This window comes from Erpetoichthys calabaricus, chromosome 1, assembly GCF_900747795.2.
Source record: "Erpetoichthys calabaricus chromosome 1, fErpCal1.3, whole genome shotgun sequence".
Taxonomy (NCBI): domain Eukaryota; kingdom Metazoa; phylum Chordata; class Cladistia; order Polypteriformes; family Polypteridae; genus Erpetoichthys; species Erpetoichthys calabaricus.
In genome coordinates this window covers 344144909-344275304 of record NC_041394.2, presented here as the reverse complement: position 1 = coordinate 344275304, position 130396 = coordinate 344144909, and the positions used below count along the sequence as shown (strand labels likewise).

Here is a 130396-nt window from a genome sequence, read left to right as displayed (position 1 = left end):
TTGCTGTGCTGGTTAATGCTTTAGTATTTAGTAAAGTCACATTTAAGGTCTTGGAAGAGCACAGCTAAATCAGCATATTACAGCATCATTGTAAGGACTGAAAAGTTCCAAATGTGATTCCAGTCTTCAAGAGGGGAGACAAAATGGATCCTAGTAATTACAGACCAAAAACTCTTACTTCTGTGCATTGAAAAATTATGGAAACAATAATAAGAAATAAATTATAAAGATACCAAAAATAATATTCTAAATAGCAGCCACCATGGGTTTATGAGAGGAAAGTCCTGCCAAATAAATCTTTTAGATTTTTTTGAAGAAGCAACCAGAATAATTGACAAAAACAAAACATGCAACATGAATTATGTAGAATTTCAAAAAGCCTTTGACTAAGTTTCCCCACACTAAAGATTAATTCTGAAACTAGAAGCTGTAAGCATCAAAGGCAACATACAAACCTGGATCTCAAGTTGGTTAACTGGCCAGAGACAAAGGGTACAGGTAAGAGCAAAATGGAGTGAGGTCATCAGTTGAGCCCCAGAGGGGTATTTCCTTGGAACCTCTGTGACGCTATAGCCTCACCGTGACGCTGATCTATTTATAGCACGGATAGCTAGGAGGCAAGACTTTCAATAAGTTTTACATATGAACTACAGTGAGCAAAGTACTAGCGGGTTTGCAATGAGAAAAAAAAGGGGAACATTTTTTTTCTAACTTTTGTAAGATATTTGGTCTTACCATCTGGTTGTTAAGGTTTTTTTTTTTTCAGAGGTTTCGCCGTAGGTTTCGAGCGCAAGACTCGCGTGTAACATATCATTTTTACCGACTGGTGTTTTAAAGGGGGTGCAGATGCTAAACGTAGTCACAGGTGCCTGAGAAGGTCCAACGATAGCTGTAAGAGAAGTCCAAATAGTATTAGTAGCATACGTGTACCGTAATGTTTAAATTTGTATGTTAATAACCTCGAGGTTAGGTATAAATGTTTTTGTTGTTTTGTTGTTTATTGTTTTATTAGATATATGTGGTTGTCGGATATTTTGATTTGTATTTGGATGGTACAATTCTTAAATCGTCTTAAGGTCTTAAATGGTATCTCCCTATGATCAGGTAAGCCGGTCCTGCTAATGGAAAAGGCTTTATAAGTACAGTTGTGGCCGCAATGAGGGGGATGGTGTGGAGAGAATTAAGAGGTGCCGGAGCGCTGAGCTGTTGGTTGCTGTAAAGGAGTGTGGTAGTCTCCTGAGGACCAAAAACGACTCCTGAGATTATTTTTTTTTGAGGAGTTGTACTGGGGACCTTGACTGACACAGAGTCCAGTTTTGTATTATTTTAAGGTTGCTGATGCCCTTGCATGGACTGGAATTGAATATATATATATTAGGGTAAGAGCCTTTGTGTTTTACAGTTTTTATTTTTTTTTTGTCCTATTTTTTTTTTCTTCTTCTTTTCTTTTCCTCTTCTTCATGATTTGATTTTGCCGTGTCACTGGATTATTTATACATTTTTGCATCCTTTTTTTTTTTTCATCAAAATTAAAATTACCTTTGGTTTTGAATATCTGCCTCTCTCGTGCCTCTCTTATTACCCCCTCAGTCCTGGTCGGTCCCAAACTACTAGCAGGCCATCTGTTTTATTAGACGGCCTGTGACAACCTCATTACTTTTTCTGATCTATATTTATTTTATATATTTAGTAAACTTGTGAAATTCGCTGATGACACTAAAATTGGAGTGATGGCAAACACTGAGAAGGCAGCAAGAGAATTCAAAATGACCTGGACAATCTTCAGAACTGGCACCTTGAAAAGGGAGTTTAATTTAGAAAAGTGCAAAGTGCTACATGTGGGCAAAAGGAACATCAAAAATAAATACAAGATGGGAAACACTGGGCTACAGGAAACAACCTCTGACAAGGTTTTACAGGTTAATGTTGACACAACATTTATCATCGACTAAGCAATGCATAGAAGCAATTAAAAAAAGGAAATAAAATGTTTGCTTATATCATTGCAAATATTTAATTTATATCAAGGGATGTTATGTTTAAACTATGTAATGCATTAGTAAGACCGCGTCTGGAGTATTGTGTGCAGTTTTGGTCACAACAGCACAAGAAAGACACAGCAGCACTTGAAGATGTGCAGAGGAGAGCAACCAGGTGCATCCCAGGGCTTAAGGACATGTCATATTGTGACAGACTCAGAGAGTTAAACCTGTTTAGACTGAGTTGAAGAGACTGCGTAGGGACCTGATCCAAGTATTTAACATCCTCGAAGGCACTGATAAAGTGGATCAAAGAACATTCTTTCAGCTAAAGGTTGAATCACATGCTCAAGGACATCATTGGAAATTAAGATGGAGTGCATTTAAAACTGAAGCCAAGAAGCACTTCTTTACACAAAAAATTGTGGGACTCTGGAACAAACTACCAAGACATGGAGTTGAAGTAGAAAACTTGACAACCTTTAAGAAGAATCTGAAAGAGATACTGGGACAATTTAGCTATTAGCTACTGGTCTTCTCTCATTTGTCAAATTTCTTATATTCTTATGTAACCAAAGTAACAACACTAAAACTGGTTAAATGTGCTTAGTTAAGATTCTGCACTAATTGCAGCCAATTGATATCTTTCTTAGGTATTCCTGTTAGCCATGCATTACAGTAATCCAGTTGGCTAAATACAAAAGCGTGAATTAATTTTTCATCATCTTGTAGAGTTATAAGAGGTCTAAGTTTTGCATATTCCTTAAATGAAAAAATGCAGTCCTAGTAATCTGGTTACTATGTGATTTAAAGTTTAGGTCAGAGCCGATGTTAACCTCTAAATTCTTTATCTCCACCTTGACTTTTAAACCTAAGGGATCACGTTTACTTCTCATATCCTCAGTATATCCATTTTTGCCAGTCACTAAGATTTCTGTTTTCTCCATAGTTTGGGAAAGTTACTGCTTATCCAATTGGAAATACTGCTAAGACATTGGATCAAAGAGCTGAGAGCATCAGGGTCATCAGACGCTATTGATAAGTACAGCTTTGTTTCATCTGTATAGCTGTGGTAGCTCACCCTTTGCTTTGAGATTACCTGACCTGATGGAAGCATGCATATTGAAAAAAGCAGAAGACCCAGGATAGATCCTTGTGATACACTATATACAATATCACATATTCGAAGTACAATCACCACAATTAACAAAGAATTTTCTACCTTTAAGGTACAAATGATATCAATTTAAGATGTTGCCAGAGAATTCCACTCATTGTCTAAGGCGATTTATAAGAATACTGTGGTCTGTGAACATCAACCCCACATAGAAGTTGGAAAAGATGAAGAGGAAGAAAAAAAGAAAAAGAAGAACACCAGATATTTTAGAGATTGGACAATACCTGTGGAGACTGAACAGGCACTTTGTAGATGCTTCTTTCTTATGGGCTCCTGCTTATGATGGCATTGTAGGGAACAAAGTAGTACAAATTCTAACAAAGAAGTCACATAAAATTCAATTCACCTCAGTTTATATTTATATAGCGCTGCTTACTGAGTGCTCGCACAGAGCACTGTGACAAGCTCACAGGTAAAATGAAATTACAAACTTTACTAATTACATCATGAGTACGTAAAGATACAAAGAGTAGATTTGTAGTGGCCATGTGATGCTCACATTCACACTGGTTAAAGCACTGATTTGTTTATTTAATTTGTGAATGCCAGGAATGCACCCACCCTTGACGGGACTCACACATACTCACACATAGTGACAAGAAACACTGCAGGTAAATTAAATAAATGAAAAAGAATGTGCTAACAAAAGGATGAGTAACAAAAGAAATAAACAAATAATATGCATACATAAACCTACTCAAATAACCTTTCTTGTACTGATAAATTAACTGAACACATATGAAAGAGAAAACTGACAAAAATTTTAGGCACCACACAAAGTAAACACAGTCCAGTTTTACAGATGAAGGTGTGGGATGAATTTCTCCTATGAAATGCTTCCTGAGAAATAAAGTTTCCCTATCATGGCACATTTTTTTCCAAAAGTGATTTAAACATGTTCAGAGTGAGTGCTGAAGACAATGATAGTTTACAAAACAAACAAAGCCACACAAACGACCAAACGCAGGACACAGAATAGTTGAAACTCAAAGAAAGAAAATTGAGTTTTAAAAACAAAAGAATGATCTGCAAACTCGGACGAGTAAGTACACAAAATGTCTGAACATTTAATCCAATGTGCAAGGAATGTTAGGGCAATGAGTGACAAAACAGTGACACCTGCAAAAGCCAAAATACAGAGCCATCCAATCTGATCAAGTTAGACAAAAGGATACAGAGAAGAGAAATAGAGTCGAGGATCGTTAGTAATGATTCATAATGAATATAATGCTTGTATTTGTTTTACATCCTCTTTGTTCCAAGCACTTTTTTTTTACTCTGGCGCAAATTCTTCTGTACAGTTCAGTTCATTTATGTTGACAATGTGAACACCCCAAGCTAATGCAGACCAAAAAAACCCAGACTGAGATCCTTTAGAAACAGTGGACTTGGTGTGTAAACAACAAGTGAATCCTGGAGTGGTCCTCATGAAGAATTAATATCCGACATGGAACTGATTAAACTTAAAGAAATACTATGCATATGGGAAAAACTTGTGCAAACAGTGGCTACAACATTTCTGCCTGTAATGCAGGCAATCTCAGCGTAAAAATAAATAAACACATGTATACAAAAAACTGCATCCACATAGTAGTCAGTCAGGTCAGTCCTGGCACCTGATTCAGCCTCAGATTCTCTTTATATATATCATGATTGGATAACAGTTGTATAGTGTATAAGACTGACCTCTCTCTCTCTTTCTCTTTCTCAGGCCACGCCTCACCTCGCCTCTTCTGAGCAGCAGTGAGCGGAAGCACAGAGCAGCAGCGTCTCCCATAGGCATGTAGCCCTTCGCAAACACCCGAGTAAGTTCAACTGGATTAAAGCTGACAGCTGACCAGGAGAAATAACTGGTAGTGAGAAATCAAAATCGATCGTCCAGCAGTTGATGGAAACTTAAAGCTGACAGTCTCTTAGTAATTCAGTTGAACGCGGAAAGCGCCAAAAGCACTGAAGTTACTGGAAAAACAGAGAAGATGTTATCAGTGCTAAACGTAAGTTCCATCTGTTCTCTGCCCGTCGAGGGCACGTTTATATGCTGTATGTCCTGCAGCATGTACAGTTCAGTGTACAGTTGTAAACAGCTTCACCTGCCAAAAGTGTTTAGTTAATTTAGAGTTGGTTGGGAAAATATGTGAATTGGAAGACTGAGTTAGGAACTAGATAGCAATTAGGCAAACCAAAAATTGGATCGATTCGGTTTGTTTAGACAATTCGGATACTTCTGATTAGGCTTCAGTCTCTCCTGGTCCCACTGTAGTCAGTGCACGGCCGAAGTCAGCAGCACCAATTCAGCCACAGGGTGAGTGGATAACAGTGAGATGGGGGTCTAAGAAACCAAAATTTAGTCCCTCAGCTCCCAGGTCACCAATTTTGGACCCAGAACAGATTCTCAGCACTCCTCAGCGCGCCTGTGGAAACTGAGAATGAGAAAGTGCTCATAATTGGCGATTCCATAGTGCGGAATGTTAGAATTCCAAACTATGTTAAACCAGCAGTTAATGTTAAATGCCTCGCAGAGGCCAAAATTTCTGACATTGACGATGTATAGGATCATATCACCAACAATGAAGTTTCTACCAGCAATCTGAGGTATTAAAGGGGAACTTCATCTCTCTATGCACCAAAGCTAAAAGAAAATGTCGGAATGTAGTTGTATCTGGCCCCTTACCAAGATTATATAGATGGGATGTGATTTATAGCAGATTGCGTTCCCTTCACTGCTGACTAGAAACCTGGTGTGCAAATAAAAGCATAGTATTTGTGAACAATTGGGATGATTTTTGGGAAAGGCCTGGATTTTTCAAAAGAGATGGTCTTCATCCTAACTGGAGGGGATCTTTTGTATTATCCCAAAATATGGCAGCAAAATTGTGTGGCTGACTGATTAGAGCACCATCCAGGCCGCAGTCATGTGATCATAAATCACAGGCTGTTGTTTATCCCACCTGTTACTATCCGGAAGCTGTTACCCATAATCCTTGTCTTGGGGCATCCAGTAAATTTAGTCTTGATACAAACCTTAAATTAATCGATAACCAAAAAATAAGGTGCATAATTAGACCAAGGGATAAAATCAGATCCTCCACCAGGGCCTTCTGTAATAGAAATTTACTTCAAATTAAAACAAAAAATATATCAGCAGTTCAGAAAGAAGCGTGCAGTTTTAAATGCTGCTTATTGAACATTCGTTCTCTTGGCAGTAAAGCTGTTTTGGTAAATGATATTATCTTAAGTACAAAATCTGATCTGTGTCTTCTCACTGAAACCTGGCTTAGTAAATGTGACACTGTACCCCTAGCTGAGGCGTCACCAGATGGATACTCGTTCCTTCATAAGTCTAGAGATTCAGGTCGAGGAGGAGGCCTTGAAAAAGTTCATTGTAACAAAATGCAAATCACTTCTAAAAATTTAGGCGACTTTACATCCTTTGAGGCATTCATATTAAATATTAAAACAGATTCCAACACAATTATAGTGCTAACCTTCCGACCACAAAGGTCATATTCATTGTTCATGACTGAATTTAGCAACCTTCTATCTGATTTGGCTATAAATTATGATCACATAGTGTCAATGGGAGATTTTAATGTACACATTAATGTGGAAACTGACACTTTTAGCAAATGTTTTACTTATTTGTTAAATTCAGTAGGATTTTGTCAGATTGTCAAAGGCCCAACTCATAATCATAACCACACATTAGATTTAATTATAACTTACTAACTTGAAATTCAAAATTTAAATATTACTCCATTAAATGAAGTTATTTCCGATCATTACTTAATTACATGTGATTTAGTCCTGCCCTTGCCAATGCATTCACAGATTAAAACAAAGACAGTGCGACATCTAGATTGTAATCCTGCTTCAAAATTTAAAGATACTTTGATTAAGTTGATTGTAATTGTGGAAAACCATTTAGATCAGTTAACATCAAATGTAAACGTGGAACACAATTTAGATAAGCTAACATCACATTATAATGTGACCTTGAGAGATGCTCTGGACACAGTGGCTCCCCTTAAAACAAAAGTGATCAAAGCACATAGAAACTCTCCCTGGTTTAATGAGAATATTCGAGCTCTTAAATTAGAGAGTCGAAAACTGGAGTGCAGATATAAAACAGCTAAGTTGCAGGTCTTTCAAATTGCATGGACAGAGAGTTTGAAAAAAATATGAAAAAAGCTCTCTTTAAAGCTTGCTCAGACCACTATTCTACAATAATAGATAGCAATAATAAAAATCCTCAGGTACTGTTTAGAACAGTGGCTAAATTAACAAAAGGGAATTCAGATCTACAGTGCAATATACCAACAGATATTAGCAGTACAGACTTTATGAACTTCTTTAATGAGAAAATTAAAAATATAAGATCCCAGATCTCAGCGTCACAGTACAAACCAAATACTAGCTTGGCAGACCCTGTCTCACATTGCATTCAGCACTTTAGTAATTTTAATCCTGTAACTGAGCAGGAAGTCTTAACTTTAATTTCTAAAATGAAGCCCACTACTTGTTCCCTAGATCCAGTGCCAACAAAATTAGTAAAAGTGCAATGGATTTTCTTGCAGCACCTATTCTAAACATTATCAATAGTTCATTATTGCATGGCACCGTACCTGATGCACTAAAAGTGTCAGTCATTAAACCATTACTTAAAAAGTTAGATCTAGACCCACACATACTAAATAATTATAGGCCTATTTCAAATTTACCCTTTCTCTCTAAAATACTAGAAAAAGTAGTCGCCAATCAGTTTCAGTCACACCTTACACATTACAATTTATTTGAGAAATTCCAGTCTGGTTTCTGCAATGGTCATAGTACAGAAACGGCACAAACGCGGGTTGTAAACGACACCCTTATATCCTCTGATGAAGGAAACTCCACTGTAATTATGTTGTTAGACTTAAGTGCAGCATTTGACAACATTGACCATTTTGTTTTACTGCACAGGCTAGAAAATGATGTTGGGCTTACAGGCACTGTGTTCGCTTGGTTTAGTTCTTATTTATCAAATCAATTCAAATACGTACAGAAATGTGCCAACAGTACTCCATCATAATACACAGAAGTTCAATATGGCATCCCACAGGGCTCAGTACTGCAGTGGTTCTCAACCTGTAGGGCAGGCCCCCCCTAGGGGGGCTCAAAGTAACAAAAAGGGGGGAGCAAAGATGTGAAAAAAAGAAAACAAGAATCGAAAATATGAAAAATACATCTATTGAAGCCAAAACAAATTAACTTAAACTACATTCTGATACTAGAAAAATAAATATAGAATTAGATAAATGTTGATAAAAGTTAAGTAGGTATAATAAAATATGCATGTATGATATATCATTAATTAAAAAAGAACAAATTGGTATTAGTGGGCTCCTTTCAAAAAAACCTTAGGGGGGCGTATTTAAAACTGTTATGAAAACTCGGGTCGCAAATACTTAAAGGTTGAGAAATGCTGCAGTACTGGGACCTTTACTGTTTTCACTTTAAATGCTTCCAGTGGGATCTATCATTAGGAAACATCATGTTAATTTTCACTCGTATGCAGATGACACCCAGTTATTCCTTTCATTTAGATCAAATGAAGTTTCTCCGATGTTGTCTTTAATTAGTTGTGTTAGTGAATTAAAGGAGTGGATGGATGAGAACTACTTGTCTTTAAACACAGATAAAACAGAGATGTTAATTGTTAGAGGGAATGATGCTGATCACAACAATATTTTGTCATCATTTAACTCAATTGGAGTCACCATTAATTTTACTGAATCAGCCAGCAATCTAGGAGTTATCTTAGATTCTAGCATGTCATTTAAAGCACTGTTGTGATGTGAGATTTTACATATAACTCGATAAATATTTTGTATGTCTTTATTCGTAATTTAGGCAAAGCAATGTAATATTAGTGTTACATTATTGATAATAACAGCAATGGTTTGATGGATTAAGAACCCCTTCCCCCCTTTTACGATTGAGTCTCTTTGAATTTTACGACAGAGCTGGGTGGAAGTGCCTTAAAAAAGTTTGGCTAATGTTTCTCTGAAGTCTCTTTCAACACCCCACCACAGGAAAGCCAGGCTCCCCAACTACCAAGCTTTCCCTTAACATATGGTTTTGGGGTATGGCAGGTATTAAGATGTTCTATTCCCCCATTGGTCTGAAGTATGGCTGTTTTGGAACTGGCTTGTATCAGAAGCTTTTAAGTACCACGATGTCCTATTGGCTCTAGGGGTTGGACAGAACATCTATAAATTTGCTCACTCCCTCACTCACCCTCTCTCTCTTACCAAACTGCTGAAAGACCATCTCACACCATGAACTGAAAAGGACAACATAATGAAGAGCACAGCTCGGTAGCCATATTGAGACAGGCATGTGGCCTGTTCTGAAAAAAGCTGACCACAAAATGATGTCTTAACTTAGAGACATTTTTAGTAACTAACAAGTCTGTGTGCCGCCTAAAACTACACATCACCATTTATCAGGTTGTATGGTTGCCAATATTCAAATGTACTTTGCATATTGTTATTATTTATGAATATTATCAATAATACATTGTTTAAATTGTAACTTAACTTCTGCTTGTCTTTTACTACACCTAATTGCCTGAGGTTATAGATGTAGAAAGGAAGGTGGGGAGAAGTTATATACTATAATACCTTATAAACAGTGGTAAGTCTGTGAGATTTGAGGCATTCTGACAAAGGCTACATATTAATAATGCAAAAGGGGAAAGTAGACTAAAATATTACTCTGCCAAGACAAAACAAGCACACATTACAAAGTTGTCCAAATCATGTTTTTTCCATCATAAATATGTTGGGAAATTAAAGCGCTTTCTAAATAAGCAAGATTCTGAGAAATGTATTCATGCATTTATTTCTAGTAGGATTGACTGCTGCAATGCGGTGTTCACTGGATGTTCAAACTGTTCTTTATACAGCCTCCAGTTAATCCAAAATGCTGCTGCAAGAATTATTACAAGAACAAGAAAATATGAACACATAACACCAGTTCTTAAATCCTTACACTGGCTCCCTGTTAAGTTTAGGGCAGATTTCAAAATCCTTCTTTTAACATATAAAGCCTTAAATGGCCAAGGTCCGGCTTACTTGTCTGAACTTATCATGACTTACAAACCAGAGTGCACATTAAGATCTGAAGATTCCGGTCTACTTATGATTCCAAGGATTAATAAAATGTGGAATGGTCTGCCTGCTACTATAAGAGATGCCCCTTCGGTCTCAGCTTTTAAATCCCGGCTGAAGACTCACTACTTCAGTTTAGCATATCCTGACTAGAGCTGCTGATTAAGTGTACAGACTGCATCTCTGTTGTTGGTCATTAGCACTAAAACATAAATATGATGATAGTTCTAATCTGTTACTAACCCTCACCTATTCTGTTTCTCTTCTCGGTGCTCAAATGTGGTACTTGGTGCCATGGCCCACCTGCCAAGTTGTTTTGCCTACCTAAGGTAAAGTCATCTCTGATGGAGGATCGCAGGAATTGTCAGGAAGAGGGATTCTTTCGTCAGATTGGCTGGCCCAGCACTGACTCAGCTGAGGAATGGCCAATTGGGGGAGGCAGGTTGATGGCTGAGGTCTCCAGGTCTCTTAACAAATCCAAATCATATTATGTGATATCATTTACTGTTAAATTCTGCTCTGTACTTGTAATATTTTAATTTTACTATTATACTGTATTGAAGATTACTTGTGTTCTGTTCTGTGTATTGTATTGTATTGATCCACTTCTTTTTGACACCCACTGCACACCCATCCTACCAGGAAAGGGGTCTCTCTCTGGACTGCATCTCCCAAAGTTTCTTCCATCTTTTTTGGAGTTTTTCCTTGTAAGGAGTGTAAGGAGTTTTTCCTTGTCTTCTTAGAGAGTCGGGGGGTGGGGGTTGTCAAGAGGCAGGGCCTGTTAAAGCCCATTGCAACACTTCTTGTATGATTTTGGGCTTGACAAAAATAAATTGCATTGTATTGTATAACAGTTGGCCACATTGAACAAACAGAAAAAAAATCCCTTGTAATTCGGTAGGAAAACAAAATCACACAGATAGGTGATGACAAATAAGTGATCTGTGCCACTGCCACATAAACCCCATAATCTTAAACCACAAAAGATATACAGAGAGCTGGGTGTTCTATCAATGCATTCACTCTTCAGGCACGATGTGGACTTTGGACATTTTAACTTTGAAAGTAATAAATGTTTATCAGACATCCCAAGAATTTATAGGCTTAAATACAATGGTCTTATGATTTGATATAGTCGATTACTGGTAAATGTATTAATTTTAAATTACATTTAAAACAATAAAGTGTGAAGTAAGTGAAGGGGTCTGAATACTTTATAAATCCACCTTATCTTTTTGATAAATTGAGATCTTTAGGATAGGAGCAATTTACCGTGAAAAGTATTTTATGACAGTGCGGTCAATATAATCTACCTATGTGTTTATTGGAGATTTTGCACATCATTGGACTTTATGATATGTTTTTTTGTTTATCTTTTTTAAAGTTACGTACACTTCTTTTGTCTCACCTCTATATTCCAGTTTATCTGGGAGTGGTATCTGACAAAAGCATTTAGATCCTTTATTCAGTACTTTGTTGAAGCTCCTTTTTCATCAATTCAAGCCTGCAGTTTACTTGGGGTTGATGTGATAAGCTTCACACACCTGGATTTGTGGATTTTCTGTCATTCTTCTCTGTTGATTCTCTCAAGCTCTGTCCGGTTGGATGGAGACCATCAGTGGACAGTATTTTCAGGCCTCTCTAGAGATATTTGATTGGGTTCAAGTCTGGGCTCTACTGGGCCTTTCAAGGATATTTGTTGTCATTAAGCCACTCCTGTGTTATCTTTGTATTGTTGTGTGGGTCATTGTCTTGTTGAAAGGTGAACCTTCAGCCCAGTCTAAGGTGCAGAGAGCTCTGGAGCAGGTTTTCTTTATGAATATTTCTGTACTTTGCTTTGCTCTGCCTTTTCTCAACCTTTACTTGTCTCTTAGTCCCTGTTACTGAACAACAGCTCCACATCATGATGCTGCCATCACTGTCCTTCACTGTTGGAATGGTATTGCACAGGTGATGAGCTGTGCCTGGTCTACTCCATCACAAATGATGCTAATATTGGTTTCATCAGACCAGAGAGTTTTGTTTCTCATATTGTGAGAGTCCTTTAGGTGCAATTTTACCAGCTCCAAGTAGGCTGCCATGTGTCATTTTCTGATTAGGGTCTTCTGTCAGGCCATTCTGTCATAAAGCTGGGGAGTTGCTGTTCTTCTGGATGTTTCACCCATCTCCACAGATGTTCTCTAGAGCTCATTGGGTTCTTGGTCACTTCTTTTACCAAGGGAATTATCTCACAATTGCTCAGTTTAGCCAGAAGGCCAGCTCTGCTAAGAGATGTGATTGTTCCAGACTTCTTCGATTTAAAAATTGTTGAGGCCACTGTGCTCTTGGGACATTTCAGCACTGCATGATTTTTGTAGCCTTCTTCATATCTGTGGCTCAACACAATCCTGTCTCTATGCTCTGGAAGCAATTCCTTAGTCCTCATGGGTTGGCTTTTACTTAACTGTTGGACTTTCTATAGACAAGTGTGTAACTGTCCTAGTCTTGTTTAACCAATTGAACAGACAACAGGTGGACTCCAAATGAGGGGTATGAACATATCAGTGATGATCAGTAGAATAGGATGCTCCTGAGCCAAATTTCAAGTGTAATAGTAAATGGCTGAAATACTTGTGTCAGTGTGAGAGTTCAGTTTTTTTATTTTTAATAAATTTTCAAAAAAGTCTGAAATCTTGCTTTTGCTGTGTCATTCTTTGGTATTAAATGTTGCTTGATATGGAAAAATGCATTTAAATGATTTTAGCAGATGGCTTCATCATAACAAAATGTGAAAAAAGTGAAGGGAACCGAATACTTCTGAATTAATTGTAACAATTAAGTTCATTATAAATTATATGTTTTAATGTTTTCAATGTGGTTGTAGTTTACCATGCTAAAATGTTTCATCAAAACCAACATCCACATTCATCTGTTTCTAAATATAAATTTAAATGCAGTCTACAATAAGATATAACCCAAAGAAATGTTCAATAGTGTCAGGATTGAACATCACCAACATGACATGTATTCATTTTAAATCTCTGTAATACCAGGGCTCTTTACATTTGGTAAATGTGATGAATTCTGTTCATCATTCAGTTCATATTTCCTTCATAATGTTTATTTTTTTCCAATACTTCCATTCTTTTTCCAAATGATGAATGTCAATCCATTGTAATAGTCAGATTGTGGTAAACAGTAAAGATCTTAAAAAACATTCATTATGTCTACAACATCAAATGTCCTCTCTCTGTAATTTAATGGCTGCTGCCAATTCTGTGGACATTTCTACTGGATGATCACTACAACTCCTTCAAAGAGTCCACATGTCCAGAGGGATCACTCTTATTAATGTCAAATATTCATCAAGATTAACATAAATATTATGTTATTAACAAACTCCTTACACGTATGTGTGTATGTATGTAGAATAAAAAGCAGCTTTATATTTTCACTCTGTATGTACTGTATCTTTTATTCCATAAAATAAATCAACTGTTTAAACTCCTTGTGTCCTTCCTTAAATTACTCACCTCAAAATGACCCTTTAATACACCTCATGCTGATGTCCAGTTGGTTAGGTCCAACTGGGATGAGCTGGTGGGCCATTTGCACTCCACAGATGTGTCTTTAAGTTTTTGAAATCCACTGGGCTTTCTGGACTTATTGAACATTTTACAATTACAATTTGTCACTGATAACTTTCCATAAATGCATAGTACAGCAGGAGGCAGTGAATGTAAAGAGGTGGGCACCAGAGGATTAAGAAAGCCAGCAAGACAAGACATGCACAGATGACCATAAGGGGATTACATTGGAAGTCTTACTGTCTTGACAGAAAATGTCAGCTTGTGTGTTGACAACATGGTCACCACTAAGAAAATGAAAGTGGTCTTCTGTTACTAAACTTGGTCACCAGTCATATATAGGCTCACTGAACATCAAACATAAAACAGCAGCAGGATCAATGAGCTGAGGCTGATGGTCACATGGTTAGACCCAGGGTCTTCTTCACACCTCCTCATCAGCTCTTCAGTTCTCACTTGTCTCAGTGGTTATGGCCTCCTCACTTCTTCCCCACCCAATTCCCATGACTGTCCTGTGATGCCCATTATCAGCATCCCAAATCCTTAGCACTCAAACTCAGGGATGCAGAGGAGTCCATCCAAATCTGCCCCACCTGCAGAGTTGAGAACAGTGAGTCTGTGGACATTGTGGTCTAACTGCTGTCACATACAGAATGGACAAAATAGAATGTGCATCTTAATGTCGGACATTTGATTTTGTGTTAGTCAGCATCATCTTTTGAAATGAAGCTTTAGCTAAAATGATCACTCAATAAGGTGGTGCATCACTGTCTTTGTTCTTTTTAGTCAGTCCTGGACAGAGTCATGGGGGACTGCTGGAGCCTATCCCAGCTAACACAGGGTGTAAGGCAGGAACAAACCTTGGACAGGGTACCACTCTATCACAGGGCAAACTCTCTCACACACACACTTCCCAAGCACACATTGGGGCCAATTTGGGATCGCCAATCCACCTAACCTGAATGTCTTTGGACTGTGGGAGGAAACTGGAGCACCTGGAGGAAACCTACACAGACATGTGGAGAGCATGCAAACTCCACATAGGGAGGACATGAACCTTGGACTTCTTACTATGAGTAGCAGCAGTACTACTGTGCCACCATGCTGCCCTCTCATTCTTATCAGTCATCAGTAATATAATCAGACCCTGAAATCTGTGGCTCCTCATATTTGCACTGCAATCACTTTGTGTTATATTTATTGTCATCTTCACTCTTCTCCATCCTTGTATCCTCATCATTTTATTGACTTTGCTCCTTTGTCTTGTTAATATCTGACAATGTTGCCGAACTTTCCACTTACACATATCATGGATCTGCTTAAACCAGAATAGCAGCAGAACAGGGTGAAGGTCTTCTGGCCTTTTTGTCCACAAAGATCTTCAGCCTTCTCAACACATAGGAGTGTACTGAAGGCCCTCAGGTGTTTGACTCATCCAAGTTCCACTCAATTTTATTTCCCAGTTTCTTTGACACTTCACAGATGTGCTTGTTCTTTCCCCCATTCCTCCATTTTATGAATCTGCTCAATCCTTTATGATGTAGTGGTGAATCAAGGCCAATTAACACTGAAACTCAGAGGTCTACAATCTGAACTGGTGGTGTTTGATGACCAGTTAAGGCACAGGGTGGACAAACACAAGCAAGTTTAAAGAAGAAGCACACAGGCTGGAAAGAAGTCATGGACAGTTTATTATATGTGGAGGAGAGATATCAAGTTTATAAAAGAATAAAGAGAAGAATTTAGGAGATTAATTGAACTAGGATGTCCATCACTTGGATCAGTTGATTACCATGTCAGGTCTTCTCATGTTGTGATATCCACCTGCCGTCCAATCCGCTGCAGATCCTTCTGCATTGACCTCAGGTTTTTCTCCCCCCTGTCACTGATATCTTTATCAGACAGCCTATGAAGGACACAAATGAAAGTTACAAACACTAGAGGACTCCACCAGTGATATGCCCACTGACATTATCTTCAAAGAATTCCTTTCAATGTCCCTACTTATCTAAGTCACATGATGTGTATTTTTGCCTGTCAGCTTCTCATTTCATTGTCCATTTAGGTTACTACCCTCAGAAGGCCTGTTAGGTTAAATTAATTTTAATGCCCATTTCATACAGAAGGTGTTCTGGTAAGTCTAGGGTTCCACTCAGACTCTTGTTTAAAGTACTTCTTTTTATTGTCTTTGTTCTACTTTTATTGATTTCATCTGTTTTTCCTAATATTGTTCTGTTAATTTCTTTACGTGTTTATTACCTGATTATTTTTATTCTATTTAGTTACTAATTAGTATAACTGGATGTCTTGCAATTCTCTGATATTCTTTTATTTCATGGGTGGATCCCAAAGAGGCAGGTCCACTTGTCAATCAACATTAAGAGACTGCCCCAAGCCCTCTAAAGGCTGCTGGGAATTGAAGTCCATTGCTGCTCATTTAATAGAGCTCTGACGTTTGGTGGTTCTTATGAGCATTTTGCTGTCATATATACTGTATATTTTATTTAATTCTGATTATTGGCTTTGAACCGTTGCTCTGGAATTCAGATTCTGTTACCTATGTTGTTGGCTTTGGATTGCCTTTGGCAGACCCATTTTTACTTTTGTTAATAAATAAATCTTTTATAGAGATTATACTTATTGACTTGTCTCTGGTACAGCCAGAGTTTTTATGGCTGTCCCTCTGGTCATACACACTTCAAGCCTTTAAGACTCTTTTTAATTTTATTTTGAGTTTAAAAATCTGACCTCCCCACTGAGACCTAATCAGGCCCAAAGTCTCCTGCTTTCTGGGGTTGGGCCTTTCTTGGGCTGAGATTTATGTAATGGTCTATTTTTGAGGCCTCAACCCTTTGTTATTTTGTGCTACCAGAGCAAACACAACAGAAGGTGGCCTGTCCAGGTGACATAATGTTGACCCCTCTGTCCACCAAAGGTCATTTCCTGTGTCCCGCTCACTTACCTAATGCTCAGTCTCTCTCTCTCTCTCCTTATTCCCATGTCTTCTCTCATTTTCTCTCTTCTTGCTTGTTTGTATTGTCCCCTCACCACCCTGTCCATTGGCACATGGGCTCTGCTCCTTCTTGTTAGCTCTAAATGACCACCATAATCCTGCCCACCTTTGCTCCTGTGCACTCTTCCTGCTGTCCTGATCTTGTCATGTCTCCTCACATTGTCTTTCTCCCTCTGCCTATCATTTCTGCAGCTGCTGTCCACCTTTTCTCCTGTTTCCTTTCTCTGTGCATCTCACACTCCTCCTCTTTTCTCTTCTCCCTGTTGACCTCTTTCTTTTGTCTCTCATTATCTTTATTGTCCTCCCTGTCTGTCACCTCTGTCCATTTCCACTTGTCCACTGCTCTTTGTCCTTCTCATCCTACTGCCTGTCCTTCTCCTTCTTCAGTCAGTTCATGGTCAGTTCGTGGTCAGGTGTGACTTCATAACCCCACACACCTCACCCTGTTTACACACCTCAGTGCCTTTAATTTACAGTTTGGGCTCCTCAGCCCCCCACACAGCTGACAAGCTCCAGAATCTCCCAGGTTGTTGTTGTCCAGTTCCAGTTCAGTCAGTCGTGAGTGTGGAGAAGAGAGGACTAAGGAGAGAGCTGAGCAACATCTGGAGGTGAGACCACAATCAGACAGGCTATGGAGAAGAAGAAATAGAAGTAAGGATATAAGGAGGGAACGACAGGCAGAGGTCCCACAGCACAGAGGTTCTGGCATTTTGACTTTTCACAGAAATGCAGTTTGAAGTTGAGACCATTGCTATTCTTAAAAAGTAAGGCACTGTATACCTGAGAGTGTCCTCTGCCTTCAGGCTGTACTGATAGGTGAACAGTCAATTAAACTGACAAGTGAACATTAACACTAGACAAGTACATCAAAGAAACAAAATAAATGGCATTCTGCACTCGAGTGACCAAATAGACTTGTGAAAAGTCGACAAACTGGGATTTCTGTCTGTTATTCATCATTCAATACGTATTGACACTTTGTGTGATTTGCAAGATGCCATACAAACACACCTGTTATACCTGCTGGTTACTGCTTGACATTAGAGAGCTTGATACATGACTGTCTTGATGGACTCTTATGATATCAGGATAATTAGATTATTAGGACACTCTGTTTGTTTGAAAGGACAATGGCTGGACCTGACTCTGCAATCAATGACATAATGGACCTGGAGGACAAGAATGACATGCGAGACTTCTGCCCTCAGACATTCAGACCCCACAAAGTGACCAATGCCATTGACCAGCTGACTTCTATTCACTAAAAGCCTAAGTGATACTGAGGTCACTTCTCTTATTTCTCTAATATTTCTAATAAAGCATGAAGACAAGCTTAAAATAGATGGCCAGCATCCTAAAATCCAGTCCACTGGGCACAGTGGTAGCTGAGGTCCTCTTGGTCTGAGTGGACTGTGAAGTAACCTCAATTACTGCTGACAACAGGTGTCCATTTCCAGCTCCTGGTTGACTTGTTGAACTGCCCGCTCAGTTCAACTGATTTGACCAAAATAATGGATGACGTGATAACATCTCCATATGCTGGCAGATTTTGGAAATGTGCAGCTCTTCATCAACTGCACGTTTGGGAAGTAACATGACTGCCATCTTTGTGTCCTCAAGTATTCACAGTAGCAGTAGTAGTTGTATTATTACTGGTTCTTTCCCAGATGTGAGATCAGATGTGATCTCCTTTACTTAGGATATCTTACAAAACATCTGAGTGTCTGAAGAGACACCATCAGCAAAACCCGAAGGTCCCCAAGTCCTCTACTCTGCTTAGTCTGCCCTCTGGTGGTGAAGCTGCACTCTTCCTTGTATTTATTTCCAGCTCTCAGTTTGTTTCTCTTTTCCTTTTCTTCTTTTCTTGACTCCACATTCCCATCTCCTTTTTTTCCCCCCACTCATCCTTTTCCAATCATATCCCATAATGACTCTTCAATTCCCATGTTATTGTCTGTCTCCAAGTCCCTTTGTTTTTTATAAAGTTGATTGTCTTTGCTGACAAATTTATTCAGTTTAGTAAAGTTTGATAAGCTCACATCACTGACTGGCTAACTTTCTTTGTTGCATAAAAGCTGTGATTTCACTCATGGTATTTCATTGCTCACCATCCATCTTTTGCTAACACTTTTTCCTGACCGTCACAAAATCTGTGATCCACTGACCAACTGAGCTTTGTGGATGAAGTTGGTCATAACCCTTATCTAATGGTATTGAAGGCAGAGTTGTCATTACCAAACGCATATGTCAATCATGATGTTGGTAGGTGATGATCATGTCCAAATCTATTGTGCTGTGCACACACCTATTGGCTCAATGGGTAAACTGCAGAGGGTCATGGCCATCTTGTGTAGCATTGTTGAGGTCAGTCAGGGTGAAGTTCTCAAAGGCCTTCAATACTATAGATCAGGGGTCCCCAACCCCCGGTCCGCGGCCCACTACCGGTCCGCAGCCGTCTGACAGCTGGGCGGCGAAAGAACTGCCGGCAACGGCGACTCACTCAAACTTTTCAGAACGCTTGGCGGGCGGGGCTTTGTGGCACAGAGAGAGGAGAGAGACCGAGGTGAGAGACTATTACAACAAAGTATTTTTATGGTCCCGACAGTTTCCCCATATGACATGAGTCTATAGAAGTCACGTTACTACGAAGTACATTCAACAGATTCTTTCATTACAACGAAGTGACCTTGAAATGCTTGAACGAATCATCCACAGAGCAGTTAGATCTGTGGTCGCAGCTCAGATGTGCACATTTGCACAACGATCCCCAAACAGAAACATTGTAAAAAAATCTCTTTCTTCGAACTTTCCTCGTACTGTTTTTTTTTTTTTTGCTGTTTTTGTTGTCTGTGGTTTTCAGTGATACCTTTTGCTTATTGCTTGTCAACATTTGAAAAACATCCATTGGAATTTAACTCATTGTCACCCTCCTATAGAAACGGCAGACACGAAAAAAAGATAGCAGTGTTAATGTTTGTGATGTGCAATCTGTTGGATTGGCAAATGTAAAGCATATGTCTTTGTTATATGCAAAAAAAGAAGAAAAATCTCAGATTGCAAACGTATGCGAACTGCTTAATAACTTTAATAATTATAGAAATGTTATGTAAATTGTGTATAAAACTGAACCCCCAAACCCGGTCCGTGGAAAAATTTGCATCTAATAAGGTGGTCCTTGCTGTCAAAAAGGTTTGGGAACTACGGCTATAGATGACTACCACATTACTACTGGTCTGTGATAATTAAGGCCTGGGATTTCTGGGAAGATGGTGAATATCTTGAAGCAGGCAGTAACAGATCACAGGTCCAGATATCAATGAAAACTATTCAGAAACACAGGAGAGGTCTTGGTCTGAAGCTTTTTGGGATTTTGCATTCCATTATGTCAATACCTCTTTTGTAGAAATTAACTGGAGAGGATGAAGATAGGTGTGAAGTATTTTAAGGTCAGACCAGAAGCTTTATCAGTGTTCCCTTGTCCTTTATTATGGCCAATGAACAGGTCAGACTAGGTTAGTTAAGCCACTGCATATTTTCTTCTTGTGGTTAGTGATTTATTAGTTACTTGTCTACAAAGTCATTTGTAACAGAATTCTCATTTACACTTATCTCAGTTGCTCCTCATGTCCTATTCTTGTCCCTTATGTCAAGGCTAAGCTATCCTTCTTCTAGTCGTCCAATGTCTTTGTTTTGTCCCAGTCTTCTGAGGTAAAGATTGAACCCAGTCTTGTCCTTGCCACACTTCACAATAGTTTTGTGCTAATGCCTATTTGTCCATACACAATAATACATGAAGTGACCATGTCCCTGTACTTGTGGGTGTTGTTGTGTCAGTTTTAAAGACATTCAAATCCTTCAAGCAAAACTGTCCGATGGGTCCTCTATGGCCACCTTCTCTTGATGGGCTTTGATGATATCAGTTGTTGTTTTTATATAGAAATAAAGAGAATCATGGAATAATCAGAGTGAAGGAGGAAATTGGAGTTTGTGGCAATTAACTACTGTTTCTCTCCAGTAAAGAAAAAAATCCTTTTACAACATCTTACAAGAACTGTTACACTCCAGAAAAAAAGATGGACTTTCTCCCCACGACCAGAGCTGTTGAATGCCTTTCATGGCCCCACATAGTGGACAGTCTATAAGTTTTATCTCTTCAAAGACCAATGGAATTAATTTAAGAATTTATAAAGCACATGTAATATTTTCATAGGCATGTTTTTTCTTGAATTGATGCTAATGTTATGGAGAATCTTTCAGCTTTATTTTCACAAGGGAACATTTCTGCTATAGTATTAGCATTAAATGGCCAAGGTCCGGCTTACTTGTCTGAACTTATCATGACTTACAAACCTGAGCGCACATTAAGATCTCAAGATGCCGGTCTGCTTATGATTCCAAGTATTAATAAAATAACAGTGGGAGGTCATGCTTTTAGTTACTGAGGCCCTAAACTGTCCCGGCTGAAGACTCACTACTTCAGTTTAGCATACCCTGACTAGAGCTGCTGATTAATTGTACAGACTGCATCTCAGTTGTTAGTCATTAGATAGATAGATAGATAGATAGATAGATAGATAGATAGATAGATAGATAGATAGATAGATAGATAGATAGATAGATAGATAGATAGATAGATAGATAGATAGATAGATAGATAGATAGATAGATAGATAGATACTTTATTAATCCCAATGGGAAATTCACATTCTCCAGCAGCAGCATACTGATACAATAAATAATATTAAATTAAAGAATGATAATAATGCAGGTGAAAAACAGACAATAACTTTGTATAATGTTAAATGTTAACGTTTACCCCCCCGGGCGGAATTGAAGAGTCGCATAGTTTGGGGGAGGAATGATCTCCTCAGTCTGTCAGTGGAGCAGGACAGTGACAGCAGTCTGTCGCTGAAGCTGCTCCTCTGTCTGGAGATGATACTATTTAGTGGATGCAGTGGATTCTCCATAATTGATAGGAGCCTGTTGAGTGCCCTTCGCTCTGCCACAGATGTTAAACTGTCCAGCTCCATGCCAATAGCATTAGCACTAAAACGTAAGTAACATGATAGTTATAATTGATACTAACCCTCACCTATCTGTTTCTCTTCTCGGTACTCAAATGTGGCACTTGGTGCCACGGCCCACCTGCCAAGTTGTTTTGCCTGCCTAAGGTAAAGTCATCCCTGATGGAGGATCGCAGGAATCATGGGAAAGAGGGGTCCTATCATCGGATTAGCACTGTTTCAGCTGTGGAATAGCCAAATGGGGGAGGCAGCTTGATGAATGAGGTCTCCAGGACTCTAAACAAATCTAAATCATATTATGTGATATCATCTACTGTTAAATTCTGCTCCGTACTTGTAAAATTTTTATTTTTATACTGTATTGAGGATTTGTTCTGTTCTGTGTATTGTATTGCATTGACCCCCTTCTTTTGACACCCACTGCACGCCCAACCTACCTGGAAAGGGGTCTTCCTTTGATCTGCCTTTCCCAAGGTTTCTTCCATTTTTTCTCTACAAGGGTTTTTTTGGGAGTTTTTCCTTGTCTTCTTAGAGAGTCAAGGCTGGGGGGCTGTCAAGAGGCAGGGCCTGTTAAAGCTACTTAACAGCACTTCTTGTGTGATTTTGAGCTATACAAAAAGTAAATTGTATTGTATTGTATCTCTGAAAATCTCCTTGGAAGTATTATAGCATGAGGCCGGGGCCCTTGCCTGGCTGGGACGGCTCCACGCTGAGAGGACTGAGGGAGCAAGCATGGCCAGAGCATTACCTCCACCAGGACACTAGATGGGTGCCCCCCTGGGTTGCAACGGTGCCTAATACTCTTGCAGGGCTTCATGAAAGTTGTAGTTTGTTTCAGCCCTGTTGGTATCTGCAGGCATGCCAGAGGGTGCTGCAGCAGGATCTGCTGACCTTTTGAGCAGTTCTTCTGCCACACCTGGAAGTGCTTCTGGAAACTAGGTCATCAAGCACCTGGAGCACTTCTGGGTGCAGTATAAAAGGAGTCAGCAGCCACCACTTGAGGAGTCATAGTCGGGAGGAGGAAGTCGAATCTTGACTGGAGGAATGGAGAAGAAAAGAAAGAGAGAAGGAAGAATATTGTATTGTGCTGTGTTGGTGTTTTGCACTGTGTTGGGCTTGTGGGAAACAGGGAGGCCATTTCCCACAATGTAAAGAAAAAAAACAAACTTGTGTGCCTTGAACTTGTGTCCCACACTTGTTTGTGTCGGGTTCAGATGGCGGTGCCAGCCTGGTAGTCCACAGTATGCATATTACTGAATCAGACTTTAGGTATTTTTTCACCAAGGGTAAAGCTGTGGATTTTATTACATGCAAAGTATCAGCTTGTTCCTCCTTTTGTCAACTCTTTTGAAGATTTTATGGTCATACGTTGTCCCATTTTGACTAACTTTAGCTTCTCAGTGTATAAAAAGGATACATCTGAGTGTACAAGGAAAATATAAGTAATTCTGACATTCAGAAGGGATGTCACAGTCTGAATATTCATAATTGGTAAGTACTCTTTAAAAGTTAGGCTTTGAATTAAATATACTACACGTTAAGTTAACCTGCATAACGTATAAGGTTTTATACTGAGACACACGATAAAATATTTTGCTTAACCTCAGAGGTTGCATGTAACTTTTATCCATGTAACACATTCTAAGAGAGCTACTTAGCCCCTGAGGTTTCATTATAAATAACATTTAACCTCTTAAATTACATATAAAAGCTGACTAATAGCCATTGTCATATTGCTTTATGAGGGTATTTAACCTTAAGCTTTGCAAACAACGGCTTAGTCAGGTAACTCAGATATCACAGGAACTTAGAGGTAATTTATGTCATACAAATAAAATCAGTATTTTAGAATAAAAGCAATAAATTGGAGACAGACTGATGGTTCAGATTCTGTCATTGTGTAAGAGATGTAAGGCTGCAGTGAAGCTGGATGAGTTGATATTTAACATCTGCCGAAACATATGACCAGGGAAAAATGTCTACAGTTACCAGGGGAGCACCTCACGTATGTCCAGGTTAGTCATGATGTTGGTAGATGAAGGTCAGGTTCAAATCTATTGTGTTGTCCACAGACCTGGTGGCTCAACAGGCTTATTGTGACAGGCATCTCAAATGGCTGTACAATGATGGGCAGAATACTTGCATCACTAGTAGGCCTTTGATAGTCTGTTGGCATTCAGGAAGATTCTGATTGATATGTGTAGGACTGAAATAAGCAAAAGAAGGATTTGTGAATCTGGTGTTAAAAATATTTAAAAGGTGTTATATACTGGATTAATTAGGAAGTCACTAGATAACCTGCACATTTCATAATTAGATTTTTCTTCTGAATGTCCCTCAAGAGACACAAGTGTGAGTTACTAATATCTTCTCCGAATTTCTCAGAGTGTCACTGGATGTTTAAGTCACATGACATGTGTGTCAGCTTGTTGGTCACTGATTTGGGCTGGCATCCTCAGAAAACCTATAGATTACATGTTGTTTGACTGACTTTTCATACAGATGTTGACTTTGCTGTAATGATAGACAAGCAGTAAGCCTTCTGTCCACCTTTGGCCACCCCTGTGTCTCACATCTTACTGTCAATACTATCTTCAGTTCTGATCCTGTCACCTCTCCTTCCTTTGATTTTCCCCATCTCTCTGTGAATGTCTGGTCATTTATTCTGCTGCTATTCAGCTTTTGTCCTGTTCTTTCATTTGCACATCTCTCACTCCTCCTCATCCTCCTTGCCCCTCTGCCCTGTCCCCTTGTTTTATTTCTTCTAATCCTTTTAACTTATTTTTCCTCCTTCTCCTGTCTCTACTTATCTTTGCTGTCCTTCTGGGCTTATCCTTGCCTCACACCTCAGTCCAGCTCATTGTCCTTGATCACTCTGGTCAGCTCCTCTGCTCTCACTTCTTGTGTTTCTTCTTATTATTCTGTTTTGTTGACCTTTTTACAAATTTTAATGAGGACATCATATGAGTGTGAGGGAGAGAAGTGACAATGGAGGATGGTGACAAGAATGAGATTGGAACAAAGAATGCACAGTGAGGGATTGTGTGACAAGAAATAAAACCACATACTGGACAGAGAGGATGACGAGAGTGGCCACTGTTGGGGAGGGGTTTAGGGAAACCACACTGTCTTTAGGAATTTAATTGTTAAAGTCAAATCTTCATCTGTGTCCTTGTCATATCTACCTGTCTGTGCACATGTGACACTGCAGTCTGTCCTGATTAAACACAGCTTGTGTACTGTAGGTGTTGAAGAGCCATGGCAATAAAGTCATAAGAAATAAAATTCATTAAACATACACACACTCACACACACTTGTTGCTCACTCACCTCAGTGTCTCTAACTTGCAGTTTTCACTCCTCAACCCCTCACACAGCTGATCCACTCCTGAATCCTTCATGTTGTTCTCACTTAGGTCCAGTTCAGTCAGTTGTGAATGTGCAGAAGAGAGAACTGAGGAGAGAGCTGAGCAATGTCTGGAGGTGAGACCACAATAAGACAAGCTGTGGAGATAAAAAGAGAGATCTGAGGACATGAGAAGGGACAGACAGATGGATGCAGGGACTCGCCATAAACAGACAAAAGTAAACCAAACAAACTTCCTCTGGTTGTGACAAAGACAGAGTCTTCACTGACTGTGCTTACCGTGATATCCATCCAGGCTGAAGCACTGGCCACAGCAGATGAAAGAAATAAAAAGTCAAAGCAACGCAAACCAGCAGTAAAAATGGATGCGAGCTGCTGGAGTCTGTCCATAGTAAGAAACATTTAGAGGAGAAGTTGAATAAGGTGAAAAGGCAAGGAGAAAAACTCTGCAGGACAAACAACATGTGGTGTGAACACAACAGACATACACTCCCGGCTCTTGGTCTTTCTCTTTATGTTTTTAACATTGCATTAATTTTCACTTTTTTTTCTCCATGTGATTTCAGCTCATAGCCTCACAAAAATAGAAGTGAGGAGGATGTCAGATTTTGTTTTCTGCTCTGTTAAATGCACTTCGCTATTTTAATCCTTTCCTATTTATTATGTCCAGGTGTGGCCTGTTGGTCAGTCATGTCAATGAGAATTTGACTGGACTGTTGATGGAACATCATGAAGAGCAACTGTTACCTGTGTCAGGACAGTGACTGATCAGTAAGGCCCGTTTAATAAAGTCAGGACAGATTATAAAGTGTCTGTCCTTGGTGTTTTGCGTCTTATAGTTTCTTCCAGAATGAAGACAGATTCAGAAAACGTGCTCCATGTGTTGTGTTGGACAGAGTTACTGTTATAGTATTCTATATTTTGTCATTGTGTTTGTGGTATGGTATAAAGCGCTCTATAGCGTCCCATTGAACCCACCAGACAGACGTCCCAGACACACGTGTAAAAACACAAGAAGATTCTTTTAATATTTTCTTCATTAAAGTGCACAAAGCACCGCACACTCCACAGTTCTCCAATAATAAATCAATACAATAATCAATAACAAATACACTCCTCCAACTCCCAGCAGCTCTGTCACACTCCCACCCAACTCCGGTTCGATCTGCTGGGGTTTCCCATAGTTCTTTTAAAGTCTCTGCCCCGGAAGTATTACGCCTCCAGGTCAAACGCCTTCTTCAGATGTCCCGGAAGTACTGCAGGTTTCCGTCCTCGTGACTCCTAAGTACTTCTGGGTTAACGTCACCATAATAGTCCCCGGGTTCTTGGTGAGCTTCCCCTGGCGGCACCCACGGCACCCAACAGGGCTGAAGAACTGGACTCCATGTCCCATGCTGCCCTGCGGGAATCTGGGGAATCATTTCCATCCAGGGGTGCTGCCATCTAGCGTCCCGGGGGATGTAGTTTCCTAAAAAGGCCCTCTCTCTTAGTTGAGGGACATCCTGGACAGACTGAAACGCCAGCTGTCCATCACAGTGGTGATACTTTAAAAAGGCTTGGTATTTTTATTTTATACTCTTTAAAGCTTATATAACATCTACTGGCATTTAAACATTTTTAAAAATCATGCTTTTTTTTGGACAGAGTTAGTTATTGCATTTTATATATTTGTTCAGACTTGGTTGATTATGGTGATTGTGACTCAGAGGCTAGTTTTAAAATGTGGAGTAGGCGGAGTGGTGGATCTGTGGCTAGGGATCTGCACTGGTAATCGGAAGGTTGCCAATTTGAATCCCGTAAATGCCAAAAGGGACACTGCTCTGTTGGGCCCTTGAGCAAGGCCTTTAACCTGCAGTTGCTGAGCGCTTTGAGTAGTGAGAAAAGCGCTATATAAATGCAAAGAAAAGAATTATAATGTATAAGGCTTGGAATCTATTTAATTTATACTATAGAGGTATGTTCACATTTATTTTACATGCCGCTTTTACAAACAGAATTTTTACATTTTTATTTTTAATTAATGTTACCTATATTCCCTCTTGACTTTTTTCAAAATGGCCAATACCATGTGGTAACAGATGTTACAGAGGAAGTTTCATCCATCCTATCTCAGCAGAACCTGGAGTGGGTGTATCATGTGGAACATTCAAATTGTCAATCATTTTTATTATTAATAATCTGAATATTTGTCCTTATATGTACAAAGGATCCAGGAGTTATTTTTTGTCATTAGTGATCTTGTGTTTACTACTTCGATGTGTTTGTCATTCTCTGGAAGAAGAACAAAAAGAAATTTCTAAGATTTGTGGGAAATTTGCTGTTAACAAGTTTCCATCGGTGTGCCTATGCACTCACTGAATGACTTCATTTAAAGCCTGCATCCATTGTACTAATGCCTTTAAGAAATTTGAGTAATTCTACCTTGTTATATCTTAATTTCATCTTATTTTTAAACTGAAAATTTCAAATCCTTCAATCTCTTCTTATAACTCAGACCGCTTAGTCATTTTATCAGCCTAGCTGTTCCACTCTGGAATTCCTTTAGTGCTGCTTTGTCTTTTTTGTAGCCAGGAGACCAAAATTGTATGCAGTACTACAGGTATGACATCAATTTCATGTTATAAAACTTAAGCATAACCACCTTTGAGTTGTACTGTACATGCTAGGGCAGGGGTGTTGAACTCCAGGCCTGGAGAGCCACAGTGGCTGCAGGTTTTCATTCTGACCCTTTTCCTAATCAGTGAGCGGTGTTCACTGCTAATTAACTTCTTTTCCTTCATTTTCATAGCCCTATTTTTAAGGATTCAGTCTGCTGAATTGATTCCTTTCTTCTTTAAATGACAACCAAACAGAAATAAGATGTGAAATGAGTCGACAGATTACCAGCTTAACTAGATGGATTTCAAACTCCAACCAACCAATTTCACTCCAACCAATCTCTTAATGAGAAGCTGATTCTTGCTGTTAATTAAACCCATTATTTCATTCTATTAGATTAGATTAGATTATTTATGGATTGTTGCTGCTTTCATTCTGCCACAGCAGACTGTTGCTTTTTCTGTATTTTCTAAGAACACCATTAAAATGTTTTGGTGACCTGAGAAATCAACCTTACTGAGACCTTCACTTTTCTTTATTTTCAGATATTGTGTGTTGTTTTGTGTCTCATTATTCTTTGGCTGCTAATTAAAGAAAAATAGTCAACTAAGGGGTTTGAGTCAAGTTAAATAAAACTAAAGAAAAAGAAGTTAATTAGCAGTAAAAACTGGTCACTAATTAAGAAGATGGTTAAAATTAAAACCTGCAGCCACTGTGGCCTTCCAGGACTGGAGTTCGACATCCCTGCTCTACAGCATGATCACAATCGTCAGAGTATTTAAGGTATAAGTCTATTTTATAAGCATATGTTATAACAACAATGTTAATATAGAATTATAATTATTCTATATTAGCATTGATGTGAACAGATTAACAGTGAGAAGTATAAAAAATCATACAACATACCAGTCACTTGTTTTTATATATATTATATTTTTACTGCCCCCGTGACCCTTTGTTCAGATTCAACGGGTTGGAAAATGGTTGGTTGGATATTTTTACTGCAGATAATTAATTAAGAATTACAGTCATATGAAAAAGTTTGGGAACCCCTCTTAATTCTTTGGATTTTTGTTTATCATTGGCTGAGCTTTCAAAGTAGCAACTTCCTTTTAATATATGACATGCCTTATGGAAACAGTAATATTTCAGCAGTGACATTAAGTTCATTGGATTAACAGAAAATATGCAATATGCATCATAACAAAATTAGACAGGTGCATAAATTTGGGCACCTAAACAGAGATATGACATCAATACTTATTTGAGCCTCCTTTTGCTAATATAACAGCCTCTAGCCGCTGTCCTCCTATAGCCTTTGATGAGTGTCTGGATTCTGGATGGAGGTATTTTTGACCATTATTCCATACAAAATCTCTCCAGTTCAGTTAAATTTGATGGCTGCCGAGCATGGTCATCCCATAGATTTTCGATGATATTCAAGTCAGGGGGCTGTGACGACCATTCCAGAACATTGTACTTCTCCCTCTGCATGAATGCCTTTGTTGATTTTGAACTGTGTTTTGGGTTGTCTTGTTGGAATATCCAGACCCTGCGTAACTTCAACTTTGTGACTGATGCTTGAACATTATCCTGAAGAATTTGTTGGTATTGGGTTGAATTCATCTGACCCTCGACTTTAACAAGGGCCCCAGTCCCTGAACTAGCCACACAGCTCCAAAGCATGATGGAACCTCCACCAAATTTGACAGTAGGTAGCTGGTGTTTTTCTTGGAATGCGGTGTTCTTCTTCCGCCATGAAAAGCACTTTTTGTTATGACCAAATAACTCAATTTTTGTCTCATCAGTCCAAATCACTTTGTTCCAAAATGAATCTGGATTGTCTAAATGAGCTGTAGCTGCGTTTTCCCAAAGTTTCTAAAATTCTGCAGCTCAAACTCAAAAAATGGGATTCAGCAAAGGCCTGACACGCAGAAGTGATTCCACAGACAAAATATCTTCGTTTTTTAAAGGTTTAGTTAAATTTTAAAGTAAAACAGTTCACACAAAATTAAAGGAAGAAAAATTAAAATAGCAAAAAAAAAGGAAAAAATTATAATAAGAAAAATGTAGTTCTGAGCTTAATCTTGTTACACCTTAAATCATTATTAATTTCTTATAATTTCTGAACCATTTCAAAACGGTCAGAAAACTGTATGCTTATCCCAATTCTAAACTTAAATGGGTTTATCAAGTCCCTCTTTACAGGGACCTGTTCTAAACAACAACTGAGTTTATTATCTCACTGTATCTCAGTTATAGCAAGAAGATTCTATCTCTTACTAACTTAAAGGGGGAAAAAGACTATACCATTGTCTATGACTATATAAGAAATTATGTTCTATTCAAATAAAGCAAACATTAATATAAGTTTAACTCAAAACTTTAACTTTCTAAAATTGGCTCTTACATGAGCATTTGCATACAACAAGCGACTCTCCGTTTGTGGTGTGAGTACAGAAAGGGCTTCTTTCTCATCACCCTGCCATACAGATGTTCTTTGTGCAAATTGCACTGAATTGTAGAACGATGTTCAGATACATCATCTACAGCAAGATGTTCTTGCTGGTCTTTGGAGGTGATCTGTGGGTTGTCTGTAACCATTCTCACAATCCTGCGCATATGCCGCTCCTGTATTTTTCTTGGCTTGTCAGACCCAACTGTGCCTGTGGCCTTCCATTTCCTGATCACATTCCTTACAGTTGAAACTGACAGTTTAAACCCCTGAGATATCTTTTTGTAGCCTTCCCCTAACACCATGAGATTGAACAATCTTTGTTTTCAGATCTTTTGATAGTTGCTTTGAGGATCCCATGCTGTCACTCTTCAGAGGAGAGTCAAAGGGAAGCACAACTTGCAATTGACCACCTTAAATACCTTTATATCTCATGATTGGAAACACCTGTCTATGAAGTTCAAGGCTTAACGAGCTCATCCAACCAATTCGGTGTTGTAAGTAATCAGCATTGAGCAGTGACAGGCATTCAAATCAGCAAAATTACAAGGGTACCCAAATTTTTGCAGTCAGTTTTTCACATTTGATTTAATTTCATAAAACTAAATACTGCTTCACTAAAAAAACACCCCAGTACTCAGATGTTCCTAGGAAATGAAAGACATACCACTGTTATCTTTTTTGTTGAAAGTAGAGTAAATTATTATGCAGGCTGAGAGGGGTTCCCAAACTTTTTCATATGACTGTATTGGTATTTACATACCAGAAAGACTATCCTGGGGTCTTCTGTAGGAAATATATATACACATGGTTCATCTGTCTTTTCAGTTAAAAATGAACTCACCAAAACAATAAATTTTAAAAAAGAGTTTTAAAACTGGCAAAGATTAACTCATTTTTCAATGCTTTGTATTTTTATAATTATACAGCACTTCATATTATTATTATTATTATTTATTATTATTATTATTATTACTTTACCAAACTTTTCCTGTAAAATGAAACTATGATTATGCAGTTCACCAATGTTTTTATTCGTACATTATTATATCTTTCTTGACACATTTTGCACACCTATTTAATAATTATAATAAACTGCACCAAGAATGTTTTAAAAAATCATTTTAAAAATGTGTACATGAATGTAAATATATAACTCTGTTCATAATCTAGTTAGACTACCTGATTACAAACAAAATGTCACATAGGGAATAGTATATCAAAGGATGGTTAAACAACCATAATCAATACATTTATGAATCGTTTACAAGGAAATTAAATAAATATATATATTTTTACTTAAGGTATTTATCTCCAGAAACTGAAACTCATGAATAATATTTTTAGAAAGTTCAAAAATAAACACAAAGCGTCGAACAAGCTTTTGCAGAATTCATTAATTGACAAGAGGCTGGCCCGCCCTTTCCAATTTTTGGCAGCCGACCGAGCCGTCATTGGACAATTCTTGGTAGCCAAAACAGGTTGTGAGTGGTCAATTCTTGGTAGACAATACAGGCTGCGATTGGCCCATGCTTTCAATTCTTGGAAGAATCTTGGCAGTGAAAAGCAATCCGTTTGGTTTTCGCTACCAAGAATTAGTTTGACTCACGGATGCTCAACTAAAGCAGTTGTATTAAGGGCGTGTCAATGTTGCACCCTAACGCAAATTCTTTTTCTGCAGTTATATTCTTGAATAAAAGCACACTTGTTTTGTTATACTTGTACCTTTTGTGAAAGTGTTTATTTGATTGATATTTGGACTTCAGGCTTCACACATTATACACTTCATGTTTACATTTTGTCAATTATTACTAAAATATGAAAAACGTTTGTGTTTTCAAGATGTGTTTACATAGTGTAGCAGTAGAGGCCGCTATCGACCCCTTGAACCCTCAGGTACCATGTCAAACACCAGGTAAAAGTACAATTATTATTTATTTTATAATATAATGTGCACAATGTACACTACTCATATAATACAATAATCAATAATCAATCACTAATCCTCCTCTCCCAGATGTGTTGCCACCCTTCCTCCAAGCTCAGCTCACTCGTCTGGGGTTTCCCATAGTCCTTTATAGTCCCTGACCCAGAAGTGGATTCAGCCCTGCAATCCATGAGTCCTCATCAATTCTGGGTCAGATTAAAAGTCCTTTTCATCAACCCGGAAGCACATCGTTCCTTCCGGTCATGTGATCAGGATGCACTTCTGGGTTATAGGGCACGTAGCATTCTGCAAGCCTCCCTACAGCGGCTCCTGGTGGTCCCCATGGTATCCAGCAGGGTTGTTTATAAAAACTACAATGTCCATAAGGCCCTGCTGGAATTCGGGGAACTTCCATGCTGCTGGGAGGGCTCCATCTGGCGGCCTGGAGGTATGGACCAGAATATTTGGCCAGCCATCCCTCACAGTTACCTCCCCTTAGACCACTGGGGCAGAGCGTCCAGCCCCACGAGGGACGTCTTTCTCCAGGAGGACCCGTCAGTCGGGCCTTGGCTGCGCTGTCTAGACTCCCCAGAGAACCTAGGGAGAACGGTGTATCGGATGTCCCTCCGATCCCCTGTCCTCCGAGGACTAATTCACCATACGTGGCCTGGCCGATGACAGTCATAGCAAAGCCGTCGCCTTCCTGGTTGTCTTCCTTCGTGAGACTGGAAACACCTTGGGAACTCTGTCAACTCTGTCTCCACCCTTTCCTCCGCCAAGGGAGGTTTTATGGCCACCTCGGTGCTGTCAACCCTTTTTCTTACCTTGTCAGGAGACCCGCGTTTTATATTTGGGATCTCCTGCTTATTCTGGGGCTTGTGCACAGTTTGGGTCTCCCTATTGGAATAAGAGAGCTCCTTTGCTGTCTGCATGCCTGTTGACCTTAATCTACTCGGAGTCAGCATCTTCAGCACCTCATCACCCTGGGAGACAGTACTTTTCAACTGCTCCGGTTTGATCGACGCTTCCCCCGCCCCTTCTGTCACCACCGTCAACTCATTTACAGCACGGGTCGGGGTCTTGAGGTCTGAATCGCTCCAAGAAGCCACCTCATACAGCTGCCCCAGCTCGATAGTTCCTTCCCCCGACCACTCGGTTAGCGTTCTGCACTCTATTGTCGGGCACGCAGTGCTTTGGCACCCACTACTTATTAACCGTGGGCCCGGATCACACTGCGTTCCTATATGCTGTACGGTACCGATTCCACTCACCTGTACCACCACATCATTCATAACGGGAGCCTCTCGACCTAATCACTGCAGGTATCCTTGAAATCTTTTCAGTGGCGCTTCGGCTGTCGCTCCCAGCTCCTCCACTTGTTTCTTCAGCTCCATCAGGCCCTGGAAGAAACTGTACACGGGCTCGAGCAACTTCTTGAGATCTCGCAGTCCCACAAAGTCATTTAATTCGGCCTGAGGTAAGCTACCATCGCCATTTGCCTTACCTTCCGGCCAGGAGCCAATGGGCACGTCCGCTCCTGACAAGTGCTCGGTTGGGTCGCGCAAAGGCTCTTGGGAACTGAAGTTTTTAGAGGGGCGTGTGGCCGCTACCGGCCGACTGTGATCTGCCTTTTCTAATTTAACAGCAGACCATTCAGTCACATCCCGCTCCTCTTTATCATTATTTATATTCGGCGCTGCTTTGCTCGCCTCCCCCTTCCCTTTCAGGGAGTTCGGATCCGTCGGGGAATAAACAACCTCACTGACGGACCAATGTTGACTTTTTCCCGACATCCTTCGGGCAAAATCACGTGACCCGCTTCTGCGAATAAGCAGGTCTCTTCCTAGTCAGGTGATGCCATATTTTGCTGACAATATACCCAGACTGCCCCAGGATAGTCCACGTGACTGTTGTTGACAAATAGGCGTCCCCCTTGCAGACTCCTAGATAGGCTCACCTCCTCACTATCACGGCCATCTTGTCTTGGTATGAGGTATGTGTCCGTCTCATAGTCCGATTCGCGCCGACCAGCCTCTGCAAAATAAGAAAAGAAAGGTCCCAGCGCAACGGGCGTTGTCCCAGCACATACCTCCGACTTTTGATGGCTTGTTTCGAGCTCCAGTGAGGTAGTCCTCTGACAGTCCTTCTGTTGCCATAACGAACGGGCTCTCTCGGCAGCTATCAGGGCTCTGTCTTCCTCACTGCCCATCAGGTATGTCCACACTGTCGACGCCTCGTGTAGGGCATGATTCTTTTGGGAATGACCATTCTTTTTTCCTGACTTCCTTCCCATCTCGAACCAATATGAGACGAGGCTCATCACCGCCTTGCTGCTTGTAGAGTGTGGCGTTTCTACCTCCGTGCTCGTGACCAGTACCGTCTTAGGGTTTTCTGCCCACACAATTTTTACAAAACAGGTCCTCTGCCAAATTGACGGCCAGAGAATCCTGCCGACTACGCCAGTGTAGCAGTAGAGGCCGCTATCGACCCCTTGAACCCTCAGGTACCATGCCAAACACCAGGTAAAAGTACAATTATTATTTATTTTATAATAATAACGTGCACAAAGCACCCTCCACTCTACACTACTCATATAATACAATAATCAATAAACAATCACCAATCCTCCTCTCCCAGACGCGTTGCCACCCTTCCTCTCAGCTCAGCTCACTCGTCTGGGGTTTCCCATAGTCCTTTATAGTCCCTGACCCGGAAGTGGATCCAGCCCTGCAATCCATGAGTCCTCATCAATTCCGGGTCAGATTAAAAGTCCTTTTCTTCAACCCGGAAGCACGTCGTTCCTTCCGGTCATGTGATCAGGTTGCACTTCCGGGTTATAGGGCACGTAGCACTCTGCAAGCCTCTCTACAGCTGCTCCTGGTGGTCCCCATGGTATCCAGCAGGGTTGTTTATAAAAACTACAATGTCCATAAGGCCCTGCTGGAATTCAGGGAACTTCCATGCTGCTGGGATGGCTCCATCTGGTGGCCTGGAGGTGTGGACCGGAATATTTGGCCGGCCATCCCTCACAATAGATTGTTGTAGACATTAAAACACGCATGAAATGTATATATTCCATAAAACAATATAATATTTACCATCTACAACTCCAGGCAACTTACATGAAGGTAAACAGACTTGAGCTGAGAGAACTTTTTGCCCTTTCTGCATTGGTGGGGGGATGGTATAGCTGGCTGTTTGCTGCTTGTGCTTATTGACACATTTACAACACAAAAGACGCTGACAGAGAGGTGCAAAGGGATTTAAGGTGGGATGGATTTATAAGTTTTTTCGTAGGCTTTGGTAATTCTAGTGTTAAGAGAATTGTACAACTTTGATAGTGTAGGAGAAGCACCCCTTAAGGCTGTAGTCACGTTAGAGAGACATGAGGTTCAGACTGTCCACATGAGCTTATGTTGTGGTATTCAACAGTGCTGGGTACTTGATAATATACAAAATTGTATTCTTAAAATTGGTAAAAGTAGATACTGAGAAAAGTAGACACAATATTTTATTAAGTATTAATATGTAAGAGTTAGGAGTTAAAAGGCTCATGCCTACATATTATATTAGGGGTTCAAAATCCTAAAGTGCTAAAGTGCAGTGGATCTTTCATAAATGAATAAACAACCCATCCATGAAAACAGGTGATCACACAAAGGTTAAATCAAACAATAAATATTCCAATTAAAACAGGTTCAAATACCAGGCAGAATGTGTCCTTTCTTTAAAATAATTGCAACATCTCCCCTGCTTACTCCAAAAGTTTCTCAGCAGTGACAGGAGATTTCCACTGATAGGTTCATTCAATGCTTCATGGGCTGGCCACACACTCCTCTTCGGGATTTACTTTCCTGACTACATGTCTCCACTTAATCTATATATCTATTTATTTTATTTTTAATTTATATATTTTAAAGACCTTCTGTAAAAAGCCAAATTCACCCCTGGGGACAAATAAAAAAAAGGTTGTCTATTGTGATGAATGGCCAGCGTTTCAGTCGTCCCGGGACGCCCCTCAACAGAAGAAAAAACCTTTTTCAGGGCACTACATTCCCTGGGACGCTAGATGGCAACTCCCCTGGATAGAAATGGTTCCCTGGATTACTGCAGGGCAGCATGGGACATGGAGTCCGTCTCTTCAGCCCTGTTGGGTACCGTGGGTGCCGCCAGGGGGAACTCACCAAGAACCCGGGGACTATTACTATTATGCAAACCCGGAAGTACTTCAGGGTCACGAGGATGGAAGCCCGCAGTACTTCCGGGACACTTGAGGAAGGCTGATGTGGCATTTGACCCGGAAGAAGAGGAGTAACATTTCCGGGTCATGGACTATAAAAGGACTTTGGGAAACCCAGCAGAGAGAGCCAAAGTTGAGTGGTAGAGTGACGGAGCCGCTGGGTGGAGAGGAGGATTATTGTTATTGTTATTAATTATTGTTTATTATATTATTGGTGAATTGTGGAGTGTGCGGTGCTTTGGGCACTTTATTGAAGAAAAATATTAAAGAATATTCTTGGTGCTTTTAACGTGTGTCCTGGACGTCTGTCTGGTGGGTTCAATGGGGCAACAGCGACCCCTAGTGCCCAAACTATCTATCTATCTATCTATCTATCTATCTATCTATCTATCTATCTATCTATCTATCTATCTATCTATCTATCTATCTATGCTGACATGTGCATTCAAATGAAGTGGTTGGTTGCAAGTCACAAGAGATCAGGTTTTCACTATGGATGGTAATTGACTTCACTCCAATGGTTTCTTTTCCTAGTCAGGTGTGGCCTTTTATTCCAACTAGATTTTAATTTTTGTTTTTCAGTCAGCTTTGATTACTTTTCCACTCCTGCTAAGGTTTTAGATATTCTCTTCTTCTGCTGTAAAAGAACTTAATTTGTGCATGTGTGAGGTGCTCCAGTGCTTCCCTTTGTTATGTCTTCCACCTTTTTCCAGTAGAGGATGTACATAGAGGATCTGTGCTCTTTGATGCTCAAAGTGAGGTGCACTGGTGTGGTAAAAGGCACATTTGTCCTTAATAACCCTGATGTATCACTCAAATAAGCATTGAGGCATCCCCTCTACACTGTTCCAATGTTCTTCCATAGCACAGACTTCAGAAAGACTGTTCCATCACTCTGAAAAATTGCTGGTGGGCCCGCAACCCATAAGTCAAGCAATTAATCTGAAACAGCCCTTATGAAGTGTTAAGACTTTACTGAACCATTTTGCTCTACCTGTTGGTAATCTTGTATAAGGTCTACTTTGTTAAGTACTGTCTTTCCGGCAATAGTAGAAAAAAATCCCCATTTTGACACTGTTATGAGTTGAGTGTCTTCCAAATCAAAATAGGTAAGGCCTTCAAAAATAACCTTAAAAGCCTGACCTAGAAATATGGGAGGCTTAAGGCCTAAGTAGGCATCAAAACAAAGGCCAGACTTTAAATTCAACAAGAATAGAAAAGAATCTTAAACACCTCAAGAGAACCATACAAACTCAGACTAGTGGTAGAGATGTGTCCACAAGAATCTTCATAAAAGTGAAGATGTATTAACAAAAAATACAAACTAAACAATGTACTTCAAGGGACTGCATTTCTCATGAACCTTTATTGGACTGAGAGCAGTCACTCAATGGATATTGACTGGGAGCCACCTTCAAAATACAAGAAAAATGGCAGAAAAAAATATCTAAAACTTTAAGCAAAATAATTAACAAAACAGTTAAAAAAATACATATTTCTACAAATAATAAACATACAAAAAATATACAGATGATAATAATACAGGGGCAAAACATAAACAAAAAAGACAAAAAAGGAATTTAAATAAAAGCCAGGCTAGTGACCCTTGCTTAACAGATAGTGGTTACTTATCAGACTGAAACCGGAGGTTAATCACCCCCTATTATCCCCACATATCTTGACTTCACCATCATGTTTATTTACACACACTGTCAGACTGCTCATGCACTGTATTCCATGGGTGTGATTACTCCATGAACTTCAAATGTATCCATCTGATAGTTAACATCTTTTCTTAAAATATAAGGTGCTGGAGTTGCTGTGAAATGTTTAAGCCCTGCATTTCTTTCTACCTGCAGTTTTGCCTTAATACCTGAATAATAATAATAATAATAATAATAATAATACCTTAATTCCAGTCTCATGGATTTGTCTTACACAGTTGTTCATCTGATTTACCCTGACCAGTCCAGCCACAGAAGCTGAACCCAATTACATGCCATTAATGTAGGACCATTCCCTTTTGACACCAGTATCATCAAGTGCTTTGAACCTTCCATTGGGACTGTTTCAATAGGGGAACAGGTTTAGCACTATACATTTATAAGTTCAAAATGCAAGGCTCTAGTCCACACTTTTGAAATATACTACTTTTGCCTACTTCCAACCTGATTTTAACACAATACTTTTCAAAACTAGAGAAAAATAATGAATACTGTGTGTACATGAGTCAGAGTGGTGAGGGGCAGTGACACAGTTTATCAGCCTAATTTACCCAGCGAAACTCCCAACACCCAGACACACCACCTATATTCCCTGTTTGCTCATATTTATGATCTTTTCTTTCCTCTACTTTCATATTTTTTGTCCAAATCACAGTTCACAATCACACATGGACTCTGAAGCTCTGGACATTAAAGCACAGGTTCAGAACCCTCTGCTGACTCACTGTGTTATCACACACAAGTTGTTTAAACCTGTTTTTGCTGTAGCTTAAAAACATACAACCACAATGATGCTTGTGACTCAGGCGCTGCCACGAGTGGCAGCCTTTCCAGCAGCTCTGTGTATGACTTTATCTTTTTACCTTTTTTCTGTATTTTCCTCTATTTCACTGTTAACTACTACCACTTTCTTTTATGTGGAATTGTTCCCTGGACACTTTTACTTATACTATGTGGACATGGATTTTTACACACCGAGACTCGTCTATTCAAGTTGTCAACTTCAAGCGCTGAGAACAAATGCCATTGTCGGTATGGTTCCCTATTTACCCGATGCGGTAAGAAGGCGGTATCGTGGCAGCAGAGCCGGCACTAAGCTAAAAATGAAGCGGCTTGCAAGAAAGTGGTGTTTTAAGCCTTTGCTGCCTTCTGTGATCCTGGGAAATGTGAACTCAATATCAAATAAGATCGACGAACTGGCTGCGCTGGTGAAAAATGTCAGGATCTACAGAGAATGCAGTTTGTTGTGTTTTTGTGAAACGTTGCTAATTACCACCATTCCAGATGCTAACGTGGAGCTACCCGGGTTTAGCACAGTTAGAGCGGACAGAGACGCAAGTACCTGCGGGAAGCAGAAAGGCGATGGACTCGCTCTCTATGTCAATACAAGATGATGCAACGCTGGACATGTTAAAGTTAAAATCTCCACTTGCTGCAGGGACATCGAACTGTTGGCCGTAAGTTTGCGTCCCTATTACTTGCCCAGAGAGTTTGGACACGTCATTGTTGTTATTGTATACATTCCTCCTCGGGCGGACGTGGAGATAGCAAGTGATATCATCCATTCTACTGTTGCTAAGTTACAAACGCAGCACCCTGAGGCGCTTGTGCTAATTGCTGGAGACTTTAACCATGTGACGCTGGACAAAACATTACCTGCCTTCTCCCAGTATGTGGACTGTAACACCCGGGGAAATAAGACTATTGATTTACTGTATGCAAACGTTAAAGACGCATACAGCTCAACCCCGCTGCTGCGCTTCGGAAAGCAGATCATAACCTGGTTCAGCTTCAGCCTCTCTACAAACCAAAAGTGAGGGTCCTACCTACAACAACATGCTCATTCAGGAAGTGGTCCCCTGAGGCAGAGCTGTCTCTGAGAGACTGCTTTGAAACTACAGACTGGGATATCCTGCAGGGATCATATAGTGAGAACATTGAGGAGGTTGTTGACTGTACTACTGACTACATCAACTTCTGTATGGACATTGTAGTTCCAGTAAAAACAGTACGCTGATATGCTAACAACAAGCCATGGATTACAAGTGACATCAAGGGCCTTTTGAACCAGAAGAAAAGGGCTTTTAACCCCTTCACCGCCTTCTGCCGGATATATCCGGCAGCGCTGTTTTAATGCTAACGCCATACTGCCGGAATTATCCGGCACATTTGCCTGTGGTTATATGAATGCCTGGCAAGTAGTATAACTGACGGTTTGGCGTGGGTATTATTACTACGTTGTATTTCGACAAGTCTGTGGTTGTTTTGGCCGGTCATGTGACGTGATTCGCATGTAACAGCTGTGAATATGGCGAAACGTAAACTGACTTCAAGTGAGGCTTTGCAGGCGATTTTGGACAGTTCTGATCATGATTGTAGCAGTTCTGAAGAAGATTTTAGTGACAGTGATGAGCAGCAACGTGCGCTGCATGATATTGTGAATGAAGACGCATCGGATGACGGCGCTGAGTGGGTGTATCCCCAGCATCTCAGCTGGGCTGCTGCCCGTGGTGAACTACCTTTTCTGCATTCGTTTGAGGGAACGTGTGGCTTTATTGTTGATGTAAACAATTACACTGCTGAGCAGTTTTATGAGCTGTTTGTGTCACCTGATTTGATTAGACATTTTGTTCATCAGACAAATCTGTATGCAGCACAGTTTATTGAGAAAAATCCCAATTTACCTCCACATTCCCGTGTTCGTGCTTGGTTTGACACTGATGAAAACGAAATGAAAAAATTCATTGGGATTTTGATGTTGATGGGAATAATCAGAAAACCAGATATTGAGATGTACTGGTCTACAGATCCTATGTATGCAACACCTATTTTTGCAGCTGTCATGACACGTAACCGATTCTCTTTGCTGCTGAAATTCTTTCATTTGAATGACAACAGAAACGAGCCAGATAAGAAAGATCCAAACCGCGACCACTTGTTCAAGCTACGTCCTTTGATTGATCATTTATTTGAAGCATTTCAGTTGCCCTACATGCCAGGACCGTCAGTTGCAGTTGATGAAAGTTTATTGTCGTGGAAGGGCCGCTTACAGTTTCGACAGTATCTACCATTGAAAAGGGCACGGTTTGGTATCAAGATGTTTTGCTTAGCTGAGAATTCAGGTTACATTTATAGATTTCGTGTATACACTGGCAACTTGCACAACATTTAGTGGTCAATACTGCTTGAATAAATGTAAAAAATGTAAAAAAAATGTAAAAAAGTAAAAAAACAAAAATTGTTCAGATTTCGCCTGGCTTGGGGAATATTTAGGGAGTTGGCGGTTAAAGGGTTAAAGGCGGTGATCAGCATGAGCTCAAGCGTGTGCAGAAGTAACTCCGAGTCCAGCTCAGGGCAGCAAAGGAGCAGTACAGGAGAAAGCTGGAGCAGAAGTTGCAGAATAACAGCATGAAAGAAGTGTGGGATGGGATGAAGATCATCACTGGTTGCAGCTCGAAGCGGGGTGCCACCATCGAGAGAGACGTGAAGGAAGCAAACCAAATGAACAACTTCTTTAACAGGTTTGACCACCCAAACCCACTCTCACTCTCACCTCAGAGTACTGCACCCTCCACCCATCCTTCTGCTGATACCAGCATAGGAGAGACATCTCCACCCACAATTACAGCAGCGCAAGTGAGCAGACAGCTGAGGAAACTTCGTGCCAGAAAAGCAGTAGGTCTAGATGGAGTATCGCCATGACTGCTGAAGGCCTGTGTGTTGGAGCTGGGGAGTCCTCTACAGCGCATTTTCAACTTGAGCCTGGAACAGGGGAGAGTCCCGAGGCTTTGGAAAACATCTTGTATCATCCCAGTCCCAAAGGTATCACGTCCTGGTAAGCTGAATGACTTACAGCCTGTCGCTCTGACGTCACATGTGATGAAGACCATGGAGCGGCAGCTGCTTCACCATCTGAGGCCACAGGTCCAACACGCCCTCGACTCTCTGCAGTTCGCCTACCGGGAGAAGGTGGGAGTGGAGGATGCCATCATCTATATGCTACACCGATCCCTCTCCCACTTGGACAGAGGCAGTGGCACTGTAAGAATTATGTTTCTGGACTTCTCTAGCGCCTTCAACACCATCCAACCTGTGCTCCTTAGGGACAAGCTGACAGAGATGGGAGTAGATTCATACCTGGTGGCATGGATCGTGGACTATCTTACAAACAGACCACAGTATGTGCGTCTCGGGAACTGCATGTCTGATATTGTGGTCAGCAACACAGGAGCGCCGCAGGGGACTGTACTTTCTCCGGTCCTGTTCAGCCTATATACATCGGACTTCCAATACAACTTGGAGTCCTGCCACGTGCAAAAGTTTGCTGACGACACTGCTATCGTGGGCTGGATCAGGAGTGGGCAGGAGGAGGAGTATAGGAACCTCATCAATGACTTTGTTAAATGGTGCGACTTGTTAAATGGTGTGAAATCTAAATGGTGTGAAATATAAAGTATCTATCTATCTATCTAACTATCTAAACCACCTACAACTGAACACCAGCAAAACCAAGGAACTGGTGGTGGATTTTAGGAGACCCAGGCCCCTCATGGACCCCGTGATCATCAGAGGTGACTGTGTGCAGAGGGTACAGATCTATAAATACCTGGGAGTGCAGCTGGATGATAAATTGGACTGGACTGCCAATACTGATGCTCTGTGCAAAAAAGGACAGAGCCGACTGTACTTCCTTAGAAGACTGGCATCCTTCAACATCTGCAATAAAATGCTGCAGATGTTCTATCAGATGGTTGTGGCAAGTGCCCTCTTCTACGCGATGGTGTGCTGGGGAGGCAGCATTAAGAAGAAGGATGCCTCACGCCTGGACAAACTGGTGAGGAAGGCAGGCTCTATTGTAGGCAAAGAGCTGGACAGTTTGACATCCGTGGCAGAGCAATGGGCACTCAGCAGGCTCCTATCAATTATGGAGAATCCACTGCATCCATTAAATAGTATCATCTCCAGACAGAGGAGCAGCTTCAGCGACAGACTGCTGTCACTGTCCTGCTCCACTGACAGACTGAGGAGATCGTTCCTCCCCCAAACTATGTGACTCTTCAATTCCGCCCGGGGGGGTAAACGTTAACATTTAACATTATACAAAGTTATTGTCTGTTTTTCACCTGCATTATTATCATTCTTTAATTTAATATTATTTATTGTAATATTATTATACTGATATAAGCAAATTGACTAATATAAGTATGTGTATAAGCAAGAATATTTTAAATCAGGGTAACAACAACTGTTAACAAAATAAAACATAGCCAGACTGGTTATGGCTTTAAACAGCTGCAGTCCCAGAGGCTGACTGTATCCCTGAAAAGTTCTTTGCTTATTTACTTGTAGGATAATAGCTTAGTGCAAATGTCTGTGTTTGAGAAACTGTAAAAAAGTCATCACGTCCTGCTACGGGATATGAAAATATATTAAAATCAAGGATAAAGAGGGAGAGGGAACTGAGGTATTTTGTAAATTTACACACTTTCAGAGCAGATCCTAACCCCCTCTCCATCCCTCTTTTAATAAATTTATAGTTTTAAAAGATGCCCCCTTCAACTCTTCCATCAGAAATCTTCCTTTTCATTTTTGCCTGAGGAAATCTCATCTGCAACAAAGGAGATAAGTCACCTGTAAATCAAGTGCATGGAGATTTACTCCACCCAGACTTTATCACTCCATGGGTTGCTTTATATTTGACTGCTGTATTAAATGTCTGGATTTAAAAATAACAAAGTCTCTGGCCATTCTAATTTTGTTAGTGTTCACATTAGGAATAGATGCAAATACGTTTTGGAAGATAGCTCTATTGCTCATGTTAGGTGCATAGATATTAATCAAAACCATTTTAGTATTAGAAAAATTGCCCTTCACCACTACATATCGCCCTTCAGAATCAGATATTGCATTTGACACTACAAATGGAATATTTCTATGTATTAAGAATCCCTCACCCCTGTTTTTTTGAATATCTGAAGTGAAAAATTTGGCCAGACAATCTCTTTTTGCAACCTAAACTGGTCATTTCTTAATAATTTAGTCACCTGTAAATATTCTACCTTGGCATTTAGAATTATTACATGTGATAGTACTTTCTTTCTCTTTAATTCATGATTGAGACCCTTGACTTTCCAGCTCACAAAATTCACTAAAGCAGAACATCATAAACTTAATCTTAAAAACTTTTAATTTACTGGTTTCTCAAATCCCATCGTAACTAAAGTAGCACGTTAGCACGCTTCATATTCTATGTCTTCTTCAATGTGCTCTATGTGTGTGAATCACTACTTGCTTCTTAAAGGGGCTTTCTCTTATGCCGACAGGACACAAAATACATTACATTCATGATATTACAGCTCTCTGAACAATTTAAATACTAAAATGTATACTTGATGTCGTTTTCATGATGAAATGAATTAAAGTATGTATTAAACATGGGGGCATGGTGGTGCAGGGGTAATAATGAGCTGGTTCCCTGTCCAGAGATTGTTCCTGCCTTCTGCAAGATGCTTGCTGTGCCGTGCGTGCCCCTCGATGAAATGATTTAATGCAGCAGTACTGTCTCTTTCAAACGTACTAAGCCCCAATTTCTCCTTCCTTTTCTTTCTCCAAGTAACCAATCACCACACAACCAGCTCTTTAATAAATGTCACGTAATCTGTAAGCTTAGAGCACCGATTCTTCAAAACTTTTAAGGAACATTGAAATATCTTCATAGTGCATGTTGTATGAGTATGTGAATTAATTGGGCTTAATAAAGTATCTATCTATCTATCTATCTATCTATCTATCTATCTATCTATCTATCTATCTATCTATCTATCTATCTATCTATCTATCTATCTATCTATCTAATTTTTCCATTCATCTACTGATCCAGGGTCATGCCAGTCCCAGCAAGTATACAGCGAGAGGCAGGAATGTTTAATAACAGTATACATTATTTAAATAAAGTTAAAAATGTATCTGTATAATGTAATATATATACTTTACTGCATTTCATCTGAAAAATGATATCGAGAGCTCCAAGAAGATAACACCTGGAAATCTAAATCATCTTAGAATCCAGTTGTCATCATCTGTTAATATGTGCTCTCTTCTGTTGAATTGAATTGAATTCTTTTATTGTTATTGTATGGTACAATGGGATTCAATATGCAAATCCTCCATAAACTTATTTTCCTATAAAACTGTAAAATAACAATAATAATAATAATAATACGATAAAAAACAATGAAAAATATACAATATGAAAGCATAAGTGGCTCAGGTTGTGCAATATTACAACTGTAATGCAAGTTTATAGTGAGGTACTTGTACTTATAAGTATAAACAGTTCTACCATGAGCACTTGAAGGACTGATTGAGTGCATTTATATCTCTTGGGATGAAACTGTTTCTGAATCTCAAGGTTCATGCAGGAAAGGCTCTGAAGTGTTTGCCGAATGGAAGAAGTTCGAATAGACTCTGCGCATGGCTGAGGCAGTGTGTGCTAGTTGCTGTACCCCGAGAATTTTCTTCAGTCCTGACACAATCTGCGGTAGAGCTTTCCGATCAGCTGCTGTAGAGCTGTGATTCCACACTCAGATACACTGGGTTAGAATACACATTGGTGGAGAGTAACAACACTACAGCAGCTATGGTATTTGGATTAGTTTGGAAATTCTGTGCACCATTATGTGGTTACAGGTTGATTACAATCAGATGCCTTAAACTAATAAATGATATGCAGTTAATTTCAGCATATTTGATAAAACCACGTCAGGGATGTGAATCTAAAACATAAAGGGAAACCACACAGGAACAGTAGCACTGATTTGATGTTGGGTGCCGCCAGTTTGTAGAGCTGAGCCAAAAACTTGCGGATGCTACGGTGTGACCTGGTGTGAGAATGTACATGGCTTTATGCCAAGTTTAGTTTTTATACATCGAGATGTGAGTGTAGAAATGGGCGTACGCAACATTTTTGTGCGTTTGCACCATTTATACATGAGGCCCCTGGTACAACACACCTCCCAGAAGCAGGTCAGGGTAAACAGTCCTTCAGCCCGGAAGCATGTCGTTCCTTCCTGTCAGGTGATGCTGACGCACTCCCGGGTTATAGGGCACATAAGAGCCCACTAGCCCCCCTACAGCGACTCCCGGTGGCCCCCAAGGTATCCAGCAGGGCTGTGTATACAAACTACAAAGTCCATGAGGCCCTGCTGGAACTCGGGGCACGATTATGCTGTCCGGAGGGCTCCTCCTGGCAGCCTGGGGGTAGCGACCGGAGTCTGTAGCCGGTCGTCCATCACAATATATATACATATATATTGTTACGCAAGAGCGCTTGGGGACCAGCTAATTGACCCGGGTTGTTGCGTAAAACATCCCGAGAGGAAGCTACGACAGTGTACTAATCCTTGTCTCTTTACTTCCTCAGAAAGGCAGAGGCGGCGGAGCCATAAAGAGTGCCCGGAAAACTCCAGGAAACGCACACTTCAAGGTTCCTTCCTTTCCTCTGATGACCCGTGATGACGTCATGTTCCCAGAATCCACCGCACCTCTTCCCAGCATCCCTCACGTTATTTCCTGTCTCCCATTATAAAATGTCCGTCCTCCCTACATTGACTGTCTTTTGAGCTTTTTTGAAACGAAATACAGTAATCCCTCACTTATCGCGGGAGATAGATTCCAAGGCTGACCACGATAACTGAATTTCCGCGAAGTAGGGACACCATATTTATTTAATTATTTAACGTGTATTTGGACGTTTTTAAACCCTCCCTGTATTGTTTACAACCCACCCTTTCCTCTATTAATAACAGGGACAACTGTTAAGCAATATGGAATCGGTAGATAAGTTTACACTTACTGTATAGCGAAGTACACGTAGCTATATATGACGTGATGATGGTGATGAATATACTGCGCAGTAAAAATGATGACGATGAAGGTGATAATCCCCTGAATGCAGTAGCAAGAGCACGTTAATGCTGAATGAGTGAGATGAGACTTCCTGGTTAATGCAGCACTCCATCGCTGAGCCAATCAGCAGCACACAGGAACTTAACTGCGTGCTCTGATTGGGTAGCTTCTCAGCCATCCGCCAATAGCATCTCTTGTATGAAATCAACTGGGCAAACCAACTGAGGAAGCAAATACCAGAAGTAAAAAGACCCATTGTCCGCAGAAACCTGCGAAGCAGCGAAAAATCCACGATATATATTTAGATATGCTTACATATAAAATACGCGAAGTCGTGAATCCATGAAAAGTGAACCGCGAAGTAGCGAGGGATTACTGTAGACCTTAATTTTGCAATATACGGGGCTAACAACCCCAAACCTTTATGCTTGTTTGTTGATTTATTCACAATACATATATATATATATATATGTATATATATATATATATATATATATATATATATATATACAGTGGAACCTCGGTTTGCGAGTAACTTGGTTTACGAGCGTTTTGCAAGACGAGCAAAAATTTTTAATAAATTTTCACTTGATAAACGAGCAAAGTCTTGCAGTACGAGTAGTTTGTCTGCTGAGCGTCATGTGATCACAACTGAGCTGATGGTTCTTCTCTCTCTCTCACTGCAGGAGTCGGCGTGCCTCACTCATATAGTCAACATCCGTACGAGCGTATAGTGTTTACGACAGCATTAGCATTGCAACTGTGTGTGCACGCGCGTGCTCGTGTATGTGTGTGCATGTGTGTGCTCGCGCGCGCGTGTGTGCTGTGACGTGCGAGTCCCCGTCTTGCACCCTAAAACACGAATCTGAGTCTCAGTACTTTAGCAACACCAGTTTTATTCAGCTTGAAACTGTAACAGCGCAGTTATTTATACACAGACACAGCAGTCAGGGAAGGCCCTGCACATTTATAATGTTCCTTGTTCCTTGTATCACCCATTGATGGCAGGCACTTATAGCATGTCCGCGATCTTTTCAGATTCGCTTTTACGGAGAACTGCTACAGCGCTGAGAGACTGCGATTGCTTTGGGACGCTTTTCCGCGTGTCGTCCCATTGGGTGCAATCCCACAAGAGTTTAGAAACTAACCAGCCATGATTCTTTTCAAAGGTAAAGTGCAAGTTAATTTGTTTTATGTATTTTTACTTCATATTTTGTATTAATCATTTTTATATGAATAGTTTTGGGTTGTGGAACAAATCATCTGAGTTTACATTATTTCTTATGGGGAAATTCACTTTGATATACGAGTGCTTTGGACTACGAGCACGTTTTTCGGAACGAATTATGCTCGCAAACCGAGGTTCCACTGTATATATATATATATATATATATATATATATATATATACAGCATATATATATATATATATATATACAGTATATATATATACTGTATATATACATATATATATATATATACTGTATATATATATATATATATATATATATATATACTGTATATATATATATATATATATATATATATATATATATATATATATATATATATATATATATATATATATATACTGTATATATGTATTAGTTTCAGTTTTAGTTTTAGTTGTATTAATTCTAGTATTATACTGTATTATGGTGCTTAGCATTGTGTCACAATCAGGCAGCACTGCAGACTTTGTGGTTTAGATGTCATATTTGTTCAATATTAGCAGATGCCTCCAGGTCTGTTCTGTTAGAAACAAGCAAAATAGAACCAGATATAAAGATGAACAATTTCATGAGATGCTTACATTTTTGATCATTTGTGCTGACCAAAATGTCCTTTTGTATACAAATTATCAATCAGCCTGAGATCTAACTTGAACACAGGGTTGCCCTTGTTAGATTTCAAATTCCCTTTGTGCCTAATGCACACTTATTTACACACTAATACATGAAGTGTCTGTGTCCATGCACTTGTGGGAATCACTGTGTAAATTTTAAAATCAAATCAAAATCATCCTGTATTTCTTCTGTGGCATTTCTGGTCCACCTTCTGATGATTGAGTTTGACAATTTCAGTTGTGAAAAGTCATGGAGTGACCAGAGTGGCAAGGGAAGCATATTGTGTAGTGAGATCGGGGCACTTAAAGGCCATAAAGAGATGCCCACAACATGTGCTAAAGCAGGCTAATCATACATAACACTGGTCAGTAGAATGTACAAAGAGTTCTCTGAATGTGCTGAATTAGATGCTTATTCATGAGTGAGGTTATTAAAGCTTATTAAGATAACCTGAAACTAGAAACACTGTTGGCCAAGATGAGATGTTGACTTTTCTCAAGTAAAATGCCTCCATACTTCATTGAAAATTGAAAAATCAAAAGTTGAAAATCCCACAAACAAACTGTAAGACAATTGCATTGTTCCAACGGCTTCTTTTCAGCTATATATGTGTATACACTATGCAGTGCATACCGTCATGTATATATAGGGTGAGAGGTCCGGTTTAAAGCAAGTTCAGTCTGTCATTTCTTTTGAACCATGTCTTTAGTTTTAACATCTCCACCAAGGTTAATTCAGGCAGATATGTGCAGGTCCAGGTATGAGCTGAAATTCTAAAAGAAAAGAGGGCATCTGTGACACCACTTGAGCCATCCGCTCACCTGTGGTCACTCCCAGTGTCTCTCACCTTACTGTCCTCATGATCTTCAGTGCTCATCCTATCACCTTTCCTCTCTTTGACTTCTCCTTCTGTCTGTGACTGGTTGGTCATTTCTATTACCACTCTCCACCTTTCTTTCTGTTCCTTCTCTGTCCACCTCCTCACTGCCCTCTTCTGTCATTGTCCATTTTCTTTCCTTTTCTTTTCTGCTCCCGCAAAACAAACTTTATAGAGGACATCAAAGGGAGGGGAGTGTGTAGGAAGGAATTGACAATGGAGCACAGTGACAAGGACATGATGATCTCATGGGATTTTGGGAAGAGAAATGAAACAACAGATTGGACAGGCAGGATGACACAAGGATGATAGAAATCACTGTGGGGAAGGGGCTCATGTTCACAATGCAGTGGTTTTGAATTTAATATTTAAAGGGAAATCTCCTTCTGTGTCCACATCACATCCGTCTGCCTGTTCTCATAATACACTGCAGAGTGATGGTATTCTAGTTTTAAGAAAGTCACATTCAGAAAGTCAAAATAAAATACAACAAAATAAAATTCACCAAACACACACATACACATCCACTCACACTCACTTGTTGTTGACTCACCTCAGTTTCTCTAATTTGCAGTTTTCATTCCTTAGTCCCTCACACAGCGGATCCACTCCTGAAACCCCCAGGCTGTTGTCACTCAACCACAGTTCAGTTATTTGTGAGTGTGGAGAAGAAAGGACTGAGGAGAAAGCTGAGCAACATCTGGAGGTGAGATGACAATAAGACAGGCTGTGGAGAAGAAGAGAGAGAAGTTAGGACAAGTGGATAGACAGACAGACAGCACAAAAGTAACCCAAACAAACTTCAGGTTGTGACAAAGACTCACTGACTATGCTGGCCATGATGTACATCCATCACTGGACTCGTGTTGCCTGTTTGTCAGACATGTCAGTAAGAAATTGACTAGTGCTTTTTTCTTTTTTTTGACTGTGAGTTAAGATTATGATTTATGATTTATGGTTTTGATGCTAAACTTTTTAATCTTTCCAACTATGATCTCTACTTCTTGATTCATATCTTTCTCCTAGTCTTTTTTCTTTCTGCCATTTTCATGTTAGGCAAAATATTACCTTAGATCATTTAAAATGAGTGATTGTGAGAAAAGATTGGACTTCAAAGATATTAAGGACCTCCAGGGAGAGGTTAAGATTTATTAAAACAAGTGACGTGTTTCTCCACTGGAATCTGCACTTATATTTTTATCTAAAAAGATTTTTACTCTGGAAATCAAAGGCAATCTAGGTGGTAATATTGTATTCAAAATGCTACATGAATTAACCAAACCTGGTGCAATGGAGACAGCCTTATTGTGCACCTGGTTTTAGGGTCAATGGGTCACATTTGTGTTTGTCCAACTGTCTGTCCAGTTTACTGTCCATCATAAAGTATGTGATCCACTGACCAACTGAGCAGGACACATGAGGCACATAAACAACACCATCACGAATGTCCAAGCCAGTCACAATGTCAGTAGATGAAGTTCAGGTTGTCACACACGTGCGAGTAGGAGGACATTGTGTGGACCAAGTAAAGGTAATTCCACGCCAGGCCAGGGGAGGGCGGGGTGCACTAAACCTTCTCCTGTTGTCTCTGCAGACCAGCCACGGGAAAACCTATCTGAATCAAGAATGTCACTTCCTGTTCCGGCGCCTAGATGAATGTCACTTCCAGTTCTGGCACCCAGGCTGATGTCAGAAAAACATCACTTCCGGTTACCCTACATCACTTCCTGTCTGACCACTTAAAACCGCCATCTTTTCCAATCTTCATCAGTTCTGTCTTGGACTCAGTACGATCAACAACTCTGTTGAATGAAAAGAAAACCTTTGCAGCTAAGAACATTATACGGGTGGCTGCCCCAAACTTTTTTACGTGTATCGAGTCTGTTCCTTTTACAGTGGCATAGCTGGCAGGATGATGGCCTCCTGGAGAGATTGGAAGCCAAACCTAAACCTAGGCTCGACACACGTTTATAATCCAACAAAATATCAGATGGGTAAGTACCGCTCCAGAGTTGCCGAGTGGGTGTCAGTCGGGGCGTGTCGGGGAAAGCTTGAATATGCTTCGACCCATCATCCTGTTAAAGGTCCGGGGAAAAATAGCCCCGGGACCCACAGGCTAGAGCCAAGTGCATCAGGGAGCGCATTGAGTACTTATTATGGCCTCCAGGGTGTGGGGACTGCCCATACATATCCCACGATGGGCAAGCCCTTTAATAAAGGTGGGAGAAACCCAGGCTGGCAGGTGAGAAACATAATGGCCTGGACATATAACCCCGCTAAGGCAACTAAGAAACAGGCCATTGCTTTGTGGGCTAAGGTGGTTGGTTGGTTACAACCCCGTAAAAAATCCAGCCACCAAATAGCGGAGCAAGTGGCTTGCATCCTATTCCTCAGAAGCCTACCCGGAAAAATTGCCCAGCCGGCCTGGGATTAAACAGATATTGTCTCGCTAGCTGAGATAATAGATCACCTCAGGGCAGAAACCGGCTTGGGAGTGTCAGAACGGGACTCGTGTGAACGCAGGTGTGCTTGTGTCCCTAATACAGAGTCCCGCGGCTATAATGCAAAGCATGTTCGAGTAAACCCTGGGACGCACCGGCAGACCCTGCAAGGCGACGAAGGGGTCTGCGGGGGATGTGGGAGGAGGCACGGTGCGCACTCGCTAATCCACTGGCCTGCCCACATACGGGAAAAGTGCTAGTCAATGGAATTAAAGTTATCGCTTTATTTGATTCCAGCAGTAACATTTCCATTGTTGCTGACCATTTGATATTACCGCGACAATGGTGTAAGATTAAGACCCGCATTACCTGTATTCACGGGGATGTCCGGTATTATCGATCCGCCAACTGCTTTATCTGTCAGGACAGCATAGTTAAGAAGTTAACTGTGGCAGTGATGAATAATCCTCCCTTCCCCGTGATTTTAGGAAGAGATTGGGTCGACATAAATAGCGGTGATAAAGGCACTTCTTCTCCTCGTTCACTAGTTCTAGTCACAGACGCGAATTCAGCACCCTCAATTTCCTCCATGCCGTGTATACATCCGGCTGAGGAGCGGACTTCGGCCTCTAGTGATGACGAAGAAACACCCGGGACGTCACAACCCGAGACGTCATTAGCAGGCGCTGAGACGACTCGGGACGAAAACCCGCCCCTTGAGGTCGAATCCGATCCTCTCTCACGTCTGCAGTGTCAATTCAGGCAGACGCCGGCTTCATTTAAAAGGGAGCAATGGAATGATGACTCCCTTAAATTTGCAAAGAATGCAGTCTTTCTGATAGATGGCCAATGCACCTCACATCCAATGCCATAGGGTCCTCACTTTGTGCTCAATAATGATCTGTTATATCGGGTGGCAGAGCATGAGGGACAGATGAGGTCGTTGTTGTTAGTACCACGTATTTACCGGCGACAGGTCTGTGAACTAGCACATACCCATCTGCTGGGAGCCCACTTGGGCCCCGAAAAAACACTAGAGAGAATTAAGCTCCGATTTTTTTGGCCCGGGATTAACGAGGATGTTCGCCACTTTTGCACATCCTGTCTGGAATATCAATTGAGGCAAATTCCTAGGAGGGACCGTGCTCCTCTAGCTCCCTTATCCTTAATTGATATCCCTTTTGAACGTATTGGGGTCAACCTGGTGGGACCCCTAGAGCCCTCCGCCAGAGGTCATAAATACATAATGGTCCTGGTAGATTATACTACCCGATTTCCAGAGGCTGTTCCGTTGCGCTCAGCTACTTCTAAAGCTATCGCACGGGAATTAGTGGGTGTATTTGTGCGTGTCGGAATCCCTAAAGAAATCCTGACGGATCAAGGGACTCCTTTTACCTCGCAGACGTTCAGGGAGACTGCCAAGCTACTTCAAATAAAACATTTAAAGACTTCGGTATATCATCCTCAAACCGACGGTCTTGTAGAGAGGTTTAATCAAACTCTCATACAGATGTTGCATAAGGTAGTCAATGAGGACGGAAGGAACTGGGATCAGCTTCTCCCCCTCGTCCTTTTTTGCATATCGGGAAGTCCCACAAGCCTCCACAGGGTTCTCACCTTTTGAATTGCTATATGGATGACAACCCCGGGGCATATTAGATGTTTTAAAGGAAGGATGGGAGGAAGAGGCACTCCCGTCAACAAACATATTAGAATATATCGCGCAGTTACGCGATAGATTTGAGAAAATTAGACCCATATTGAAAACGCACATGGAAAAGGCGCAAGCAGCTCAGGCCCGATGTTATAACCGTGGTACGTCTCTACGGGAGTTCCGCCCGGGAGATCGTATCATGGTTTTAGTTCCTACCTCTCATTCCAAATTACAGGCTCATTGGCTAGGCCCTTAGGAAATTAAGGAGAGGAAGGGGCTGGTCGATTATTTGGTGAAACAACTGAATCGTTGACCCAGCGAGCGGATTTACCATGTCAGTCTGCTGAAACCGTGGAAGGACAGGAATTGCAAGCCCTCCTCCGGACAGCTCCACTCTCTCTTCGCTCAGCAATTACACTGTCAGGAGCTCGAAGCAGTTATCCTGTCTGTCCCTGAGGTAGTCAGTGAAACTCCAGGTCGGACCTCCTTGGTTGCGCATGACATTGTGACGGAACCTGGGGTTATAGTCCAAGAACGCCCATACAGACTTCCCGAAGCAAAGAAGGCTGAAGTGGAGTTTGTGATCAGACGAATGCTGGACCTAGGTGTGATTGAAGAAAGTTATAGTCCCTGGTCCAGTCCTATCGTTATGGTCAGTAAGCCTGATGGAAGTTGGTGGTTCTGCAATGACTTCTGTCGGCTTAACCAAGACTCCCAATTCAACGCCTATCCGATGCCGCGAGTGGACGACCTCCTCGAGCGGCTAGGTCATGCCAAATTTTTGACTACTTTAGATATGACTAAGGGGTATTGGCAGGTTCCCTTAACGGACTCCGCTAAGGAAAAGACAGTGTTCAGCACCCCTAGCGGTCACTGGCAGTATCGTGTCCTCCCATTTGGATTACATGGGGCACCTGCGACCTTCCAACGTCTGGTGGATCCAGTGCTATGGCCCTACCAGGTCTATTGTGCCGCCTACCTGGATGACGTAGTCATCTATTCCGACACCTGGGAGGAACATGTAGTGCAGGTTTACACGGTTCTCCTGACGCTAGCGAAGGCTGGGCTTCGTATCAACCCTCAAAAATGCTACTTTGGGATGAACGAAACCCGATATTTGGGCTACCTAGTAGGAGGAGGACTAGTGAAACCACAATGTACCAAAATCAAAGACATCTTGGAATGGCCCCGTCCGATGGTCAAGAAACAGGTGCAAGCCTTCTTAGGTCTAGCCGGGTTCTACCGCCGGTGCCCCGCTTCTGTGAGAGAGCAGCACCCTTGACGAACTTAACAAAGAAAAGGGCCCCTTTAAATGTGGTGTGGACCGAGGAAGCAGAACAAGCATTCTGTGACTTGAAACGGGCCCTTACCTCGGCACCTATATTACGTACTCCTAACTTTTCTTTACCATTTATTCTCCAGACCGATGCTTCGGACACAGGTTTAGGTGCCGTGTTGAGCCAAAGCATCGATGGTGTTGAGCATTCCATGAAATACTTGAGCTGGAAACTGCTGGATCGGGAGACAAGGCATGCAGCGGTGGAGTGGGAAGCCTTGGCCATCAAATGGGTAGTAACCCACCTGTGGTACTACCTGCTGGGCCGGGAATTCACCTTAGTGACGGACTATGCTGCCCTCCAATGGATGGCCCTTCATCGGGATTCGAATCCTCGTGTCACCAGGTGGTTTTTGGACCTGCAGCTGTTTAAGTTTACTGTTGTTTATCGCCGAGGCTCCCTACAGGCCAACGCTGATGCTCTCTCCCGTATACACGACCTCTCGGTTTGGGTCGCCCGACCCGATGGGTCTGGGCTAACAGGGGGGTCCTGTCACGCACGAGCGCTTGGGGACCAGCCGAGAGGGAGATACGACAATGTACTAATCCTTGTCTCTTTACTTCCTCAGAAAGGCAGAGGCAGCGGAGCCATAAAGAGCGCCCGGAAAACTCCAGGAAACGCACACTTCCGGGTTCCTTCCTTTCCTCTGATGACCCGTGATGACGTCATGTTCCCAGAATCCATTTCACCTCTTCCCAGCATCCCTCACGTTATTTCCTGTCTCCCATTATAAAATGTCCATCCTCCCTACATTGACTGTCTTTTAAGTTTTTTGGAAACAAAACTGACCTTTATTTTGCAGTATAGTTTGTCTGCTGAGCGTCATGTGATCACAACTGAGCTGATGGTTCTTCTCTCTCTCTCACTGCGGGATTGTGGGCAATCGTCTCCTATTCTCCATCTGAGTTGGCGTGCCTCACTCATATAGTCAACATCCGTACGAGCGTATAGTGTTTACTACAGCATTAGCATTGTGACTGTGTGTGCCCGCGTGTGCTCGTCTGTGTGTGTGTGTGTGTGTGTGTGTGTGTGTGTGTGTGTGTTCGCGCGCGCGCGTGTGTGCTGTGACGTGCGAGTCCCCGTCTTGCACCCTAAAACAGGAATCTGAGTCTCAGTACTTTAGCAACACAAGCTTTATTCAGCTTGAAACAGCAACAGCGCGGTTATTTATACACAGACACAGCAGTCAGGCAGGGCCCTGCACATTTATAATGTTCCTTGTTCCTTGTATCACCCATTGACGGCAGGCACTTATAGCATGTCCGCGATCTTTTCGGATTTGCTTTTACGGAGAACTGCTACAGCGCTGGGAGACTGCGACTGCTTTGGGATGCTCTTGCGTGTCGTCCCGTTGGGTGCAATCCCACAAGAGTTTAGAAACTCACTCACACCAGCCATGATTCTTTTCAAAGGTGAAGTGCAAGTTAATTTGTTTTATGTATTTTTACTTTATATTTTGTATTAATCATTTTTATATGAATAGTTTTGGGTTGTGGAACAAATCATCTGAGTTTCCATTATTTCTTATGGGGAAATTCACTTTGATATACGAGTGCTTTGGACTACGAGCACGTTTCTGGAACGAATTATGCTCGCAAACCGAGGTTCCACTGTATATATATATACAGTATATATATATATATATATATATATATATAATATACAGTATATATATTTATAGCATCAAGTCAATGAAACTTCTGGTTTATTGATCTAGTCAGTTAAGTACCCAAGGGGGATGTTAATCAGTTTCAGCTGCTTTGGTGTTAATGAAATTAACAACAGAGGGGCAACAATGAGACAACCCCCAAAACAGGAATGGTTTAACAGGTGGAGGGAGGCCACTGACATTTTTCCCTCCTCATCTGTTTTGTTACTCTTTTTGCATTTGGCTATGGTCAGTGTCACTACTGGTAGCATGAGGTGATACCTGGACCTTACAGTGGGGGCACTGGTAGTCCAGCTTCTCCAGGATGGCAGGCACATCAATATATGTCATTTCCAGAAGGTTTTGCTGTGTCTCCCAGCACAGTCTGAAGGGCATGGAGGAGATTCCAGGAGACAGGCAATTGGACAGGGCCCCTCGTAGAAGGTCTTTAACCCATCATCAGGACCCACCGGTATCTGCTCCTTTGGGCAAGGAGGAACAGGATGAGCACTGCCAGAGCCTACAAAATGACCTCCAGCAGGCCACTGGTATGAATGTCTCTGACCAAACAATCAGAAACAGACTTCATGAGGGTGGACTGAAGGCCTGATGTCTTTTAGTGAGCCTTGTGCTCACTGCCCACCCAGCACTGTGGAGTTCGATTGGCATTTGCCATAGAATACCAGAATTGGCATGTCCACCACTGGTACCCTGTGCTTTTCACAGATGAGAGCAGGTTCACCCTGAGCAAATGTGACAGACATGAAAGGCTCTGAAGAAGCCTTGGAGAACGTTATGCTTCCTGTAACATCGTTCAGATTGACCAGTTTGGTGGGGGGTCAGCAATGGTCTGAGGAGGCATATTCATGGAGGGACACACAGACCTCTACAGGCTAGACAACGGCACCTTGACTGCCATTAGGTATCGGGATAAAATCCTTGGACCCATTGTCAGGCCCTATGCTAGTGCAGTGGGTCCTGGGTTCCTCCTGGTGGACGACAATGCCTGGCCTCATGTGACGAGAGTATGTAGGCAGTTCCTGGAGGATGAAGGAGTTGATACCATTGACTGGCCCCCACACTCACTCGCCTCACCTCAATCCAATAGAACACCTCTGGATGAGACATTATGTTTCGGTTCATCCAACGCTGCCAAGTTGCACCTCAGACTGCCCAGGATCTCAGTGATGCCCTGATCCAGATATGGGAGGAGATCCTGTCATCTCATTAGGAGCATCGCGAACCATATGTTGTCAGGCATACATACAACCATGTGGGGTCCATGCAAACTCTTGAGTATGATTTGGAGTTGCTGCAATGAAAATGGACTCGCCTGCCTGCTGCATCATTTTTTCACTTTGATTTTCAGGGTGTCTTTGAATTCAGCCCTCCATAGGTTGATAATTTTCATTTCCAGCAAATGATGTAGCATCCTTTCGTTCCTAACACATTACCATATCAGTCCATATCAGTAGCGATATCCAGAAAGATTTTTTCCATTGAGAACTGATGTGTTTTCAAAGTTTTCCTTTAATTTTGCTGAGCAGTTACAGTGGTGCTGTCATCATCCTGCAATCACTCCCTTAGAATTTTAGACAGACATCATGAACAACTGAGAAACAGAAACTGAACACATTATCAGGTGAGCAGCTGGGTTTTTAAATATATATATGTATTAGTTTCAGTTTTAGTTGTTTTAATTCTAGTATTATATTATGGTGCTTAGTATTGTGTCACAATCAGGCAGCACTGCAGACTTTGTGGTTTAGATGTCATATTTGTTCAATATTAGCAGATGCCTCCAGGTCTGTTCTGTTAGAAACAAGCAAAATAGAACCAGATATAAAGATGAACAATTTCATGAGATGCTTACATTTTTGATCATTTGTGCTGACCAAAATGTCGTTTTGTATACAAATTATCAATCAGCCTGAGATCTAACTTGAGCACAGGGTTGCCCTTGTTAGATTTCAAATTCCCTTTGTGCCTAATGCACACTTATTTACACACTAATACATGAAGTGTCTGTGTCCATGCACTTGTGGGAATCACTGTGTAAATTTTAAAATCAAATCAAAATCATCCTGTATTTCTTCTGTGGCATTTCTGGTCCACCTTCTGATGATTGAGTTTGACAATTTCAGTTGTGAAAAGTCATGGAGTGACCAGAGTGGCAAGGGAAGCATATTGTGTAGTGAGATCGGGGCACTTAAAGGCCATAAAGAGATGCCCACAACATGTGCTAAAGCAGGCTAATCATACATAACACTGGTCAGTAGAATGTACAAAGAGTTCTCTGAATGTGCTGAATTAGATGCTTATTCATGAGTGAGGTTATTAAAGCTTATCAAGATAACCTGATACTAGAAACCCTGTTGGCCCAGATGAGATGTTGACTTTTCTCAAGTAAAATGCCTCCATACTTCATTGAAAATTGAAAAATCAAAAGTTGAAAATCCCACAAACAAACTGTAAGACAAAAGCATTGTTCCAACGGCTTCTTTTCAGCTATATATGTGTATACACTATGCAGTGCATACCGTCATGTATATATAGGGTGAGAGGTCCGGTTTAAAGCAAGTTCAGTCTGTCATTTCTTTTGAACCATGTCTTTAGTTTTAACATCTCCACCAAGGTTAATTCAGGCAGATATGTGCAGGTCCAGGTATGAGCTGAAATTCTAAAAGAAAAGAGGGCATCTGTGACACCACTTGAGCCATCCGCTCACCTGTGGTCACTCCCAGTGTCTCTCACCTTACTGTCCACATGATCTTCAGTGCTCATCCTATCACCTTTCTTCTCTTTGACTTCTCCTTCTGTCTGTGACTGGCTGGTCATTTCTATTACCACTCTCCACCTTTCTTTCTGTTCCTTCTCTGTCCACCTCCTCACTGCCCTCTTCTGTCATTGTCCATTTTCTTTCCTTTTCTTTTCTGTCCTAATTTGGTTCCCTTCTGTCACCTCAGTCCACTCCCCTTTGTCTAGCCTCACTTTTGTCAGCTTTTCTGCTCCCACAAAACAAACTTTATAGAGGACATCAAAGGGAGGGGAGTGTGAAGGAAGGAATTGACAATGGAGCACAGTGATAAGGACATGATGATCCCATGGGATTTTGGGAAGAGAAATGAAACAACAGATTGGACAGGCAGGATGACACAAGGATGATAGAAATCACTGTGGGGAAGGGGCTCATGTTCACAATGCAGTGGTTTTGAATTTAATATTTAAAGGGAAATCTCCTTCTGTGTCCACATCACATCCGTCTGCCTGTTCTCATAATACACTGCAGAGTGATGGTATTCTAGTTTTAAGAAAGTCACATTCAGAAAGTCAAAATAAAATATAACAAAATAAAATTCACCAAACACACACATACACACCCACTCACACACACTTGTTGTTGACTCACCTCAGTTTCTCTAATTTGCAGTTTTCATTCGTTAGTCCCTCACACAGCTGATCCACTCCTGAAACCCCCAGGCTGTTGTCACTCAACCACAGTTCAGTTATTTGTGAGTGTGGAGAAGAAAGGACTGAGGAGAGAGCTGAGCAACATGTGGAGGTGAGATGACATGAGTACAGGCTGTGGAGAAGAAGAGAGAGAAGTGAGGACAAGTGGATAGACAGACAGACAGCACAAAAGTAACCCAAACAAACTTCAGGTTGTGGCAAAAACTCACTGACTATGCTGGCCATGATGTACATCCATCACTGGACACGTGCTGCCTGTTTGTCAGACATGTCAGTAAGAAATTGACTAGTGCTTTTTTCTTTTTTTTTTGACTGTGAGTTAAGATTATGATTTATGATTTATGGTTTTGATGCTAAACTTTTTAATCTTTCCAACTATGATCTCTACTTCTTGATTCATATCTTTCTCCTGGTCTTTTTTCTTTCTGCCATTTTCATGTTAGGCAAAATATTACCTTAGATCATTTAAAATGAGTGATTGTGAGAAAAGATTGGACTTCAAAGATATTAAGGACCTCCAGGGAGAGGTTAAGATTTATTGAAACAAGTGACGTGTTTCTCCACTGGAATCTGCACTGATATCCATCCATCCATCCATTTTCCAACCCGCTGAATCCGAACACAGGGTCACGGGGGTCTGCTGGAGCCAATCCCAGCCAACACAGGGCACAAGGCAGGAACCAATCCCGGGCAGGGTGCCAACCCACCGCAGGACACACACAAACACACACACACACCAAGCACACACTAGGGCCAATTTAGAATCGCCAATCCACCTAACCTGCATGTCTTTGGACTGTGGGAGGAAACCGAAGCACCCGGAGGAAACCCACGCAGACACGGGGAGAACATGGAAACTCCACGCAGGGAGGACCCGGGAAGCGAACCCGGGTCCCCAGGTCTCCCAACTGCGAGGCAGCAGCGCTACCCACTGCGCCACCGTGCCACCCCTGCACTGATATTTTTATCTAAAAAGATTTTTACTCTGGAAATCAAAGGCAATCTAGGTGGTAATATTGTATTCAAAATGCTACATGAATTAACCAAACCTGGTGCAATGGAGACAGCCTTATTGTGCACCTGGTTTTAGGGTCAATGGGACAGATTTGTGTTTGTCCAACTATCTGTCCAGTTTACTGTCCATCATGAAGTCTGTGATCCACTGACCAAGTGAGTAGGACACATGAGGCACATAAACAACATCATCACGAATGTCCAAGCCAGTCACAATGTCAGTAGATGAAGTTCAGGTTGTCACACACGTGCAAGTAGGAGGACATTGTGTGGACCAAGTAAAGGTAATTCCACGCCAGGCAAGGGGAGGCCGGGGTGCACTAAACCTTCTCCTGTTGTCTCTGCAGACCAGCCACGGGAAAACCTATCTGAATCAAGAATGTCACTTCCAGTTCTGGCGCCTAGAAGAACGTCACTTCCAGTTCCGGTACCCAGGCTGATGTCAGAAAAACATTACTTCCGGTTACCCTACATCACTTCCTGTCTGACCACTTAAAACCGCCATCTTTTCCAACCTTCATCAGTTCTGTCTTGGACTCAGTGCGATCAACAACTCTGTTGAATGAAAAGAAAACCTTTGCAGCTAGGAACATTATACGGGTGGCTGCTCCAAACCTTTTTTACGTGTGTCGAGTCTGTTCCTTTTACAAGGTCCAAATCAACAATGTCATCCACAGACCTATTGGATCAAAAACAGTTGTGAGTGAAATCTCCAAATTTTGATTCACTTACAGTTTCACAAATCTGACACTATAATTTGTGTCTCAAGTGAATTAATAATTTTAAAACCTGAAAGTCACTACAAATGCTGAAAAAACATTGTTGTGAATATACCTTATTTAAAGCTTTGCTATTTTTTTTTTTTTCTTTTTTGTTGTTTTATGTATGCTGGAATGTTTTGGCTGCCAATTGTCAATTGTCAAACTCAGTCCTGTGGACCCACTCTGGCTACAGGTTTTTGCTACAACCAGATTCACAATCATGGTAATAATTCATAATAGCTTGTTTCATTTACATAGGTGGTCTTTTCTTTTCTCTTATTCTTCTGTGTTGACACAGTGATACCCACAAAGACAGTGTGTTGCTTTCCAAGCAATAAGCCCTGAATTTCTAAGGAGCTGAACGGTCTCCTGAATGAGAAAAAGAGAAGAGCATGCAAATCCGGTGACAGTGAGGCTCTGAAGGAGGTACAGCATGCACTAAAGAAAAAGCCGAGTGAAGGAAAAGTCACTTACAAAGCTAAAATAGAAAACAAACTCACTCGGTGTTATGGTGTATAAAATCTGTACATTTTGGTTTCCATTATATTTTGTTCAATACAAGACAACAGATGAACTAAGACAGATCAAAGCATTTTCTTACACCTCACTTTCAAACAGCTGTTTCCAACATTGAAAGGAAGACATTCTATTTTACAACCTGGGAAAGGATGCTGAGCTGACACCCCAGTCTATTGATTACTTTATGGATGGACATTTGGGATTTATGGCCTGGGAAATGGAAACAGGCAATATCAAAGAACTTTATTATCTGGGAAAGAGTTTGAGCAAAATTCATCAATCACATTGACAGCCAGCCAATCAGGTTCATGTGTTGTGAAACCAAGGCATGATATTTGTTTTTGAACATTAGGACATTAGAACACTCTAGATGAGAACAGGCAATTCAGCCCAACAAAGCTCACCAGTCCTGTCCACTTAACCTTCCTCTTATGTTAGCTTTTTGTTACTCTCTCTTATGTTAACCTGTCGGTTTTGACCCGTGTCTTTAATCAGCCATATTACCCTCAAATTTTTTTCCTTACCTCTTGGTTACTTTGTTACGCTTCCTTGTCCATTAAAAGAATGTTTTTAATATTTGTGCTGTGACCTCATGAGCTTTTACTTTAACAGCATACCTCTCGTTTTCAATTTTAAAAAATGATTAAATGAACCTCAAGCGAATTATTTAAATAAATAAAAGATTGTTATGTTACCTGACTATTACTGATGGGTATTAGAACACATTTCTTAAATAAATTTGTTATATATATTTTTTATTATAATATTAATTACTATAGTAACATCTATGGTGTTACGGGTCAGATTTGACCCATATATATTTATTTCAAAGAAAAAGGCAAAAAAGTATTTTCAAAAATAACTAATATAAATGGAAAGCTAAACAAGTAAATCTCAAAATGTGGATTTGCAAGGTCAAACAAACAACGAACAATCAAGCAAATCAAACGAATATTAATGAGGCACTAGTTCCAAAAAACGTCTTTGTGTGCAAGAACATGCATGTGCATTTAGATGCATGTGTGGCACAAAGTGACACTTTTAGTGTGTTCTTTGCAAATGTATTTTTTGCAGTAGAAGCAGAGTACGTTTGTCTTTCTGTCTTTATTGCTAGGGCAGACCTGACACCTCTTTCTTTTAGAATCAGGTGGCCTCAGTGGGGTTGTGGCTGTGGCTGTGTAGGTTGATGTTGAGGCAGTGCTGGCCGAAGAGGATGCTGGCACTGATGCTCTTTGTGTTGCTGATGGTGTGGAAGGAGTGCTACATGAGCTCTGCAGCTGTCTGACCAAGGCTGCAGCGGCTGGGTCCCGGGGCACCCGTTCCCTTCGCTCAATGTGTGCCTTGACAAGGGAACTTCCTAACTCCTCAAGAAACATTCTCCGCTTGTTTTTTCTGGTTGAGTTCCACCCTAGGTGAATGTGGGTCCACAACACAAATGCATTGTATGCAGACACATCTAGAATGTTATAAAACACAACCATTGGCCATCTCCTGGTCATTCTCTGGCAAGTGTAGGTGGCAGTCAGCTTGTCCAGGTTGTCCACTCCACCTTTGTTTTTATTATAGTCCAAGATAATTATGGGCTTTTTGTCACTTGCTGATGACACAGCTGCGTCTTTGTGAAAAGTGGACATAAGTATCACACTCCGGTGTTTTTTTGGACAATATGAAACAACCGTGGTGGTGTCTGTAAAAGCAAATTTTGAAGAAAGTGGAGCCCTGTCCTTCACCTGCAAAATTTCGGCAGGCAGCTCAGGTTTATTTTTTTTTACTGTGCCCACCATGGTAAGTTTCCACCTGAGAAGTTCTTGTCCAAGGTCATAGCTGGTAAAGAAATTGTCACATGTGATATTGTGACCCCGCAGTCCAGTAGTCATATCGAGGACTACACGTTTTCCTTGATTTTTCTCAGGAATGCCACTTGCATGTTTGCCTGTGTAAATCTGCAGATTCCATGCATAGCTGGTTTTTGCATCACAGGCTGCCCAAATTTTTATGCCATATTTCCCTGGCTTACTAGGCATGTACTGCCGGAAAGGGCATTTTCCACAGAAAGGGACAAAACGTTCATCTACTGTTACCTCTGGCCCTGGGTTGAACATCAGTGGAAGGAGCTGCACCCACCTTTCCCAGACATCCCTGATGGGAGCAAGCTTGTCAGATTTTTCTCTAGTTTCTCTGTTGTCAAATCTAAGGACTCTTGATATCATTCGAAATGACTGAAGTGACATTGTTGCCCGGAAAATATTTCTGCCTGTCGACGCATCCCAGAGACTATCAGTGGCCTCATTGCTGGATTTGTAAACACCAGCAAGAAGAAGAACACCAATATAAGCATCCAGGTATTCCTCATCAATGTCATTCCACATGTCGCCATGAACCTTTTTTCCTTCAAGGTTTGTCATAGCAATCATGACTTTCTTTAGTGACAATGGCATAAACAGATCAAAACATGTCTTGATGTCACTTACTTTCGTCACAGCAAACCTTGTGATTCCAGGGGTCATTTTGATGACATTTGCAGCAGCTGCCCTGCCATGTAAATCAGGAGGTACTGAGCTCCAACAGATGTTACCACTTTTGGATTTGAACGTTTCAGCAGGAGTGAGTGCATCTTCAGCATCGGTGACCTCCTCATCAGACTCATCAGATGTGTCTGTGCCTTCTGGTAGATACTCTACAATGTCTTCCTCCTCGGAAACCTGCTCATCTCTGTCACTATGCTGTTCTGTGTCCTCTGCCTCATTTTCAGAAAAGATATGATCCAGAGCTTGGCTTACTGTAAATCTTCTTCTCATTTTTGACTGCTGCAAACAGGAGATGTGTACTCTGCAAGTCACCAACGCTAAACTAAATTTGTCTTATGCAAGCCTTCCATGTCTGAACATGTCTGTCTTTGTTTGTTTGTTTTGTTTGTTCAGGTAAGGAGACACACAGGCAAAGAGAGAAGCCCCTCAAAGTGTGTTTAGGATTTTTGTTTTGACCCTAACTATTGTTTTATAACCTTAAATTATAACTGGGTCAAAACTGACCCTACCAACACAAAGGGAATAATTTTCACCAGAGCATTTTAAAATTTAGTACAATTATTTTTTTTGTTTTATTTTAATTAAATACAGATTCCTGACAAAGTCAAAAAGCCTTGATGCAATAAACAAAATTAGGTAGTAGTTTTATGCATTTAAAAAGTAAAACGGGTCGGTGCTGACCCTAACACAAGAGGAAATTCTTCTAAAAAATACAGTCGAGTTCTAAATGTCCTTAAAGTTCTACTGTCCACCACACTACTTGGTCATTTATTCCACATGTTTCTGGTTCTCTGTGTAAGGAAAAACTTCCTAATGTTTGTGTGAAATTTAACCTTAACAAGTTTCCAGCTGTGTCCCCATGTTCTCGATGAACTCATTTTAAAATAACAGTCTTGATTCACTGAACTTCAGTCATGTCACCCTCTTAATCTTCTTTTTCTTAACCTGAAAAGACTCTTTCTTTCTATTCTTCTATCTGTCCATCTCTCACTTCTCCCTGTTAACTTCTTTCATGTTTCTAATTTCTTTTCTTTTCTTTTAACTGGTCCTATTTAGGTCATTCCTATCTGTCACCTCAGTCCAGCTCCAGCTGTTCACTCCTCTTTATTTATGGTCACTTTGGTCAGCTTTTCTGTTCCACTGACCTCTTCACCTTCTTTTTTGTATTAGTGTATTTTGTTAAACTTTAGTGAGGACATCAAAGGCAAAGGAGTGTGAAGGAGGGAACAGGAATAAGGACATAATAGGCAAAATGGGATTGTGAGACAAGAAATGAAACAACAGACTGGACAGACAGGATGTTACAAGAATGAAAGAGACCACTGTAGGATAGGGTCTCATGGTTACAATGCTCTGTTTTTGAATGTAATTATTAAAGAGAAATATTTGCCTTTGTTCACCTTACATCCATCTGTCTGTCCTTATGAAAAACTGCAGTCTCTCCTGATTAAACACAGTGTATATATGTGTGAGACAGCCACAGTCATGAACTGAAAATCAAATGAAATTAAGTAAAACTCATCAAGCGTACACACACACACACACACACACATTCACTTCTTGGTTACTCACCTCAAATTCTTCAATTTGCAGTTTTTATTTCTTAGCCCCTCACACAGCTGATCCACTCCTGAATCCTCCATGTTATTGTCTCCCAGGTTCAGTTCAGTTAGTCGTGAGTGTGGAAAAGAAAGAGCTGACGAGAGAGCTGAGCAACATCTGGAGGTGAGATGACATGATACCAGTCTGTGGAGATAAGATGAGAAAAGCGAGAACATGAAAAGGGACAGACAGGCAGACACACACACACATAATCAGAAAAGTAACCCAAACAAACTTTAGTCCAATTGTGGCAGCATTGACTGTGCTGACTGTGATGTTTATTCATCATTGGCCACGTTGTTACCTGCTGGTCAGATATGTCAACTTGAATTTCACTGGTCTGTCAACAGAACATCATGACTGTCACTTGTGTGAAGACAATGAGTTACCAGAAAGGCCCATCAGAACAGTCAGTGTTAAAGTCTGTCACCTTAGTCCAAATTCATTGTCATCATTTCTCACGCAATCTATCACTTCATATTTGTCATTGTCTCTTCATTAAAGTCCCCATTCAGACCATTGTCACCTCAGTCTCAGATCATTCTCAGTTTATCATCCAAATGTCTGAGTTGTCTGTTTGTCTTTCAGTTCTCTTTGTTCTTCATGTTCATCAGCAATGAGACCTCCACTGTGTTAATTATGTCTATAAATGCACAGACAGACAGACAGACAGCTTGGGGTCTCAATAAGTGACATGATGACTTTGAGTAGAGCTGGACACTCAGGTGTGTCACTGAAAAACAGACTGCTAACACTGGAACTGAAGCCCAATTTGAAGCCAAGACCGATGCTGCCCTTAAAGGTGCTATATACGTCACAGTATCGTCTGTCTGTCATGTCATCCTAACTGATGAGTCGGCACTCACACTGGACAGGAAATTCAAAGAGCACCACTGACCTTGTCCTTCACTCAAGTCTTCACATGTAGTTAGTGACAGTGGAGTGGCAAATGCAGATTTCTGTCTGTCATTCAGAGCATAGGGTGTGGACTCAACTGAAATGATTTGTAGGAGGAAACTGAGAAATGTCAGCTTATCAAAATGTGCAATGTAAGGAGGAGTAATGATCAGTCAGCCTTTATTTACAATGCAACCAAGAGAACAATTTAAAACACTACAATGATTAGAGCTGACATAAAAAAGAGGAGATGACATGGCACAGGAGACATGAAAATTCAGCGCAGGATTGACAAAGGGTCACCAGCTGCTCTGAACAAAGTCCCACTCTATCCAGTCCATCCTCTCTCAGGCCTGTCAGCCATCTGTGCTCAATAGACAAGCTACACTCAGCTGGCTGATGACATAGGTTCAAGTTGACAGGCTTGATGTGTCCTAGTAAGCGTCTTTCTCAGCTTCACTGCATGTATCAGTGGTCAAAGATGCTGTGGACTAAAGAGCTTTGGTCGTCAGTAGAGAGTCTTGGTTTTCGTCTTCTGATGGTACTTTATTTGAACCACTACCCTTGCTTTATTCATCTCATGACTTCTTTACCTGGACGCCAGTGTTCTACCAATGGCGATGTGGAAGGTGAGCCGACTTTACTGTTGAACAACAGCAGCTCAATTTTTCCTTTCCAGGTTTGGATTCTCGATGTTTGTTAGTCATCTTTGAACCATGTCCTCCTCTACAGGATCGTGGCCCTGGCCCTTGCGGGCTGGAAACTGGATTTAATTGCCTCATCTCAAGACGGCATCACTTTTTCTCTGTGTGTTCTAGGGAAGTAAATGCTGCTAATGTTCACAGGCTCACCCTAGCTTACCCCACATAGAGCCTTACTACATCTATCAACGTTGCTCTCCTTAATGTAAAGTCAGTGTCTAATAAAACTCTTATCCTGCAAGACTTTATTACCTCAAAGAATCTGGACTTCTTTTTCATCACCGACACCTGGATTGTTAATGGTGACTCTGCTTGTTTTACTGATTTGGTACCACCAGGTTATTCATTTTTATTCAACTCCCCTCAGTTGTCTCATGGTGGGGGGCCTTGCCACTATTTTTAAAAGCTTGTTCTTGTGTTGGAGTTTTACCAGGGGTCCATTTAGTAGCTTTGAACTGAAACTTTTCCAAGTGTGTAGCTCTTCTTCTTTGCTGTGTTTTATAGGCCTCTTGTAATTAATGATGCATTTGTTTCTGAATTTTCTGATCTCTTGGCCAATATTACACTCTCCTATGATAAAGTATTTATTGTTGGTGATTTTAACATACACGCTTGTTGTCAATCTAAACCTTTGGTTAATGATTTTTTATCATTATTGGACTCATTTTATCCATCCTATTAATGCTGCAACTCATTCACTTGATCACAACCTTCAACTCATTCTTACACGAGGTATCTTGATTAATAATATTGATATATGTGATGTTCCTTTTACTGATCATTTTTTTCTAATGATGGATTTGAATATTACTGTTGATGTTGCTACTGCAAGCTGTGTTCCATGCTGTTCTTGCTTTTTAAATTCTTCTATTATATCTGATTTTAAAACCAGGTTTTCCAGTTTTGAACTGCGCTGTGCCTGTAGGATTTGGTCCAAAGACATGCAGGTTAGGTGGATTGGCGATTCTAAATTGGCCCTAGTGTGTGGTGGGTGTGTTTGTGTGTGTCCTGCGGTGGGTTGGCACCCTGCCCAGGATTGGTTCCTGCCTTGTGCCCTGTGTTGGCTGGGATTGGCTCCAGCAGACCCCCGTGACCCTGTGTTCAGATTCAGAGGGTTGGAAAATGGATGGATGGATGGATACTTAGACCTACTATTAGTCCTCTTGATTTTTTTCCACCACACCTCTTGCTCAAAGCTTTTGATGTCCTGAGTCCAGTATTGTTCTTTATTATAAATGGTTCTAATATTGGGTTTGTGTCTTCATTTGTTAAACATGCGGTGGTGTGACTTTGTCTTAAAATATCAAAATTATTTCCTGGAGTCTTAGCTAATTTTCGCCCCATTTCCCAATTGATTTTTTGGCTAAAATAATACAAAGAATTATTTATGAATCAATTTGTTAATCCACTTAACTCCAATCATTTATTTGTGCTCTACCAATCTGGCTTTAGGTGTTATCATGGTGTTGAGTCAGCCCTCCTGAAAGTATTTAATGATATCTCTGACTTAGGTGGGGCAGCAGTTCTTGTCCTCCAAGACATTTTTGCAGATTTTGATACCACTGATCATCAGATTTTACTGTTGTGGGTTGAGCATCTGGTGGGGCTTAAAGGGGCTGCTCTTAACTGGTTCAGGTCATATCTTCCCGGTAGACACTTTTTAGTGACTTTCAATTTCTCGTTCTTGTCAACTTTTCTTGTTAAATATGATGTTCCCTAGGAATCCATTTTAGGTCCTATTCTATTTTGTTTTCATCTTCATAGGAGCTAAAGGTGCCCTCTTTCAGCTGCTTGCCCTTTATTGCTCGTGCTGGAATTTAATGTGACAGGTAAGTTGTCATCAACAAGAAGCACACATTTGAACAAGAAACTGACTTGCTTTTTACTCATCACCTGCTGTCCAAAATGTGTTTTACATAATAAAGGCTTTGTTGTCCAGCACATCTCAACCTCATGCTTTTGAATTATACAAAATTTGCAAAGAAGGTCAGTAGCTTGTCACAACTGCCATCAGAGCAAATGTGCTGCCTGGAGTTCAATTTCAGTCTGTTGTGCCCATTTCTTTAACTCAGTTACAATTACATCTAACATGCATCAGTTATAAAATGACTACAATTCTATAAGGGATTGGTATCAAACACCCAAGACACATACCAAATAGCATTTAAGCTCAAGATCATTTTACAATGTAAGATCATACCTCATACTATGACAAATTGCACATTCTCGCTGTTATTTCCATGGCAAATAGCTCATAAAATAACATGAACCCCTGGGAAACTAGTCACAGTTATTCCTATGCTGCTCCTTTGTCACATTAACTCATCCAGTATTCTCGGTCATCTTCTCCTGTCTCTTGCTCCATTTTTCTACAGAATCTGCTGAATACTCTTTACCATCCTCTGGGATGTGTATGGCTAGCAGAAGACAAATTATCTCAGGGATAACTTTAAAGAAATGAAGAGGACTCAATCAGATGGTCCAGCACTTGGACTATCTTTGTAAAACAAATAGCAAATGAGACCTCCAATGTATTGTGTCTACAAATATTCAGAAAGATACACAGCCATTAAGAAGGGTAACAGAATGTCAGGTTATATAACACCCTGATGTGTGGAGTACAAGTCACAGGAGGTTCTGCTCAACCTTTATAACACACTGGTGAGGCCTCATCTGGAGTTCTGTGTGCAAGTTTGGTCTCCAGGCTACAAAAATGACATTGCAGCACTAGAAAAGGTCCAGAGAAGAGCGACTAGGCTGATACCAGGGCTACAGGGGTTGAATTATGAGAAAAGAATTAAAGAGCTGAGCCTTTACAGTTTAAGCAAAAGAAGATTAAGAGGAGACATGATTGAAGTGTTTAAAATTATGAAGGGAATCAGTACAGTGGATTGAGACTGTTATTTTAAAGTGAGTTCATCAGGAACCAATGGACCCATTTGGAAACTTGTTAAGGGTAAATTTTGCACAAACATTAGGAGGTTTTTCTTCACAAAGAGAACCATAGACACTTGGAATAATCTACCAAGTAGCATGGTAGACAATAAGACTTTAAGGACTTTCAAAATTAGACTTGATGTTTTTTAGAAGAATTAAGTGGATAGGACTGGCAAGTTTTGTTATTAGTCTGTGAAGGAGATGGTACCCAGGATAGCCAACACCCACATGTGAACATCACAGATTTGATGATGGACTGATTTAGCATGAACTTTGTGAAGATGTTAGGATGGATTTTATGATATCCAAGTAGAAGTAGACCAGTGCTGTCTGAGAGAGGAGGGGTTTCTTCAACTCCTCTCTTGAGACTTCCTCCTGACATTAAATGTGTGGTTCTGTGCCAGAACAGCAGTCAGAAGCTTAAATAACTTTGCTGTCTGGGTGACCAAGCTATTTATCAAATCAAATTTTATTTGTCATGTATAAATTATATATATATATATACTGTACAATACAATGTGTAGTGAAATGTTTAGAAACAATAGCTCAAGAAATAAACAAACAAACAAAAATAATTTATAGTAATACAAGTAGAAGATAAGAAGATGGTCGTCTGCTAAGTTGCAGTCAATTGTTTCCATGGAAGACAGCAGATGAATAGCAGATAGCCTTGTGGTGCACTAGTGCTGGGGGTCAGTGGGTCAGACATGTGTTTTTCCAGCTGTTTGTCCTGTTTACTGCCCATCATAAAGTCTGTAATCCACTGACTAACTGACTGAGAGCAGAACCCATGAGGCTGGTCAGTTTCTGCTCTAATAGCTTTGTAATAACGATGTTAAAGGCCAAGCTGAAATATCCAAATCAAGCCCCACACATATTTCCAGGCCGGTCACAATGTCAATAGATGAACTTCAGGTCCAAATCCACCATATCATCCACAGACCTACTGGCTCAAAAGTGTGAAACCTTCAAATTTTGGTTCACATACAATTTCATTAAATTGACTCTAAAGTTAGTGTCTCAGGCGATTTCTAAATCGAAACAACTGAAGTCATTAAAAATTCTGAAAACAAATAATATTGTTTCCTAAATCCTGGGTCACTCCTGTGTCCTCTTCATTTTGCTTTTTGGTCAAAATAATTCTGTTTATGGATCTTATTCACATTTTCACTGAAGTGTACAGTGTGCTTGTTATAAGACACAACCAAACTCTCTATGGTGCACATTGTTACATTTTCTTGGCAATAAAACTCTCCACATGGAAAGCTACTGTTGCCCTCCCCAACTCCTTATCTATGCCTCACCTTTTCCTTTTCTTGATTCCTGCAGTGCAGACTGAGGCTTTGCACTCTCACAATATTGTGGAAGTCAGAGTTTCTTTTCTCTGAAAATTTTATCTTATTTGAATTGTTTCGCTCAACATCAGTCAACAGGCAAACTCAAAAGGTCAAGGAAATCTTGTATTGCATTCTTGAGGATACTCAGGAGCAGGTGCTCAGAGATCTTCATTTCAATTGACGTCAAGTCAACTTGTCTGTTATTATTAAGACCTGGGATTTGTGGGGTGATGGTGAAGAACTTAATGCAGGTAGAACAGAGAAGGAAGAAAGATCAGTTAAAAATTTTCAGCTGGAATGTGCAGGGAAGATTAGGTCTGAGTCTGCTGCATTTTAGAATTTCACTAAGTGAATAAGCTGACACCGCTTTGAAGTGATGGACAAAATGTTGAGGAGCACTTGAACCCATGAAGATTAATGTGGGTGTGAAATTGTAGAGGTCACACCAGCAACTCCCATTGTTTTTGATGTGACAGTCTAAGGGCTCTACATGATAGTTAGGGATTTTAAGAAGTGCACTGTTGCAATGTGACAGAAGAAGGCAGAATGAGGTATAGCAGGGTAATCATATATAGCACTGGTCAGTAGAACCTGCAAAGAGGCTACCAAATGTGCTGAATTAGATACTAATCCATGAGTGAGGTTATAAAAGACTGCCAGGAAGACTCGAAATCAGAAGCCCTGTCAGTGCAGATAAGATGTCTACTTTTTCCCAAGAAAAATGCTTCCAAGCTTTGCTGAAAATTGAAAAAGCAGACACTGAAGACCCCACTGAAGAACTTTAAGACATTGCATTGTTCCAATGCCTGTTCTTCAGCTATACGTGTGTATATATTATATTAAATACTGTCATGTATATTTACAGTGAAAGGTCCAGTTTAAAGCAAGTTCAGTCTCTCCTTTGTTTTATACCATATGTCTTCTGTCTTAACATCTCCATAGTGGTTACTTCAGATGGATATGTGCAGACTCAGGTAAGAAGTGAAACTGTAAAAGAACAGGAGGCATGTGCGATACACCAGCTGGGCCATCTGCCTACCTGTGGACACTGCCAATGTTTCTCACCTTACTGTCCACACGGTCTTCAGTCCTCATTCTGTCACCTCTCTTCCCTGTGACCTTCTCTTTCTGTCTTTGACAGGCTGGTGATTTCTACTACCACTGTCCATCTTTCTTTCTGTTCCTCCTCTGTTCAACTCCTAATTTGGTTCCCATCTTTCACCTCAGTCCAGCTCCAGTTGTCCACTCCTCTTTGTCTATCATCACTTTTGTCATCTTTACTGTTCCCACAAAAAAAAAAAAAAACTTTGTGGAGAACATCAATAGGAGAGAAGTGTGAAGGAGTGAATTGACAATGGAGGACAGGGACAAGGACATTATGGACAGCATGGTATTGTGCGACAAGAAATGAAACAATGGACTGGACAGACAGGATGACAGAGATAAAAGAGACCACTGTTGGAAAGAGGTTCATGGTCCCAGATGCTGAGTTTTTGAGATGAGTTTAATTAGTAAAAGGAAAACTCTGTCTGTGTCCATCTTATGTCCATCTGCTTGTTCACATAAGGCACTGCAGAGATTGCATTTTGGGTGAAAGACAGTCACATCCAGAAAGTCAAAATAAAATATAATAAAATAAAATTCACCACATATGAAAAAACACATATACACACAAATCACCTACTTACACTCATGTTTTGTTCACTCACCTCAAAGTCTGTAATTTGCAGTTTTCACTCCTCAGCCCACCACACAGCTGAGCCACACCTGAATCCTCCAGGATGTTTTTGTTCAGTTCCAGTTCAGTCAGTTGTGAATGTGGAGAAGAAAGGGCTGAGGAGAGAACTGAGCAACATCTGGAGGTAAAATGACAATCAGACAGGCTGTGGAAAAGAAATAAGAGAAGTGAGGACCTGAGGAGGGTCAGACAGACAGACAGACAGACAGACAGACAGACAGACAGACAGACAGACAGACAGACAGACAGACAGACAGACAGACAGACAGACAGACAGACAGACAGAACAAAAGTAACTCAAAAACACTTGAGACCTGTTTGACAAAGGGTCGTCGCTGACAGTGCTGGCCATGATGTACATCCATCATTGAACATGTGTTGTCTGTTGGTCTGACATGTCAGCAAAACATTTTACTGGACTATCTTTGGGACAACTCTGCTTCCCCACTGTTCCTGCCGACTGTAGTGACATGGTTGTTACAGGAGACTCTATTGTGAATCACCTGAACTTATGGTTACCTGACTGTAAAACTTTGGTGTTATTTTTCCCAGGTGCATGAGTTAAAGATGTAGAAAGAAGAGCCCTAAAGTCCTTGAAAAGCACAACGGCAGGACAATTGGGACAACTGTAATCCATGCTGGCATCAATGACATTCAATATTGAGAGTCAGAATTCCTAAAGTCAGACTTCACATCCCTCGTTCATGCCACGAAGACGAGGACCTGGGCAGCGATAATTGTTCTAAACTTCATGTCCAATGCTGTGTAGAAAAGATGAAACCTATGACTCCTAGTCCTAAATACATGGATGAGATCCCTCTACAAGAGGTGAAACATCAGCTTCATTGACAACTGGGACTTCTTCTGGGAGAGACCACTTTTCTATAGACATGATGGCATGCATCCAAACAGATTCACCGCTCGGGCACAATATCTCAAAGATGTTCTTTCTTTCTTGACTATGTAATTTTTATCTTATCGTTTACTATAATGCTGTAATTAGGCTGTGATAAATGTGTAGTGAGTTCACCTATAGATGTGCACTGTATTGGCACTATAATAACAAATTATAGTCTAACCAAAAACCTGGACAAAACAGTATAAATGCAAATAACTAAATTACAATTTCACCTGCAGATGTGCATACAGTAGTATTAGAACTACAATAGCAGATTATAGACTAAACAAAAAAAAATCCACAAAACTTAATTACCATTTCAAGCTGCCGTAACACTTTGATTCAGCTCTGCTCTTCTGAGACCTTAAATGTGGCTTTAGTAAATATTAGTGTTAACCTGCAAAACCTTTTACATTAGCAATCTTATCAGTGATAGGAAAATGGTGTTGCAGTGTTTATTGAGGCATCTCCTCTGAATTACAGCTTTGTTCATTTGGTTTGCCAAGGCAAAAAAGTCTATGCTTTAATGAGTATTTGATTGAGCAGATTAAACTGTGAAGATGCCGGTTTTGGTACTTTCACATCTTTAGAGAATCTTCTAGTGGTTTTTCAAGGAGTATTCTAGTCTCTCTTATTGACTGTTTATAGACCTCCAGAATATAAAGCATTTTTTTGTGGAATTCTCAGATTTGGTATCTATAATAATATCTAACTATGACAGGTTCCTAATTATAGGCAATTTCAATTTTCATATGGACAGCATGTGTGACCTGAAAGCAAGAGAAATCCTGAACTTACTGTACTCTTTTGATCTCAGTCAGCACATCAGTCAGCCTACAAATAAGGGAAGGACACATGCTGGATTTAGTGATTTCACTAAAGGATTAAAAAGTAAGGTAGAAAATTTGAATGCTAAGGTGAGAGCTGCAGCTGAAATAGTGGCCCCTGAAAAGACACTGAAGAAATCCTCCTGCACCTCCAGCACCCAGAACTTTCTGGAGAGCTGAGTGTAAATGAAGAAAAACTGAACTGATAGTCCACTATGATATTTTGAAGGCACTAATAACTGAATATAACAATGCAGTCCGACCTTGACAGGCAGTCCTATTTCTCTAAAATTATAAATGATAATGCTGCCAATTCTTGAGTTTTATTCTCAACTATTGATCGTCTTCTAAACCCTTCTCACTCAATGGAAGGCCTCCTGAAAACTACTAGTGAAACTTGTGAGGCTTTGGCTATATTTTTAAACATGAAATAAATGATATTAGAAATAATATAATACATCCTTTAAAGCAAGTTAATTTTTTTCAGTCTCAACAGGCTTTTTAAAAGTAGTCTCCAATGTCCTTATTGATAACATACTTGACATAGTGAACTCATTATTAGATAAGTGGGTCTTCCCTGACTGTCTAAAGATGGCAGTTGTTAAACCCTTGCTCAAGAAAAATAATCTCAACTCTGTCTTTGACAATCTTAGACTAATTATTTCTAACCCGCTTTTCTTAAGCAAAATTCTAGCAAAGGCAACTTTTAAGCATCTAAATGATTGCTTGATTCAAAATTCAATTCTTGACAAGTTTCAGTCAGGTTTTAGAACAAATCAAAGTATAGAAACTGCACTGGTTAAAGTAGTAAATAAGTTGTGGATTAATGCGGACAGAGGCCATATACAGTATCTGTTCTCATCCTCTTAGATCTGAGTGCAGTATTTGACACCACAGACTAAAGCATTATTATAAATCATGTTAGCCAATGTGTGTGCCTCTCTAACAGTGTCTTAAATTGGTTTCACCCTTATTTAAGAGATACATTCTTTGTGGTTATCATGCTTTGGAGACCCATTATATTGTATATGGTGTGCCACAAAGATCTATTTAAGGTCTAATGCTTTATTCAATTTACATGCTTCCATTAGGTCAGATTATCCCAAAGCACAAGGTGAGTTACCGCAGCTATGCTGGTGTTACACAGCTTTATTTATCTAAAGCACCTGATGACCCTGATGCACTTCTCTCTCTAATCCAATATCTAAGCAATATTTCCTAATGGACGAGCAGTAAGTTTCTCAAACCAAAAAAGGAAAAAACAGAAATCATAGTGACTGTCAGATATGGAAATAGTGAGGGTATTACAAATAAACTTGATCCCTTAGGTTTAAAAATCAAGACAGAAGTAAAGAATTTAGGGGTAATCATTGATTCTGACCTAAATTTTAAACCGCATATTGATCAGATTACTAGGGCTGCATTTTTTCATTTAAGTAATATAGCAAAAATTAGACCACTTATAACTTTACAAGATGCTGAAAAATTAATGTTTTGTTTTAAACTGAGTAGATTACTGTAATGCTCTCCTAATAGGACTACGTAAGAAAAACATCAATCGGTTGCAATTAGTGCAGAATGCAGCAGTGAGAATCTTAACTAGGAAATGAAAATCTGAGCACATCTCAACAGATTTAATATAGTTGCATTGGTTACTCGTGTAATTCAGAATAGACTTTAAAATATTACTAACGGTTTATAAAGCCTTAAATTATCTTGCCTCTTCCTATATTTTGGAACGCATGTCCCCCTGCTGTTCAAGCTATAACCTTAGCTCTTCTAATGGTGGTCTGCTTATAATTCCAAGAGGCAGTATTTTGCTGTCAGGCACCTAAAATCTGGAATACTTTACCAATAGAGGTTCACCAGGCTAATACTGTGGAACATTAAAAAAAAAAAAAAAACTGTTACAATTCCATTATTTTAATTTGTCTTTCTCTTAGAAAGGGGTGTCAAATTCTGGGCCTGGAGGCTGGTCAGTGACCAGTTTTCACTGCTAATTTACTTCTTTTCCCTTCATTTTAATAGCCCTGTTTTTACAGATTCAGTTCTCTGAATTGATTCTTTTCTTCATTAAATGACAGACAAACAAATGAGATATGAAACGAGCCAACAGTTCAGCAGCTAAATTGGGGCTTCAGACTCCAACCAGCTTCTTAATGAGAAGTGAATTCTTGCTGTTAATTGAACCTGTAATTTAACTCCATGGCTTGTTGTTGCTGTCATTCTGCCGCAGCAGATATTTCCAAAAGCAGTCTGAGCTACAAATTTTACATGAAATTGTTTTATATAAATAAAGGTTGGTGTTGTTATTATTGATTGTCACTTGTGTGAGGATAATAAGTAACAAGAATGGCCCATCATAACAACATTGCACCCTGAACTTGTTACCTCAGTCCAGATTAATTGTCATTATTTCTCCCATGATCTATCACATCATTTTTATTATTGTCACTTCATTGAAGTCCCCATTGAAACATTTTGCCACCTCAGTCTCTGGTCAGTCTCATCATTTCCAAATGTCCACATTGTCTGTTTTTTCTTCAGTTCTCTTTGTTTTTCAAGTTCTTCCACAAAATGAGACCTCTGCTATGTTAATTGTGTCTCTAAATACACAAACAGACAGACAGCTTGGGGTCTCAAAAAATGACATGACAACTACAAGCAGAGTTGGACACTGACCAGCAGAATGCTAGCACTGGAACTGAAACCTAATTTGAACCCATAACCAATGCTGCCCTTAAAGGTTCCATATACCTCACAGTATTTTCTGTCTGTCATGTCATCCTGATGAGTTGGCGCTCATACAGGACAGGAATGTCAAAGAGTACCACTGACCTTGTCCTCCAATTGAGTGTCAATTAGAACATTGGAAGAATCTAGACAAGAACAGGCCAAGAGCAGTTTTTGTGAAATTTACCCTTAACAAGTTTCCAACTGTGTCCCTGTGTTCCTGTTGAACTCATTTTAAAATAACAATCTTGATCCACTGAACTAATTCCCTTCAAAATTTTAACACCTCAATCAGGTCTTCTCTTAATTTCCTTTAGCATAAGCTGAAAAGACTCAGCTCTTTTAAACTTTCCTCATAGCTCATCCTATGCAGACCTGGAATGAGCCTAGCTGCTCTTTAATGGAATTTTTCCAGCACTACTGTGTCCTTTTTGCAGTCTGGAGACCAAAACTGCACACAGTACTCCAGATGAGGCCTCACCAGTGTGTTATAAAGGTTGAGAAGAACCTCCTGTGACTTGTACTCCACACATCAAGGCACTATATAACTTAGCATTCTATTTTTCTTCTTAATGGCTTCTGAACAACTTCTGGCAGCTGAAAGTGTTGAGTCCACCAAGACTCCTAAATCCTTCTCATAAGGTGGGCTTTAAATTTTCAGACCTCCTATTGTGTATTTAAACCTAACTTTTTTTTCTTACATTTAATTCTTTACATTTACTAACATTAAATTATATCTGCCACAAGTCTGCTTAACCTTGTATGCTGTCCAAGTCCCTCTGTTATAATGATTCAACAGATTCTATAATATCTACCAATTCTTCTATTTTGGCATCATCTTCAAACTTAACCAGCTTGTTACTTATATTGCTATTCAGATCATTTATATATTAAAAATAACAGCGGCCCCAGAACTGAGCTCTGCTGGACACCACACCATCACCCTCTGATTCCTGTGTCTGAGCCAATTCTGCACCCATCTAAAAACATCACCCACTTCTTTTAGTTTGATGCCCAAACTCTCATGTGGCACCTTATCAAATGCTTTCTGAAAGTAAAGATAAATAATATCATAAGCTCCACTCTGTATTATATCCTTTTGTTGCTTCCTCACAGAATTCCAGCATGTTAGTAAAACACGACCTCCCTGTTCAGAATCCATGCTGACTGTTCCTAATAACTCCTGTCCTTGCCATGCGTTGCTCAATCTTATCCTTAATAATTCCTTCCGTTAATTTTCCTGTGATGCATGTTAAGCTTACTGGCCTATAGTTACATGGATCTGCCCTGTCATCCTCTTTATATAACGGAATAAAATTTGCCATGTTCCAGTCCTTTGGAATCTCTCCAGTGCACAGTGACTTACTAAAAATATGTATCAAAAGTTTATATATGTATTCGTTAATCTCCTTAAGCACTTGAGGGTAAATATTATCTGGTCCTGGTGATTTGTTTGATTTCAGCCTATTTAATCTGAGTTGCACTTCTCTCTTTACCGTACAATTTCCAAATCCCTCAGTACCTCCTTAGTAGTCACGTTTACCTCTGGGAGGTTATCCACTTGCTCACTTGTGAAGACCTCAGAAAAATGTAAGTTTAGGGCATCCGCTATTTCACTGTCTGCATCTTTTAATTCTCCTTTACGATTTCTGATGCACTCCACCTCCTCCTTGACTGTTTTTTTGCTACTAAAATACTGAAAGAATCTCTTAGGATCTTCTTTCGCCTTATCTGCTATATTCCTCTCTAACTGTCTTATAGCCTCCCTAATACCCTTCTTAATGGTTGCCCTCACTTTCTCATATGCTCTACAATTCAGCTGTTTTTTTTTTCCAGATGGACTTGTCCTAGTTAGGGACAGCAGAATGACCATTCAGGTTTCTGTCTATTATTCAGGACTCAAGATGTGGACTCAACTGGACTTGTTTATTGTAGAAAATGACTGAGGAGGCTGGGTATTAGCTATTTGTCTGATTGATAAGATCTAAAGAGAAGGCAGCGATCTCATTCAATTTAATTTACCAGAACATCTATGAAAATGTGACGCTTTTGTGTCTTTAGGCGGACCGCAAAAATGTTGACTGTTATTTTGACAAAGGTGCTTTAGTATTTTGCTGATAGAACATTTGGTCTCAGTGTAAAGGTGAAGGGGGTTGAATATCTTAAGCTTAACTCATACAAAGTCAAACATATAACAGGAACAAGATAATAGTTTACAACTGCCTCATACATCCAGGGAACTAGGGGCAAATCTTAAAAAATGGGTGAGTTCTCTGCTCTTCAGAAATTTCTATTACCTTTGTAGCTATGAGGACCTAAGTTTCTAAGCAAACAATCATGAACATTTTAACGTTAAGATTACACATTTCTTATATTTGCTCTTACACTGATAGATGAAGCACTTCATGTTTTTCATTTTTATGCTAATCTTGATTCTTCACTGCAGATCTTTATATCACCCAATCTCACCCAAAACAAAACTTGTAGAAACAGGTGGTTTGGAGCTACAAGTGCCTGTGGGTTCACATAAACAACTGGTCTGACAACACAGTGGTGCTGGACAAGAAGGGTCAGAGCAGACTGGACTTGCTAAGGAGACTCAGATCTTTTGATGTGTGAAAAAAAAATTCTACAAGTCAATAGAAGCCATTGTTGTGATCTATGCTGTGGTCCCCTTGGGGATTTCAAGCTGAACTCAAAAGACACACAGTGACTGAACAAACTCATCAGTAAAGCCTCCTTCTTCACAGGGCGAATCCTGGACACACTGGAAGTTGTTGAGGAAAACAGAATGGTGGCAAACTTGGATGCCATTGTGAAAAATCCCCTACATCTCCTCCAGGAACTTCTCTCTTGGAGGACTTTTAGCCACAGGCTCATTCCACAATGGTGTGCTAAGAAACATCTCTGGGGGGCTTTTCTGCCCACTGCTATCAGGCAATTTAGTGCTTTCACCCGATGTACTCATTAAATTTATTGATTGATTGATCGCTCAGTCAATCGATCATTTGATTGTATGCATTTAAATTTCCCAATGGGATTAATAACGTTTATCTAATCTACTTTAAATCTCACAGAAGATATTGTTTTTCTGCATAATATTTCCATTGCACAGGAGATTTGATTAAATATCTGGTCTCCCTTCTTTAACTTTTCAAATGTCTCTTTCCTGGCCTTCTGTGCTTTGAGTCTGGTGCTGAAAACATGGAAAATAGTGGTGTGCTGGTCCGCCTGCTAACTTTGAAACAGAATATGAAGCAGAGGCTCTAGGCGCCGAGGAACAGTCAGTGGTGCCGAACCAAGGACCAAGCACCTGTATGGGCTGAAGACAAGGTGATTACTGGTATCATATGTTACCCAAATAGCTGAAGTAATTGACATCCACAAGTATTAGTAGGAGAGAAGTAAGAACCATAGATGTCACTAAACAAGACAATCAGCCAAATGAGGAATTAAAGCACCTCACAGTTAAAGGAGGCCACTCTGTCGATGAAGAAAGACCAGCTTTCATCTTGAGCACCAGTGTCCTGCCCAGCTTGGATCATCCATTTTGATGGATAAGCACAGGTGATATGCTGAGGCAGCTCTCTGACCTCAGTGAAGACACTGCAGCACTTGTCAGTTCGTCATCTTTAATTGCTTCTTTAAGGGTGTTTAGAAGGCATTTGTGTTGGCTCTAAATGTTTATTATGTTGTGTTGTTTTAAGGAATGCTTTTGTTATTTAAAAGTTCCTGACTACCTAAGTATTATCATTTTGCCTGATTATATGGCTGATTAAAAGTTGTTTTGTTGCACATATTTTATCGTTATTTTTGATGCATTGGTCTGTTTCTCATCTTTTCATCACATAACAGTTGGCAGCAGTGTTGGCTTCTTGGCAGAACGATTGAATTCTTCATTAAATCCTCTCTTTGTTCAATCAGATCATATAGAGTGTTGTCTAAGTTAGCAACAAGGCCATAGGCCTCATGGTCACACCCTGATCTTGACTCAGGTAAACTAATAAATGATTTGTCAGAATAATTCAACAAACTCTGCTTCCATCTTCCTGAAGAGGACTATGTGTTTTGTTTTAATGTAAATAACGAGATAAGCAATTAATGGAGGACTCCAACTCAGACACTGGGTTCAGACTAAGCAGAACCTCTCTGTGCCGCTGTGATATGAGGATTACCTGATAGAGAAGTGACACACTCACACCCATGGAGAACTGTGGTTGTTTTAACTCAACTAAGCTATCTGGAAGAGGTGGAGGGATTCCTACTGTTTAAAAAAAAACTGTTATAGTTAATGCCTGCAGAATCTTATAAGAGCTTTGAATTACAGCTGATCAAAGACGGACTTGATGACCCACTGCTCTGTGCTGTGGTATACTGTCCTTCTAAAGCAAGATTTTTCTGACTTTCTTGATATGACTGTGCCCAAATAGGTCAGACTTTTAATCGTGGGAGATTTTAATATTCATATTTACTGTCCTGACAAGCTGCTTGTGATAGATTTTACTAATCCAATCGAAGCTTTAATCTGATTCAATCTGTTTTAGGCAGAATGCCTGAAGGTAGCCACATGTTGCATCTGGTTTTATCATATGGCTTTAATATCAGTGACTTGAAAATATGTGCACCCTATATTTCTGATTATATGGCTTTTGTGTTTAGCGCTAGCATCCCTGGTTTTGCTGAGAAGTGTTATCCTCCACCCCACTACTCACGGGCTATCAATTAATTGACTATAACCCAGCTTGCTACCACTTTTACTGCTATAACCACTGCAGTAAATCCATTTAAAAAATCTACTCCGGATGAGTTGATGAAAATTTTTAATTCCTCTTGTGAAACAATCCTGGACTTATTGGCCCCTTTAAGTCTAGGTAATCTAGAGCCAAGTTTCAGCCAGAACACTCTTGCAGAGGGCAAAAGAAAGTGGAAGAAAGCTAGGCTACAGATCACTTATGAGATCCTAAAATATTATTTAGCTGCTTTCCAAAAGGCTGTCAGCCAGAGCAAGATATTTTACAGACTTGGTAGCAAAACACAAGCACCAACCAACAGTCCTTTTCAACACATTAAGCACTTCAATAAACCCACCAGACAGTGACAATGGTAAGATATCCTCACTGAGCTACAATATATTTCTTAATTTCTTTGTTAATAATATGCTTGCTGTCTGTGCTCATGTATGTCCCAGTGGTTCACTAGTAGTAGCAACTCCAGCATGCCTCCTCTGCCTTAAAAACCTTTCATTCTATTTCTCTATCTTACTTATGTAAAGTTGTCTCAGATTTGAAACCCTCGACATATCCATTAGACCTTATTCCTCCTTGGGTCTTAAAAGAGGTTGTAAGAGCCAATTTTAGAAAGTTAAAGTTTTGAGTTAAACTCATATTAATGTTTGCTTAATTTGAATAGAATATAAATTTTTTCCATAGTCATAGACAATGGTATAGTCTTTCCCCCCTGTAAGTTAGTAAGAGATAGAACCTTCTTGCTATAACTGAGAAACAGTGTGATAAAAATTCTGTTGTGTTTAGAACAGGTCCCAGTAAACAGGGACTGGAAAGACCCATTTTCAACTTTGGTTTCAACTTTGAACTTTGGTAATTTTGGAAAAAACGCAGCTACATTTTTGTCAGAAAACTTGCCCTCTGAAGGCCTCAAACTTGAACTGAAATCTACCATCTCAGGAGAGAGGACGCTTGTGCTCCATAACTTGTCAACAAAAGAAAAGTACTGAGCTATTCCGAGGTACTGTGCTCTTATCTTCTATCTCTGCATGATCGTAAATGAAAGCAAGGTCACCGTACCTGAATTTGAGAAAATTTAAGAGACTGTGATATTATAAGACATTGTGGATAATCGGTTGTGCTTTTGCCTGAGTCATGGAAGCCTCGCTGTAAGGAAGTTGTCTGTTGTCAGAGTGTTTGACTGTGACATTTGTTGCTGTCAGGAAACACACTGTCAGTCATTCGAGCTGCTGTCATGGCAACATCTAAGTATAGCTCAAGTGAAGTCGGGAATGATCTGAGTATGGACTCAAAGCAGATCTAAAATGTCATATAAGTCAGAGGAAATATCAGCTTTTTGTGCTTATAACTGAAATCGAAAGCCTTAAAGACACTCCAGAGAATCATTTAGAAGTAGCAGAAAGACTTGGAATTTTTGGTGAGATGCACAGTCAGATAGAGGCGCAATTAAGAAACAGAAAATGACATTCGCAGACAGTTCTAAGAAATGGAATGAGTTTATTGACACTACAACTGCATGGCTGAAAGATACAAAGAACCTGCTAACACACACATCTGACGAACAGCTAGTTAATCAATTCAAAGAGATGCAATTGCTAGAATGGGATCGCACAAAGTCAAAAGTACGAAAAGCTTCTCCTCAGTTAAAGCGCGCTTTGGATATTAAATGTGACTCTTTTACCCAGAAAACCACGGCAGCATCATCACCCTCTTCGACAGTCACACTTGAACAGACAGAACACGATAGAATACTACAAAAGCTTCATGAACTTCAGTTTATAGTGAAAAAACAGGTATGATCGGAAAAACATTCCACTAGCGCAATGACAGACACACAGAGCTCCAGAAATGATATACTAGTTTTATTAGCACAAAATCAAGTCGAATATCTGACGAATCAAGCCAAATATCAGAAAGCAATCACTGAAATGGCTAAATCGTTAACCCAACAAAGGATAGCTACTGCTCCACCACCTCCTGCACCGCGTGGTGAAGTACCACACAGACAGGTCCCTTTATTTTCAGGTGACCCACTGGCTTATGCAAACTTCATCAGAGCCTTTGATCACGCTGTAGGGGATGTATTAGTAGACCCACAAGATAAATTAGATTACTTGATTCAATATGCAAGAGGACCAGCTCAAGAAATGATTAATGGTTGTGCATGATTGCCACCAGATCAAGGTTATGAAAAAGTTAGAAAGCAGCTTGAAAGTTACTATGGCAACCAAGTGTTTGTAGTAGATGCATACATAAGTAAAGCATTGAAGTGGCCTCAAATAAAACAAAATGATGGAGAGGCCTTGAAAGACTATGCAACCTTTCTTGAAAACTGTATGGACTCCATGACTAAAGCAAGAAATCGAGCAGCATTTAATAACAATGAAAATATCCGTACTATACTCTCAAAGCTCCCACGTATGTTACAAAATAACATAGCTTATGAAATTGAAGAAGGAGAAGATAGAGAGATAGACATTCGCAATTTAACTACCTTTTTACATAAACAGGCTACGATATTTCTGCATCCTATTTATGGCAGCACAGAGAAAAAGGAAAAGACCGACAAGGTTTGGTCTCCTCTTAAGTATGGACAGAAATCAGGAGGTATCTACACTACAAGTATATCTGATGCTGCTGAAAGGGGGACTCAAGAAATCACTGTCAAAAAGACTGTTAACGATACCTGTGCATTTAAAAAGTCTTGTGTATTCTGTAATAGCAAATATACCCTTGCTGAATGTAGTAAAATCAAAGAACTGCCACATAAAGAAAGAATTGACTTTTTAAAATCTAAAGGTTTATGTTTTCGCTGTCTCAAACAGGGGCAGCTTGGTAAGAACTGTAAAGAAAGAATGAAATGTCAGACATGTTCTTTTCACCACCCAGACATCCTACACATCAAAAAAGATGGTGGAGCAACAACTAAAGCTACAGCCAGTGTGGCAACAACTACTGAAAAGGAAACTGAGACTGGAACTTGTGCCTTTACTGGGGCCGGAGAAGAATGAGCACTGCAAGTAGTTCCTGTAAAGGTAAAATCTAAGAAAAGCGAAAGGTATGTAGAAACATACTCCTTTATAGACCTCGACAGTACAATAACAATTTGCACTGAAAGGCTCCAGAGACAAATAAACCTTCAAGGGAGAAGAACACAAGTATTCCTCAAAACTATGAGTAACTATGATGATGAGTCAAAGATGCCAACCCAATGTTCTGTCTTATCAGATTTACAAGTCTGTGACCTCAATTATGATGAATATATTGATTTGCCAAAGGTCTTTACACAGGTCTCTATTCCAGTGAACAGAGAAAGTATTCCACTACAAGAAGATATCGATAAGTGGGCATATCTTAAAAAGGTACGTCTATCTCATAATGACTCTGAAGATGATCTTTTAATAGGAATCAACTACCCAGAAATCTTCGAGCAGCTGTGAATCATACCTAGCCAAGGAGGTGGACCTCATGCTATGAAGACTGCACTTGGATGGGTGGTTGGTGGACCATACAAAGAAATAGACGACCTCGCAAAACAAAGTGGTAAGCTACCCAAACATTCAATCAATAGTGTGTCAATAACAAAGATTGAATATATGTTGCTACAACAGTATAACACAGATTTCCCAGAGCGCAGCTGTTAAGAAAAGGAGAAGATGTCACAGGAGGACATCAAGTTCATGAGTACAGCCTCAGAATCTGCGAGACTGGTAGGTGGCCAGTATTGTTTAAATTTGCCTTTGAAGGATGAAACACTAAAAATGCCGAATAATCGCTGTATTGCTGAACAGCGTGCTATTGGACTCAAAAGAAAACTGAGCAAAAATTCAGGTTTCCACGAAGACTATAAAGCCTTCATGAAAGACATTATAGACAATGGTTATGCTATCAAGGTACCCAAAGAAAGCCTGAATTGCAATGAAGGCAGAGTGTGGTACATCCCACATCGCGGTGTGTATCATCCAAAGAAAAATAAGATTTGTGTGGTTTTTGACTGTACAGCCACCTACTAGGGGACTTCACTTAATGAACAATTAAAGTAAGAGCCAATTTTAGAAAGTTAAAGTTTTGGGTTAAACTCATATTAATGTTTGCTTAATTTGGATAGATAGATAGATAGATAGATAGATAGATAGATAGATAGATAGATAGATAGATAGATAGATAGATAGATAGATAGAGTGGTGTGAAAAACTATTTGCCCCCTTCCTGATTTCTTATTCTTTTGCATGTTTGTCACACAAAATGTTTCTGATCATCAAACACATTTAACCATTAGTCAAATATAACACAAGTAAACACAAAATGCAGTTTTTAAATGATGGTTTTTATTATTTAGGGAGAAAAAAAATCCAAACCTACATGGTCCTGTTTGAAAAAGTAATTGCCCCCTTGTTAAAAAATAACCTAACTGTGGTGTATCACACCTGAGTTCAATTTCCGTAGCCATCCCCAGGCCTGATTACTGCCACACCTGTTTCAATCAAGAAATCACTTAAATAGGAGCTGCCTGACACAGAGAAGTAGACCAAAAGCACCTCAAAAGCTAGACATCATGCCAAGATCCAAAGAAATTCAGGAACAAATGAGAACAGAAGTAATTGAGATCTATCAGTCTGGTAAAGGTTATAAAGCCATTTCTAAAGCTTTGGGACTCCAGCGAACCACAGTGAGAGCCATTATCCACAAATGGCAAAAACATGGAACAGTGGTGAACCTTCCCAGGAGTGGCCGGCCGACCAAAATTACCCCAAGAGCGCAGAGACGACTCATCCGAGAGGTCACAAAAGACCCCAGGACAACGTCTAAAGAACTGCAGGCCTCACTTGCCTCAATTAAGGTCAGTGTTCACGACTCCACCATAAGAAAGAGACTGGGCAAAAACGGCCTGCATGGCAGATGTCCAAGACGCAAACCACTGTTAAGCAAAAAGAACATTAGGGCTCGTCTCAATTTTGCTAAGAAACAGCTCAATGATTGCCAAGACTTTTGGGAAAATACCTTGTTGACTGATGAGACAAAAGTTGAACTTTTTGGAAGGCAAATGTCCCGTTACATCTGGCGTAAAAGGAACACAGCATTTCAGAAAAAGAACATCATACCAACAGTAAAATATGGTGGTGGTAGTGTGATGGTCTGGGGTTGTTTTGCTGCTTCAGGACCTGGAAGGCTTACTGTGATAGATGGAACCATGAATTCTACTGTCTACCAAAAAATCCTGAAGGAGAATGTCCGGCCATCTGTTCGTCAACTCAAGCTGAAGCGATCTTGGGTGCTGCAACAGGACAATGACCCAAAACACACCAGCAAATCCACCTCTGAATGGCTGAGAAAAACAAAATGAAGACTTTGGAGTGGCCTAGTCAAAGTCCTGACCTGAATCCAATTGAGATGCTATGGCATGACCTTAAAAAGGCGGTTCATGCTAGAAAACCCTCAAATAAAGCTGAATTACAACAATTTTGCAAAGATGAGTGGGCCAAAATTCCTCCAGAGTGCTGTAAAAGACTCATTGCAAGTTATCGCAAACGCTTGATTGCAGTTATTGCTGCTAAGGGTGGCCCAACCAGTTATTAGGTTCAGGGGGCAATTACTTTTTCACACAGGGCCATGTAGGTTTGGATTTTTTTTTTCTCCCTAAATAATAAAAACCACCATTTACAAACTGCATTTTGTGTTTACTTGTGTTATATTTGACTAATGGTTAAATGTGTTTGATGATCAGAAACATTTTGTGTGACAAACATGCAAAAGAATAAGAAATCAGGAAGGGGGCAAATAGTTTTTCACACCACTGTAGATAGATAGATAGATAGATAGATAGATAGATAGATAGATAGATAGATAGATAGATAGATAGATAGATAGATAGATAGATAGATACTTTACTAATCCCAAGGGGAAATTCACATACTCCAGCAGCAGCATACTGATAAAAAACAATATTAAATTAAACAGTAATAAAAATGCAGGTAAAAACAGACAATAACTTTGTATAATCTTAATGTTTACCCCCGCGGGTGGAATTGAAGAGTCGTATAGTTTGGGGGAGGAACGATCTCCTCAGTCTGTCAGTGGAGCACTGACAGCAGTCTGTCTCTGAAGCTGTTCTTCTGTCTGGAGATGACACTGTTTAGTGGATGCAGTGGATTCTCCATAATTGATAGGAGCCTGCTGAGCGCCCGTCGCTCTGCCATAGGTGTCAAACTGTCCAGCTCCAAGCCAACAATAGAGCCTGCCTTCCTCAGCAGTTTGTCCTGGCGTGAGGCGTCCTTCTTCTTAATGCTGCCTCCCCAGCACACCACCGCGTAGAAGAGGGCACTCGCCACAACCGTCTGATAGAACATCTGCAGCATCTTATTGCAGATGTTGAAGGAAGCCAGCCTTCTAAGGAAGTATAACCAGCTCCGTCCTTTCTAACACAGAGCATCAGTATTGGCAGTCCAGTCTAATTTATCATCCAGCTGCACTCCCAGGTATTTATAGGTCTACACCATCTGCACACAGTCACCTCTGATGATCATGGGGTCCATGAGGGGTCTGGGCCTCCTAAAATCCACCACCAGCTCCTTGGTTTTGCTGGTGTTCAGGTGTAGGTGGTTTGAGTCGCACCATTTAACAAAGTCCTTGATTAGGTTCCTATACTCCTCCTCCTGCCCACTCCTGATGCAGCCCATGATAGCAGTGTCGTCAGTGAACTTTTGCACGTGGCAGGACTCCGAGTTGTATTGAAAGTCCGATGTATATAGGCTGAACAGAACCAGAGAAAGTACAGTCCCCTGAGGCGCTCCTGTGTTGCTGACCACAATGTCAGACGTGCAGTTCCCAAGACGCTCATACTGAGGTCTGTCTGTAAGATAGTCCACGATCCATGCCACCAGGTATGAATCTACTCCCATCTCTGTCAGCTTGTCCCTAAGGAGCAGAGGTTGGATTGTGTTGAAGGCGCTAGAGAAGTCTAGAAACATAATTCTTACAGCACCACTGCCTCTGTCCAAGTGGGAGAGGGATTGGTGTAGCATATAGATGATGGCATCCTCCGCTCCCACCTTCTCCTGATATGCAAACTGCAGAGGGTCGAGGGCGTGTTGAACCTGTGGCCTCAGGTGGTGAAGCAGCAGCCTCTCCATGGTCTTCATCATATGTGATGTCAGAGCAACAGGCCGGAAGTCATTCAGCTCACTAGGACGTGATACCTTTGGGACTGGGATGATGCAAGATGTTTTCCAAAGCCTTGGGACTCTCCCCTGTTCCAGGCTCAGGTTGAAGATGTGCTGTAGAGGACCCCGCAGCTCCGATGCACAGACCTGCAGCAGTCGTGGTGATACCCCATCTGGACCCGTTGCTTTGCTGGCACGAAGTCTCCTCAGCTCTCTGCTCACCTGCGCTGTTGTAATTGTGGGTGGAGATGTCTCTCCTGTGCTGGTATCAGCAGAAGGATGTGTGGAGGATGCAGTACTCCGAGGTGAGAGTGAGAGTGGGTTAGGGTGGTCAAACCTGTTAAAGAAGTTGTTCATTTGGTTTGCTCTCTTCACGTCTCTCTCAATGGTGGCACCCTGCTTCGAGCTGCAGCCAGTGATGATCTTCATCCCATCCCACACTTCCTTCATGCTGTTATTCTGCAACTTCTCCTCCAGCTTTCTCCTGTACTGCTCCTTCGCCGCCCTGAGCTGGACTCTAAGTTCCTTCTGCATATGCTTGAGCTCATGCTGATCACCACCTTTAAAAGCCCTTTTCTTCTGGTTCTAAAGGCCCTTGATGTTACTTGTAATCCATGGCTTGTTATTAGCATAGCAGCGTACAGTTCTTACTGGAACTACAATGTCCATACAGAAGTTGATGTAGTCAGTAGTGCAGTCAACAACCTCCTCGTCAGAAAACTGCATGCTTATCCCATTTCTGAGTTGAAAATGGGTCTTTCAAGTCCCTGTTTACTGGGACCTGTTCTAAACACAACAGACTCTAATATCACACTGTATCTCACAGTAAACAACCTCCTCAATGTTCTCACTATGTGATCCCTGCAGGATATCCCAGTCTGTAGTTCCAAAGCATTCTCTCAGAGCCTTCTCTGCCTCAGGGGACCACTTCCTGAATGAGCGTGTGGTTGTAGGTAGGACCCTCACTCTTGGTTTGTAGTGAGGCTGAAGCAGAACCAGGTTATGATCTGCTTTCCCAAGCGCAGGCAGCGGGGTGGCGCTGTATGCGTCTTTAACGTTTGCATACAGGAAATCAATAGTCTTATTTCCCCGGGTGTTACAGTCCACATACTGGGAGAAGGCAGGTAATGTTTTGTCCAGCGTCACATGGTTAAAGTCTCCAGCGATTAGCACAAGCGCCTCAGGGTGCTGCGTTTGTAACTTAGCAACAGCAGAATGGATGATGTCACTCGCTGTCTCCACGTCCGCCCGAGGAGGAATGTACACAATAACAGCAATGACGTGTCCAAACTCTCTGGGCAAGTAATAGGGACGCAAACTTACGGCCAACAGTTCGATGTCCCTACAGCAAGTGGAGATTTTGACGTTAACATGTCCAGAGTTAAACCACCGTGTATTAACATAGAGAGCGAGTCCTCCTCCTTTGTGCTTCCCGCAGGTACTTGCATCTCTGTCTGCTCTAACTGTGCTAAACCCGGATAGCTCCACCTTAGCATCTGAGATGATGGTAGTTAGCCACGTTTCACAAAAGCACAACAAACTGTATTCTCTGTAGGTTCTGATATTTTTCACCAGCGCAGCCAGTTCGTCGATCTTATTTGAGATTGAGTTCACATTTCCCAGAATCACAGAAGGAACCGAAGGCTTAAAACACCACTTTCTCGCAAGCCGCTTCATTTTTAGCTTACTGCTGGCTCTGCTGCCACGATACCGCCTTCTTACCTCGTCGGGTAAATAGGGAACCATACTGGCACTGGCATTTGTTCTCAGCGCTCGAAGTTGAGTACTTGAATAGACGAGTCTCGGCGTGTAAAAATCCATGCCCACGTTGTAAAAGTAAGTGTGTCCAGGGAACGAATACACATAAAATAAAGTGATAGGAGTGATCAATAAATAAAAATAGAAAAAATAAAAGTAGAAAAATAAAGTCGTACACGGAGCTGCTGAAAAGGCTGCCACTCTCGGCGGCGCTTGAGTCATATTTTAAATTTTAAATAAATAAATTTCTTCCATAGTCATAGACAATATTATAGTCTTTTCCCCTATAAGTCAGTAAAAGATAGAACCTTCTTGCTATAACTGAGATACAGTGTGATATTAGATTCTGTTGTGTTTAGAACAGGTCCCAGTAAACAGGGACTTGAAAGACCCATTTTCAACTCAGAAATGGGATAAGCATGCAGTTTTCTGACTGTCGTCATTTTGAAATGGTTCAAAAACATTTGAAGTGATTTGCAATGATTTGAAATGTAACAATAGTTAAGCTTTCAACAGAACTTTTCTTAACAAGAATTTTTCCTTTTTTTGCTATTTTAATTTTCTTTTTTGTGTGAACTGTTTAACTTTGATTTTTAACTAAAACTTTTAAAAACGAAGATATTTTGTCTGTGGAATCATTTTGGCGCGTCAGGCTTTTGTTGAATCTTATTTTTTGAGTTAAAGCTGTTGAACTTTGGTAATTTTGGAAAAAACGCAGCTACAGAAGTATTTGACAGCGTAGGTCCTTCTGTTCTGTCATTAATAAATAGTTCTCTTACTTCCAGACGAGTACCAGCATTTTTTAAACATGAAGTTGTACAGCCTCTCCTCAAAAAGACCGGTTTTGACTCGAGTGATCAGAGTAACTATAGGCCAAGTTTGAAACTTCCGTTCCTTTCTAAGATACTGGAAAAAATTGCTTTTCAGAAACTTCAGTCTTTTTTAAATGAAAATAATATTTTTCATATATTTCTATCTGGTTTCCGAATGAAGCATAATACTGAGTCTGCACTTATTAAGGTCACAAATGATCTGTTACTGTCAATAGATTCTAAAGACTGTGCAGTATTAATGTTGTTAGATCTCAGTGCTGCTTTTGACTCTGTACATCACCACAATCGTCTAGAGTGCCTGGAAAACTGGGCAGGCTTTTCAGACTTCACTCTAGAATGGTTTACTTCCTTTTTGGAAAAGGGAACTTTCTCAGTTTCTTTTAATGGATCATCATCTGACACTGCCCCCCTCTTGTATGGTGTTCCACAGGGGTCAATCCTTAGCTGTATTTTATTGTCATTGTTCATGTTACACCTAAGCAACATTATAAAAAAGCATGAAGTGTCCTATCACTGTTATGCTGATGACACATAGTTGTATTTCACTTTGAGATCTGGAAGCCCAGATGCACTGAAATGTCAGTTTGAGTGCCTAAATGACATTAAGCAATGGATGGCTAGTAATTTTTTTTTTAAAATGAATGAGAGCAAGATGGAAATTTAAATTTTTGGACCTCAGAAAGTTGTTAATAATGTAAACTGTGATCTAGGGCCACTCTCCATTTATATTAAACCCTACGTGAAAAATCTTGGCATTTAATTTGATCCTGATTCTAAATTTGACAAGCAAATAAATGCTATTGCTAAGGCCTCTTTTTAGCATCTGAGAGTATTGAGGAAAGTCAGGTAAATTTTTTCTTTTGGAGATTTTGAGACATTAATCCATGCCTTTATTTCTTCTCGTTTGGATTATTGTAATGGACTGTATTTTGGAGTTAGTCAGACAATTTTGTCTCGTCTTCAGCTGCACAAAATGCAGCCACACATCTGCTAACAAAAACACAGAAATCGTGCCATATTACCTCAATTTTAGCATTTTAGGCTGGTAACCTGTGAAATTTAGATTTAATGTTAAAATTTTGAATGGGCTACCTCCAGCTTACCTCATTGACCTCATACATCCCTACTGTCCTTGTAGAGCTCTGAGGTCAGCCAATAAGCTGTTGCTTTCTGTCCCAAATAGTCGTTTGACGTGTAAAGGTGAGCAAGCTTTCTCCATGGTGGAATGGTGGAATATTCTTCCTCCTCATGTTTCATCAGCCCCCACTATTGAATGTTTTAAATCCAGGCTGAAACCCCACTTGTGTACTCAGGCTATTTTTAGGTGTTTTAGTGATGTGTTTATGTGTATTTTGTGTTTCCTGTATTACCCATATATTGATGTATGTTTAATTTTTTATTTTTATTCATTTATTTATTTTTAATGTTGTAAAGCACTTTTGAAATTGGGCTAGATAAATAAACCAAACTTAACATGACACATCACAGCTGACACAGTGACATCACTTCCATTAGGGTGGAGGGCAGAGCTTATAATGAGTCCAGAGCACAGTTGATTTAAGAACTTGAATGAAAACCCACTGAGTTTATAAATATTAAAACTAATCTCATGAAGGTCTTATTACTCACTTGACATGTGTACAGCAGCTGAGCCCTGGCTCCAGTCTCCTGATGCACTCTGGGGTGAGATGTGTCTTTGACAGGTCAAGCTCCTCAAGTTCTCCACAGCAGCTGATGACAGAGCCCAGCACAGCACAGTCCAGAGGAGATAAAGTTGTGCTACTGAAGTCAATCCTTAAATCCTTCCCAATGGTGTTTCTGATTAATCTTTCATTCTGAGTCTCATAAAGCCACTGATACACTCGCAGAAGTTCTCTTTTATCTTGACCCTGTAGTGCCAGTTCAGCTTTCTGCTTCACCCACTCCAGTATCCGGTTTGCTGTCTTCCACTCGAACTCTCCCAGGATTCCTCCCAGTGTTTTAAAAACAGAAGGCCTGGCCAATCCTGCCAGGAATCGAGTGAGAATCTCAAATCGGCCATCTTTACATGAGTCCAACTCTTCAAGCAGCTCCTCAATGCTTACTGATCGATCAAGGTAGAAAGTACAGGCAGCCATGAACTCCTGTAGGGTGAGATGGTAAAATTTATATGCTATGTACTGCTGAGTGCTTTCACTTTGCAAGATTTCTTTGAGGAACCCTGAGAGGAATGAAGAGGACAGGACTTTCTGGAGACCAAAGGCAGAGATCTCAGACTTGTCATAAAACACATGAGTCCTGTTGACCACCCCATAATAAGCCATCATTCCCAGTTTTATCAGAGTCTCCTGCTGGTTCTTAGCTTCTCGCCTATGATTGGTCACTATGTTGTAAAGGAACATTACAAAGAGCTCGGTAACAGTTTTGGGAGCAGGTTTTTGCTTTTCGTCAGTTGTAATGAAATGGTTCTTCAACACAGAGCAGACAATCCAACAGCATGAGGGGTTGAAGCACATTGAGTACAGGACGGCATTCTCCTCCACAGATTGAAAAGCCTTTGAACCCAGATCAGCATCACCAAAGACCTTTTTAAAGTACATCAGCCTTTGTTCAGGGAAGAATCCTAGGATCTCCACAAATCGATCAACTCTGTTCATGTCCAGGGAATTCAGGGCTGTTGGTCTGGTTGTTATTAGGACTGAACAGCCTTGCAATAATTTCCGACTGATCAGACTGGTGACCAGAACATGGACTGGAAAATATTCACCTGGGTCTGAGCAGAGCTGCCTCTCTGTGAAGTCCAGTTTGTGTTTGTACTCATCCAGTCCATCAAATATAAAGAAAATTTTTTCAGGATTCTGAAGGATTTGCCTCAGTCTCATGTCATTGAGATGTTTATAGTGCCTTACAATCAGTCTGGTTAGAGGCATTTGTGGCTCTGCCTTTGTATCTAAGAGATTGAGCTCCCTAAATTTAAACAGGAACACAAATGCAAAACTCTGGTACTGAATACCCCTGGCCCAGTCAAGCATGATCTTCTGGACCATTGTGGTCTTCCCAATTCCTGCCACTCCACTAACAACTACAATGTGTTGGGAGGTCCTTCTGAAAAGCTGCTCTGTCCAGATTCGCTCAAATTTCACTTTTGTCTGCTCTTCTACCAGTGCTCCATGTGTATTCCACATTTTCTCCAGTTCATGGTGTCCCTCATTGTAGGTTCTTCTGTACTGATCAATGATCATCAGCTCTGTGTATTGAGTTGCAATGCCCACAAGTCTGGTGTGTGGTTCTCCAGGAGAAGTCTGATCCTCCAGCGTTCTTGAGGATTCAGACACAGCATGCCTGTGTTTATCTTGGAGGTCTGAAAGTCACAGTAAAAATAAGTGAGGAGACTGAGGAGGATAAGATTGATAAAATTGATAACCAGGGACATGAGACTAGTGGGATACCTTTAATATGAAGCTTAATGCAAACATTGGCCTGAATGTTCCTCAAGAGGTCTGGTCCTGAAAAAGGTGGAACAGATAAGCATTAGTTATTGTAATTTACTCAAAAACACAGAATTTAGACATTTTATAAAATGTAATCGTGAGTTTATTCCTTATCTAGATATGACAGATTGACACCAATACATCACACTCTGTGGCCAATGCATGAAGCAAGAACTGGATGGCAGAGCAATAATGTCCCCTGAAGCCACCAAAGAAAGAGAAACTTGCACACTACTCATTTCAAGTGACCTTGTAACCATAGAACGTCCAAAGTAGGACTTGTCCAACAAGGTAGGGCAGTAGAGCACCTTACAGCACTTCAGCCATCTTTCAAGTCACAAGTCACAATATTCACAGTCAGCAGTGGGACATCATGAAGTTCAGTCAGGACAATCCTCAAGCACAATCTCAGTGTCTGACTCAATATAAGAATAAGGGATAGATCTCCAAAGGGTTTTGGCCTCACTAAGGACAGGCAGAAATGGGAGTACCATTGTAATGGTTGATTGCGGAAAAAGGGTCGAATCAACATGGACACATCACAAAAAGAAGACTCATTCTGATTTTAAGGTTTAGGGTTTATAAAGAAAGAAAAATGCTTGGGAAAATGTAAACCCACTGGTATATCTGATATGTTTTGGGAAGAAAATAAAATATGCACATTTCTGCAGGATATGCCTATTAATTTGAAGAAGGAGAGGAGGTCAGGGACAAGGAGGACAATGGAGCCTATAAGTCTTAGCCTGAAACTGAAGGATGGGACCGTTTGTAGTCATCAGGGAGTGCTGTATGTTGAGAGGCTGAAAGGACTTTGGAGCAACAGGACAGGGAAAAAATTGTGTGAAACACAACTGGCACCACCAAACTGTCTCAGCACATCACTTCTTAAATAGTTACAGTCTGAGCCTTAACCCATAGTGAGGACCTGAAAAAAGCACACAAACTACAGGGAGAGCTCTGAGTGTAAGACAGGCATTCCATTGTTAGTGGGGAACTTATCATTATTATTTTGAAATGTGTTGCTGTATCTCTCCCTCTGTTTCTGTCCAATGCTTGTCCTAACATTCAGGATTGATTTATGACTTTATTAACTCACCCTGCTGTGTCACTTCCTCTAGTATTCTTGTCAGGTTTGGTAATGAAAATCTCACCATTTCTTCAGTCAGTGCCTCCCATAGGCTTATTAGTGCAACTCTGTCTTTCTTCATCATGTTACTGATGAAGAACTCCATACCTGCTTGCCCCTCAGACTGTTCTTTGAATTTGAATAACTGAAAGACAAGAAACAGATGTCCAGTTTGGAGATGAGTAATGGGGAGGGGATCATTAAACTTGAAATGATGAACTGTCACTACAATTTTTCTAACTTGCTAAAACACTAAACCCTACTCTCAGAGCAAAACTGTCAACTGCCCAAACTCAATTACTGCATTCATCACTCTATTTTTAAAACCTTAAGAAATATTCACCCGGTTAGACACAATTTGAAGCTCTAAAATCTGTTTACAAAACTCTAAGCACATTCTCATTCACAAAACACATTTTGCATTGTGGTGCTCCTTGACAAGGAAAGACATTCACAGGCCGCAAAGGTTAAACACAACTAACTCATAGGTAACACACCACCACTCAAAATTGTTCATACAAGTGTCCAATCAGTGATGTGCTGAACCCAATCAGTAAACAAGATATAAGCCAGTTTACAGTTTTACTGAATTGCTAAAACACTAAACCCCATTTTACAAACTAAACTGTCAACTACCAAAACACCTTCATCAAATCAACTCCACAGTTGGCAAAACCTAAACACTGTTCATCTGTTTTGTTTAAATATAAATAAGCTTTCATAAGTACATGAATGTTCAAATATTGTAAATAAAAATTATTCTCCTATCATCCCAGTGTGTTTTGCGTTTACTTGGGTAGTGTGCAATAATTGCTGAGTAGTATTTATACATTGGCTGGTTTTGTGTGTTTTCTGACAGTAGTGCTTGATTTTGAATAAACTTTTAATAGTGCTGGGTCAATTGTTTGATTTTACAAGATGAGTCAAAGGTTTTGTGAGTGTAGCTTGAATTTTAGGGTTTGTAATTAATGTTTTGAGAAAAGGAGAAGAGATTTTAGGAAATGTGTTTTAGCAATTTAGAAAAACTGTTACTCATGCACCACATCAGTAGACTATGTGAGCTAAACTAAGTATACTTTTGCAATGCTTTGATACAAAATGAGTTCAACCACCACTTTTTCTACAATTCATGAATACCTCTCTCAGTCGATGTGCAACCCCAGCAAGCTCCTGTGCAACTACAGCAAATGTTTCAGACATTTAGATACTCTGTTGAAAGCAGTTAACTTTCAATTCAAAACAAAATTTAGATTGCCCTGAGGATGAAGGTATTAAGGATTCAGCCAAACTTGCTCAGATTCACAGTAGCATCAAATGTGAGGATTTTCAGACAAACATTTACAGCATTCTGACTTAAGGCATTTGACTGATGTACTGCATATATTATAGCAGTACTGTGATTTGAGAGAGTCTCTTGAAAAAACAGATGTATCAGAGGATATTTCTCTTTGTCTCACTACTCTAGGACTCAGTGGTTACCTACAAAAGGGGGAAGGGGAAGAACATTTACAGATCAACAGGAAGATGCAATGGTTGAGATGGTCATTTCCAACAACAGCATCCTGCTAAGAGAAATATGCAATGATGTTATTACTGACAAGAACATATTTTCAAACATTCACAATGTTAGCACTACAACCATTTCAAGAATGCTACAGGAGCATCAGATCAGGATGAAACGCTTGTCCACACACACTCTGTGTGTGTCATAGAACTCAGGCACCAATATGTCCAGATAAAATATCTAAGGTGATTTTGAATAACACAGAGAACAGGCATTTTTCTTTGAAATCTTACGTAACACCTTTAGCTATGCAGTTTTTTACTAGTGGTACCTTGTTTATTGTCTAATTACTGAAGATAGTAATGGAGCTTGAAGCCAGTGAAGCTGAACACACATTCATCTTTGTGGATGAGGCCAGTTTAAACTTGGCCATGAAATAATTCCTATCACTATACTCACCTTTCCGCAATCCCATTGAAGATTTTTGTCTGCATGGAGATGGAAGTTATTTGACTGCCATCCACATGATCAGATGTCACTTTTATGTGCAATGGCTGCTGGGTGGATGAACATACCAGTGGAAGATATCCAGGGCCAGATAAGGCACCCCGAGATTTGTTCCTCTGTGTATGGCTGGAGATATTTGGTGTGATGTTAATGAAAATCTATGGTCAAAGGCAGAGGACAGGATGGATCATTATTAGACTTCCACTGGTAGTTTCATGTGTTGTGTTTTCACTTGCTGTAGTGGACATGAATAAATGTATACATGATGTCACCTACTGTAAGATATGTCACACTGATTTCTTTTATTTTGCAATGCAACACTAAACTATGAACAATACAGAAGACATGGAAACGCATAATATATGTATTTTGTGATGCTTCAATTTGTTTGTGTTTTTTAGTTGATCGAACAAAGAGTGACACAGCAGTTTTATGGGAAGAAGCTTATGCTATAGTTATGGCAGCATGAATAACATTTGGGTGTAGTATCAAGTGTTTTGGTGGGTGAAGTAAATTTTGCACCAGGGATTAACTGATGTACTCGGGTACGTGTCATAAAGCTTACTGTGTGAAGAGTTTAGATAAAGTGAACATGGTATTGAGACAAGTCCGAAAGCAATTGTAAAACACTGTAAGCAGATTATCAGGGGCCTCCATAGTTAGGACATTCAGTGAAGAAAACAGGTAATACATCTCTTTCGTCAATAAAAGTTACAGTAGAGTACAGTACAGTAAAAGTATATGGTAGGGGTCGCAGTAAATCCTCTAGCAATACTCTAGAAAGGGAACAGGAAACAGTGATATACTATATTTATATTGTACAGTTTTACAGGAATCTTATACATACAGTATTACAGCATGGACAATTCTAACAAAATTAAAACTTTCTGTAGAATTGAAAGATGGCCACATGAGGATGGAAGGACATCTATGTTCTTTTCACAACAGGAGACTCTGAGTGTTCATAATGTGCTTCAAAGAATGCAATTTGGCTGTGTGGAATAAAACAGAGGAATAGTGAATGCAATAGTCATTTTGAAGGAATCAGCACATTGAGCACAGTTGACTGTGTCCTGAAATTTAACACAGATTAATGGATAAAAGAATAATAATAATTCTTTACATTTATATAGCACTTTTCTCACTACTCAAAGCACTCTCCACACAAGGAGGACCTGGGAAGCAAACCCACAATCTCTTTACTGCAAAGCAGCAGCACTACCACTGCACCACCTGTGAGAATCCCAGCAAACACTGCTTGAGTGCCACTCAGAAAGAGTGAAAAAACCCGTCTGTATGGAAAAAATTAAGTAAGACTTGCATAGATGGTCAACCCTCAACCTCACTCTAGCTGCAAGAATTAATATTGTTAAGATGAATATCCTTCCTAAGATTCTCTTTTTATTTCAAAACATTCCAATATATATCAATAAATCATTTTTTAAGCAATTTGATTCAACCATAACCACATTTATTTGGAACTCAAAACATCCACGTATCCAAAGAGCGAACCTACAAAGGCCTAAGGCAGAAGGTGGCATGGCTCTACCTAACTTTCAGTTTTATTACTGGGCAGCAAATATACAAGCTATAAAAACTTGGACACAAATAGATGAACACACACAGGCTTGGTGCACAATGGAAGTAAAATCCTGTAGTACTTCTTTATATTCCCTGCTTTATACCCCAGTAAATGCAAGTTATCGCCAATATATTAATAACACAATTGTGCTTCACTCACTCAGAACATGGAACCAATGTAGGAAGCATTTTAAGATGGAGAATCTTTTATCTGTGGCACCTGTGCAAGAGAACCACCTCTTTCAACCCTCGCAAACATAAGCAGTTTTTAATATTTGGAAAACATTTGGGATCAAATTGCTTAGAGATCTTTATATAGACAACGTCTTTGCATCCTATGAACAACTACATTCCAAATTTAATTTTCCAGCGACATATTTCTTTCACTATCCTCAAATTAGAAACTTTGTTAAACAGAACCTGCCTGATTTTCCTTATCCCCCACCTTCCTCTATGCTGGAAAAATTATTGCTCAGTTTCAAGGACTCAGACAGCATTTCAGCATTTCTGCAATATATAAAAATATTTTACAGTCCCTCCCTTTCAAAGATCCAAGAGGACAATGGAAAAGGATCTCTTAATCAATATATCAGAAAGGGAGTGGAAGGGAGCAATGCAGAGAATTCACTCGAGCTCCATATGCGCAAAGCATACAATTATTCAACTCAATATTATATATCGAGCACATCTGTCTCACTTAAAACTGTCTAAAACGTTTCCAGGGCAAGATCCAACCTGCGAACGCTGCAATGAAGTTCCATCTCACATGTTTTGGGCATGCGCCAAATTAACATCATTCTGGACAAAAATGTTTAAGTGCCTTTCAAACAGCCTTGGGGTCACAATCCCTCCTAATCCACTAACAGCTGTGTTTGGTGTTCTTCCAGACGGACTTGAAGTGGAGAAGGACAAGCAAACGGTGATTGCATTCACTACACTTTTGGCACGCAGACTTATTTTGTTAAACTGGAAGAATCCTAACTCTCCTCATTTGAGTCAGTGGGTAACTGATGTTTTATATTATTTGAAATTGGAAAAAGGACGGCACGGTGGCGCAGTGGGTAGCGCTGCTGCCTCACAGTTGGGAGACCTGGGGACCTGGGTTCGCTTCCTGGGTCCTCCCTGCGTGGAGTTTGCATGTTCTCCCCGTGTCTGCGTGGGTTTCCTCTGGGCGCTCCGGATTCCTCCCACAGTCCAAAGACATGCAGGTTAGGTGGATTGGCAATTCTAAATTGGGCTTGGTGTGTTTGTGTGTGTCCTGTGGTGGGTTGGCACCCTGCCCGGAATTGGTTCCTGCCTTGTGCCCTGGGATTGGCTCCAGCAGACTCTCGTGACCCTGTGTTCAGATTCAGCAGATTGGAAAATGGATGGAAATTGGAAAAAATCAAATTCTCACTTAGAGGATCTGTGCAGAACTTTTTTAAAACCTGGCAGGATCTGACCAATAATATTTTAGAATAAGCTCTAAAAGCACTGAGGAAGTAGATTCTCTCCCTATTTCTTTTTTTTCTCCATTTATTTGCATCCGCCTATTAAACTCTTAAATTTATTTATTTTTACCATTTTTAAGTTTTAGTCCGTTGGCCATGGTCCATTCTCAATCCTGTTTTTTTTTTTTGTAAAAATTGATCTGTTTGTACGGAATGATTACAATAAAATCAATAAAATTAAAAAAATAAAAAATAATAGAGTGAAAAAGAAACAATATCAATATGTGCAAGTGAGTATACATCCAGGCTTAAAGTACTACTATATACTGTAGTGTTCTGTACGTAAAGCAGAACATGTATAAAGTCACCTGAGGTCTGTTATTCTGTTGCGCTTACAAAATTTTGCTCTATTTAGAGAATGCTTGAACTGGATCCCATGGAGAGGCCTCATGAATACATCTTCTTGGATGAAGCTGGGTTTATACTTTTTTTCAATCTCTAACACACTAAAACTGGCACTTTGAACAGAGGAGGGGTAAAAAGAAATGGAAGAAGAAACCAAATTACCGATAACATCAGAACAACGCTTATTGACCACATTATTGTCCATGGCATAACTATGAGAGAAACTGACCAGTGGGTCCAGCCAAATCGAAATTGCTTTTCAATTGCGTCCATAGTCAGGACATTCAGAGAAGAAAACAGTTAAATCATATTGCTGCACTATATACTTGTATCAGCTCTTGTATAAACCTGCTTATTTGTATCTTTGCATTGTCTCCTAGAGAAGGAAAGAAAATTAACTTTGGTGATGTCAAACATTTTTGTCTTTGTACAGAATTGAAAGGTAGCCAGTGAGTGATGGTAGACAACATATATATTGTTAGGAATTACAGCAAATAAATATATGAAAGCCAAAGTAGTTCAAATAAGATTAATAAAAATTGCAAAATATATATATATATATATATATATATATATATATATATATATATATATATATATATATATATATATATATATATAAAAATAAAAATAACAATTAAGAACATTTGAGTAAAGTGGATGAAACTGATTTTGTGACTGAAGCGGGTTTAAAAGAAATGGATGTGTGCTAACTGCTTGTGGTCAGTGTATGGAAGGTGAAAGAAAGAGAGAACGCACAATACACTGCAAGGATAAATACGCAAAGACCAGAGAACACTTTAAAAAAAAAAAAAAACACTTTAAATGGGAGCTGTTTTGCTTTTATTCAGGAACAAAACTGCCAAAGAAGTAAATAAGTTTAATTTGCAACATTTCTCAAAGATGTCTCAAAGTAAGCTTAAAGCCATGATTTAAATACATTTCAGTAGGCTTTGGTTTTGTTTTTGCAGTGTACAAGGATTTGACAGAAGGAAAACAGATATTCATAGACAATGAGATATATACGCATAACTGATATTGGCTTTGGAAAGTGAGAAAGGTGTGAGTATGTGAATTAGGAAGGTGAATAATAAAAATGTAAGAGCAGTGTTGAAAGAGTTAACACGATCCGAATATTTGTGTTTTTTGAGTTAGTCCCTATTGAAACATTATTAGAGCTATATTTACAGTTTTCTGACCAAAACAGCCTTGACAGAGGAATAGGAGGAAAGCACTAAAAGTAAAATTAGGTGATATAAAAATTTGTGAGCATATGTGTGTGTTTGTGTATATATTTGTACATATACAGTGGGGCAAAAAAGTATTTAGTCAGCCACCAATTGTGCAAGTTCTCCCACTTAAAAAGATGAGAGAGGTCTGTAATTTTCCTCATAGGTATACCTCAATTATGAGACAAAATGAGAAAAAAAATCCAGAAAATCACATTGTCTGATTTTTAAAGAATTTATTTGCAAATTATGGTGGAAAATAAGTATTTGGTCACCTACAAACAAGCAAGATTTCTGGCTCTCACAGACCTGTAACTTCTTCTGTAAGAGGCTCCTCTGTCCTCCACTCGTTACCTGTATTAATGGCACCTGTTTGAACTCGTTATCAATATAAAAGACACCTGTCCACAACCTCAAACAGTCACACTCCAAACTCCACTATGGCCAAGACCAAAGAGCTGTCAAAGGACACCAGAAACAAAATTGTAGACCTGCACCAGGCTGGGAAGACTGAATCTGCAATAGGTAAGCAACTTGGTGTGAAGAAATCAACTGTGGGAGCAATTATTAGAAAATGGAAGACATACAAGACCACTGATAATCTCCCTCAATCTGGGGCTCCACGCAAGATCTCACCCCGTGGGGTCAAAATGATCACAAGAACGGTGAGCAAAAATCCCAGAACCACACGGGGGGGACCTAGTGAATGACCTGCAGAGAGCTGGGACCAAAGTAACAAAGGCTACCATCAGTAACACACTATGCCGCCAGGAACTCAAATCCTGCAGTGCCAGACGTGTCCCCCTGCTTAAGCCAGTACATGTGCAGGCCCGTCTGAAGTTTGCTAGAGAGCATTTGGATGATCCAGAAGAGGACTGGGAGAATGTCATATGGTCAGATGAAACCAAAATAGAACTTTTTGGTAAAAACTCTACTCGTCGTGTTTGGAGGAGAAAGAACACCATACCTACTGTAAAGCATGGGTGTGGAAACATCATGCTTTGGGGCTGTTTTTCGACAAAGGGACCAGGACGACTGATCCATGTAAAGGAAAGAATGAATGGGGCCATGTATTGTCAGATTTTAGGTGAAAACCTCCTTCCATCAGCAAGGGCATTGAAGATGAAACGTGGCTGGGTCTTTCAGCATGACAATGATCCCAAACACACCGCCCGGGTAACGAAGGAGTGGCTTCGTAAGAAGCATGTCAAGGTCCTGGAGTGGCCTCCAGATCTCAACTCCATAGAAAATCTTTGGAGGAAGTTGAAAGTCCGTGTTGCCCAGCGACAGCCCCAAAACATCACTGCTCTAGAGGAGATCTGCATGGAGGAATGGGCCAAAATACCAACGACAGTGTGTGAAAACCTTGTGAAGATCTTACAGAAAACGTTTGACCTCTGTCATTGCCAACAAAGGGTATATAACAAAGTATTGAGATGAACTTTTGTTATTGACCAAATACTTTTTTTCCACCATAATTTATACATATACATACACTGTATATATATAGTACACCCCCAAAAGTCACAGGGGATACATTCCTAGAGCACCTGCGAATTGTGAAAAACCGTGACTTTTGGATGTGGTTAAAACACACCTTTTAAATGTCTATTTTTATAGTTTAAACCCTATATACAGTATGCCCCCAAAGTACTTTAATTTTGTTGCAAACTCAGCTTAATACATTACCTAAAAAATTACCTTAATACATTACCTAAAAACAGAATGTAAAGTTAAACCCACGGTGCTAGAATGTAAAATACCAATTTTATCACTATATGTTCATGCAAGCGCGTTTTCTTTGGTATGCGCTGTCTTTTTCTTTGTTATAAGTAGAGTAAATACATATAATTTCATTTAATTAAAATACAGTAAAATGTGCGGGTACTCACCAATGATGAATGATATTGATGATGATAATGAAGTAGCTGTGCAGTACGATGCAGAGGATTTAAAACTCCTCGGGTGGCGCCTCTTCTTCAGGCGCTTCAGGAGTCGTCGTATCTTTGGACGGGTCTTCTGCTGGTGGAGTTTCATACTGGCTTTTCTTTATAGGTTTCAGGAACATTGTGATGGGAATTTGCAACATTGTCTCCTGTAGCGAATTGCTGGTACAATTTCCGTGCTTTTTCATGGATTATGTTACCGTCTAAGGGGATGTTCTTCTTCCTGAAGTCGGTGATCCACAGTGCCAAGGCAGATTCCATCCTGACGAAATTTTTATTCCTTACGGTTGTTACCTTTTTGGCACTATAACAGTAGTACTAGGGTGTTGTACCGTGTTAGCCATTATGAATGTAGAGAAAAGCCAAGCAAAATGACACCTTTTATTGGCTAACTAGAAAGATTACAATATGCAAGCTTTCGAGGCAACTCAGGCCCCTTCTTCAGGCAAGATGTAATCATTGATTACATCTTGCCTGAAGAAGGGGCCTGAGTTGCCTCGAAAGCTTGCATATTGTAATCTTTCTAGTTAGCCAATAAAAGGTGTCATTTTGCTTGGCTTTTCTCTGGCACTATAACAGAAACCTACAGATACGGTACGCCAGATCGCTGCTTCGTTCTTCTTTATGTAGCGTGCGGTGCTTTCATTAATGCCATAGTGGCGTGCTACTGCAGCATAACTTAATAGTTCCTGCAGCAAATCCAGTAGTTCAACCTTCTCCTGGAGTGTTTTAAACTCCTACTGGCGCTTAGGCTCAGTGCCAGAAGCCTTAGAAGGTGCAGGGCGTTTGGGTGACATCTTGTGCGTTTAAGAACAACAAAATGAATACAATAACAAAATGGAAAACACAAGGACACTCAGCTGGAGACGCGTCACAAGGCAGCAGTCAATCAGCAACAAGGAGAAATGAATAACGCAATCGGATTGGCTACTTTCACGGTTGCGGTTGCTTCCTGTTCTCTCTACAGCACAGTATTGCCATGAAAAAAGCCATAAAAAATTGCGGAGGATATTTGCGCTTTCTGCTAACAATTAATAGCTAGGTTCTAATAAAAAATCCGCTAACGACTGAGTCCACAAACCCTGAACCGCGGGGGTCTACTGCATATATATATTGTCACACACGTGCGCATGGGTGGCAGCTAAAGGGCTTGAGTGAAGGCAGTTCTGAGGCATGCCGGGATGTGGCAGAGTGCACTGACTCTTTTTCTCCCTTGCCTGTAGACCATTCAAGGGAGATTCCACCTGGCTCTCTTGACGTCACTTCTGGGACCGAGCCAATGGAAGAAGACCTTACCGGCTCCGGCCCCTGTGATGTCACGTCCGGGATCGAACCAATGGCTGAAGAACATGAGCCCGATCCATATGACCTCACTTCTTGTCTTCCCCTTTAAAGACAGGGGTCTACACCTTTTCCCTATTCCCTCAGTCTTGTCTGGGACTCAGTTGTATGCACATCAGTGCTGTTTATTTCTTAAAAAATCGACCTTGCAGCCAGGATACCAGATTATACGGGTGGCTGCCCCAAACCTTTATCTGAGTATGTCTCATTATTGTGACAATATATACAAAAATGCTAAATAAAGCTGCTTATTTTTTCCTACTATGCCAAGAATACAGAGTTTTGTATTTTTTATGTAGTGTCTGATGACTGCTTAGTTGGGTTTATGCATTGACTGGCTTTGCTTGTCACAGGACAGCAGTGTTTGGTTTTGAGCAAAGATATAATAGTTTTGAGTGGTTTGTTTGATTTTGCGAGATTGATTGATTTTGTGTTTACTGTTTTGAGAATATAAGGGACAGCAGCAATCTGCTTTAGAAATTCAGAAAACTGTAACACAGAATTCTGCTATAGAAGGTCAGCCCCTGTCACCCAGTACTGACACATAATTCCCCTCAGTTCACTCCAACTGCTCTTTTCCTCATGTCTGCTCCTCCTCCACCTCTCTTACCTTGGCCTCATCATTAGTCAGGATATTCTTGCTGACCAGGTTCTGCAGGACACTCGTGATGTTGTATTCAATAACATAGGCCAGGTTGGGCTTGTAGTATTGGGTAACCTTGAGGAGGTTCTCTTGATTAAATGTTTTAATAACTTTAGAAAACCTCAGAGCCAGACCTACAGGGAGAGAGCAAAAAATGATAAAGGAGCCATGAAGAAAAGCTAAAAGCACAAGAGTCTTAGATGACCAACAATGGACAAGTGAAAAATTACAATCCTCCGTGCTGCTGCTAGGTAGAGCTGTGTATCTTTTTATTTATCTAATCAAATTATGACAAACCTGGTGAGGGACCAGAAAATGGAAGTGTTACAAGGATACCCACTGTGTCTCTATGTACTTTTGAAAGAATACAATAATTATTATTTATATAGCACCTTCAAAGACAGTATTCTCAAACTGTTAATAAATGTAAACAGAAGGAAGTAATAATCAAACATTCTAAGACTAGTGTAAGGTTTTAAAAATAAGACTTTGAGGGAAATTTTCGTTCATTTTTCAAGTACCTCGTCCTTTGCTTTTATAATCTTCTGCCTCTTATTGGCTTCTGCTTTTTACAAACCTGCTTGTCCAGTTAGGATTGCTGGGATTACTGAGCATGTCCTGTCATTGCAGGGACGTTAATTTACTGCTGGGCCTTGCTCATGTCTGAAGAAACTGTACAAAGTCTCTGTTCACTCAGCGATCTACTGAGACATGGAATATGCTAAAAAGTGGGCACGAGTTTGTCAAAAGTATCGTAATACAAAGTACTTTGTTAATTCCGTCTTAATTAACAGCTGTTTCTCAAAATACCCAAATTATTAATTACCTGATGTAGTTGTTAGCCCCAAAGAGCTTCTTTATTTGGGTCTTGTCTGCAGTTCTGCCCAAAATGTCCAAAGGCTGCTTATCAAGGTAATGTTTCAAGTTTCGAGTTTATTATCATATACAGATAACAACTGAACATCATTACCAGTAATGAAATTCTTGAACCCAGTGTTCCCTCAAACCACACAGTAAGAATAACACTTAAATAAAAATAAAAAAAAGGGGGGGGGGGATTAAAAATAATAAAGTTACAATAAATAGTAAGATGCATAGTAAAATATTAAATGTACCGTATGTAGCAAGGTGAGTGTAACACGTGTATACTGTATGTACGTTCCAGCATACGTACTGTATATAAGGTATGTCTGAAAGTGACTAGTATTTTTAAAAATGACTGTTGTCAAAGTGATCAGTATTCAGCACTTTAGTAGCCTGATAGCTTGTGAGTAGGAACTGTCCCTGAACCTGCTGGTGTGGGTCAGGATATACCTGTACTGCCTGCTAGACAACAGGAGCGTGAAGAACCTGTGGCTGGGATTGCTGGGACCAGAGAGGGTCTGCTGTGTCTTCCTCCTGTAGCGCTGGCTGTAGAGGTCTGGCAACTCAGTCCTGGTGATGCGTTGCGCTGATCTGACCACCATTTGTAAAGCTTTGCTTTCCAGAACATTACAGCTGCCATACCAGGTTGTGACACTACTGGACAGAATACTCTCAATGGTACATTGGTAAAAATTGATGAGTATTCTTGAGTCCATATCAACCCTCCTTAGCCATCACAGAAAGAAGAGCCGCCGTCTTGCTGCTTTCGTGATCACACCTATATCGTGCGACCAACTTAGATCCCCACTGATATTGATCACCAGGAATCTAAAACAATTGACCCTCTCCATCCATGTTCCCACAATGTGAATTGGAGCATGTCCACCACCCCATAACCTCCTATAGTCCATGATGAGCTCCTTGTTCTTACTAGCATTAAGCAGCAGGTTGTTGTCCCAACACCAAGATGTCAGGGCTGGCTGTTACCTCTGTTCTCTAGGCAGACTCATTTAATATGAAGTCAATAATAGTTGTGTTTTCTTCAAATGTAATGATACTACAGTAGCTTTGAGTGGCCGAACAGTCATGAGTGAACAGGGTATACAACAGAGGACTGAGCACACATCCCTGGAGGACACCGGTGTTGAGTGTCAATGTGGAGGAGGTGACATTGCCAATCCTTACCACTTGTGGTCTGCCTGTCAAGAAGTCCAGGCTCCAGTTGCACAGGGAGGCACTGATGCACAGATCACGTAGTTCCAGAACCAACATGAATGGAATTATGATATTGAAAGTGGAGCTGTAATCAATGAACAGCATCAACACGTACTGTACGTGTTTTTCTGCTCCAGGTGGGAAAGGGCAGTATGCAGTGCAAAAACTATTACATAATCTGTGGATCTCTTTGGCTTATAGGTGAACTGCAGTGAAGCAAGTGTAGTGGGTAGTAGGGATGTAATGTGATCTTTAGTCATACACTCAAAGCACTTCATGACAATGGAGGTGATTGGTACTGGGCGATAATCATTAAGACAGCTAACATTAGGTTTCTTTGGAACAGGAATGATGGTGGTCCTCATAAAACATGTGGGGACTGCAGATAGGAACAGGGAAAGGTTAAAGATGCCTGTAAAGACATCTGCCAGTTCACAGGTGCATGCTTTGAGAGCACATCCTGGGATATTATCCAGACTAGGGGCTTTTTGTGTGTTTACCTTTTTGAAGTATTTACACACTTTTGCCTGAGATAATTGAAAAGTTCGATTGTTAGATATTGACAGAAAATCCAGCTTGGTGTAGTTCTCAAGGTGAGCATAGAAGGGAGAGAAGCAGTCACCTCCCCCACATTGTAACTCTTTCTCTTGTAGTCTGTGATGGTCTTTAGCTCACTCCACATTTGCTTGGTGTTTGAGCCACTGTAGTGGGATTCCACATTTTCCCTGTATTGTCTCTTTTTGTCTATTGTCTATTTTTTCTAAGAGGATACTGGGATTTTCTGTATTCCCGTAGATTTCCACTTTAAAGGCAGCTGTCCACACCAAAAGCGCCACATAGACCTCTTTTTTAAACCATGACTTCTGGTTGGGATAAGTCCATATAGTAACTCATGGTACAAAATGGTTAATGCATTTATTTATGTATCAGGTTACATATTCAGCGTAATCATTGATATTGTTATCCTCAGCAATCCGGAAAGTTTCCCAGTCCTTAAGATAGATAGATAGATAGATAGATAGATAGATAGATAGATAGATAGATAGATAGATAGATAGATAGATAGATAGATAGATAGATAGATGGATGGATGGATGGATGGATGGATGGATGGATGGATGGATGGATAGATAGATAGATAGATAGATAGATAGATAGATAGATAGATAGATAGATAGATAGATAGATAGATAGATAGATAGATAGATAGATAGATAGATAGATAGATAGATAGATAGATAGATAGATAGATAGATAGATAGATAGATAGATAGATACTTTATTAATCCCAAGGGGAAATTCACATACTCCAGCAGCAGCATACTGATACAAAAAACAATATTAAATTAAAGATTGATAACAATGCAGGTAAAAACAGACAATAACGTTTAAACCCCCCCCGGGTGGAATTGAAGAGTCGCATAGTTTGGGGGAGGAACGATCTTCTCAGTGTGTCAGTGGAGCAGGACAGTGACAGCAGTCTGTCGCTGAAGCTGCTCTTCTGTCTGTAGATGATACTGTTTAGTGGATACAGTGGATTCTCCATAATTAATAGGAGCCTGCTGAGCGCCCGTCACTCTGCCACAGATCTCAAACTGTCCAGCTCCATGCCAACAATAGAGCCTGCCTTCCTCACCAGTTTGTCCCGGCGTGAGGCGTCTTTCCTCTTAATGCTGCCTCCCCTGCACATCACCGCGTAGAAGAGGGCTCTCACCACAACCGTCTGATAGAACATCTGCAGCATCTTATTGCGCAAGCAGTGATGCAGAACAGCGACTGATTGGTTGGTCCAGTGCTGAACTGATTGTGTCACAGGCTGCTCTGCCTATAGACTGGCAGCAGCAGGACCAAGGAGTTATCTGATTTGCCGGAGGCCATAATGTCAACTCCATATATTCTTTGGGTGGATACACAAATCATTGGCAACTTTGATTTTTAATGGTGCTATGTTTCATAACAATGACATACAGGCCAGTGCACACCTTCTTCATTAAGAAAGTGAACATTGATGGAGAGGAGAAAGTGGAAGAAAACCATGTAATTGTGCTACCAGACAGAGAATACAAGGGGTTTGTCAGGTGGGCTTGGATTGCACCTCATTTATCCCTAGATGGCAGGTCATTGAATTTTAATTTCTCTCACACTACATTTAGAGACTACCTAAATTTGAACAGTACAAATTTTACTGAGAGACACAACTTTCTATACATGGATTTGTCACTTATGACACCAATGCATGTGCCTCATAGTAATCACACTAATCCTCCATCCATCTTCTCATATCTTAAACTCTCTTTTTCATTTACAGGTTTGGTATAAGACTGTCAGCAATCCTGAACAGCAAGCATATATCACAGGACATGATTGTCTACATGTCAGCATTAAATAATACTGGACAGCTATAGAAGTCACCATACACCATAACTGAGGTCAGAGGTAATTGCAGCAACTTAAGAAAATCCACAGCAAATAGAGAGAACATGGAAAATTGACCAGTGACCCAGTTTTTGTAATGTCAGCTCCAATACTTAATTAACTGACAAATGGCAAAGTGAAATGAGCACTTCTATGAGCATATTCTATAAGCCTGTTTACTTATCCATTTATCTTTAGGTTATCTTTTTTATTAGGTTATTACAGGGGATAAATATTATTAACCCCATTTACTGACATTGTTAGACCCTTTCTAAAGACTAAATGTCTCTGAATTGTTCTCACCAAAAAGAGTGGCGATTTCTTCATCAGGTCTTTTTAACTTTAAGCACACCTGTCCAGACTTCATTTGGAACTTTGAGCTGTGGGAATTCATTTGAAGATGTTCAGGATGATTGAATTTCTGATCAGAGTGGCACTCAGTGTCCTTTTCACCAAAGTTCAGCTGGTCTTGTGATAGTCAAAAACTGGAAATAAGACAAAGAGAACATTGAGTTTGTACAGTTTATGAGAGACAACTGAAGCTTCTACATCTATCAAGGTTGCTCTCCTTAACATAAGGCCATTGTCCAATAGAGTTCTTATCATGCAAGACTTTTTTACCTCAATAATTGTTCCTAGTGTAAATATTATCCATAAGTCAATATCCATTTGCTCTGTGCCCTCTGCTTTTAAAACTGCCATTATTAAGCCATTGCTTAAAAAACCTAGCTTGGATTCAATGATTTTGAATAACTATTGATCAATTTTCAATCTTTCTTTTATATCTAAATTACTTGAAAGGGCTGTTGCTGATCAACATAATGCCTGCTTGTCTGACAATAATCTTTTTTACAAATTTCAATCTGGCTTTTGGTCGTCATTCTACAGAAACTGCTTTGACCAGAATAATCAATGATGTGCTGATCACTGTTGATTCAAATTTGATGTCAGTGCTCCTGCTTCTTGACTTAAGTGCTGTTTTTGACACTGTAGACTATGACATACTTTAAAGTTGCTTGGAGAAACTTATTGGCATCCAGGGAATGGTATTTTCAAGGTTTTATTCTTATTTATCAAATAAAACTCAACATATGAGTTACAACAATGAAATGTCTGAATTTTCTGAAGTAAAAGTTTGGTATACCCCAGGGATCATCTCTATGTCCTTTGCTTTATTCCATCTATATATACGCTTCCCCTTTGTGACATAATTTGCAAATATGGTGTTAATTTTCATTGTTACGCTGACGAAACACAACTATATATACCTGTAAAGCCAAATGACCTTTCTGAACTGTTGAATTTAGAGGAATGTCTGTTGGAAATAAAAAAATGGATGATTATGAACTTTCTGCTCTTAAATGCTGATAAAACAGAATTATTGCTTGTTAGACCAGCCAACTATGGACATCTGTGTGAAAACTTGAGTATTAATATTGATGGCTGTTGTAACAATAACGCTATATAGCGCCCGACCCGGTACAGACTATAACGGAGCATGTATATAATAAAACAAAATGTTTATTTTCTTCACCTGTGGGGTATGTCTTCCCCGTGAACCCCAAAGGCACAACACAGTCCCACAATAAGCACAAACTAATCAAACCAACACACGCCCTTTTGGCACCACCACTCCTCCCTTGAAGCTTCGTCCTCTCCTCCTGACTCTGGCTGCTAAGTGGTGGTTGCTGGCTCCTTTTATAGTTCACCCAAAAGTGCTCCAGGTTCTTGATCACCAGGTTCCGGTTGCACTTCCGGGTGTGATGTCCACATGGGCTCAGGAGTCCCAGACACAGCACCCCCAGGCTGTTCCTGCAGGACCCAACAGGGCTGCACCCAACTCCAATTCCCAGGGAGCCCTGTTGGAAACCGAGGCACTGCTCCACCCCATGGGGGCTGCCATCTAGTGTCCAGGGGGAGGTATTGCAGTGTCCAAGGCTGCTCCCCCTGAAAATAGTGTGCAGGGGCGTCCTGGCTGGGCATGGACACCAGCCACCTGCCACACTGTTCTATCTGTGAAAATTCAAGCATTAAAAATCATGGAGTGATTTTCAATAATTGTCTCACTTTCCAGTCTCATATCAAGGCTATCTGTGTGTGATGCTGAAACAGTGATTTATGCATTTGTTTTTTTTCTAGACTTTATTATTGATAAGCCCTTTTCTATGGTCTTCCTAGTTGTGCTACTAGAAGTCTTCAGCTCATTCAGAATGCTGCAGCTAGAGTCTTGACAAAAAACACAAAAATTTGAGCACATAACACCCATTCTAGCTTCCCTTCACTGGTTACCAGTACAAGCAAGAGCTGATTTTAAAATTATTCTTTTAACATATAAGGCCTTGCATGGAATTGCACCTCCTTACTTAGCTGAGCTAATTACACCATATACTCCGGTATGTCCTCTTCGCTTTCTCTTAATGCTGGTGTTTGGTCATTCTCTCAGTTAAGAAAAAATCAGTTAGTCAAAGAGCATTTGCCTATTGTGCACCTTATCTTTGGAATGGCCTGCCATTATGTATAAGAGACACACATTCAATTGACTCTTTTCAATCAAGACTCAAAACCTACTTTTATTCTCTTCTTTACAATGTCCCTTAGAATTCAATCAGGTCTGTCATCCTTGAAATGTTCCTTAATATATTATTCCTTTGTTGACATAAATGAACTTTTAATATTTTAATGTAATTTTATTCCAATTTTATTAGTTATTATTCTTTTAACATTGATGTTGTTTAATTTTAATATCCGCTTATTTTCTTATTTTATATCACTTTCATGTATTCTTCTAAATTTGTACAGTGTATTGGGACCCATACTGCATGGTGATTTTGCACTTCAAATAAAGTTTATTAATTGATTGATTGATTTATCAAAGCAACTGGACTTCTTTTTCATCACCGAAACCCAGATTGTTCATGGTTACTCTTCATGTTTTACTGACTTGGCACCACCAGGTTATTCATTTTTGGATTTTCTTGGCTGTCTCGTCATCGGGGCATTGCCGCTGTTTTTTAAAGTATGTTCTTTAGTCGGAACTTTACTAAGGGTCTGTTTAGTGGAAACTTTTTGAAGTATCTCTTTATCTTTTCTGTGTGCTGTGGTTCATAGGCATACTGTAATTAATGATACGTTTGTTTCTAAATTCTCTGATCTCATGGCTGATATTACTCTCTCCGATGATAAAGTACTTATTGTTGGCGATTTTAACATATACATTTGTTATCAATCTAAATCTTTGGTTAATGACTTTTTATCATTATTAGACTCATTTCATTTTATCCAGCATATTAATGCTCCAAATCATTCTCTCAGTCACACCCTTCAACTTGTTCTTACATGTGGTATTTCAGTTAATAATATTGATATATGTGATGTTCCTTTTACTGATTTTTTTTCTCAACTATGGATGTGAATTTTACTGTTGATGTTACTATTACAAGCTGTGTGCTTTTGTTGCTTTTTAAATTCTTCTATTATATCTGATTTTAAAACCATATTCTCCAGTCTTGATATACAAGGCCAGTGTGAAAGTATCGACAATTCTGTCTTATCCTTAAATTTATTGTGTAAATCGATTTTAGACTCAATTGCTCCCCTCAAGATATGCTGCAATAAGGGAAGACCTGCTCCTTGGCTTAATGACACCATATGGCAACTGTGACACACCTGTAGACTGGCTGAACGGCTTTGTAAAAAAGATAAGTTGACTGTATCTAAGCAGATTTTTAAGCATTTGTTCAACTTCCAGGATGCAGTTAAGAAATCTAAACGTAATTACTTCACTGGTTTGGTATCCTCTAATTCTAATAAACCTAGGGTCTTATATATTGCAATTAATGCAGCTATTTTTCCCCATTCAGAGCCAGGATTATATAGTTCTGTTCTTTCATCTGAGCAGTTTCTTTCATTCTTTGTCAGCAAAATCGATACTATCTGCTCTGGCATTGTTCCTAATGGTTACGTACTTCCTGCTGTTAATCATGGCATTGTCTTGGAATCTTTTGATGTTGTTTCACTTTCACAGCTAAAAAGTAATATTGACACACTTAAATCTACTTTTAGTCCTCTTGATTTTAGCCCTCCATGCCTTATAGCTGTAACTTTTAATATTCTGGGTCCATTTTTGTTAGCTATTATCAATGTTTCTATTAGTGAGGTGGTTGTGCCCTCATATTTTAAATATGTTGTGGTCAGACCTTGTCTAAAAAAGGCAGATTTAGATCTTGGAGTGTTAGCTAATTTTTGCCCAATTTCCCAATTACCATTTCTGGATAAAATATTCAAAAGCATTATTTGCAATAAACTGGTTGATCATCTTAACTCCAATAATTTATTTGAGATCTACCAATCTATCTTTTGACATTTTCATGGTGTTAAGACAGCCCTCCTGAAAGTATTTAATGACATTTCTCTCATTACTAACTAACGTGGGGTTGCAGTCCTTGTCCTCCTAGACCTTTCTGCAGCTTTTGATACTACTGAGCCTGGGATCTTCCTCTTGCGGCTTGAACATCTGCTGGGGCTTAAAGGGGCTGCACTTAACTGGTTTAATGTCATGCTTTTCATCTACTGCTCCTGTTAAATGTGGTGTTCCTCAGGGATCCATTTTGGGTCCTATTTTATTTTCCATTTATCTTCATCCTATAGGAGCTATTTTCAGCAAATGTAACATTTCTTTACACTGTTATGCTGATGATACACAGGTTTATATTCCTGTTTGTAACTGCAATTAACTGGCTGCACAATTGTCTTTTTGAACTCAGATCCTAGATGCCTAACAATTTACTTGATCTTCATCAAAATAAAATGGAAGTGCTGATAGCTGGTTCCCCCGCTCTCTGCTCTTTTGCTAACTTTTGCAAAGCTCAAGTCCATAATCTTGGTGTAATTTTTCACAGTAACATCTTTTTTGAGAAACAGATTCACTCTGCAGTCAAGAGTTGCTTCTTCCAGTTTCATCTTTTAGCCAAGGTCAAAACATTATTTATCTCTTAGGGATCTTTAGAAATTTATTCATGCTTTTATCTTTTCTCTGCGTGATTACTGCAACTCATTGTATTCTGGAATCAGCAATTCCCTGATATGGGAAGTTTTCAGTTGCTTCAGAATGTTGCTACCCATTATTTGGTTGGGGCAAGAAAGTTAGATTCTGTTTCTGCAACATTAGCTTCTTTACACTGGCTGCCTGTTAGTATTAGAACTGACTTTAAAAGTTGCTAGTTTTTAAATCATTACACGGGTCTGCTCCTGACTACAGTAATCCCTCCTCCATCGTGGGGGTTGCGTTCCAGAGCCACCCGCGAAATAAGAAAATCCGCAAAGTAGAAACCATATGTTTATATGGTTATTTTTATATTGTCATGCTTGGGTCACAGATTTGTGCAGAAACACAGAAGGTTGTAGAGAGACAGGAACGTTATTCAAACACTGCAAACAAACATTTGTCTCTTTTTCAAAAGTTTAAACTGTGCTCCATGACAAGACAGAGATGACAGTTCTGTCTCACAATTAAAAGAATGCAAACATATCTTACTCTTCAAGTCAGGAGCAGATGTCAGAGAGATAGAGAAAAAAAAAAAACAAATCAATAGGGCTGTTTAGCTTTTAAGTATGCAAAGCACCGCGGCACAAAGCTGTTGAAGGCGGCAGCTCACACCCCCTCCGTCAGGAGCAGGGTGAGAGAGAGAGAGAGAGAGAGATAGAGAGCCAGAGAAAAACAAACAAGCACAAATCAATACGTGCCCTTCGAGCTTTTAAGTATGCGAAGCACTGTACAGCATGTCGCTTCACGAAGCAGCTGCACAGAAGGTAGCAACGTGAAGATAATCTTTCAGCATTTTTAGACGAGCGTCCGTATCGTCTAGGTTTGCGAACAGCCCCCCTGCTCAATCCCCCTACGTCAGGATCAGAGAAAGTCAGCGCAAGACAGAGACGGAGAAAAGTAAGTTGGGTAGCTTCTCAGCCATCTGCCAATAGTGTCCCTTGTATGAAATCAACTGGGCAAACCAACTGAGGAAGCATGTACCAGAAATTAAAAGATCCATTGTCCGCAGAAATCCACGAACCAGCAAAAAATCCGTGATATATATTTAAATATGCTTACATATAAAATCCGCGATGGAGTGAAGCTGTGAAAGGCGAAGCGCGATATAGCGACGGATTACTGTATATATCTGAATTGTGTGTTTTACACCAGCCAACCAGAGAGCTTAGATCTACTGATCAGTTGTTTCTTATGGTCCCTCGTATTAAGTGTAAAACTAAGGGGCACAGGGCTTTTGCGGCTGCTGCACCTCATCTGTGGAATTCTTTACCTCATTACATTATCACTAGAATTACCAAAGCCTACGAAAAAAGTTGTAAATCCGGACCACCTTAAATCCGTTCGCACCTCTCCGTCAGCGTCTTTTGTCCTGTAAATTTGTCGATAAAGACAAGCAGCCTGCTATTCCATCCCTCCCACCGCCGCAGAACGTGCACAAAGTTCTCCCAGCTCATGCCTTGATTATCTGGGAGTGAAGTGCTGGAGTTTAAGAGTGGAAATAATAGGTTGTTATTTGGAACAAATGCATTTCATGTGGGTTCCGTTTCTACAATAATCTGTGTAAACACATTGTTAAAACAAACGTTTTTCATATTTTAGTAATAAATGACAAAATGTAGGCATAAACTATAGAATGTGTGAAGCGTGAAGTCCAAAGATCAAATAAACACTTTCACTTCTGTGGCGCAGCGGTAAGATTTGCTGACTTATAATCAAGAGTCCCTGGTTTGATCCTGACTGCCTCCAATGTTTACTGTTTTCAGTAGTGAGCTGCTCTTATTGTTAATATTATACAGTAAACACATACATTTGGTTTGCGTCTGTAACAGCCACTGTACATTTATAGTACTTGTAAAGGTTTACTTTTTTTTTTTCCACTTTTATTCTCTCAGTCACGATCATGATACATATTACCGCCCTGGGAATAACTGTAGATGTGAGTGGTGTTTTGAGACAATGGAACTGGACATTCTCTGATCTGGATGGATAAAAGCTGACACACAAATACGGGTGAATCTGCCTTCTTCGTATCTCACCGTCACTTGAATTTTTTTTTATTCACTTTTATTGAGTGTTCCTGCTCCCGCTGAATTAGTATGCACCTTATGGTCCATGATGTCAAAGCCGCACTGACAAAAAAAACAGAGACATAGGTACATATGATATTTGGAATAACTTATTTTATGACCTGTATAGTACATTTCGGAAAACATTGTGGCACTGATGCAATATTATTCATATTCATTCACGTAACATCTTGCGGTTGTAATCAGTGTTTTTTTTTTCCTGATCTTGCCAGTCCCCACATGGTGCTGTTTCTTTTGTACTTCAGGACATGCAGAGGAAAGAATAGTACAGAGAGGTCAGTTATATATATATAACTATATGCAATCATCAAATTCAAATGTTAACACGCAAGGACCATCCTTCCTACATTTACGACATGTGTACCTGTTGCCATGTACACACTTCTCTCTATGCTGTGGTTTCTATTACACAACTGAAAGAAAGAGAATATATATGTGACATTTTGAAGAAATGTTATAGTACAAGCAACTGGCCACCTGCGTGCTCCTTCTCGCACTGAATAAGCTCACACCTTCTGGTGCACGACGTCAACGCAGCACCGGGCAATAAGGAATATTATCTGCAATATTATTGAAAAAGAACAGCATCAGATCAGCTGTAAATATATGGTATTTGTAAAAGTTAGTTTTTTTTTCAATTTTATTCTCTCAGTCACGTTCACGATCTCCCTCGCTGAACCCCCTGATCTGACTGTAACTAACAATGCCAGTATAAATTCACACCTGATCTGATGCTGTTCATTTTCAAATAATATTGCATTAGTGCGACGATGTTTTCTGATTGGTACTATTCAGGTCATAAAATGATTTCTTCAAAATGTCACATATATTTGTCTCTTTCTTTTTTGCCAGGTGCTGCGTTGACATCATGCACCAGAAGGCTTGAGCTTATTCAGTGAGGCAGGAGCACACAGGTGCAGTGGTGTAGGAAGGCGGGTGCGGTGGGTGCGGCCTGCACCGGGTACCAGCTCGGAGGGGGTGACAAAAAATTGCCGGTTTTGTATTAATGCGCCTTTTTGTTACATAAAATAACATGTCAAATAATTTACATGGGCTTTAACAATCCCTAATTGCAGCAAATTGCGGGTGAACGATGTGATACTGTAATGATTTAGTATTATTGAGTGGTGCGTGGGGGGAGGGGGTGTTCTGTCTCGTTTCTTTTGAACTGCGCTGGTGCTCAAGTAAACAAACCACCGGTCCTGTGACTCATTGTCTCATCCCTGCCACAAATATATCATCGCCCCAAGTCGTTCTGTGCAACAAGATGATATTTTTAACCCGAACATCATAATAATATAGTCGGCGCAAAACATTTTAGACAGTGGGGTGGGTAGGTATTGTCCGCTCTAGAAACAAGTTTACTTTAGGATCGTTCTACGAGCGAACGGACAATTTCTCCCTCCCCATCCCACTATCTTAAGACCCCTATATATACGAGCCGGGACACACGATGAAATCATGTGTCACAATTTTGGCTAATTGGCTATTTGGAGTAATTTTTTTTTTTTAAAGAAATTCCATGCCTAAGAAGATTTCTAAAAGCCGCCAAAGTTCCCAAAGAAGAGTCTCTTGGTTGGACTTCCTTAAGATTCTTAGAGTTTGTGGTTGAATATGAATTTTTAGACTCTGTTCCCAATCTCACTTTAGCATTAAGATTTTTCTTAATTTTATGTCTTTCTGTTGATAGGAGAGGAGATTTTCGAAACTCAAACTAATTAAGATTTATCTCAGATCCACTATGAACCAAGCACAACTCTCTAGCTTAGCCATTTTGTCAATTGAAAATAGTGTAGCTGAAGGTATCGATTTTGGTGACACAATTTCAAAATTTGCAGAACAAAAAGTTAGAAAGAAGAGATTCTAAGTATCATGTTAAAGTACAGTTTGTTGGATTAGAGCCTAGAGAACAAAACTTGTAAACAATTGAGTTTTCATTAAATTGTATTATATTAATAACTAGCAAAATACCCGCGCTTCGCAGCGGAGAAGTAGTGTGTTAAAGAGGTTATGAAAAAAAAAGGAAACATTTTAAAAATAACGTAACATGATTGTCAATGTAATTGTGTTGTCATTGTTATGAGTGTTCCTGTCTTTTATATATATAATATACACACACACACACACATAAACATATATATACATATACATATATATACATATATAAACATATCTACATATACACATATCTACATATATATACATATACACATCCACATATATATACATATATATATATACACATATCAACATATATATACACACATACATAAACACCCACATATACATACACACACACACACATATATATATATATATATATATATATATATATATATATATATATATATATATATATATATATATATATATATATATATATATATACACACAGACACATATATATACATAAATATTTACATATCTACATATATACACATCTACATATATATACACATATATATACATATCTACATATATATATATATATATATATATATATATATATAGACATACATACATAGATAGGTCGACACATATATTTACATATCTACATATATATATATATATATGTAATTGTGTTGTCATTGTTATGAGTGTTGCTGTCATATATATATATATATATATATATATATATATATATATATATATATATATAGCAAAATACCCACGCTTCGCAGCGGAGAAGTAGTGTGTTAAAGAGGTTATGTAAACATATATATTTAAATATTCATATATACATATATATACATATCTACTTATACAGATATCTACATATAGCAAAATACCCGCGCTTCGCAGAGGAGAAGTAGTGTGTTAAAGAGGTTATGTAACTATATATATACATACATATATATACATATCTACATATACACATATCTACATATACATATATATACATATACACATCCACATATACATATATATATACATATACAAATTTACATATCTACATATATATATATAGATATAAATATAGACATACATATATACATACATACATTCACATATATATATATATATATATATATATATATATATATATATATATATATATATATATATATATATGGTTGAAATAGTTTACTGTCAAATAAATGCAAAGAGTACACGACATATATATATACTGTATATATACATATCTACTTATTGGCTCCTGTATTTAGGATATAGCGGGTTGGATAATGGACGGATGGACATCTGTATGCATAGCCCTATTTGCCCGTTTTCATTTTTTTTCTTTCTTCAGTAATATTTCAGCAAACCCGGAGCTTGTCAGTTCAAATCCTGGTACTTACACCACTGTGTGACCCTGAGGAAGTCACTTCACCTGCCTGTGCTGCAAAAAACAAAAGTAATGTAACAAATTGTACCTCAGATGTTGCAAGTTACTGGAATAAAGGCATAAGTAAAATAGATAAATATGTATTATACACATAGGAACTATTCATTTATTTTCAGTTAAGTCATCTGCAGCAAACTTTTATAAATGACGGTTTCTCCTTTTTAGATAGTGCAAACTGTTTCTTCTTCATTGACGTTTTCTCTTGGAGAGCTTTTTTCATTTCATTGAAAATGAAAGCAGCAGCTGCCAAAATATGTAGCTTTCTTATTAATTTTTCAACATTGTGTAAAATAAATTTATAAAGTAACATAAAAGGTTTAAATACTGGTTATCCTTTTACACTAAAATATTACTAAAGAGATACAAAAAAAGTAAAATGGATATGTTCTTTTTCTTTAAGGAGATTAAATATTACTGAAGAAAGAAAGAAAAAAAAAATTAAACAGCCAAATGGGGCTATGCATACGAACTTAAAAGGTTTAAATAAAACAGAAATATATATTTTATTTTTACTTGCTTAACTTGTGGAGGGTGTATCCTGTAGCAAAGCCCTAACTTTTTTCGTGAAAGCCCATTTCAGTCAATAAGTCTTAAAAAAAGGTGTAAAGATATTGACAATAAGCTAAGCAAACCCAGGAATCGTTTAAATCAAGTATCATTACATCTTCCTTTCTTAAAGAGAAGTAAGGCAGTACTTATAAGCTTACATATTTATATATAGACATACATATATATATATACAGTGGTGTGAAGAACTATTTGCCCCCTTCCTGATTTCTTATTCTTTTGCATGTTTGTCACACAAAATGTTTCTGATCATCAAACACATTTAACCATTAGTCAAATATAACACAAGTAAACACAAAATGCAGTTTTTAAATGATGGTTTTTATTATTTAGGGAGAAAAAAAATCCAAACCTACATGACCCTGTGTGAAAAAGTAATTGCCCCCTTGTTAAAAAATAACCTAACTGTGGTGTATCACACCTGAGTTCAATTTCCGTAGCCACCTTCAGGCCTGATTACTGCCACACCTGTTTCAATCAAGAAATCACTTAAATAGGAGCTGCCTGACACAGAGAAGTAGACCAAAAGCACCTCAAAAGCTAGACATCATGCCAAGATCCAAAGAAATTCAGGAACAAATGAGAACAGAAGTAATTGAGATCTATCAGTCTGGACCGGTGGTTTGTTTACTTTCTAAAGCTTTGGGACTCCAGCGAACCACAGTGAGAGCCATTATCCACAAATGGCAAAAACATGGAACAGTGGTGAACCTTCCCAGGAGTGGCCGGCCAACCAAAATTACCCCAAGAGCGCAGAGACGACTCATCCGAGAGGTCACAAAAGACCCCAGGACAACGTCTAAAGAACTGCAGGCCTCACTTGCCTCAATTAAGGTCAGTGTTCACGACTCCACCATAAGAGAGAGACTGGACAAAAACGGCCTGCATGGCACATTTCCAAGACGCAAACCACTGTTAAGCAAAAAGAACATTAGGGCTCGTCTCAATTTTGCTAAGAAACATCTCAATGATTGCCAAGACTTTTGGGAAAATACCTTGTGGACTGATGAGACAAAAGTTGAACTTTTTGGAAGGCAAATGTCCCGTTACATCTGGCGTAAAAGGAACACAGCATTTCAGAAAAAGAACATCATACCAACAGTAAAATATGGTGGTGGTAGTGTGATGGTCTGGGGTTGTTTTGCTGCTTCAGGACCTGGAAGGCTTGCTGTGATAGATGGAACCATGAATTCTACTGTCTACCAAAAAATCCTGAAGGAGAATGTCCGGCCATCTGTTCATCAACTCAAGCTGAAGCGATCTTGGGTGCTGCAACAGGACAATGACCCAAAACACACCAGCAAATCCACCTCTGAATGGCTGAAGAAAAACAAAATGAAGACTTTGGAGTGGCCTAGTCAAAGTCCTGACCTGAATCCAATTGAGATGCTATGGCATGACCTTAAAAAGGCGGTTCATGCTAGAAAACCCTCAAATAAAGCTGAATTACAACAATTTTGCAAAGATGAGTGGGCCAAAATTCCTCCAGAGCGCTGTAAAAGACTCATTGCAAGTTATCGCAAACGCTTGATTGCAGTTATTGCTGCTAAGGGTGGCCCAACCAGTTATTAGGTTCAGGGGGCAATTACTTTTTCACACAGGGCCATGTAGGTTTGGATTTTTTTTTCTCCCTAAATAATAAAAACCACCATTTACAAACTGCATTTTGTGTTTACTTGTGTTATATTTGACTCATGGTTAAATGTGTTTGATGATCAGAAACATTTTGTGTGACGAACATGCAAAAGAATAAGAAATCAGGAAGGGGGCAAATAGTTTTTCACACCACTGTATATATATTATATATATATATATATATATATATATATATATATATATATATATATCTATATCCGAAGCCGTGCAAGCACACTCTTGAGAATGCAACGTATAGTTGTACAGAAGAAAAGCAATCTTGCCTCAAATGAATGGCAACCTTTTGTAGGTTTATGAACTTAATTTAAACTTTAGGTTTATACGGTGCTTTCTTTCCGAAGTACCTGCACTCATGAATATGTCTGTATGTGTCAGTCGGTCAAATCCACGCGCTTCGCACCGGCGAAGTACCGCTTTTAAATTTTTATTAAGAAGAAAACAAAACCTTTTTAAATTGAGGGAAAATATACTAATAACAGTTTGTTAAGGATCTGTTTTTTTGTGAAGCTGCCTTCACTCGAGTGATCACTTCGACCTGACTTGGTGGCCAATTATAAGTGTTACCTGGTAGGTAACCACCCATACAATCAGATTGTGAATCAGACTACGAATGCTGTGAATGTAATTACCCCGATCTACATGTTGTCAAATAAACGAACCACACGGCGTGGCGCTGAATGTAATTACCCCGATCTACATGTTGTCAAATAAACGAACCACACGCCGTGGCGCAATTTTAAGGGCTTTGCCTGTAGCGCTGACGTCCGAGGTTCGATTCCCGTAAGGGAGTGAAGTGAGTGGCTGGTTACCTACCAGGTAACGCTTATGGTTGTCCAGCAAGTGACGTAACATCAGGCACGGTGCCTTCAGTTGTGAGAAGTAGATCATAGAATGATTGAAAATAGTTTTGCATTTACCTTTTTAGTAAAAGGCGAGCTTTTAAGTCTAAGAAATCACCCCGTAAATGCACACGTTTAATTGCACGTGTTAATATGTATGCTTACACAGTATTAAAAGACAGTGAACAACGTCATTTACCTTTGTTCCCACGTTTGATAAAAGGTGAGCTTTTAAGCCTGAGAAATCACCCCGTAAATGCACACGTTTAATTGCACATGTGTTAATATGTATGCTTACACAGTATTAAAAGACACTCAAAAATTAACGTCATTTACCTTCGTTCCCGCGTTTGACTCGTGCTGTAAATCTCTTCCTTGTTTTTAGTTCACGTGATTACGTAGTAGGCGTGATGACGCGATACGTGACTCCGCCTCCTCCATTAGAGTATATGGACAAAAAACAGGTTCCAGTTATCACCATTACGCGTAGAATTTCGAAATGAAACCTGCCTAACTTTTGTAAGTAAGCTGTAAGGAATGAGCCTGCCAAATTTTAGCCTTCTACCTACACGGGAAGTTGGAGAATTAGTGATGAGTCAGTCAGTCAGTCAGTCAGTCAGTGAGTCAGTGAGGGCTTTGCCTTTTATTAATATGTATAGATAAAGTTATGCACTAGGTACTATCACTATGAAAAAAGATTTCTTACATTGTACATTAAACTGGCTTATTAATAAAAAGGCTTTTTACTTTTATTTTATTCATAAAAAATTGTTTACAAAATAATTAACATTATGCTCTCTTTACTTAACCAATTGAATAAAATAATTGCTTTCTCAATAAATTTCATTTTATATTTTGGTGGACATGGGGGTGACAAGTTTAAACTCCGCACCAGGTGCCACCAGAACTTGCTATGCCACTGCGCAGGTGGCCAGTTGCAGTGTGCTATAACAAGCTTAACCTGGTGTCAATCAACGCACATGTACTGTACAAGGCATGCAAGGCATGCACGGGGGCCACTGAGAAAAGAAGAGTGTTCATGGCTCACCTTGCAGAGGAATTTCTGTTCCAAGACATTCTCTTCCCCAGCCCCTTCAGTGTAATAGTAACACAGCACAGAGAGAAGTGTGTACATTGCAACAGGTACACATGTCATAAACGTTGAAAGGACGGTCCCTGGATGTGTGTGAACTGTTAACATTTGAATCTGATGATTGCATAGCGCGGAACTGACCTCTCTGTACCTTTCTTTTTCCTGCATGTTTTGGAGTACAAAAGAAACACCACCATGCACCAAAACGTGGAGACTGGGCAAGATCGAAAAAAAAAAAAAACACGGTTACTGATTACAAACCCAAGAAGGCGTGCAAATGAATATGAATTAATATGAATAATGTTACATCCGTGCCGCAATGTTTTCCAAAACGTACTGTACAGGTCATAAAATGAACAATTCCAAATATCATATATACCTATGTCTCTGTTTTTGTCAGTTTTTTGTTTAGCTAATAAGTCTGTGTGCCGCCTGAAACTACAAATCAGCATTTAACAGGTTGTATGGTTGCCAAAATTCAAATTTACTTTGCGTATTGTTATTATTTTATGAATGTTATCAATAATACCTTATTTAAAGTTGTAACTTAACTCCTGCATTCTCTTTTTACTTTAAGTAATTGCCTGAGGTTATAAATGTAGAAGGGAAGGTGGGGAAAAGTTATAAAGTACAACATCTTGTAAACAGTGGTAAGTCTATGGGATTTGAGGCATTCTTACAAAGGCTACATATTAAAGAATACAAAAGGGGAAAGTAAAGTAATGTAGAACTCTACCAAGACAAAACACCAGAGGTCCACCTTTACCTCAAGCACCTTCAAAGAAGTTATGAAACTACTCCACCTCAAGACCTCTGTGTACCTCCCTCACACGGATGGGTTCGCTGAGCAGTTCATTCAGTCACTCAAAGAAATATTGAGAAAGGTGGTGCAGACAGACAGTAGAGACTGGGATCAGCTCTTGCCCTTATTCAATTTTGCCTTTCTGGAGGTACCACCGGGTTCTTTCCATTTGAGCTTCTTTACAGGAGGTGATCGCATGGGTTCCTTGACTTGATGTGGGAAGGATGGGAGGGAGATACAACCGAGGCCCCCAGATACATAAGTTCCACCACATGGATTGAGTAATGGTTCTCATTTACACATCACACTCAAAGCTCTTGGCCCCTTAAAAGGTGCTCTAATAGATCCAAGGGCAGAAGGGGCTTGTGGATTACCTACTGCACCAGTAAACCTACTTAAACTGTGGCATGACTACAACCTCAAGGATGCTGTGGCTACTTCCGCTGCAGCCCTCCATGGGAGCACAGCACATTTAAACTATGGGGTCACCTTCACTTCTGGGCAATAGGAGGAACTAGATCATGTTATTGCCTCTGTCCATGGTGTGTTAGACCCCAAGACGGGTCAGACATTGCTGATTGCTCATGACATTGTTTCAGAAGCGTCATGGTCAGGGTGTAACTATATCATCTCCCAGAGGCTGAGGTGGAGCTTGAGGTGCAACTAAACCTGGTCTCCCAATTCAGTGCTTACCCCATGCCGAGGGTGGATGGTCTCTGTCACACACTTGTGCTTGGAGACTAACCTAAAGGCTTAGGTGAGTGTAATTTACCACTGAGACATGAGGGGGAACCGTCTAATAATGTTCTCTCTTCTGCTTCCCCCTCTGCAGAAAGGAAGATTGACACCTCTCTCACTCTAATGTAACTTCCGGGGTCAGACTATCTGAACCTGCCTCTTCCTCCCAGAATTCCACATAAAGGGAAACAATGCCATCATGGACAGACCAACTAAGATTTTATGAAGTGTCGTCATTGCACACTAACACACATTTTAGCTTATGCCTTTTGCATACTGCGATATACGGGGTTTGCCTTCGTGTGCCCCAGACCTTTTATCTTGTGCCTATTGTCTCTATACATATCCTAGAACACCTTGAAGGTTATAGGTACCTGTCTATCCTCAGCATAATAAAAGACTATTAGCAGATCCTCTTGAAAGACTCAGCTAAAGAAAAAAAATGCATTTAGCATCTCCAGTGGACACTGACAGTACCATGTCCTCCCATTGGTTACCTTCCAACATCTTAGAACAGAATGCTCTGGCCTGATGACTTAATCGTCTATTCTGGCACCTGGAATGAGCATCTGCAGAATGTTTTGGCCATCCTCAAAGCTCTTCATGATGCCAATTTGCAGATCAACCCCTAGAAATGCTATTTTGGGTTGACTGAAGCCCAACATGTGGTTAATGGCAGATAAGTCAAGCTGCAGTGGGCCTACGTTGCAGCCCCTAATACAAAGCAAGCGCAAATACAAGTCTTTCTGGGATTAGTGAGTTACCAAAATTTCCTCATGCCTGCAGAACCTTATTCCATTTGAGCATCACAATAGAAAAGAAATAAAAACTGAAAAAAATATATTTAAAAAGACAAATAACAAACAGCTTCTAAACCAAAATCAAAGCCCATATCCATTAATCCAGAAATCTAAACCATGAAATCCAATACAGAGTCAAAAGCAGAAAAACATCAAGAAATTTAAATGTCCAAGGCTGAAATTTTACAAAAGGAATAACACAGAAAGAGAGCAGAAGATCACATGAACTAACACCAGTGCAACATGACTATGGCAGTAGGTGTCTGAAATATTTTCAGGTAACTGCAGCTTTAATGACCACAGCATGTGGGGTCATCAGTTAATTAAAGGCCTCATAACTGCAGACAAAGTAAAAAGG

At 40.0% G+C, this 130396-nt stretch overlaps 1 protein-coding gene across 1 annotated transcript; it reads right to left on the bottom strand.

Moving 5' to 3' along the window:
- Positions 1–15607: 15607 nt before the first annotated feature.
- LOC114641103 (NACHT, LRR and PYD domains-containing protein 3-like) lies at positions 15608–96724 on the bottom strand. Its single transcript, XM_051925212.1, has 6 exons — positions 95020–96724; positions 74408–74581; positions 60341–60514; positions 50405–50578; positions 17342–17515; positions 15608–15779 (listed from the first exon to the last, which is right to left on the bottom strand). The coding sequence occupies exons 1-6, from the start codon at positions 96609–96611 to the stop codon at positions 15680–15682; spliced, it is 2388 nt and encodes a 795-aa protein (XP_051781172.1). The 5' UTR covers positions 96612–96724; the 3' UTR covers positions 15608–15679.
- Positions 96725–130396: the final 33672 nt, after the last annotated feature.

Bases quoted from the DNA above. Each gene is read 5' to 3' on its own strand.
- LOC114641103 (XM_051925212.1), bottom strand. From the start codon at position 96,611: ATGATCATTGATCAGTACAGAAGAACCTACAATGAGGGACACCATGAA. The intron at 60,515-74,407 runs GTGAGTGAACAA...TCTTCTCCACAG, and splicing joins TGCAAATTACAGACTTTGAG to CCTGTACTCATGTCATCTCA. The intron at 17,516-50,404 runs GTGAGTCAACAA...TCTTCTCCATAG, and splicing joins TGCAAATTAGAGAAACTGAG to CCTGTCTGATTGTGGTCTCA.